At 35.2% G+C, this 129,250-nt stretch overlaps 14 protein-coding genes, 1 long non-coding RNA gene and 1 other non-coding gene across 20 annotated transcripts; 4 read left to right on the top strand and 12 right to left on the bottom strand.

The window, feature by feature from the left end:
- Nucleotides 1-19,564: 19,564 nt before the first annotated feature.
- LOC121250906 (axial regulator YABBY 5-like) lies at nucleotides 19,565-23,722 on the top strand. Its single transcript, XM_041150154.1, has 7 exons — nucleotides 19,565-20,240; nucleotides 21,139-21,258; nucleotides 22,119-22,248; nucleotides 22,444-22,492; nucleotides 22,632-22,707; nucleotides 22,897-22,968; nucleotides 23,427-23,722. The coding sequence occupies exons 1-7, from the start codon at nucleotides 20,166-20,168 to the stop codon at nucleotides 23,478-23,480; spliced, it is 576 nt and encodes a 191-aa protein (XP_041006088.1). The 5' UTR covers nucleotides 19,565-20,165; the 3' UTR covers nucleotides 23,481-23,722.
- Nucleotides 23,723-26,889: 3,167 nt separating this feature from the next.
- LOC121249916 (nuclear pore complex protein NUP1) lies at nucleotides 26,890-37,022 on the bottom strand. Its single transcript, XM_041148775.1, is given in 8 exon segments — nucleotides 26,890-28,074; nucleotides 29,329-29,415; nucleotides 29,537-29,848; nucleotides 32,795-32,948; nucleotides 33,183-33,228; nucleotides 33,231-33,348; nucleotides 33,514-33,575; nucleotides 36,626-37,022. Coding segments are annotated over 8 exon segments (2,046 nt in total). The 5' UTR covers nucleotides 36,936-37,022; the 3' UTR covers nucleotides 26,890-27,117.
- LOC121251278 lies at nucleotides 28,653-28,752 on the bottom strand. The gene has a single exon (XR_005937947.1). It is a non-coding gene; the product is annotated as a small nucleolar RNA snoR99 (small nucleolar RNA).
- Nucleotides 37,023-37,819: 797 nt separating the features above from the next.
- LOC121248855 (protein WVD2-like 6) lies at nucleotides 37,820-39,275 on the bottom strand. Its single transcript, XM_041147457.1, has 3 exons — nucleotides 39,108-39,275; nucleotides 38,890-39,000; nucleotides 37,820-38,224 (listed from the first exon to the last, which is right to left on the bottom strand). Exons 1-3 carry the CDS (start codon nucleotides 39,264-39,266, stop codon nucleotides 37,919-37,921), a joined length of 576 nt encoding a protein of 191 aa, XP_041003391.1. The 5' UTR covers nucleotides 39,267-39,275; the 3' UTR covers nucleotides 37,820-37,918.
- Nucleotides 39,276-39,406: 131 nt separating this feature from the next.
- On the bottom strand, nucleotides 39,407-41,334 carry LOC121248854. Its single transcript, XM_041147455.1, has 4 exons — nucleotides 40,183-41,334; nucleotides 39,833-40,099; nucleotides 39,659-39,720; nucleotides 39,407-39,545 (listed from the first exon to the last, which is right to left on the bottom strand). The coding sequence occupies exons 1-4, from the start codon at nucleotides 40,633-40,635 to the stop codon at nucleotides 39,455-39,457; spliced, it is 873 nt and encodes a 290-aa protein (XP_041003389.1). The 5' UTR covers nucleotides 40,636-41,334; the 3' UTR covers nucleotides 39,407-39,454.
- Nucleotides 41,335-45,808: 4,474 nt separating this feature from the next.
- LOC121250888 (equilibrative nucleotide transporter 8) lies at nucleotides 45,809-47,704 on the top strand. The gene is made up of 2 exons (XM_041150125.1): nucleotides 45,809-46,574; nucleotides 46,953-47,704. Exons 1-2 carry the CDS (start codon nucleotides 46,061-46,063, stop codon nucleotides 47,645-47,647), a joined length of 1,209 nt encoding a protein of 402 aa, XP_041006059.1. The 5' UTR covers nucleotides 45,809-46,060; the 3' UTR covers nucleotides 47,648-47,704.
- A 2,240-nt stretch (nucleotides 47,705-49,944) lies between these two features.
- LOC121250887 (CBL-interacting serine/threonine-protein kinase 24) lies at nucleotides 49,945-57,928 on the top strand. Of its 3 annotated transcripts, none has more exons than XM_041150123.1 (15): nucleotides 49,945-50,166; nucleotides 50,303-50,501; nucleotides 51,713-51,775; nucleotides 51,903-51,974; nucleotides 52,169-52,276; nucleotides 52,380-52,454; nucleotides 52,749-52,802; nucleotides 53,283-53,408; nucleotides 53,834-53,923; nucleotides 55,201-55,323; nucleotides 55,508-55,624; nucleotides 56,490-56,606; nucleotides 57,043-57,099; nucleotides 57,187-57,261; nucleotides 57,805-57,928. In XM_041150123.1, exons 2-15 carry the CDS (start codon nucleotides 50,337-50,339, stop codon nucleotides 57,880-57,882), a joined length of 1,320 nt encoding a protein of 439 aa, XP_041006057.1. In that variant the 5' UTR covers nucleotides 49,945-50,166; nucleotides 50,303-50,336; the 3' UTR covers nucleotides 57,883-57,928. The 3 variants fall into 3 exon arrangements, with proteins under 3 accessions (XP_041006057.1, XP_041006056.1, XP_041006058.1); XM_041150122.1 differs by having other exon boundaries at nucleotides 50,259-50,501; XM_041150124.1 differs by lacking the exons at nucleotides 57,043-57,099; nucleotides 57,187-57,261; nucleotides 57,805-57,928 and adding an exon at nucleotides 56,713-57,008 and having other exon boundaries at nucleotides 50,259-50,501; nucleotides 56,490-56,640.
- Nucleotides 57,929-58,027: 99 nt separating this feature from the next.
- On the bottom strand, nucleotides 58,028-72,240 carry LOC121250890. The gene is made up of 3 exons (XR_005937869.1): nucleotides 72,230-72,240; nucleotides 69,110-69,111; nucleotides 58,028-58,119 (listed from the first exon to the last, which is right to left on the bottom strand). It is a non-coding gene; the product is annotated as an uncharacterized LOC121250890 (long non-coding RNA).
- LOC121250889 (EPIDERMAL PATTERNING FACTOR-like protein 6) lies at nucleotides 61,354-62,301 on the bottom strand. The gene is made up of 2 exons (XM_041150126.1): nucleotides 61,959-62,301; nucleotides 61,354-61,726 (listed from the first exon to the last, which is right to left on the bottom strand). Exons 1-2 carry the CDS (start codon nucleotides 62,050-62,052, stop codon nucleotides 61,491-61,493), a joined length of 330 nt encoding a protein of 109 aa, XP_041006060.1. The 5' UTR covers nucleotides 62,053-62,301; the 3' UTR covers nucleotides 61,354-61,490.
- On the bottom strand, nucleotides 64,591-68,219 carry LOC121250886 (EIN3-binding F-box protein 1-like). Its single transcript, XM_041150121.1, has 2 exons — nucleotides 67,936-68,219; nucleotides 64,591-67,245 (listed from the first exon to the last, which is right to left on the bottom strand). Exons 1-2 carry the CDS (start codon nucleotides 67,958-67,960, stop codon nucleotides 65,336-65,338), a joined length of 1,935 nt encoding a protein of 644 aa, XP_041006055.1. The 5' UTR covers nucleotides 67,961-68,219; the 3' UTR covers nucleotides 64,591-65,335.
- Nucleotides 72,241-81,606: 9,366 nt separating the features above from the next.
- LOC121250823 lies at nucleotides 81,607-85,100 on the bottom strand. Its single transcript, XM_041150054.1, has 5 exons — nucleotides 84,703-85,100; nucleotides 82,772-83,028; nucleotides 82,496-82,586; nucleotides 82,023-82,089; nucleotides 81,607-81,930 (listed from the first exon to the last, which is right to left on the bottom strand). Exons 1-5 carry the CDS (start codon nucleotides 84,759-84,761, stop codon nucleotides 81,877-81,879), a joined length of 528 nt encoding a protein of 175 aa, XP_041005988.1. The 5' UTR covers nucleotides 84,762-85,100; the 3' UTR covers nucleotides 81,607-81,876.
- A 2,939-nt stretch (nucleotides 85,101-88,039) lies between these two features.
- Nucleotides 88,040-89,894, bottom strand: LOC121250973. The gene is made up of 3 exons (XM_041150241.1): nucleotides 89,795-89,894; nucleotides 88,661-88,814; nucleotides 88,040-88,363 (listed from the first exon to the last, which is right to left on the bottom strand). The coding sequence occupies exons 2-3, from the start codon at nucleotides 88,810-88,812 to the stop codon at nucleotides 88,213-88,215; spliced, it is 303 nt and encodes a 100-aa protein (XP_041006175.1). The 5' UTR covers nucleotides 88,813-88,814; nucleotides 89,795-89,894; the 3' UTR covers nucleotides 88,040-88,212.
- An 8,954-nt stretch (nucleotides 89,895-98,848) lies between these two features.
- LOC121248106 lies at nucleotides 98,849-99,765 on the bottom strand. Its single transcript, XM_041146462.1, has 2 exons — nucleotides 99,479-99,765; nucleotides 98,849-99,335 (listed from the first exon to the last, which is right to left on the bottom strand). Exons 1-2 carry the CDS (start codon nucleotides 99,711-99,713, stop codon nucleotides 99,070-99,072), a joined length of 501 nt encoding a protein of 166 aa, XP_041002396.1. The 5' UTR covers nucleotides 99,714-99,765; the 3' UTR covers nucleotides 98,849-99,069.
- A 3,543-nt stretch (nucleotides 99,766-103,308) lies between these two features.
- Nucleotides 103,309-107,446, bottom strand: LOC121250373 (phospholipase D alpha 1-like). Of its 2 annotated transcripts, XM_041149490.1 has the most exons (5): nucleotides 107,134-107,446; nucleotides 106,878-107,021; nucleotides 104,246-106,142; nucleotides 103,472-103,978; nucleotides 103,309-103,379 (listed from the first exon to the last, which is right to left on the bottom strand). In XM_041149490.1, the coding sequence occupies exons 2-4, from the start codon at nucleotides 106,968-106,970 to the stop codon at nucleotides 103,545-103,547; spliced, it is 2,424 nt and encodes an 807-aa protein (XP_041005424.1). In that variant the 5' UTR covers nucleotides 106,971-107,021; nucleotides 107,134-107,446; the 3' UTR covers nucleotides 103,309-103,379; nucleotides 103,472-103,544. The 2 variants fall into 2 exon arrangements, with proteins under 2 accessions (XP_041005424.1, XP_041005425.1); XM_041149491.1 differs by having other exon boundaries at nucleotides 104,246-106,181; nucleotides 106,878-107,446.
- Nucleotides 107,447-108,174: 728 nt separating this feature from the next.
- Nucleotides 108,175-112,321, bottom strand: LOC121250374 (TBC1 domain family member 13-like). Of its 2 annotated transcripts, XM_041149493.1 has the most exons (9): nucleotides 111,866-112,321; nucleotides 111,357-111,449; nucleotides 110,297-110,401; nucleotides 110,028-110,180; nucleotides 109,796-109,894; nucleotides 109,576-109,704; nucleotides 108,984-109,163; nucleotides 108,661-108,777; nucleotides 108,175-108,464 (listed from the first exon to the last, which is right to left on the bottom strand). In XM_041149493.1, exons 1-9 carry the CDS (start codon nucleotides 112,184-112,186, stop codon nucleotides 108,285-108,287), a joined length of 1,377 nt encoding a protein of 458 aa, XP_041005427.1. In that variant the 5' UTR covers nucleotides 112,187-112,321; the 3' UTR covers nucleotides 108,175-108,284. The 2 variants fall into 2 exon arrangements, with proteins under 2 accessions (XP_041005427.1, XP_041005428.1); XM_041149494.1 differs by lacking the exon at nucleotides 109,796-109,894 and having other exon boundaries at nucleotides 111,866-112,314.
- Nucleotides 112,322-122,077: 9,756 nt separating this feature from the next.
- LOC121248100 (ethylene-responsive transcription factor WIN1-like) lies at nucleotides 122,078-123,196 on the top strand. Its single transcript, XM_041146456.1, has 2 exons — nucleotides 122,078-122,332; nucleotides 122,505-123,196. The coding sequence occupies exons 1-2, from the start codon at nucleotides 122,253-122,255 to the stop codon at nucleotides 123,061-123,063; spliced, it is 639 nt and encodes a 212-aa protein (XP_041002390.1). The 5' UTR covers nucleotides 122,078-122,252; the 3' UTR covers nucleotides 123,064-123,196.
- Nucleotides 123,197-129,250: the final 6,054 nt, after the last annotated feature.

The following is a 129,250-nucleotide window of genomic DNA, read 5'->3' as shown; positions in this document are numbered from 1 at the left end:
ATTTTCATCATGGTATTAGGAGAGCCACACTCCAACAAGAACTCGATCCCAATCCAGAAAACACACATACACCTATTACAAGCCCATCACCTCCAACTGATACTCCCCTTATTGCCCTAAACATTGTTGCCCAAATCAATGAAAAACTCACACTCTCAACTTTTTCTCAATGTCGTGCCCAGCTTGAAGCCATACTCATTGGCTATAATCTTCTTGATTATGTTACTGGCGACAACCCATGTCCAACCAACGATGGATTCTCCATCTCTACCCTTCAAAAAACCCACTGGGGAAGGCAGAACAAATTGATTCTAAGTGTCATTTTGGCTTTCACTACAACCACCATAACCTCCTTCATCTCTGTTGCTAAAACATCCTAAGAGGCTTGGCAAAAATTAAATACCATGCATGCAAGCAAATTCCAGACTCATGCAATGCAACTCAAGAGGAGCTCACCTTGATCAAGGGGGAAACCAGATTATTCAAGATTATATGCACACTATCAAGGCCCTTGCAGATGAAATTGCACTCATTGATCATCCCATTTCTGATGATGATCTTACTCTTTATATTCTCTATGGTCTGTGACCTGATTTTCGAGAAATCGCAGCACCAATTTGAGCAAGGGAACGACCATTAACCTTTAAGGAGCTCCACGATCTTCTTGTAGGCCATGAAGGATATTTGCACCACCTTGAAGCCACCATGCAACAGCTAGTTGCTACTGCTAATTCTTCAAATCGTCGACCATCCCTAAACTCTTCGACAGGAAGCAATGATTCTAAGGGTTTCTGCAAGCCAAATAACCCCTATCGACATTGTGGCCAATCTAAATCTGATGGGTCTTTGACCCAATCTCGTAACTCTGGTGGCTCACGGGATAACAGAAAATCAACTAAGCCCATAGGTCAGCGCCGATATCAGCAAGTGTCAAATTTGTGATCAATTGAGCCATATTGCAAAATACTGTCCTTGGTTGAATTTTTCTGAGGCAACTGTTACCTGTGCTTCCACCTCGCAAGCCAAGGACACTAAATGGTTTATTGACTCTGGAGCATCTCACAATATTATTGGTGATCTTGCTAATTTATCTGTCCATTCTGAATATGATGGTACATATAAGGTTGCCATTGGTGACGGATCACGTATTGGTTCATTGGTATTTCATTCACCCACACATACATTTCATTTCATTTAAATCATACCCTTTGTGTTCCAAGCATACGTAAAAATCTTATTTTTGTTCATCATTTTACTACACAAAATAACGTTTTTGTTAAATTTCATCCTCATTTTTTCTTGTTAAAGATCAGATCACGGGGGTGGTTCTACTCAAAGGTGCATGTGAAAATAGTCTTTACACGCTTCCGGACTCACTGGTGTCCTCTTCTTCAAAAATGGTTGCAAATGTGGATGAACGAACCTCGATCAATAGGTGGCACAAGCGTCTTGGACATCCATCTCAAAAAATTGTTCTTCATCTTGTTAATTACTTTTCTCTTCCAATAATAAAAGAGCAAGTGTCTCATCTTTGTACATCGTGTTCAGTCAATAAAGCGCATAAACAACCATTTCGTCAAAATAGTCTTCAAAGTCATGCACCACTTAATTTTATTTACATTGATGTTTGCGGCCCCTCTAACATTGTTGGTCTTGAAGGCTCACGGTATTATTTGATTTTGGTTGATCACTTTACCAAATATATTTGGTTCTATCCCATGGCAACAAAATCTGGTATAAGCAGCATATTTTCTCAATTTAAACATCTTGTTGAAACCAAATTTCAAACTAAAATCAAAAGTCTTTACTCGGATAATGGTGGTGAAATTATTGCTCTTAAACAATATCTTTCTATTCATGGAATTAGCCACTACACCACATCACCTCATACACCACAACAAAATGGTGTCTCCGAGCGTCGTCATCGTCACTTAGTGGAAACGGGCCTCACTCTTTTACATGATGCTTCCTTACTATTATCTTATTAGCCTCATGCTTTCTCAACAGCTGCTTACCTTATTAAACAACCACAAAATTATCTCAAATTAAAAAAATTTGGATGTCTCTATTTCCCTCTCACTAGGTCTTACAACACCCATAAACTTCAACCCAAAGCCACCCCGTATCTATTTGTAGGCTACTCGCAAACACAAAATGCCTACAAGTGTATTGACCTCACCACTAACAAGACTTACATATCTCGACACGTCATTTTTTATGAAACACAAAACCCATTTCAGCCACAAATGCTTGCAACAATGTCCTCATTGACCCCGATGGCTGCTCCACCCATCCTTGTGTCGTCTCCACCGCGACCAACACTAATGATTTCGAATCGTGCCACTACTTCTACATCACCCCCGGTAACTCCTCTGATCTCTCCTCCTGTACTTTTCTGAAATCTATAGTCTAATCCCTCATGCACTGACCCAACTTCATCGCACCACGGCGAGGCCTCCTCACCATCCACACACACGGCTCCTCTTACACAAGTCACCAACTTGCCTCACGAATCACTCTCTGTGTCCATTGATTTGAATGTGTCTTAACCACAAAGAACCTATTCCAAGACTACCAGGTCAATGAACCAAATTTACAAACCCAAACAATTTCATTTAATCACAAAACACCCAATCCCACCTACTATTGAACATAGTTGTATGAGCCAAGTACTCTGTGAACCTCACTAGAGACAGGCAATGTCTGATGAGCTCACTACTCTAATGCAACATGGCACATGGGAATTGGTTTCTCCACCTAAACACTGCACTCCAGTGGGTTGCAAATGGGTGTTTCGGGTTAAGAGGAAGGCTGATGGGTTGATTAATTGCTTCAAAGCGAGACATGTTGCCAAAGGCTACAACCAATGTCCAGGCTTGGACTACAAGGAAACATTCAGTCCTGTTGTGAAATAGGCTACTATTCAGACTATTTTGGCAATTATTGTGATGCAGGGGTGGTCCTTAATTTCAACAACGTACTTTTGCATGGTGAATTGACTGAGGATGTGTATATGGTTCAACCTTCGGGGTTCAAAGATGTAATAAAACCTAACCATGTTTGCAGGTTACGCAAGGTAATCTATGGTCTCAAGCAAGCCCCTAAAGCATGGTATTCGGCTCTAAAAACCACCATCATGGATCTTGGTTATAAGAATTCCAAAGCATATTCTTCCTTGTTTATATATAAAACCAGATCTGTTATTTGCTATTTCTTGGTTTATGTGGATGATATGGTTATCACAGGAAGTGATTCTAATTTTGTTTGTTCAATCATTGAACAACTTGGAGCTCGATTTCTCTAAAGGACATGGGCCAACTACATTTTTTCTCGGGCATGGAGGTTATTTCCACTACATTAGGTCTTTTCTTGTCCCAACACAAATATATTTGAGATTTATTGTCCAAAACCAGCATGACTGGTGCGAAAGATGTTTCAACTCTGTTGTCCACAAGCACTACTCTCAAGCTAATTGATGGTACATCCTCTGTTGATAGCACAGAGTTTTGACGTATCATTGGTGCTCTTCAATACTTGTTACTCACATGTCCGAATATTTCCTTTGCAGTAAATAAACTATCATAGTTTATGCATAAACCAACAGTTACTCATTGGACAGCTACAAAGCGACTACTTCGCTACTTGAAGCAGACCATTTTCCATGGCATTCACATCCGTCAAAGCTCCACTTCAAATCTCACCAAGTACTCTAATGCCGATTGGGTTGGCAACTTCGATAATTTTACATCCACTTCTGCCTACATAAGTTTTCTTGATTCCAATCCCATATCTTGGAGTTCAAAAAAATAAATGGATGTTGCTCGATCATCAGTTGAAGCAGAATATAGAGCCCTTGCAAATGCTGCTTAAGAAACATTATGGCTCCTAACACTCTTTACTGAACTCAGTTTTCAAATCTCATCTTCACCAAAATTGTTATGTGATAATCTAGGAGCAACACATTTAAGTTTCAATCTAGTTCAACATTCTCGGATGAAGCACATTTAGATTGATCTACATTTTGTCTGTGACATAGTGTAAAAGTGTACACTTAATGTTCATCATGTTAACACACAAGATCATCTTGTGGATCTCTTAACAAAACTACTGTCACCCCAACGTACGGAGATCATTCGAAACAAGATTGGACTGGCCGATGACAGCTCCATCTTGCGGGGAGTATAAAGGATGATTCCTTAAATCAAGCTGAGTATCAGGCATGAATCATGGCTGTAATAGTTAGAAAATCACAAAGGATTTATGACTCTGTTTGCTTTTGTAACCTACAGAAACTTCAGCTACAATTTTACTCTTCTTACTTAGAATAGAACCTGTAAAATATGTATTTATTCTATACTTACCCATATATCAATTTGTGTGTGAATATACAATTATTTTGTGAGCAACAAAGATTCTATCCATATTCAATCTTCATCAAGCTTTTCACAAACATTGAACTTTACATGATACTGTTGAGAAAATGAAAAAAAAAACTAATAGCAGTATTTAATTTTTTTTCCTAATTTCTAAGCAGCTAAATAAGAAATCATGTAATACACTATTTCTCTCAGTTTTTCTTAGCAACCAAATAAGGCTGAGAGAAACAAACATTGTGTAGAAACTGTTCTTCGAGTACATTTCGAAGGTTATGGTGATGCATTGGCCAAGTCTCAGCGTCTCAATCCTAGTATTTTTTTTTTTTTTTTTTATGAAAAGAAACTTCATTGAAATAGCAACATTACATCAATTGGTATCAAACCAAAGTGCATGACTAATAAAAGAAGGGATCTGCTCCCACCAAACATTAATATCAACAATGTTCCAAGCATATCTAGCTATAGAATGAGCAACTCCATTCCCAATGCGACTAACATGTTGGACATGAACTTCCTGGAAACGCCCTATTAGCAGCTTAGCATCATTAATCAAATTACCAGCACCAGCCCACGATTCCTTTGTTGATTGCAATTCCTGTACCACAGTTAGACAATCACATTCAAGGATTACTTTAGGAATACCAAGTGGAAGGCATAATTGTAGGCCTCTCAACACAGCAATGGACTCTATAGTTGCTGCCCCATCAACATCCTCTTCATTTTTACTAGCTGCCATCACAATTTCTCCACGCATATCTCTTAAAACAATCCCAACTCCGACTCTCCTCAGATCAGCAAACATTGCACCATCTACATTCAGCTTGAGAAAACCATCTGTTGGGGCTTGCCATTTAGAAATCGTGCGCATCTCCCGGGCTATTGAAATTCGCACCTCATTAAAGATTTTGCACAGGGATAAAGCATTGTTAGCTGCGTGGACTGGTTGTATCAATTTTGCCTCCATCTGCCAAAGAGTTCTCCTGTACCATAAACTCCAGCACAAAATAAAAAACTCAATTAAGGCAACTTCATTACCCTGCCTGTCAACCCTTCTCACCATATCAATAAAGCTTAAAAATTGTGGAAACTGTTGTAACAATGGAAAAAAATGTTGCCATAGGTTAGAAATGGTAGAGCAAGTGAGTAAAGCATGATTAATATCTTCCTCATGAGCATGGCAAAAACCACAAACAGACTCCACATCAACCTTTTTTCCGCCTGAGATTAGAAGGGGTTGGTAATATATCCTGGCAGGCCTTCCATGCGAAACTTTTAATCTTCCTTGGAACTTTCATATGCCATTTCTTCCTCCATAAACTTATGTCTTGAATCTGTAGAGATGATTCACCCCTACAACCAGCTAACAGATTTTGGATAAGCTTATACACACTCTTGACAGAAAACTTCCCACTCGCTTCCTTATCCCATATCCATCTATCCAAAATCGGAGTTGAACCCAAACGGACTTTGAAAATCTCCTCAGCTGTGTTTGGATTAAAGAGAGCTCTAACCGCCAGTGCATTCCAAGATCTACTAGTATAATCAATGAGGTTGTTAACTGTTTGCTCTTCATCAACATAAGACCCATGTCTGCTATCTAACTCAGGATGTAAAATTTTAGGACCAGGTAACTAAGGAACCTTCCAAATCTTCACTGCTTCCCCACTACCAACCCACCATCTGCAACCTTCCAACAGCCATCACCTAGCCTCAAAAATACCCCTCCACGCATAGGAAGGGTTGGGCCTAAAGAGGCTTGGAAAAAAGAACAATTTGGGTAGTATTTAGCCTTAAAAATTCTATGTAACAGGGAATTCTCATTTTGTAGCAACCGCCAACCTTGCTTTGTCTCAATCCTAGTATTGAAAGCAAAGCTTTCGGAGATAATCAACGATGAGGCCAAGAACAATGTTTTCTTGGAGGTGGCTGGGGATGAAGCAAGAGATGTAGAAATCGCAAAGAGCAAAGATAGTGTAGGGACTGGGGTTAGGCCTATGCAAAGGGCCCTAAGTTTGATCTAACCGAAAGACTCGGTTGGGTCCCGCCTTAACAAAATTGGGTTGATCGGGTTAAGCAACAACTCGGGTTTAACAACTCTCAAACCAGTCGAAATCGATCACCTAACCATAACGTTTTTCTTTCTCCTCAAACCCTAATTGTCGTTCTTCCTTTTCGCTTGGAGGAAAGAGAGGGTGCGTCAATCGTCAATGGCAAGCTCATTGAAGCCGAGATGGGATAGGATCGGAGGGATGAGAGACGTGTGGGAGAAAAGTGATTAGTCTTGCGATTCTGTTAGTATTCTGGATTAGTTGAACCATAACATGACAAAATTAAACCAATCATGTGTGGTGTAAAAATTAAAACCAGTTGCTTAAAATTTTTCTTTAATTAAATATTTTTGTCATTCTTTCAATTTCACATCTTACATTATTAAATAAGGAGTATTAAATAACATTATTTTATAAAATTATTATAAAATTAAAACATATTATATAAATGATTGTAAAAAAATTATAATTATTTTTTGTAATATTCATTCCCTTTCTTTATCTTATTCTTGTCACACTTCTATGTGGGTTGGGTATTTAATGTTTTGATGAATCGATTCTAACATATTGATACGTTGATCATGGATATTATATAGATGGGGTTCATGATCAAAATAAATATTAACAAATAATTAATGTCTCAAATGTAGAAAGATGTTGTAATTTCATTGAACTGATGATCGATCGACAAGGTTTCTATCAATCTGAGGTTATCGAACTGGTCTAGGAAAATCTTATACTAGAGGAGATTTTACATGTTTAGAATTCAAGATGCATAATGAAATTTGTGAAGAAAATTAACGGTTTAATTTTTTAATATTCATGGTAGATAAAAGTTAAACCTGAAGATAAATACAGAAGAAAGTAAATGTCTCATAGTTTAATTAAGGTGTGTTCACGGATAAAGTTTTGTAATTAAGAAAATGCTTATCTATTTATTTATTTATTTATATTATTATGCCTCGATCGTGAATATACATTTAACTTGATAGTGAGGAATATTTAGTTCTCGTGGTATAGAGCCAAACCTCCAACCAAATTTAAAAGGAAAAAAGTTATGAGCCTGAAGTCCAAGACCCAATGTACTTTAGCTTAGATAGATTTGAACTAGAGAACTAAGAAAAATTATATTCATGATCATCCTCACACCACTCACCACATAATTTATTTATTTATTTTTTTCTCTTAATAAATGTGTGGTGTATAGATGATGAGTATAAAAAGTCAATTAGTTTAGGAAAAATAAAACTAAGAAAATAATAAAAATAAAAATAAGTGTGGTGTATGAGATGATGAGTAGCAAAACTCGAGAATTAATGGCCATTCTCTTTTCTACATTGGGTCCCTCTTTTTAGGACTTTCAATATTGATGCAGGAGGATCTCAGTAAGATGATGCTGAATTGTCAAATTGCACGTTGATGGCGTTGGACTATCTTGAGATGCGAGATCAGCGCAAGTACAATAAGAAGCAATTATTATTTTTTTCTTGATTTGGGACAATTTTGAGCATGTGTTGGTATTTTGGATGTACATGCACCAGAATAATGGGCCTGGTTGCATCATGATCATATGCATGCATGGATCAGTCATAACCAGTACTCTAGAAAGTTAAACCTGGCTAGGGACATCTCCATTCCATGCATGTGTTCAAGTTTGGATTAACGTCTTCATCGATCGATCCCTGCAAGCTCCATGCATGTATCATATTATAAGTATTTTCGTTTAGACAGCTTATAATAATACGTACTACGAGTAATTAAATAGCTCTAAAGTTGGTGCCAATATATTGTTAATTAAGTAATAATTATATGCTCATGATTTTTTTTTTCAATTCCTAAGACAGTATCATATATTTTAGGAAGAAGACAATACCCCAATTTTGTTGATAGCCCTAACTTGTGGCAAAGGAAAACCGTAGTTACAATCGGATCCTAGGTGATACAATTAAGAAAAATAAAACAAACCCAGGTATCAAAAAAACATAACAACTCCGACCAAAATACAATATTCCCATAATGTTCAGAACACAAAGACCAAAACCAGAAATAACACAAGAACAAGAACCTACAAGAAAAAGAGAACCAAAAAGCCCAATGCAAGTAAAAATATCAAACCAGAAAAAGCCAAAAAACATACCTGGGACAACTTAAGAGATGCACAGATAAGGAAGACCAATTCTGTCCATTCTAAGAAGACCTCGTAACTGGTTAGGTAGAGTATTACTATCAGCACACCAATCCATATTTAAAACTTCAGCGCCCCTCTTGGCAAGAAAATCAGCTACAACATTGCCTTCATTATAAACATTGCTTACACAATACTCCATGCAAGCGAAATAATTAAATAAATCGTCCCAATAATCTTCCAGGTACCAAATATTACAATCACCTTTAATAATCCAGTTAACAAGAATTTGAGAGCCCGTCTCAATCTCAACCCTAGAAAAATCCATCTAATAGCACCTCCAAACCTCCTCCAACAGACTTCTCATTTCAGCAAAATTATTAGAGCATTGACCTAAATGAACAGAATAAACCATATGAAGCCTACCACAATTATCACGAATAATGCCTCCAACACCAACCGGCCCAAGATTACCCAAACTACTATCATCCATGTTAAGCTTCACTCAATCTTGTCCAAGTCTCAACCATCTCACCATTTGAACTTGTTTTGGCTTAAGTAATAAAATCAGAATATCCAATCTATTTAAAATAGCAAAATCCTGATTAGAAATCCGAGTAACTTTCATGATCAGTTGCAAAATCTGACAAATCCAAAATTTAATAATCCATACCGAATTAGCCGTATCAACCTTATCTTCATACCGAACTTTGCATCTCCAGTCCCAAAGCTTCCAAGAAACAATAGAAGGGAGAAGACAAAAAATAATACAAAGCTGAGAAGATTTACCCGCATGGTGAAACCAAAAATTAATTTGCTCATTCCAAGTATGAAAAAGGCCCATGTGCACACCTAAATTAATAGCAGCCATATGCCAAATTTTCCTAGCAAACTCACCATTATATAGCACATGATTCAAATTCTCAGAATGACCCACAGAACAACAATTATATTTAGAAACCATCGGGATACCTACAGTTCTAATCTTCTCATCAACACTCAAGTAATTATGAATAGCCTTCACATCATAATAGAAATTTTTCTTAAGAAGGTTGGTGTGCCAAATCCACTGAGCCCAAGGTAAAGGGGAAGCCCTAACCCGGATATAATCCCAAGCACTTTTCGTAGAAAAATTACCATCATTATCCTTCAACCAAATTAGCACATCCCCTAATCTTTTCTCCTAGCCAATAAATGACACAAGTTAGAAGCTTTCTGATGTCCCACAAGCCTTTCCAATAAGGAGAAATCTCAACCATTACCAATACGACAATCTTTAATTTTTAATAAAGAATGCTCAATCACAGGGTAGTTAGCACTTAGAGGGCCACTGTTGTCCCAATTATCATACCAGAAAGAAATATTACCATCTCTAACAATCCACTTGGAATTAGATAAAACATCAGGAATACACTGGACAATTGATTTTCAAAACCAAGTACCCTTATTAGACTCTAAAAGGGATAAATGATTGACCTGATTATACTTGCCTCTAAAGAAATCTGCCCATAAAGACTGACCTTTAATAAGATGCTAGGTAAGTTTTGAATGTAAAGCTCGTTGGGTTTCTTCAAAATGACCAATACTCAACCCACCCTCCTTTATAGGCCTACAAATATTTTTCCAAGCAATTAATTTCCTTTTTCATTTCCTATCAGAATCACCCCAAAAGAAGGAACTCAAAAGTTTATTCAAAGACAAGATTACAGTGTGAGGAACCCGTGAAACAGCTAGGAGATGAGTGGCCATACTCGACATCACATGTTGAAGAAGAATCGTCCGACCACCAGTAGAAAACATCTTCATCTTCCAACCCGCAATCTTCTTATTAATTTTACCAAGCAACTAATCAAAATCACTAACTCTGAACCTCTCATGCACAATAGGAACACCCAAATACTTAAAAGGAAATGACCATTCAATGAACCCAGTAGTGCGAAGAAGAGAAGACTTCTTATGAAGAGGAACCTTTTTGGAAAAGTAAATAACACTCTTATCTTTACTAAGAATTTGACCCATCCAAGTTTCATAAAGAGTTAAAACTTACATCAACTTTCTCATAGATCTTTTCTCACCATTAGCAAAAATAAAAATATCATCCACATATATAAGATGGAGATAAGCGGGGTGCCTCTTTCTTGAGTAAACTGACCAATAGTAGGGCTGTACAAGAAATTGGAAAACCGACAAGGACCGACTCAGACTGTCCGCCAGAGCTTGGAACCGGTCGAAATCGGCAGGGAACCAGTAGGCCGGCGGTACAATTTTTTCAAAATCGACGTGGGTCGGTTCTGTAGCAGTTTGACCCTGTGTTAAACCAATGAACCAGCCAACCCCATACTTTTATATTTTTTAAAAATTATAACTATCTAAAACGACGTTGTTTCATTTAAATGGTTGAAACAACGTCGTTTAGGGTTTGTAGTTTAAAAAAAAAAACTAAATGAAACGGCACCCTTTGGCTTAGGCCAAGCGGTGCCGTTTCATCCTAAGGTTTAAACACATTGTGCTTCCCTCTTCTTCTTCTCGACTCCATTCACTTCACAGTTCACACTTCGCAGCCTCCACTCTCCAGCCCTTCACCTCCAGCTTTCCCTCTCCGGCCTCCACCTCTAGTTCCAGCCTTCGACAAACGGCGCAACTTCGGTGTTTATAATCCCACTCCAATTTCGTCCCCTCACGGAGTCCACCGCTTCTCAAAATAAACCTTCATGGCCCATGGAGTCTGCTGCATGACGGTGTTTTTTTTTTAGGTATGATTTTCAGTTTTTGTAATTTTGTTCTCACTTGAAAGTGAAGTCACTTCACAATTAGATGTTTATCTTCTCATGCTAGCAGAGTCTGCGGCAAACCGATAAACCGACCGTGAACCGGCATGCAACTGGTCTGGCATGTTTTACCCCTTTACACGGTTAGTTTCAACTAGTTTTCTTCCCCAAAAAGAGGTGCTTGGTCGGTTTCGATTTTTGCACAAAACTGAACTAAGGTAGTTGGTTTTCAACCCTAACCAATAGTGCCATTCTCAAAATAATTCTTAAAAAGACGAGAGAGCACATCTTGCATGATAATGAATAAATAGGCGAAAACAGGTCACCCTACCGCAGACCACATTCCCCTTTAAAAAATCTCAATGAAGTACCATTTATCAAAATAGAATACGAAGGTGTAGAAATACACGTCTTAATTAGGTTATGGACACAAAGGGGAGAAACCAAAAGCAACCAAGACATGTAATAAAAAATTCCAATCAACTCTGTCATAAGCCTTAGGCATATCAAGTTTGACAACCACATTGCCTCCATTAGAAGTTTTATGGATCGAATAGACCATCTCCTGGGTAATACTAATATTCTCAAAAATACTACTGCCGGGAATAAAAACTCTTTATTCCTGGGAAATCATCTTAGCCAGAAAATTCGTCATGTGATCCACAATAATTTTAGCACAAATCTTATAGATCATTGTGCAGAGGTTGATGGGTCTAAATTTATCAAAACCATTAGGATTCTCCACCTTTGGAATCAAGACAATAAAAGAAGCAGTGTAAAACCTAGGACGAGAGTTGTGAGATCCTTAAATTTTCATGCGTTGTAATTCCTTTTATTTTATTTAAATGTGTTATTTTATTAATGTTATTTTTATTATTTTACTTTGTAATTTATTTCTGGGCTTGTGTGTAGTAAGTTACTTTGTAATTTATTTTTGGGCTCGTTGTGGGTCGTGGGTGTGTGAATTAGAAACCCAGCCCATGTGTTGTTGAAGGCCCAATCCGTGTGTACTGTTGGCCCAACCCATGTGATTTTGTAACCCAGCCCCTCTCTTGTTGGAACGGTGCCATTTTGAAGAAACCCTTAGCTCCATGCGCCGTCCCTCTCTTTTCCTCCACTTCTTCTTCTTTTCTTCTCCTTTCTTCTACCTTCTTCGTCTTCCTTCAAATTCCTTCTTCTACACAGCTGCTGCCAACGCCATGCGGAGTTGAGAGCCCTTTTTGGCATTGCGCCGCCATGAGCTCCGCCGTGTGCCACCATTGTGTTGCCACTTTTGGCAACACCTCCATTCGCGCAATCTTCCAGAAAATTCTCATATTCTTGTATGTAATTTTCCAACGCAAATCCATGAGTTTTAAAATAGTATTTTTGGTATTTATTTATAAACTGATGATTTGTTGGAATTGAGCCTTGAGCCGTTGAAGTGTTGGGTTTTAATTGCAGTTGAGGTTGGTGTTGGGCCTTGGGACAGATTGGAGGATGGGATTACGCGTGTAGTTGATTGTGAAACTGTACATTTGCGATTGTTAGGATTTTATGTAAATGAGTTATTTACGATGTCATCCAATATTTGCTGTTGTAATGCATATCTATCCTCTTTAATAAATTATGCTATGAAGTCACGTTGTCTGTTTGGAATTGAGACTGATTATGTGGGTGCGTGTGTATCACGACCCCAAGTCGAGATGGGGCATTATCTTGGTGGAGCTCCTCTAGTCACTCGGGAGCGTAACAGAAGGACGTAACGTCCCCTAAGTTGTCGCAAGGCGACGACGGGAATGGACGAGATGGTAACGCTCTCGAACCGATTCCGTGACCTTTTGGCTGGCGAGGTTAGAGGATGCTTGGCCATATACGCGCTGGGCGCGGAACTGGGTATCGCTCGTTACGAAGTCTCATGCACGGACGTTACTCGTGGTGTGACGATGAGAGCCAGGGTGTGCGGACAGTTCATAGGGGAGACCTTGGTGCATGCATGATAAAATAATAGATATGATTGGGCCAAATGAGATTTTTGGCGTGAGTGATTAAAAGTGTAATTTTGGGAAAAAAGGAAAAGTGGATTTGTTTCCTTCATATTTGACCGAATGTGGACGTGTGATTGTATTAATATGTTTTAAATCTTTTGGATGTTGTTTTGGTTAATACTTGCTGAGATGTCATAATCTCATTGTGGTGTATTACCCTACGGTTCCGTCTTATGGTACTGTAGATTCTGACGCAGAGCCCGAGGGACCGGCTCCACCAGAGGCATGACTTGTTGATATGTTGATTAGCGTTATGGGATTTGTTTCCCTTATGTTATTCATTTTCTTTAAATTATCTGTCAGATGACTGTATAAATCTTGTAAAGATATTTTATTGTTTTTGAACAATTTTGTTACTTAATAAAGAAATACTTTTTTATTTCTCCGCTGCAAATATTATATTGTACACTTATTGCATGTTGTACATACTCTGAACACTAGTCGTTAGGGTGCATGATCCGTGTGATCATCATCCCGGTGTCAAGAACTCTACAAAAATAACACGTGGAGGTTGAGGGCACCACACGAGTAGTGTTGGAAAAAATCACAAATGGCTTCCAATAAATCATCTTTAACCAGATCCTAACTAACTCTAAAGAAACTAGAATCAAAACCATCCGGACCAGGACTACTATCAATGGGAATACTAAAAGTAGCTTCCTTAATGTTCTCAAGAGAAGGGGCTCTACAAACTGCCAAATTCTCATTTTCAATGATCACAGGAGAAATCAAGTCACTTAACATGGGCAAAACACTTCTCCCAACACCCAGAAACTGAGTAAAACAATCCACGGCAGCCCAATGAATTTTAAAAGGGGACTATATGTGTGTGTATCGAAACAAGAATATTTGATCTAGAATCTAAAGCAATAAGATCATGAAAGGGGTACTGCATGCATTATTAATCTTAAAAACAAGAACCACTATAAATAATTGAAAATTGATCTCTAACTTCTCTATTGGGCAAACTATTCTATCATCAAAGATAATAAAGAACAGATCATAACAGTACTTAAAAATGTCGTGATCTATAAAATCAAATATCTTGCATTTAATTTAAGTCATACGTACATATATATAATTAATCTTTCATGAGTACGTTTGGCGTGAAGTTATAGTACTGCATGGTGTGCCAGAAAAGAAGCGTGCATGCAGCTTAAATATTGCAGATGATGTAGCTTTGATCTAGATCGATCGACCTCTCTTACTCTCTTAGAAAGTAAAAACTATCGAAATCAAGATAGCTACGTACCATGAGAGTCGACCTCAGAATCGAACACTCCACGTGAGAAGTTAAATGGAATAGTACTCTCCCTCAGTGATCTCTCAGTTTCGCTTTTTTATTTTTGGGGAGTCGAATCTGTAACTAGATCTACTGATCAAGAAATCCAAGGGCAGGTCTAGTACTGTTTTCCACGTTCATTTTGCCCATTTAGGACAAATAAACTGCTCCTCTCTTCTTGGCCTCAAAAAAAGAAAGAAAATTTTAATTTAGTACAAGCTTCATGCGAGAATGTTGAATCTAAGCTGCTCAGAAAACGCCTTCATGTGAGGCGTGTGTGCATTTTGCGAGCCGCAGCAAGTCCCACCACGGCTAAACCAGTCAAGAGTGTCAGATCACCAGTCTCAGTTAAATGCCTCTCATGTTCTGCTTTTTACTTCTCCTCAACCACACCCAACCCCCTCCCCCCTCTCTGCTTTTTACTTTTACATGCTACAGATATAAGACGTATTTATAACACACAAGATTATAGCTTTTTCCTCTAGATTATTTACTCATGTGAGAAATTGTCAAACAAAAATGTAAATAAATTGCAATTTGATTTGCAAGAAAATTTATGATCAGTGGTAGTTCTGCAATGAATTTTCCAAAATAGTTTTCGTTTGTTTTGATTCCTTGTGTTCATGAGTACAGTTCCACCTTCCTAGTGGTCGAGACACAAGAGGCTCCACTAGAGCTTTAGGTTGGTTGGCTCTTATTAGTTTGCTGATGTGCAGAGAGAACAATTAAGGGGCTATTCATCATGTACGACACTGATAAATGATAATATGGGTGCCCGTATTTGTTGATAAAGGCGCACTTGCCCTAGAATATTATATATTGTCCATTATAAGTCCCTGAAACTTGTGTGGTGTACGTGTATGACCAAAGGGCTCAAGTGGGGATCGAAAAAAGTACCAAGTGGCATGTTGGCTTTTGCCAATGAACCCTACATGCATGAAACTATATATCATTATTCTCAAGGACTATATATAACAACCCCAAGAGCCAAGATGTGTATATATATATATATATATATATATATATATATAATTAACGTTAAAATTCAACCTATGTAATGATGAAATAAACAACAATACCTCCTTGATACACAAAATTAGAGATATATATAATAATAAAAAAATCCAAATACAAGCATTATATAAGGATCTAAAGCCAAAGGTACAAAACAACCAACGTAATGATCTCTATATGCTCCTTAATTAGAACGATCTTCTTAAACAGCTAGCACTTAACTTCTTAACTTCTAAAAGTACTTAACTTTCAGCTTAAATATGCAATATTAATCCTACCAGTACTATATATTATCCAATTAATTAAACCAGTGCGTACTCTCCTTAGATATGCACATGCATGATCCATCTTGAGAATGGAAAAGAAGGCAAGATATAAAACAACCATATAATATACCTCCTAATTAAACACCCATGCAACTTCGGTACCGTACGTGATGCATATTGCATATATGATCTCAAGCAGTATCAGAAGGTGCGACCACGTTGGAGTTGGATCAAGTTGAAGAATCAATCACTTCATCTTCCTGTTTCTGGGGGGAAGAACTTACAGCTAGGTAGCAGTATGCATGTTAATTTCAATTCAAACATGTTCATCCAAGCAAGTACTGATCGATGATCAATTGAGCCATTCACGTCATTCCACAGCATTATTTCTGGAGTACTTCAATCTATCGATCTCTTGAATCAACTCAAAGTAGTACGGCTCGGCCAAATGCAATGCATATACCTGATATGCATGACTAATATAGGACGAAAAACCCCTAATATAGGACGAAAAACCCCTGTGCATGCATGCTACTCCATTTTTTCTTTTTAAAGTTTTGATTTTTAAATTATATTTTATTTTTAGGTTGACGTACGGGGTATATATGGTAAGTACTACATATATATAGTAGTACTTATATATAGTAGTATAAAATATTATTAATAGTAGTACTACCACATCATCTAGTCTCATATAGATAGATATATATCTATCATGATCAAATAGATCCACTACAAGAAAATTGAACATCTGTTACAGATTATTTATAACGATATATAGTGACTATTTGAGACGAAAACAAATTCATTTTGACAGGAAATAGTTATTTTCACAAGAAATAATTGACCACAAATAAACAGATTTTTTGTATTGAGAATCTATGGTAAGTTTAATATTTTTCTACAGTACTTCACATCGATCATCACATATAACGGACCTTCGAACTTTCAAAACTTCTCAATCCCCACATTCTGTCTACCAACAACGTCAAATCTAACGAAAATTCACTACAAAGATATAATTTTTATCTTATTTATTATCATTGACCATATAAAATATAAAATAAAATATGCTACCAATTAATAATAAATCATTAATCATTAACCATGTATAAAATTATTTTATACCTAAATTGCAAACAAGTATGAATAATTTATGTACACAATAAAATTATTTGATATTCATTAACTATATATAAATTAATTAAAAAAATATTTAATGATTAATGATTTATTATTAATTGATAGCATATATTATTTTATATTTTCTATAGTCAATGATAATAAATTAGATGAAAATTACATCTTTACAGTGAATGTAATGTACATGAGCAGCACGTGCAGTGAATTTCTACTAGATTTAACGCTGATGATAGACAGAATGAGGGATTGAGAAGTTTTGAAAGTTCGAATATTTACTTTGATATAATTATTAATTTTGAATATCGATTATACATTGAGTGAAAATTTGAAAGTGGTAAAGTATAATTAATTCAATTAATAAATTAGATGTAGATATATAAGCTGCTGCCTTGTGACTATTTATTACACATGGACATGGACATGGAAAAAGGAGCCAGGCCGAAAAGACAATATTACACACTCCACCATTAGGTGGCTAAATTGACATAGAATCGACCTTATTAATTGTACGATGCTAGCTGCTCGATCCGCTTTCTCAATTTCATGAGTGTACCTCCAAACCATACTCTGGGGCGAGGCTTCTAAATTTGTGTCCCTCTTCCAAAATTCCCGTTTCTTATCTCGTCATCTCATTTTTTTTTATCTTATCTAATTATTATAAATTTTATAAATTTTTAAATAAATTGAATAAACAATTCAACTTTTTTTAATCTCAAAACAAAAATTATATTTTAACAATATTTTATTTAACTTTCAACTGTCATCTCATCTCATTTTAACTCAACTCACTATTCAAACCTCTCCATAAAACCTGGTTTGTTTTCACAAACTTTCTCATCAGTGGTGGAACCAGAAATATTTTTGTGGGGGATCAACTTTATATCGTGTGACACATTTATATAAAATAAAAAAGAGATTAAAAAAACATGATAACTATATATAAAATTAGATCTTGATAATTTGCTACATATGCATAAAAATAACATTCTAAAAACACAACTTAATATACATTTCAGATTTATGATGATCATAGTACTTCATAGAATAATATTCATTCGTTATTATTTTGTAATGAAATATTTAGAATTTATTTTTTTCATAGAATCTGTCAAGTGATATTTTAGAAGGCAATCTTTCATTCTAGTGTATAATCTAGTTTATTAAGTTTCATGTAAAATTTAGATATTTTCGTGTCACATTAAATATATAATGATATAATTAATACCTTAAATATATGTTTTCTAGCTCAATGAAATCTAAAGGATAAAATCTCTCAACTATTTTTCATATAGATCATTAACCTGGAATGATTTTTCTTGTATTTTGACTTTGGATTCCATATTAAGAAGTCTAATATTGTATACCAAAAAACTTTGGAATCCATATTAATAATTTTATTATTTCTCCTAAACTTAGTTTAAATTAATCTTAGTGAGGCCACATCCTTGAAAATATATAATATATAAAAATTATACAAAATTTTTGGACTATAGGAAAAATATTGAAGAGAAATATTTTTAGGTATATTGAAATTTTAGAAAATTCTAGAGAGCTTATGGGAATTATAAATTTTTTTGGGGAGGGGGGCATTCTCTATATTTATAGAATTATAAATAAACTTTAGGCGGGATTTTGAAATTTTAAAATTTTTGGGGGCCATGGACCCCCCACTAGCCCAATGTAGGTCCGTCACTGCTTCTCATCTCATCTCATTTAAAATATAACTTTTCCAAATTTTAAAATAAAATACTAAAAAAAAAAATCCAGGTAGTTTTTTCAAATCTAAAAATAATAGATTAAAAAATTATATTCTAATAATATTTTATTCAATTTTTATCTCATCTCATATATATATATATATATATATATATATATATATATATATATGTAACCTTTCAAGGCCTAAAATGTAAACTGTTATTAGATCTTGTTGAAGTTATAGACTATCTAGCCTTCTGTGTATATATCTCTTTATCCATGAAATCACAAGCTGTAAACATGACTTGGAACAATTATGATCATCAGGTGCATGCATGCCGATCATGCAGGCCGCCAGGATCATACAAGTAATTATAGATCATCAGTACTTAAAGTGTACATCTTTGATCTGAAGAGTAATCATGCATAGATAGTACTAGAATCCACTAATCCATGACCACCTTCGTACCTTTCCCTTTTTCGATCCGTAAAGAGATCGAACCAAAGCCCATTGGTATCACTAATTATAAACATCTAATTACCTCTATAATGATCTTAAGGAGTATCTTAATTATTATGGCTTGGAGAACTTTAGTTTATATATATAAATCATGTACATGATAATGTTCTTTATCTGAATATATAGGCCGCCAGGATTTTATGATCATCATGATCAGTTCTAGTTTTTTACTTTTCAGCATAAAAGTACAAAGAAAATTATTAAAATGGAAACAAACTTTTTTACACAAATATATGTGTGTGTATATATATATATATAGCTAGGAAATTACTTGTGTTTTGTACTTCAGTGGGTTAAGAACTGATCAGATTTCTACCCACTCACCTCACCCTGCAGCTTTGTGTTGTAGAAGGGGAAAGGAGGGTCATGTGGTCACACTCATTTCATCAAAGTGGTTACCATATTATCATCTGCGCTTATTCGGAATGCAGACAAAAGCTCTTCCCCCTTCCCTTCTCAAACCCTAATCTTCCTCAACAGCTTTTATTGGTTTCCAATTAAACTAGCTAGTTTTCTATAAAACTACTTGTTTCTTTCCGGGTCCCCTCATAATTTCCTGCTTGCCGTAGGCACTACTAAATCCACTTTTTTTCTCGTTATATTAGCTTACCTTTCTCTCACCATCTCTTCACAACCTGATCTCTTTAATTGGATCCCAGACCCTCTCTCTCTCTCTCTCTCTCTCTCTCTCTCTCTCCCCAAAACTTTCTATATGACCTTTATGTGTTTACTGTTGTGATACATAGCCCAGTTCTAAAGCAGGAGGGCATTGAAAGAGAATAAAAGCATTTTGCTTTCTCCTTGGTGTTCTGCAATTTGCAAGAGCTGGTTATCTTTTTTTGTTTGCTTTCTTTCTTCCTTCTTGAGTAGACAAGTTTTCTTTGACTGCTTACGGAACATGTCGACCAGCATCGATGTTGCGCCTGAGCAACTCTGCTACATCCCCTGCAACTTTTGCAACATCGTTCTTGCGGTATCTCTTATCTGAGAACTCTTTTCTTCTCCGGGAGATCTGCTTTTTCTCTCTTATATATGGATTCCCAATGATCAATATTATATCTATATATATCATGTGTGTGTGTGTATAGTAACATATGTTTGTTTGTATGTGTGGTTTCTTTCTCATAGCATATCTGAGGAGAAAGAACAATTTAAGATCCTAAGAAGATTAAGCTAGTTTTCCTTTTCTGATCGGGTTGTGATGTTATTAAACAGAACTCAGTTAATTTTATTTATGGGTTTCCTATTGTCCTACAGTCAGGTCTCCATCGTCGGGCTTTTCTTTTTCTTTTGCAGTCAAAGAAAAGTCATGCCTGATCAATTGCTCAAGACCAAAGGAGAGAGAGAGAGAGAGAGAGAGAGAGAGAGTAGTTTACGGTGTTTTATTTTAGTATTTTAAAGCGTCAAAACAAGCATTTGATGATAAACTGACGAGGACAAGTAATCGATCTCCCTTTGATTTCTTCTTCTGTTTGTAACTTACCTTTCCCTTACAAAAGACACTGCACCACCATGGGTACTGTGCAAACCAAACTTCTTTAGTTGAAGGGGAAAGTACTAAAAAATGAAGCTCTCTGTTGAATTATCTGATCTTGAACGTAACCCTCCCGGCCTAACACAGACCTTGTAAACAACTATGCCTCCTGGCTGCTCCCTCAGCAAATAAATTTTGGAATCTCGATCTTCAAGGCCAAAACAATTTTAGAACACTCCTTTATTTACCAAAGAAATTAAGGACCCCAGGCCTTTCAAGACTTAGGAGCTGCGCTCACAATCTGTTTCATTTTATACGTTCTTTGAATTTCTTGAATTTCATTTTTGCGTTGATATTAAACAATGTCTAAGGTGGTTTTTTGGGGGGAGTTGTGCAGGTAAGCGTTCCATGCAGCAGTCTCTTTGACATCGTAACAGTCCGCTGCGGGCACTGCACCAATCTATGGTCCGTGAACATGGCCGCTGCGTTTCAGTCACTGTCATGGCAAGATGTTCAGGTGCTAGCTATTGCTTTTAATATCGGCACAAACACACAAGTTTCAGCTTATTTTTAGGGCGCCGTTGATAGCCCTCTGAAACCTAAGGCCTCTGGCCGGGTCTCAGTACTTCTTTTTTAGATGATCGAAGCCTTCAGGATTCCCTGTGCTATATATATAGAGAGATCGAGCATTTGAAGGCATCTTTTCTCTGTGAGGTGGTTGGTTGCAGTACTGAAACCCTAGCAATCAGCCGCCATAACCAAAACCTACTGGTTTTGCTTTTTTATAGAGGCGTCAGAACCTGTGCGCGCTGACCCCCAATCAAGGCCGAGCATTTTCTATGCTAGCTGAAGGAATTTAAAAAACAAAAAAAATTATTGAGCCGCTTTTTAAAAAAAATGCTACCTCGATTTGATTGACAAGTAGGGTTATTAGGTTTAGTGATTTCTTTTCATGATGAGCTTTGTCTTCTGCGATTGAAACATGGTGTTTTCAGATCCCTGAAAGCCCACATCTTACGACTGCCAATCTGGGTTTTATATGCTTTCCTTCAAATTCTAACTGATTCAGTATTTCAATGATCGTTTCCTCCCTCACTCTCTCTCTCTCTCTCTCTCTCTCTCTCTAAGATCTGTATATACATCATTTTCCAGGCTACAAAGATGAGCTACTACCATACTCGTATTCTGGTTCTGCTAGCTCTTTCCTTTGTAGTTCGTGCCTCCTTTTGTAAGATCACAAACAAAAAAATATATATAGAGAGAAGAAAAGCTAATTCCTTCCTTTAATTGATTAGATCTTGTACTGGCTTTGGCTTACTTTCATTCCTCTTTGTTATTGATTTCCTTAATTTCCCTTTTTGGTACTCCTATATATAGGCACAGAATAACAACGCCACACCAGATTACAAGATTGAGTCGGGCTCCTCTTCCAAATGCAACATGAGCAAGGTTGCAATGCGAGCACAGGTCACGAATGTCGCCACTCAGGAAAGGATAGTGAATCGACGTACGTGAGCCACCCATTATATATGCAGTATTTCTAGTAGCAAATATATATATAATTTATGTGATTAAAATGATGATCAATATATAATATTTCCCGGCCTTTAGTTTTTATTTATAATTTATATCTTTTGATATATAAAACTTTTAATTAATTAATTTCGTCTTTGATGAATGAGCTGTTATTTTCCCATTTCAGCTCCCGAGAAGAGGCAGCGAGTACCATCTGCATACAATCAGTTTATAAAGTAACAAATCTCTATTATATATATATATATATATATCAATATTAATGTTGTATTTGGACATATCTCAATTTTATCCGTTGGGTATATAAATTAGTACTCTCCCATGTGATCTCATGCAATACAAAAACATTGTATGTAGAGAGGAGATCCAGAGGATCAAAGCCAATAATCCTGACATTAGCCACAGGGAAGCATTTAGCACTGCTGCAAAAAATGTAAGCGTTGGGGGCCGTAATCTAGCTAGCTAGCTAGCTTCTATAGATCATCAAACTTATAAATATTATCTCTTCTCTTCTTTCTTTCTTTCCTTTTTTTTTTTTTTCTAATTTTCTTTTCTTGATCTGATCATGTACTAATTAATTATCTGCATGTACAATGAAACTTCAATTCGATCTTTTCGGTAGTGGGCACACTTCCCTCATATTCATTTCGGGCTGATGTTGGAGACCAACAATCAAGCTAAGGCGCTGGACAATGTAAGTTTTGTAAAAGGAAAAGGAAAAAAAATTAAAAAACTGGGTATATAAACTTGCCTGCTCTACAATATTACTCTTTCCGGAGAACATATTAATTAAGTCTCGTTGGGTTGTTGAACTCATCTGAATTCAACTCAATTCAATCTAATTATCATCTTTATTTCGGTTCATTTGTTGCAATAAATTGAACATTACTGATCAATCCATTAAAATCTTAAAAGTCACTCTAAACATGCTTTTTGAACCCTCTTTAGTAGGCACGTACGGGTGCTAATTAGTACAAAACCACCCTCTTTACTATAATATAGTACATTATACGTACTACGTACGTACCATTAATAATGATCATGATATTTGATGTATGTTGCAGTATCTTGTTCGTGTCATGTTAATATGTTATACACGACGACTTGCTTAATTTGCTGATTCATAATTTATTTCTTGATATTGATGAACAGGGTTCTCATGCGAAGCATTTAATGTCAAGGGCTGGATCACTACTGAATAAATGAAGGCTGTCTGCATGATTCAGCTTCCAGAGAAGATCGATCACTTGCTTGTGTATGGATGTGATCATCCATGTAATTCTCGTTCTTGATCTTCAAGTAAACAAAAACCCTGATACTTGATTTCTTGTGCTTTTAAGGACAGCTCAATATTATATATATTATATATATTTGTGACTATTTGTGTAGTGATTTTATTTACAAGACTACTTGAGCAACTGACTAAGCTAAATTTGAAGATTCATCATAAATTTCTTGATCATTTTATAATTTATAGCAAGCTAGCCGGCTTAAAATTATATATTATATATATATATATATATATATATATATTAATCTTCATATTAATGGTAAAAGTACGTACGTTACGTACTACCACCAATGTGATCATTATTTACATGCATGTCGTTGATGATCATTTGGGAATTAGAGTACAATTCAGAAGAGTAGTATAAACAGCAACCTGCTGCTACTAATTATTATTTTACAAGGGTTGTGATCAATATTATAGGCGAACGTATAGGTAAAAGCTGCAAGGAGAAATATAAATAGATATACAAGTACTCATGTTGTGGTGCAACTTCAATATTCGACCGAATCACCGATCATGATATAATGCCTAGCTAGCTAGCTACCAGTTGCTATATAATTAGGCAATTAAGCACCAATTAATTTGTATTGCTCTTTCTGTTTTGATGTGAAGAATATTATTGTCTAAGTAGAGGCATATAAAATCCAGCTTACTGTAAGATCATTTATAACGATTTATTCACGACGAAAATGACTATTTATAATGAAAATAAACTATTTTAATAGAAAATAGTCATTTTAGCAGGAAATATATAATTGACTACAAATAAGCAGTTTTTTTACAATATATCTTCTTCGTAGTATTTGTTCAAAGATTTTAGTGAAGTGCAAAATAAATAATAAACATTATATATATATATATATATATATATATATATATAGGAATAACATGAACAGAACATGAATCTAGGAGTTATTTTACTTATGGGGGTTACTCCCAAGTTCTAATTTGAGTGTGTTTAAATGATACCTTGGTATGAGGGAAAAAAAGGCAAGTAAAACATCATGATTTTCCACAAGATACTTGCATTTGCATATATCTTCACTTGGACCATTTGAATGATGTGGAGTTAAAGGGAAAGAAAGAGGGAAAAACAAAGAAAAAGAAATATGTTTACTTTTTTTCTTTCAAAAAAGTAAATATCTAAGAAAAGACTTTTTCTGTCCAAGCAGATATAGAGATAACTCATAAATTTACCACGACCTCTGTGAAAAGGAGTTATTGGACCACCATTTTGGCTTTAGGGTATTAATCATATGTGATCTCAACATTCAGGGAATCCTCTACGATAGCACTAAAGGTAGAGCAATCACTTTTGTAGATAGCTCCAATTGCTACAAACTTCGATTTTATCGACTGTACGTACTGGACTTGAAATATAAATGCATGGTCCAAGTTGCTTAATTAATTAATTATTAATTTCTGTATATTTCTCGTGGCATGCACTAATTGAGATGCAAGAAAAATGTCTTAATCATAAAGAATGGTCAAAAGAGGTGAAGTAGTTTTTATATTCTGATGCAGTCTTTGGGAAATAAACAAGGCATCATTCACGAATAAGAAGAAGATGATGATGATACACACATTAAGAAAAAGAACCTAAACCAAGGGATATATGCTGGGTATAGAATGCAAAGAAAGCAAGCTGCTCTAATATGGTAATCATTAACATCCTCGGGATCTGCAAGTGGATATATACTGGTATAGAATGCAAGCTGGCATTTTATATATATATTTTTGTAAAGAAAGAAAAAGAAAAATAGAGTAATATGGCTTCTGCTCGTGAGGCTGATCACTGATGCTTCTGCAGCATGCCATGCTGACAATTAGAATCTGAAACGTCAAATTCATGTCTGTTAACTATTCAATACATTTCAATGTCATTTCATGACCTCTGACTTCCCAGAGGCAGAGGCAGAGGCAGAGTCCCCTTCCCTTCCGCACTCGCTCACCTTGGAGTTTGGAATTCAGAGGTAGGACTCTCTCTCTCTCTCTCTCTCTCTCTCACTCAAAGACACAGCACAAACAGACAGCATTAAAAAGCAAAAAAGAAAGATAAGGAAAAACCTATCTTCCCCCTCTTAAGGATATTGTTGGTAGAGGTGCGATACAATAATCTAAGTGGGTCCATGTATATCATAATGCCATGCAACTTTGAGAGATGGGGAGGGGGCCGGGGTCCTTCTTAGCTAGCTAGCTAGCTTGAAAGGGATCGGATCAGTTCTTTGTTTACCAGATTGAAGCAACATGTGATTCCTACAGCACATGTTCTGTCACTTCTGTGGGAAAATGCTTTGCTCATCTTGATACTCCAAATTTCGTGATCATAAACAGCACCACGTGGTGTCTCATTCATGCAATCGAAGAAATCCCTTGTCATTGCAGTACTAGCACTAAGACACCAAACAATCAAAATTTATCTAAGCTAGTAAGATCAGTAATTGCATTTTAGTATTCTGCTGTAAGAAAGCATTATCAATAAAATTAGAAGTATCTTTCTCTTTTTTTAAAAAATATATCTGAATTTTAAATAATTTGTAATTAAATACTTTTGTCAAATTTTCATTAGAAATTAACAGAGGATAGTATGACATATATAGTCTTCGATCAGCTGATACATGTCATTAGTTGATACATGGCATATCACATCAGCCAATCAAAGACCAGCCCATGACATGGGAATCAAAGACTGACACGTAGCAATCTAACATGTAGGAGATTGATAGAGATATCTAATTGCAAATTCTTTTAATTAATTCAATTATTAATTTTATGAAAAATTAAAAATCCAAGCATCATTATGTTAAAACATGAAAAATCCAAATATTGATTTTGCAATCGACCCATTTTTATATAAGAGTGATATTATTTACAATTATAGTATGTACCATACCACTCAAAACCTGCAAGCAAAAGAGAGGCCATATTAATTGCACACTCTCATTTCACTATATAAGATGTGACACATTTATAACTATTGAACGATAAAAAATTATCTAATAAACAATCATCTAATAGTGATAAATGTACCACATTTTACATAATGGGATGAAAGTGTGTTTTAAAAATTTTTCCTTCTACTAATACCTAATTAGGGTGCTAAACATTAAGAAAAGACTAATTAAAACCTAATGATATCAGCTTGTATTTAACGTTACTCGGAATTAAAAGCCCCATATACGTATCTTGCCGTCTATAGAAGTCACTCCTATGTGATTTACTGCTGACCATGATCAGAGCGATTGCGCCTGAATTTGGGACTAATACTTAAAATGTGATTTATCCATTAAAAACTCGTAATAAATTAATAATGCAAAGCGCTGCTCAAACCTAAATCCCACCAGTAACGTCGTGTACGTGTCTCATGGAAACCAAGAAACAGAGTATTATTGGAGGATGAAATGTGCCATTTTCTGCTTTTAGCAGCTTTTCCACCTCATTCCCCACTAAAGGTACAACCGATTTCAGTACAATCTATCCGAAAACGAAAACACACAAAAAATAAACAGATCCCAGAAAGGAAATGAATAGAAGGGAAAAAAAAAAACAGTTTCAGTTCGTAGCAGACAGCATCTTTCCAAACGAACCGAAAGATAACCTTGTATTCTCATCTGAACCAAAGCTGAACTTAATACCCAAAGCATCTTCCTGAATATTGGCACTGCTTGTAGAAGGAACGGAAAAAACAAGGGCAGGAGTGGACCTTTTGGAGCCAAAACTATATGGAGGAACTGCAAGTCCCTCTTTTGGCTGCTGCTGACCATCGGCTGAGAACATGATGGTTGGTGTTGGTGGCTCTACTACGGAAGAAGAAACCGGGAATGTAAACGCAGAACTGGCCGCATCAGAAGAAAATGGCCATCTTGAGACAGGCTTGCTAATAGTTATAGAAGGCAAGACCGGTTTAGTCCCCGAAGAAGCTGAACTTCCTCTATTAAGAGCACCAGTAGCTCCAGAGGTACTCTCCTGAGGTGGAACCTTAAAATGAGAGTTCCATCTATCTTCACTCCTTTGAGCGTAATTCATGTGGTCAATTTGTTCTCTGTTCTTAAAAGAATTAAACTCTCCAAACTTTGGTAAGCTACTATGTTTATCTGACACGATATTGGTGACATCAGAAGACTCAGGTTTCTTCCATTTAGCTGCAAGCTCTAACTCAAGAGACTTATCTCTCGGAGTGGGTGGATTTCTATCAAGATGCTCCAAAATCTTCCTAGCCATCTGAGTAGCATGTGGATGTACGGTCGGAACACCCACCTCAGGGCTGTGTGGCTTACCGTATGATGACTGAGACTTTGAAATTTCACTTGTTCCTCCAAGTTCCATATTTTTCTTAACAGAAGGCAAAAAGCCTACAGAGGCATTGGAATTTCCCGCCTGTGATGGACCATCAAAGGGAGTATGAAAATATACAGATCCTCTTGAAGAAGATTTTGCAAGAGGTTTTTGACTTATCCTACGTATGGGCCCCACTGATCCATAACCATTATCTGCACCACTCGTTTTCACCTATGCATTCAAGTAATAAGAAGTAAATTGATCAATTCAACACACAATTTTGACAATAATTCAATTTTGCCAATTTAGAATATTCGAATTTCCAGATGCATATCAAGTGAAGGGCATGCAGGATTCATCTTTAAAAAAAAAAAGAAATTAGTGTAACGTTTAACCTTTTAACGTAGGCTTCGTCCAAGTCACATCAAAATATGATGTTTCACAAGTTGATAAATATTTACTTGCACTACACATTCAATCTGTCACACCGGCATATTAATTGAAGGGAAAGACACCCTAGATCACTCTCAGGATAGACAATTTAAAGGAATCATAAGATTATGTAGATAAAATAAGGTCAAAAACATAGGAAAGTGTTGATTAAATAGCTAAGTGACCAAGTTGTAGGAGTAAGTATGGACCTGATCCAGACCATTTCTGAGATATTTCCATCACTAAATTGGGCCTTAGGTCCCACATTTTTTTAAAAAAAATTAGATCTATATATAGATTTGCGTTTCAATAATAAAAATTACATTTCCAACAAAAATAAATAAATTCTATAAGACGATTAGATGAAATATTTTAGAGGATGTACCATCCTAAAATGATCAGCAAGACAAAAGAAGAGACAGCTGACAAAGTGAAACAGATGGATGAATGTTCGGGACCTGTTCATCCCTGAAGCAATCGGAAAACTGCTAGAGGGGCAGACGCGAAGTCCCAGGTCCCACATATTTCAGTAATAAATCTCAAACATACAGGACACTTCCAGCTGATATCATTGAGTTGATCTTGTTCCCAACATACCCAAGCCATAAGCAAGAACAAAATAGAATGCTACGAGATAACTAGAAAGTCATGATGCCAACTCAATAAAGAAACACCAGGAGAAAATGTATGCATGATCTATTTTAGAACACATCTGTGAATTATATCAAATCATCTTGATAGAGATTCCTCTATCACATGAACTGTGAACAAGTGTACGGATTGTTTGGAAGACAGACCACAAGAAGTTTAAGTGCTTAATTACTTGCAGGACATCGTGTGCTCACCATTTCGTAAACAAAGATGACTCAACAGAGTATTTTCCTCGTTGCCACTAAAAGAGAAAATCATCAAGAATATAATCCAGATCACATTTCATAACATTAAAAAGAACCATCAATGCAGGAAAAAAAAATATTACAACATCAAGGCATGCAATTACTAGGATTCTGCATAGAAAAGCAAATTACCAGGATTATAAGATGAAAAAAGTACCTGCCCATATATAGGAGTATGTGGTTGTTGCAGGGGCGTAGATGAAACGTTCACAGCCCTATTGCCATCACCCCGTAATTGAGTGATCTGATGACATAGAAGGGGTATAAAATGATAATACCAAATGGAAAAAAGCACATAATCCCATATGCACATAAGAATGTCTTAATAAATCACTCATAAAAGTAAGAAATTCAATTTTACTTACCCTAGTCTTGGACTTTGAAAAAATAGTTCTAGAATATGGGGTTCGGGGAAAGTTATGAAGCCCAAATCTGCTTCTTTGACTTTGTGGGGTTGAATAATCATGTCGATCAAGTGCCATGGAACCAGGCCAGCATGTAGATGGCTTAGGTGAAGGTGATGGGATAAATGGTTTTGCAGTAGATTCATCACCATGTAGTAATGTTATTTCATCTTCTGATGTTGTATTCTTAAAACCAAGGCTGATTTCTGACGCTCTGTTCCCCATGTATGCTCTAGCAATTTCAACTGGTGAAGCACCGACTTCGTCTCGAACCTGCAAAATTTCATATAAAATAACTATATCATCAAGGCATATCAGAACATGGCGATGAGCAACGTATATTAAATTCAAAAGCACTCTATGAAACATAATAGACAAATGAGATATGTACTTAGGCCTCGTTTGGATAGCATATGAGATGAGATGAGATGCTAAATCTGTAAATAGTAGTGAGCTGGTTTGTGAATAATAGTGAAATAGTTTGAATTAAGATTTCTATTGGGTTTTGGGAATGGAGAGAGAAAAAGTTGAATAAAATATTATAAAGTTAAAATATTGTTAGAATATAATTTTTTTAATATAATTTTTTTTTTTTGAAATTTGCAAAAGCTGAATTGTTGTGTTTTATATGGAAATTTGGAAAATTTGTAATGATTAGTAATGATCAGATGAAAAAGTATGAAAGAGAAATTAAAAAGTGTTTGTGTTTGAGTAGTGTTTGGATGTTGAAATGAGACCAACTGCTTATCCAAACGAGGCCTTAATATTTTTTTTTTATTATTTTTATCTTTTTTTATTTTTTATTTATGTCGAAAAACCTCTCCAAGGCAGGGCCATTCAGACCCACCCCTGTAAAGTAAACCCCAATCCCGTGCACCGCACCCTCGGAAGTTTCCCTACATGGAACTGGTTAAATCGATGGCTTTTCAGCAAGGGATGTGACCCCAAAAGATTGTTTGCACCCATGAGGTGTTGAACCTTGGACCTTGAAGGGAGTGATACCCCAAGACCAAGGCCTTCACCACTTGGGCCAACCCCTTGGGGGTCACGGGGCCTTAATGTTATGAAGAAAATTCTAAATTTTCCTTTAGGAAAATTATAGGACAAGTAAGAAATGCTATCAAAGGCCCTTATAGGATAATTAAAAGCATTTGGAGACTTTTGTTACATTCAAGTTTTCATATTGCTATTTCTAACACAGAAATGTTTATGAAGCCTATTGTTTCCATCTTTGTAAAAAAAAAGACTAAGAATAGATAGATACAAGTCTAGGGTTCCTTTAAGAGCAAAGAAAACAAGGAATAAGGAGATTAAAGAATATAGGAAAGAGGAAATTGACCTAAAGCATAAAAGCCTGCACAAGGAAGAAAGATCTACCCTTTAATTGCTATAGATATATAACTACTCTCTCAGCTACTTCACATCTTCATTTGTCAACTCAACAACTATGTATAGTCCACTCTCGTCTACATGCCCAAAGCATAAAAATCCACTCATTAGGGATAACACTGCAAATTTATAACCCCTCTCTAAACCATAGCCCATCCTAATTGCCAAACTGAACAATCACTGATATTATACCCTCGTTAAATTCAGAAGAAGGGCATGATATAACTAGATATTCATCTAAAATAGATATCAAGACCACTTTTTTTAATATAAGTAGATATAAAAACATACCCCATCTTATAAGCGTTAAGGACTCACTCTCAATCATTAGATGAGACATCTCCAAAATAGGAATTTCACGAAGCCCTCAAAGAAGGGTAAACATCTTAGCCCTACAAGGATCTTACATTGCAACAGGTATAAAGAAGCCATGACAACATCTTGCTACGTGACACAAATGTTCCCATCCCAATTTGCAAGGATTACAAAGAGCGCTAACATTAATGCCCAGCAAGAAACCTATCATTACAATAGAAAATGGAGGAAAAAGGATTAAGTTTTTCTTCCCCATTAATTTAGAACAAGACCAAAAGTTAACAGAAGAACAAGACGGGTTCCCCCTTAATTTAGAAAAAGAAACAGGAATCCATGGGCATTTGAAAGAACAAGACTATTATAAACAACATTTTGCAAAAGAAAAAGATGACATTTGAACAACAAACTTGTTTTTTGTAAACAACCACTCCATTAGCAGAATTAGATCTTTTAAATAGTTGACTACAAACAAGGCCCCGATTTTGCCAACAACTTTTTAATTTAGAACCATTAAAACTGACCGAGCCATTTATGATTGAGAATCAGGCTTCAAGTTTCTCATTTCCCCAACTTAACAATACACTACATATCTTGAAATACAATACAAATCAGGGACCTGCGCCTATGTGCTTTCATTCGGTTATCCATTGTATCTACAGCATCTTTTTAAGAAGCTACCTGTTACATGGACCCTATAAAAACCTATCATACGATGTTTCATTGGTGGGCTAGAATATTGAAGCTAATATGACAGCGAGTAAGTAGGCAATCAACCCCTAATTCTTCAGAAATCTATACTCAACAGTTGCAACATAAAAACTATTTCTGATATGTGTTGTGAGTGTTAGTGTGTGTGTGTGTGTGTGTGAGAGAGAGAGAGAGAGTGTCATTGTTGTACACATTCTTCTTTTACTCTAATCTTCAGAAAACTCCCACAAGACAATCAGTTTCTTTTTCCCCTCACAAGACTTATTTCCTAATTTCTTTTCCTACTTTACAACTCGAAGACATTTTGTCCCTTATATCTCGTCACAATCCCTAATTCTCAAATACTGCTTGGGGCAGTTTGGGTAAATTGACTTACAAAGCTTTTTATTCACACTTAATGCATAGTATATCCATAAACAACCACCCTTTTTGTGAGCACCATTAGTTCTATTCTGCCTCTATTCACGTAATTCTATCTCTGTGCAGCTATTCCTTCCAAATAAGGATGTAGGTTATGGCTTATTTTACTTCAAAAGAATATGTGCAAAGTAAAAAATACATAAAATAAATCATGCCCGAATAGAATAAATATACATATATATTTTCCATTCACAAAATGCCATCAAACTGCACGCAAAAATACGAACCAGCAATAAAGAAATCTAAGCAGAATTAGTACCAAAAGGCCACCTTTCTACAAGTTTGTAGGCCAATTAAGTTTTATTCTACAGCCCATCACTGACTCAAAAGCCAGGTTGACAGCTGTGAACTACTCTACACAGCAGGCAGGAGGAGGATTAAACTTACCCAAAGGGCTCGCTTTGAATCTTTTTCTTCATGTGAAGTTTTGGGAGTTTCACATGTTGCTACAAGACCTGCAGGGTCTCTTCCAGAAGTCATGTGTGGATTACGATCAACAGCCCTAGAGTGTAAGATCTCCATCAAATGATTAACTTCATCCCTGCATGGTAATGGGAGTAGAATTAAGAAAGGGCTATAATAATGCTAATAATTACCCGCCCATTTGCCCTAGAAACGAAGAACTTGCAACCTTCAGCACACAACACAGAAAATTTCCTTAGTTAATAGCAAGGAGACTTGATAAAACAAAACATTGTTCTGGGATCAGATTCATTGGAAGCAACCATTTTCTATACAATACGATTATATAAGACGAACAGTAATTTTGATTTACCTAGAAAAATTTTTCCCATTCAACAGCCTTTCGATTTCAGAAAGCCCATATCATCAGAAAGGTCGGCTTTTAAGTCTTTTTTGTGCCCATCAAAGTCAGAACAACTCTTCGATCTATCTTCTGCTCCACTAGGACCTGCTACTATGGTTGATCTGGATAATGCAAGCTGCAAAAGATACGGCTAAATCAAGAATAATTCTGATGTGTAAATGGAAACTTTAACCTAATTAAAGCCCTCTAAACATGCTATCTAGTATTGAATAAAAATGAGATCAAAAAAATGAGATCAAGGCTACTAACAGTTTTAACCAAAAAAAGACAGAATCCTTACATTTAATGTGCATTTGCGACCATCACGATCATCATCTTGTTCAAATTCTGAGTTCAATTTTTCTGATTCAAAAAGATCTCATTAATAACCAAGATGAAATTATTTGAACAAAGTTCAGCATTTCCATCCAAGTAAGCATTCAAACATTATACTTGTGTGTGTGTGTAAAGTAAGCATTTGAACATTATGGGCTAAGAGTCCTGCTTCACACACAAACGGCATGCACAGAATGTACACGGAAGAAGGCAAAATAAATTTACTGTTCATTACTGCTCACATGAACAGAAATTCCTTTTTTTTTTTTTTTTTTTTGGCCTTAGTCTGTGTACATTTCGTGCATTCAATCTGTGTACAAAGCATTTCTCCACGGGCTAAATACACACCCCAAGTCTGTTTAATCCAGCCTCTTTTTAGCCACTTGCCAACCCACGCCTGTTAAATAGTCTATGACTACACAGGAGACAGGACATAGCCATCTCAACAAAATGTACTTCATGACAGGTATAAAAATTCTAATACATAAAAAGACATCAGATTTGTGTGCTTGGGTAAATGATCAACATATAAAAGTTGTGCATAATATAGAACTATAAAGCACATAATCTACTTAATCCCAATTCAAAGTGAAAAGGCATGTCATTGTAACGCCCTAAGAGAAGACCCAAACCACATTTGGGCCCTACTCTAAAAGGATTAGTCAATGGTACAATTGGAGCCCCATTGAAACTATTATAAAGAGCAAAAATTTATCCCTCCCAAGCAATGTGAGCTTTCATACATCATCTACACTCATCAGTCAATATCAGGTATCACAGTCTTCCCCCTTTAAATTCCCGAATTTCTCGTCAGGCCATTCCATCATAGGTGGCACAGCTCAAGTCCCACATTTTTGTTGGATTTGGCTTTAATGCCATTTGTAATGCCCCAAGAGAAGGGTTAAGCCACATTTGGACTCTACTCCAAAAGGACTAGTCAATGGTACAATTGAAGCCCCATTGGAACCATTATAAAGAGGAAGAGTTTCTCCTTTCCAAGCAATGTGTGAACTCATACACCACATACACTAATCAATCAGTACGAGACATCACACTCATCCAACCCAAGTAGTTGAATTAGTCAATATCAAGTCAAAAGAAAAGAAACACTAAAGCCTCGTTTGTTTTTTGAGATGAGTTGAGATGAAAGTTGAATAAAATATTGTTAGAATATATATTTTTAATATTATTTTTGTTTTGGGATTTGAAAATGTTGAATTGTTTATTTTATTTTGTGTGAAAATTTGAAAAAGTTGTAATGATGAGTTGAGATGAACTGTGAAAACAAACGAGGCCTAAGAAAGAGTAAAGCTATAATGGAAATTTGGAAAAGATGTCAATTCATCAAAAGCTCTTTCCAACAAAATAGTGAGAACCATAATGACATGAATAAGTTGGAGCCTTATTAAGGATCTTCACTTTTCACAAGCTGTTTTATTCTTTTCCCACTGTTCCACATTCACCCGTCCAACAATCCAATACATATCCTAGAATGCCTTCTCAATTAAAATTGAAGCATCCCCACTGATTATTTTTTGATCGGTAATCAAGAAATTTTATTTATAATAATAGGCAAAGCCCAAGTACACAGGAAGTATACATGAGAAGTACCTAACTAGATTTTACAACTGAAAGTAGAAAGTCATGGACATTTAGTCCGTTACAAACAATGGCACCCAACCATGAAAACTATGTTTTAAAGAAAAAAACTTTCAGCTCCTCCATTGTTCTCTCGTGGTTTTCGAAACTTCTATCATTTTGCTCCACCAAATACACCAACACATACATATGGGGAACATTTTCTAAAAGCATCCCCACTGATTATTCCCAAGGGGTGAACATAATAATTCCAATGTAATCTCTCATAACCAATAGAATCATCCAAAATCCCAAAATTGTATTCATTGACCAGGGCCCATTAAGATGGAGGACCACAGATGCCAGAATTTTAAGTTACAATACAAAGGGAAGAAGATTGCATATCAATTTCTCCTTTTTTTTTATAAAAAAAAAAAAAAGTTCTTTTTATCAGTAAATAAGAGCTTTATTAAAGATGGGCATTGCCAAGTACATGGCAATATACAAGAACAACACCAATGCATGAGTGTCTATAGATACAGGGAAATCATGTATGGTCATGCCATTAAAGTCTATTACAATCGACCAATGGAATAATGTATTAAGAAAAAAGTTCTAAGCTCCGAAGTAGATTTAAAAAAGCACCATCCTTTTGTAAACATAATAGTACAAAAAAGGACTGCAAAAAGACACCACCAGCTGGGGCTAGAAAAATCAAATTACAAACTCTTTCATAATTGGCAGATGCCTCCTCAGAGCTACTAGTTGTTATTCTATAATACCAATTTCAAGTTCCTATAATTAGCCACCAATATATATATATATATATATATATATATATATATATGCTAGGCCTACTAATGTAAAATTAACACCTTCTCCAAGATGAAAAGGGTCAGCAAGTTAAATTATACGAAAAAAGAACTATATACCCAACCCCTAAAATATCCAGAACATAGCACAATCTCTGAGTGAATTAATTAGACTATGATCAGCAGCACCACCCCAATATTATTTATAATTACTTGCATATATATATATATATGCGCGTGTGTGTGTATATACGGAGAGAGAGAGAGATAGAGAGAGAGAGAGAGAGAGAGAGAGAGAGGGAGGGAGAGGGAGAGGGAGATTCAAGTTACACGACATAACTTCTAGGTAATGTTATACCACTTTACTAACTTCAAATGGAAATAATAATTTTACGATCCCACCCTTGGCCTATATGCTCACATCCAAGTTCGATTTGCTTAAATAAAATTAAACCTCAAAAGTTTAAGATAATAGCTTATTAGCTTGTCAATTTGATCGAACGACCATTTTTTTTTTCTTATTAATAACATTTTAGTATACCCAAAACAAGCTCGGAAAACCCAAAAACAAACAAGCAAACAAAACAAGAATTCCGAAGTCACAAAACCCTAATCTCTGATAATTAGATACAGAAAGAGAACTACGTAGTGAGAGAGAGAGAGAGAGAGAGAGAGAGAACAACTTACGAAGATCATGGACGGTGGAAGGAAGGGCATGAACCGCAGGTGGTTTGGAAAATAACAGAGGAAGAATTCGAGTTGCGCCGCTCGAAATAAGCCGGTAAGCCGGATCGACCAGCTTGGAGAGCCAGCGGCGGCCACCGTCTTGGTCTTGAGATTGGGGTCGGTCTCTACCTTGGCTCGGCAGCGGCCGAGAGTACGGTGTAGAAGGCGGCTTCCGAGACGGCGGCTTCTTGACCTTACCTCCAGCGCCCCTCTCTTCGTCCCTTACCCCGTCAAGGACAGAAGATGACGTCGTTTTTCCATGGCTCTCCATCTCTTTCCCTGGCGCCCCTCTCCGCGACGCCGCTTTTCTCCTTCCCACCCCTCCCCTCTCTGTCTTCCTCGACGACGATTGGGTGTAGAGGTGCTATAAGAGCACAGTCGAATTGTGGGGTCCACGAGCTGAGAGAGATCTTGAGGATCGTCCGTAGGGCAACGCCGCGTGGAATTACGTACTTATTTCACTCATTTTAGTTAGTTTTTAATCACACTAGTGCACCATATCGGAAACGTAAGGGGAATAGCTCGATATATTTATGCTATTTAAAAGAAATTGGATAATTTTCTTCTCAAAGGACAATTATTTAAATGATATTTATAGTTTTAAAATGTGTAATTATAGTATATTTTTTATAAATAAGTGAGTAAATTTGATACTTATATAAAAAAATTAATTTTGTAAAGATAGGTTTCATTCTTTTTTAAAAAGGAGTGTGCGACGTTTACACAATTCATAATTGTATCTACCATTACTCAAATAAATAAAGTGAGTATGTTAGACATATTTTTTTGAGTTGAGATGAGTTTAATGATTTGAGAATTAAATATTTAAATGTTAAATTTAATTTAAAATTACATTGAATTGAGTTCATCTCAATTCAGTTCAAATTCCAAACGGTGCTAACAAGTCTAAATTTTAATAACCCTAATCCGATTTGATAGTCTAGATATCTAAATTTCAAATTTCAATGCCAAAAGAATAGCAACACTTCGTGCACTGATGTGAAAGTTTAAAAGCCATTAACGACATTTGCAAGGAAAAAAGTCGTCTACGTGTTACAACAAGCCACACAAGCAACAAGAAAATAACAACACTTAATAGGATACAAAACCACGATTTATACTTCGTATACCATCAAATAAATAATTATGCTTCCATAGTTTTAATTCAACCAAAGCAAAACCAATGTTTCCTATTGCCATCTTTCTCCAGCTCTTACAGGACTGCATCAAGTCCAGTTCGAATTTGGCATGGCTCTAATCTTTGCCCTGCTTCCTGTTTAATCTTATGTCGTCTGTACGTTGGCTGCGAAATGTACCATTTTCTGTTGTATTGGCCAATGTTGTAGTCTTCTCAGAAAGAGGTCTTGGAAGGGATTTTTGAAGTGGCTTCTTAAAAGAACCGAGGGATGATTCTTTTGTAGCAGGATTTTGGGTAACCTTCTCGTCTAGATTTAGATGGACTGATTGAGAACTGCGGTTGCCGCTTAATTCGGAGGCCGTCATCAATGATGACCTCTTGTGGCGGCCTAACTTGGGAGACCTGGCTCTCGTTGGTGCAATCTGCATTGCATAATGATTCCAAAAGAAGGAAAAAAAGGCTTTGATATATGTATAGCAAAAGCTCCATGATATGAAACTAGAAAAAGAAACTAAAAGCTTGTTAAGAAAAGAAATTAAAAGGGAACAATACTTGAATCGAATTGAGAAATCATCACTTGTCTCAAAGTTTAAATCGGTACATATTGTCTGAAAAGGGTCCAATGGAGCAGTTTCTATCAATTCCAAATTCAGTTTTTCTGCTTTTTTTTAGGGGTTAGGGTCGTAAGTTAGTCGCAAATTCATGATACTGGGAACTGGGAAAACCAAGATTTTCTTGCCGCTGTTACCAGAATAAACTACCTAACAACCTGATTATCAAGCCCATGAAAGAGTCACGATTAAGACTTTGTAATGAATCTGTTAACAAATGAACACAACAAAAAACAGGTAGTAATACTTTAATATGGTGTGGTAGTATAAATTTATAATCTTTAACATCACAAAGGAAGATGCTTTTCATTTGATCTTGTATTGGATTTCAGAGCTTTACGCTCATGACATGCACCTCAATTCATGAAAACAGTATTTGGGTTAAGTCCAGGCAGCATAGGGCTAGAAGATGTATCAAATATACAAAGTTTACGAGGCTCTGACTGGAGTTAACCAAGACACTTCAAATAACTTACCTTCTTGAACTCCACCTTGGGTGGGGGAGGTTCATGATAGAAGCTTGGCATAGGGGTTGCCTTAAATGTTAAGCTCCTCCTTAGCATCTTTACTTCTACTTCCAGACTTTCCTGAAAACAATTGAGCATACTGTTACTATAAATTTAGATTTCGGTAACATGGCGAAGCCTGAAAAAATGCAAATTAACACGTATAATTGAATAGCAGTGAGTACTACCTTGGATTTATCCTGCAAAGTACTTTGCTCCACTTCTTTTGCATGCATCTTTTCCTCAAGCTTCAAATGGAACTGCCCAACCAAAAGGACATGAACATAAAGTACATTATTCATCCAATAAAGAAGCAGCAAATGTATAATCCAAAACATTGTGCACATAAGAATCTGGCCAACCTCTTTTCGTTTCTGTGCTCTCTCATCACAACTTAAGCTGAAGCCATAGGAAGGAAGATGACCAACTCTTCGTGGTTTAGAACTCTCTACAGTAGGACTTACATGAGGAAGATAAGGGAAAAAAAAATCCTTCACTAAACATGGAAAAATGGGAAGACTTTAATGTTAGGGAATCACAACAAAAGCACAGTTAAGACAACATACAAAGAAGCAGAATGAGTATATTCTTCAACTTTAGCTGGTGGCTTATGTTTCGCCAGTTCCCTGAGGCGAAAACTAAAATTTTAATAATAAAATAACCAGATAAACACTTGCTACATCTATGGTCTTACAAAATGTATATAAATGAAACAGTTCAAAATTACAAGAAAATGTACCTAAGACTTTGTGGCTCTCTTGTGCTTAAAGCTGGTAATGCTGTGTAAGATTGTCCTGGTTGCTGCCCAGAGCAATATAGTGAGTAATAATTGGGAAAAACATTTGAACATAAGGAGGAAATGTTTATTAACCTTCAATCCCACATATTTTTAGGCTATGGTCAAGGTATTTACCAGGGCATGGCAAGCAGCACTCGCTGCAGATGCCACTTTCTTTGCCACAGTTGAATGAATGCTTGCAGCAATCTGCCTGTCACTAGATGACCTCCAGTTTGTTGCAAGTGCAAAAGGTTTGTTTAAGGTGATTGAGCCAGATTTGTCATCTTTGCTCTTCACTGAAGTCATTATACTCTTGGGATTTGAATGCTTTATGGCTGTTCCCCTGTCTTGAACTTTCTTCGAATTGTCCGTGCTCTTTGTGTCGTCTCCTTCCTTAGAGTCCTATTGAGTTCAATCAAAAGATTAAAATGGTTTCTAATCAGCTAAAGGAAAGGCACACTAGTTACCATTCAGTAGTACTACACCTTTGCTATGGTAAAACCACCGAATGCTTTGAGTAAAGCTGATCTTTCTACATCTTTCTCAGACAATGGCTCGAAATTTCTAGTCTCTCCCAATAGGGAAACAGCTCTGGCACTCTCATCTAGCCGTTCACATTCCACAGTGCTATATAAAACACTGCTTACCTTCTCCATAACACCATCAAAGCCAGAATTGGGTACCTCACTTTGGTGGCTCTCAGCAATGCTAACAATGGGATCAGCACCATCCATTACACTAAAAAGAGTGCAAAATTCCATGTTGTGAACAGCTTCAAAGTTAATTGAAAAGTGAAGAAATGAAACAGATATAAAAAAGAAGAACACGATCAAAGAGGAATCTAACTTGAAACGGCAACCAAAAGCCAATAAACTTCTTAGCACACTCGTGTTGGTTGCTGATAGAATAAGACAAACAAACAAAAGGCACAAAACCATAGATACTATGTTTCAAGTTGATTTGGCTCCCAGGAAATGGAAAACTCGCCTCAAAATAACCAGATGGTTTGGATTTGCTTCCTCCAATCTCAATGTTTTATACAACTTAGAAATTAAAAAAAAAAAATGATTTCTTTTATTTCTTCACAGTTTCTTAACAACCAAATGGAAAATATATCGCCCTCCCAAAGGAGTAGCTTCAAAGCAAATGGCTGACAGTGTGACACCGGCAAAATTTACAAGCATGAATGTTCTCATTCAATAACCGATCAAGCAGTTCATCTTGCACTTCTAGAGAGAGAGAGAGAGAGAGATGCACACCCAATTTAATGAAGAAGCTTAGGCACAAAGGGACTATTACGTTTATTGATAAAGAACTAAAAAGAGCCCACAAATTTAAGTGTCCAGGTTACAGGGTACAACTTGCAGGGCTTAAAACCTATGAAGTATGAATGTTTCAAACATAAACCTCAAACTCTACCAAATATTACATTCACAAAGAAAAAACACAGACAGATGCAACTATTTTGGGAAAAATAATGATTTGAGAACTTGTCGGAACCAATGCAGGAGGAGGGGGATGACTTACACAGAGCTTTTAAGGAAGAAATGGCGGATTCAGATTTACGGAGCCATGGCGGTCGTACAGACTCAAAGAAATGCTACTAGTTGGAACTACAGTTTGACGGTTAAGTATCATCGTGGGAATTGCGATTCTGTTACGCTTCAATAAGAAGTGGGCAGTTACTGTACGGAAAGTTTTATCCGGACATAGGTAGTTAAGGCAGACTTATAATGTTTTGTCGTCAAAATGATTACTTAAAAATAAACTCTTAAATTAATATAATTTAATATAACATATTAAATTATAAAATTATTTTTATTAAAAATAGAATTAACAGATTTTATGAAGTTACTTCAATTTATAAATTTATTTTATATAATCTCTTTATGTCTGTAACAATTCTCTTTTACAAGAATGATGCGTAAAATTTTTCTTGTTATAATAACATTTTTTATCCTAGCTATGTCTACTTTTAAAAGAAAAAAAAAATTATTGTCTATCTTGAACATTTTAAATTTTAATTAGAGAAAAAATTAAATGTATTTATTTATCAAAATAATAATAATAATAATAATTAAATGTATTTAAGTACTTAATATAAGAGGTCAATTTTCAAAAATAATAATAATAATATAAGAAGTCACCTAAAATGTGAAATTATATGTGATTGAAAATAACAAGATTTAGAACAAAAAGTATGATTATTCATTCATTATCTTATTTGATTTGAAATTATTGATCAATTATTTATTGAGAAGTATTACAGTCACAAAAAAAAAATATAAAAAAACTCATAAATTAACATTTTTTCAATTAAATATAATATCCGTACATTTTTAAATTTATATAAAACATTTAAAATATTTGGTATTCAACTCTTCCTAATCAACTTGTATTAAAAAATAAATAATTACAAGTACTATTAATTCAATAACATTCCTGTCCCGATCCTGCTGTTTACATGCAACACGATGACATCATCAGGATAAAATGTGACTTTTTATGTGCAATCCAGAATACCTATGTATTGCTAAAAACAAAATTAAGGAATAAAAGAACGATCTACATATTATTGAAAATTCATATTTCTACGTGTCGTTTACCAATACCAAGCTTTTTAATCTTTAGTAGAATTGTAAAGCTAAGTGAGACAAGATGGAAAAGCCAACACCCCCATAAAAAAATTCCCCAATATATGAACACTTCCTTAAGGGTCCCCAATATTATTGTAAAAAAATCCCCATCTCGGATAAGGACTATCACAATTTTTCCCCATTGATTTTATCATAATATTTTATTTTATTTTATTTTCCTACATCATATGCAAGAAAAAGAGAAATAATATTTCACTTTTCAATTTATTATTTTCAATTATACCAACTGATAGTCACATTTAGATCATTCAAAAGGGATTGATCATTAAATATGACAACTTTTAAAACTAATTTTATTGATAAGTAATGTTAGGTATAAATCATAAATAAATAAATTCTACACAAATCCTTTGTAAAAAGTTGAGTGTTATTAAAAAAAAATGCATTTTTTATACTTTTTCATAACGAGATCCTCTTTTTTTTTTTATAAAACATTACGTGAGACTTATTTATTTGAGATTTATACAAATTTATTACTTTTTTATTAGTATTGAGGAATAATCTTATATTATCTATGGATAAGGTATTGGACATATTTTATAAGGAATGAACAATTTTTTCTTGTATAACCAGTTTTATGATATGAGTTAGGTCCATAGATTTTTTTATAATATCATAGTCTGTCACAGAATAAATAGGATCTACACTACTTATTCCATGACAAAGATCAGAAAAAATACTGACATGCACGTGATGAAGTGTGTTGAGGAATAATTTCACATTACATGTAGATAAGGTCTTGTTTATATTTATAAAGAATAAATAATTATTTTTTATAGAATCGATTTTATGAGATAAGTTAATTTTATAAATTTTTAATACGTGTCGTAAAACAACAAAAGAAAAAAAATTAATTGAAAAAAAAAAAAAACAGATAACGACATCCATGAGCCCATTTGGCAGCTTGGCAAGTGGGGGAGATCTGATGCATTAGAATATTTAGCTAGCAAGCATTACTCAATCATAAGCCCGTCTTTATTTATTTTCCCGACAAACATAGCTTTAACCATATAAAGACAAACTGTAAAAGGAACAGTGTACAAGTAGAAAGGAATCAGAGTAATATAAAAATAATTGTTTAAGATGTTCGTCGCAATCTACATCCACGATTCACTCATGATTTTCGTTATCACCTTCTTCATAAATACAGAGATATACATAAGATATGAAAAATAACATGTGTATATATATGTATAATATAATACGTAAAGAGAATAACAGGATGAAATATCAAAATTTAAACTAGACTCCTACCTAAAGTGTTAGGAACGATAATAGAGAAAAAATGTAGAGTAGAATTAGAATCAATCACACGATAGAAAATTTACGTGATTCAACAACATAATTACGTCTACGGAGTTATAGAGTATTTTGTTTATATGATAATCAAAGCGTGTGGTGGCCATACACAAGTACTTCAATACAAAATATAGTAAATCTTAATTAGCGGTTTGGGTCAGATTAAGAGCAAAAAAGGGGTCAAAAAAGTTTTTTGGGTCCAAATTTATTGAAAATCTACCAAAAAAATGTTATCGACCCAAGCGTCCACTCCATGGTCCAACCCTCATTAAGAAGCTACCAAAAAACCGCAATTAGGGCAGGTTTAGGACATAAAATAAGACATAAAATTCTCATTTTATCTCATCTTATCTTATTTTTAAATATAATTCAAATACAAAATTTTTAAACTAATCATTATAAACTAATCATTACAATTTTTTCAAAATTTCAAATAAAAAATAAAAAATAATTCTAACTTTTTCAAGTCTTAAACAAAAATAATATTATAAAATTATATTCTTACAATATTTTAACTTTATAATATTTTTTATTTAATTTTTTTCTCTCATTTCTCAAATCTAAAATATATTCAATTCAAACTTTCTCATTACTATTCACAAACCATCTTACTATTTTTCATAAAATTTTTATCTCATCTCACTTTCTAAATCTGTCGTAAAATCGAACCACCACAAATACAACCAATCACCGCACATAGAAGCCCAACATAGAAATCATGACATGCATCCGTCAATGCATCAAGTGTGATGTCGCTTTTATAAAACTAAAACTAAGATACCTAATTATGAATGCTATTTGGTGTAAGCCTGAAATTTCAGTTTATATTCGATGCATAGGTATGGCTTTAGTAGCCTTGACGTGTCCCCCATATTGCAAGAACATATTGGACATACGTGACTCATAGTGCAGCCATTTTTCTGTAGCCCAGAATGGTGTGCGGATATGTATAATCGATCGGGATATGTCGTACTACTTGAATTAGGTTAGCTATCGCAATCCCCATGTCCCTGTCATAAAAAAAAAAGAGGTTGGAAATCCTGAAGAGATGACACATTATTCGTAATATTACTCCTACCTAGCTAGCAATAATAATCATAGCCATGGATTGTTGATAATCTATATTCTTGTCCATCCATCTCAAAGATATTATAAAAAATTTATTTATTTGTGATGAGTTATTTTTTATAAAAATAATTATTATGGTCTATAAATACTCATCTTTCTTAAAGATAGAGAAGAGAAAGTTGAGAACCTTTTGCCAGCTTTTCCAATTTTATCTGCAAGCCACAGAAGCAAATTAATGGTGGGTGCGGGTGAAATGCCGATTGCTGAATTCGTACTTTACCATAAAGCAAGAAAGATAAGCTATCTTCCTTTCTCCTCCAACCCCTCCTCTCCTAAAAAGAAACAAAGCCAGAAACAACGGTGACAGATAGCTCGAAGTGACATGTGTCAAAAGGGGTATGATTATCATGCTCTGCAATCAAAGTGCCATGATATTAGAGGACAGAACCGAATTCCCGCATGCTGATCTGGCTAATCATCAACTTTAATCATCTCTTGAACAACACAATTAAAAGGGCCTCTCTCTCTCTCTTTTTTCTTTTTTCTTCCAAGAAGTGATCACTCTTGGCAGGCAAAACCGGGCCTCTTTGGCTAGCTAGCTGGCTTGTCTTACTTCTCATAATTATTTCCTGACTGAATATATAATTCTTGCAATCTCAGATGAGGGTCTTGAATTCTGAGACTTTAATAGTAAGTTTTTGTTCTCTATTAGCAGGACTTGGTGCCTTTTTAGCAACTTGCACGTGTAAATATCTAGGACCGGAGGAGTGGATAATATGGAGTGTGTCATGCATGATTCTTCTTACTTCTAATCACCCAAATGTGAGATTAAAATGGAAAATGGTAGCTAGCTTAGTGCTTACCCACGTGTAGCAGTAAAAGAAAAGAGTACTCTAATGCCGCCCATCCATTGCTGTCCCTACAATGCCCAAATTTTCTACTTTGCACGAGCTCCATTATTCCAAGTCCCAACCCATCAATCAAATCACATCATACATATATCAGAAAGTAACTCGAGTCTCGCCACTAGTACTCCCAACTGGCTCAGGCAGCTTGCTTTATGCCCAATTTGAGCCAGTCTTTTTAATGTTGGTAAATCTGTTTCATGGCCACTCAAAATTTAAAAGTTTTGCCTACAGAGAATATTATATATAAGCCATAATTCTTTCCTTGCAAGCCTCGCTTTCAGCTGCGAGGCAGAGAGAAGAATTTGGTCAGGTCAGCTTGAAGATGCCTGTCTAGTCAATAAATCATTTCAATTCTCAATTACCCCTCATAATATTGATACTTAAAATGCCAACCGAGAATGTCGGATGCCTGTGAGAATTAACGAGCAAAAATGGAAGGAGTAGTAGTGAAAGTTCCCGGCCGAGATCAAAATAAGCCTAGAGACACTTTCAAGATCGCTTACATAATCCATTTCTTGCTTGGTGCCGGCACTTTGCTTCCTTGGAATGCTTTAATCACTGCTGTCGATTACTTTTCCTATCTATATCCATCTAAGCACGTTGAAAAGGTTTTCTCCGTGGCTTACATGAGTTCTTCGGTGCTAGTTCTGGTTGTTATGTTGAGTTGGAGTGACTGGAATCGGAGGCTGAATTTCAGATTGAGAATGAACTTGGGTTTTTGCATGTTCATCATTTCTCTAATGGTAGCTCCAATTATAGACTGGGCTTGGTGCAGCTCCTGCTCCGGCTCCGGCGCACCACCAAATGGAGCCTACAGCGTGACAGTTACATCTGTCATTGTCTGCGGTTTAGCTGACGGTTTGGTTGGAGGAACCTTGATAGGATCAGCTGGAAAACTTCCAAAAGAGTTTATGCAGGCTGTGTTTGCTGGAACTGCTTCTTCAGGTATATATTTATACCATGTAACTATATATATATATATACACACACACACACACACACACACACACCATCCTTTTCATTTGGTTTTCTAATTCCACAAACAATTAATAGATTTAAGACCTAGTAAAAGATTATGCAGGTATGAACTTTCTTGAAAAACGAATCATGCTATAAATGAAGCATTTCCAGAATCATCTAGGGCTGGATAATTTCTAGTCCTTTGAAAAATTAAACAGATATAAACTTGCATGAAACATGAATCATGCTATATATAAGCGATTTTCTTTTTTATCTCACGTGAACTTCACACTTCCTACCTGCATATATAGGCGATTCTCATGCAAACTACCTGATCTACTTATGTGCTTTGTTTGTTGACAGGTGTTCTTGTATCTATGTTGAGGATTTTAACAAAGGCATCGCTTCCACAGACTCCAAAGGGTCTTCGAACGAGTGCCCACTTCTATTTTATTGTTGGCACCATCATCCTCCTATGCTGCATAGTTTCTTGCAATCTGTTGTATAAGTTACCAGTCATGCAGCAGCTTTATAGACTTGTTCAAGATGATCCCTTGTGTTCAAGGCCTAAATTTTGGTCCGTTGCAAGAAAAATCCTATGGCCAGTTTTTGGAGTTTTCATCATTTATCTTGTGACTCTGTCCATTTTTCCAGGATTTATAGCAGAAAACCTGGAATCCAAGTTTTTTGGAGATTGGTATCCTATCCTGCTGATCGCCATGTATAATATTGCAGATCTGGTGGGAAAGTCTCTGACTGCAACATATCTTCTGAACAGTATTGGAACGGCTACATGGGCCAGCATTGCCAGGCTTATGTTCTATCCTCTCTTCGTGGCTTGCCTGCATGGACCCAAGTTGCTAAAAACTGAGGTACCGGTGATAATTCTAACGTTTATGCTTGGATTGACCAATGGATATCTTACAAGTGTCTTCATGATCCTCGCTCCAAAGTCTGTGCCGGTTTCAGAAGCAGAAGTTTCTGCAATTGTAATGGTGGTGTTCCTGGGACTTGGTTTAGCAGCTGGTTCAGTTCTTGGCTGGTTCTGGATTATTTAAGCTGCATGCCCTTATAATTAGTTGATCTTTTCTTAATGAAACTGGGAAAGTTGACCATGATGATGAGGTTAGTTTCCTCATCGTGTAGTTGGAAAATGCCAAACTGTTTGCATCCCGCATGATTGAGCTAGCGCGTAACAGGTAGCTTTCAACAGGGAAGAAAAGGGTTCCTCTTTGCAAACTACTGGCAATTCGATGAAAAATTAGACTGACTTCTCTTTATTATTACCTCAAGTGCCTTTATAAGAAAATATGGAAATAGATTATTGAAATTCAAGCAAGAAAAAAAAATAAGGATATTAATAAAAGAGAAGCAGACGCATAATTAAGTTAATTAACCTTAAATATTAATTGTTTTTTTAGCAAGTATATTATAGATGTATTTAATAATTAAAGGTGGGAGGTCCAACATTCAATATCCCAAACCAACAAATACAACAACAAAAAAAAAAAAAGGAAAAAAAAAAAGAGGAATCTTGGGCTAATGACTTGACTCCCACCCATTTCCTACAAAGGGAAGTCGCTTGGAGCAGTTTTGATATAATCCGATAAACGGACTATAATACTACGATTGAGAGTCATAGTGAAGTGAGTTGTGCTGCATTTTGCTGATCTAGATTGGTTGTAAGAGATTTCCACTACCTCTTTCCTACGATCATTGGTTAGGAGAAGCGGAAACATACAAAAATAGCAAACATAAGATGCATTGAATTGCCAGAGGACGAACGCCAGGGACTGTGGACTATGAAAGTGGAGGTTGGTTGGATCTAAAGGATATCCGAGGTTGTTGGTCCTGAATATACTGTGCATGGCGGCAACAAGAACTCTCCAATATGGTGGCGTGTGGATCTCGCGCACAAATTGAGCCGCACATATCTTTCGACAATATTCTGCTTCTATCTTCTAAAGGATCAGTGGCAAGGAAGTCCTGCGGTGGGGCGCGTGGCGGTTATTGGAGGCTAGAAAGTAGTAGTTCGACACTTCTCCTTGCTATGAACGGAAAACACAATAAAATTCAAAAAAAATAGACTGAAAAATACAATAAAAATAAGAAAGTAGTAGAGAGGAGGGAGGGAGGGAGGGAGGGAGCTGGGTGGAAAAGATAAGATCTTTGATTTTTAGTTAGGAGAGAGAGAGAAGAATATAAAAAGTTCCCATTAAATATTAATTGTTATCTGTGTGAATAAACGTTGCAAATTAATAATCGGTGTGTAGAACCATTACTTAATTATTATATATAATTTTATATTGTTTACGTGATAATATATTCAAAAGTACCAAAAATTTATTTGAACATGACCAAGTTATTAGACTCCTATATGACCAAACTCCAAATACAAGCCGAAGCCTGTCTAAGATAAAAGACAATATATATATATATATATATATAGTAAATTAGCAATAAATAAGAAACATCCCTAACACGCACAAGATCACTTCCTTTATCAGGTACCTGATATTGTCTTGGTTCCACGTTGCATTTGATGAATGGCTGATTGAGCTGTTGTCACAAGACTCATCCAAGGCACGTGGTACAGTTGACCTAGTTTCTCAAAGCAAGCCCCTATAAAGATGAACAGATCAAATCCTATCAACAATAATGTATACATGACAGTAATGGAATACTTCAATTAAGAGACAAGCCTATATGATCTAGCAAGGAATCCTCTTTTATATCCATCGCAACTTAAGTATATTATACATTGAGAAATACTTTAATTATAAAAAGATTTTAGAAAAGTAAATTTATAAATTAACACGGCTTCATGTGATACGTTAAAATTTAAAGTTATTTTTACTTTTGTGAAATTTCTTTATAATTGTAACACTTCTCTTATATGTTAGAAGAACTTTTTATCCTTCATCGCTTGCACAGTGCTCTCTTCAATAAGGTTATGTGCGACTCTAGCCCTTATAATTTTATATAATTAAATGAGAAGTTCTATAATCACGAACATATCATATAAAAATAAATCTATAAATTGAAATTTATATGTATGTTTATTTTTGTAAGATCTTTTGTTGCTAAAATATTTATCTAATTATATATATATATGAATAATACTACATACAGTCGTAGAGTGCGTAAGCATCATACAATCGCTTTAAAAAAAGAGTTAGATTTATTATTATAAAATTATTATTTTTTTATATAAATACTGTAATTATTTAATTTTTTTCAAAATTTTCACTGTTTATTGCCAGATAGCAATTGCATGGAGAATTATTCGTATTGAGGTGTGCTGCGGTTAAAAAAAAAAAAAAATTGTGTGGTGTGCTGCGTAGCTTTGCTCTAATTGCATTTGTTGAAAACAATGAGATACAATCTGTGTATTCACGTTAGCGTCTCTGTTGGTCTGTCCTTCCATCGAGCGTACGAATCCAATCCCGCCCCTTCTCTCTCTCTCTCTCTCCAAGCTGAGTCAGCTGACCAAACCGAGCTCCATTCCAATTTCGGAGCTCTGGCGACCCGAGAGTCCGATTCTCCTGCTAACATCCTCCACTTTTCTTACCATCCGGTAAGACTCTCGCCGGAGTATTCTCCGTCATGTTTATTTATGTTAATTGTTCGAGAATTGATATTTTTTTTTTTTTTTTTGTGATTTGATAGATTTTTTGTGTAAGAGTTTTTTCTGTATTTGAACGGAGAATTTGAGCGCCGTTTGTGGGAGATGAACTTGTAGAGGACATGAAGAAGGTATCAAGAAAAGTCGGGAAGTATGAGGTGGGCCGAACCATCGGCGAGGGAACTTTTGCCAAGGTTAAGTTTGCGCGGAACACAGAGACCGGCGAGAGTGTGGCCATGAAGGTTTTGGCCAAGACCACCATTCTTAAGCACAAAATGGTTGAACAGGTACTTCAGTTGTTTCATAAATCCTTGAAAGGGCCTTCTTATTAGAACTGTATGCGGAAGCAGGTTTCTTTTCAACATCGATATGTACTATAATAATTGTTGCCTGCTGAATTGCTAATTTCTCATAATCCTTAGCTTGGTAATGCATATTTCTGGTGCTGCTAATTTTATGTGTGTCTGCCCCCCTTTCCTTCTATTTAAGTGGTCAAATTGAAATTCATCTCGGGTTGCTTAGAGCAGGGTACGTTCACCTTTTGCTGGTTCATATACAGCTTATTAAAAGTTAATGATTCATGGCAGCGGCTTCTGGTTTCTGAGTTATAGTTACTGGATTCAAGCCGCAATTTGGTTGCACCAAGTCGGTCTGATTTGGAACTTCAATTCTGTGGAATCAGATAATCTTCCCTATATTGTGGAATTTGTTAGGGGTTTGGGATTGTTGGCATGAAAATCAATCTTTTGTTTTTGGTGTGAAATTCCTAGCATGTAATGCAACCCAAGTGAATATGTGAAACCGGGCCTTTAGTTCCTTCCAGTTTCAGGTCACAATTCCAATCTGATGAAGTCAGTCTCACGTATATGTGCTCTTTGTGCTAGGCTAAAAAAATGATGCGTCACAACTTTAAGAGTGGAATGGTTCAATTTTGAATATGTGCCGTAAGCATCAGTATTAACAAGCAAAATCATCTTAACCTTTTCTGAAGAATTTTCCTATATACTATGCTTTCCTCTCCAGTACTAATCTATCTTCATATTTTTTTTTCGTTATGAATCTATTCCAGTACTCCTTGATGTCTAGGGCCATGTCCATGAAGATAACTCATGAGCCAACGTTTTTCACTATAAAAAATGCTGAAAACATAATCTTAGGAATGTGGATGTTCCCTTTACTCTTTTTTTTTTTTTTTGCATTCGTCTGAGTGCCCTTTGGTGCATTTACACATTGTCATTGGTGATGGGCACGAGAATGCTAAACAGTGGTTAAAATTGTTGCAAGAATTGATTCAGGACCTTTATTGAACTAAACAAAACCTTTCTGCCAACTATCTGGATCCCGTATGTCAATCTTCTTCAGCCATTCAACATACCATGTTAACCGTGCTTTAATTATGTCTTTGTATTGTATAATTATGATGATAATGGGGTTGATTCTCTCTTCTCCTTTCTCTGTTTTAATGATCCTGCTAACCTCTTCTTGAACTGGGTTTCAGATTAAAAGAGAGATATCAATAATGAAGATTGTCAGGCATCCTAATATCGTAAGGCTGCATGAGGTAGAGTTGTACTCTCTAAGATATAGTACCTATTACTATCACGAATTTCATATAATATTGTTCCATATTTTTGCGATACTGATGACAGTCTCTTTTATCTTCTCTCATATTCATTTTCAATTTCAAGGTTTTGGCTGGCCAAACAAAGATATATATAATTCTCGAGTTTGTAAGTGGAGGAGAGCTGTTTGATAAAATTGTAAGGTTTCTCCTGATCTTATGTACCTAGGGAATGCCAAAGTCTAAATGATGTTTAAGTTGCTTAGCAAATTGGAAGCGAGAAGATTTGGTCTCACCAAAATTTTGTTGAGACCTCCAATCTATCAAGACTTTTCATATGCACAACCTTTATTGCAAGGAAATTTCATGTATACACTTGTTTCTTATATGTAGGTCCATCAGGGAAAGCTTCATGAAAATGAATGCAGGCGGTACTTTCAACAACTTATAGATGCAGTTGCTCATTGTCACAATAAGGGTGTGTACCATAGAGACCTGAAGGTACCAGCAATATTTAGTGCGACTTATTTCTTTTGTCAATTGTAATTCTTGATATCATTGATACTCTTGACTAATTCTTTCTTACTTTCATTGTGATGCACAGCCTGAAAATCTTCTTCTTGACGGAAAAGGAAATTTGAAGGTTTCGGACTTTGGACTGAGTGCATTACCTCAGCAAGTGAGCACATTTACATTCCTCATTTGTTTTCACAACTCATCTCAACTCATTTCATCTCACCTAATCATTTCAAATTTTCCAAATTCCCATACAAAATAAAATAAACAATTAAACTTTTTCAAATCCCAAAACAAAAATAATATTAAAAAAATATATTCTAACAATATTTTATTCAACTTTTAACTTTAATCTCAACTCATCTCATCTCATTTGCGAAAACAAACGAGGCAAATAACTTAAAAGGTTTTGACCATGTCTTACTCTGTTCCCTGTCTCGTTTATATCCATGAGTAGGGGGCTGGCCTTCTTCGAACAACATGTGGAACCCCCAACTATGTTGCACCAGAGGTACATCCAATTTTAAGATTGGCAGTTAACATTAGAAGTGTCTGTTATGGTTTGTTTTTTCAGTTTACTCTTCAAAAAATTGTTTTATCTGGCTTGGGCCATTGCGTTTACTAATTGATATTTCCTTTCATTTTAAAACTTCTAGATTGGTAGAAAATTTCTATTTTCAAAGTGCATATACATATAATTTTGTATTATCTTTCTGAATCAGGTTGAGGGAGAATGGTGAAATTCACAGAATGTTATATTTATATCTCGTTTTTTTATTTTATTTCTGCATAGTTTATTAAGTTATAACAATTTGGTATCTGTTGAACTTCATATGACTTCTGATAAATTAATGCGGTTTTGTGTGTTTCCTAAACTTTCAGCGGTTCTATCACGAGCATTTTTTTTTTTGGTTTCTTTTCAGATGAAAGAAATCATGTGCTCAATTTTACTCAGTTTTCAAATGCTTACATTGAATAATTGCTTTAACAGGTGCTCTGTAACCAGGGTTATGATGGTGCAGCTGCTGATTTGTGGTCATGTGGAGTCATCCTCTATGTTCTAATGGCCGGTTATCTTCCATTTGATGAGACACACCTTCCAACTCTTTACAAAAAGGTCTCTATCGTTGTGCTTCAGATTAATTCAATGGATAGTGGATTTGCTTAGGAACCCAAGTTTATGAAGTCAACAGATTATGAAGTGCCCACTCTTTCTGTAGATTCTATTCTTCAGTACTAAGTTATGCATGTTGCAAGAGCTGTCTTGTCAGTTGCCTCCACTTCTATTGCCCTTTACATTCTTCAGTCTCATCTCACACACTTGGAGGTTGCCATCTCATGAATATATCCAGTGTTAGCGCTATAGCCATGTCTTCCTTCTCATGTACAGGCTTAGTTTAGAAAACCTCCTAATTCTTCCTTCATTATTCCCATGAACAGTGGGGAACCTTTCTCAGCTGACTGAATGTGATTCATGATAATTTTTAGTATGCAAGTATGAACGCAAGCTTCTAAAGGCCTACTATTGTGGTGGTTGCGCAGATAAGTGCAGCAGAATTCTCTTGTCCATTCTGGTTTTCTCCAGGAGTGAAGTCTTTGATACATAAGATACTTGATCCCAATCCTGAAACAGTAAGTACTTTGTTTCACCATCTGCAGAAAATAGAATTTGTATTGTTATTTACATGTATGCCTTCGTAAATGCATGCTTCTTTTAGGAAGTGCATCAAGTGTCAGTTGCTTCACAATGGTCTGAAAGACTTGATGAGTATGACTTGTAGTAACTTCTGGTATTTTGTAGATAATGGTAGTCATGTCAAACATGCTTTCTGCTACTTTTGGGATCAAGTTATTGTAATCCCCTGAATTGAATTTAGGAAGGTGGTGAATGGGATCCCACATTACTTGGGAGGGAGAAGGTCTTATCCTTTATAATGAGTCCAAAGGATTCTGCTTGTATTATTGACTAGTCTTTTCGGAGTATAGCCAGATGTGGCTTGGGCCTTCCTTGGGTTGTTACATCTATATGGTGACTATATCTTCCACTTGACTTAGGTGATTGGTGTTATGCTCTTTATGCAATAACAGTAAAGAAATGAACATATGAACTTCTCCCTCTAATGATTATGGCTGAAGTGCTAAGAAGGGCATCAATCTAAGAAACTGATACTTATTGAGCTACTTTTCATGTTGTCTGCTTGTAACTTAGAGTATGAATGCAGGGCATATGCCAAAGGATACCAAGGAAATATTTCCTTTTGGTCATTTGTTTGTTTTAAGTTAATGTAGTGGTGAAAAGGCCAATAGTGTTGCCACTTAAAAGTCATTATGAACTACATATTAAGGAAAGACCACATGGTGGTGTTTGAGATAAATATCTCCCTGGTTTTCATGGATCTAGTGTAATTTTGGCACTCTTTCCATTTTTTTTTTTCTTTTCAATTCTTTTTGGTGGTTGCATGTTGGGCTCATCACATACAGCTGGACTTCATGATTTGCAACAGTTACCAACAGAGCTACAAATTGACTGGTAGTATTTTCTTTTTATGGGCAAGGTAATAAATTATTATAATAAAATTATGAGTGGTAGAATGGTCTTAAGACATTGCCTCTGGTTGTTGCCTATTGATCAGAAACGCATAATTTATGCCGATGAATGAAAGACAATATTTTTGTCACAGTTTTTATCTTTTTCTTTTCTCATCGAGTTTAGCCAAATTCTGAAAATATATCCAACATACTCAAACTGGTCAAAGATATCATGGCAAGGCAATTAGCGTTCATTAGGATGTATTGGGATCTTTTGTTCAATTTTTATCTCCAATGAAGTAAAATTTCTGTATGCTGCTGCTGCTGCTGCAAGCCTAAGGACTCCCATATGTTCTGTAATTAGTTTCTGTTTGATGCAGCGCATTCAGATTGAAGGAATAAAAAAGGTTCCATGGTTTCAGAAAAACTATGTTCCTGTGAAGCATAGAGAAGATGCGGAAGTGAATTTGGATGATGTTTGTGCAGTTTTTGATGATATTGAGGTTGGCTATTCTTTCCTGTTAATGAAGAAATTTTCTAGTGCATGTTAAGGGAGTTCTCTGTTTTCATTGTTTCACTATTAAAACTGGTATAGTAGGTTACTAACTTAAGTGCATTAAACTTTAAATTTGGGCCTTTAGAGACCATTATGCACTTTCTCTTTCTACAATCATTTGTATATGACAGGAAAACTATGCTGCTGAGCAGTCAGAAAACTATGGGGGTCCTCTGATAATGAATGCATTCGAGATGATTACACTATCGCAGGGCTTGAATTTATCTGCATTGTTTGACAGGAGGCAGGTAGGGTTATCATTCCAGGTTCTACGCAACCATATATTTAAAATACAAGTCCTTGACTACTTTTCTAATTCTACTATTCCACAATCCATAGAGTCTTTGATGCCAGTGTGTTGAAATCTTAAAAGCAAGTGTTACTGATTTCTCATCTGCCCATATACTTTTGCCAGAAAGTGCAGACTGCTTCCTCTGTATTTTACTGAGCTAGTTGTAGCTAATCTACTCATAGCCCTTTTATACTCTTGTAAACTGGTCGAAACTTTGTCGTCTGATGTGCTTATTGTCCAGAATTTGCAATTATGATATGAGGGATGGTGTAATTTTAGAATACTATGAGTCTACGAAGCAGAATGATAATGGTTTTCTGTTTTTTGTTTGTTTGTTATATTATTGTTGTTCCCTATTTTTATTACTTAGTGACAAAACAGATTTTGGAAAACAAGATCTGCACCAGATTTATTTCTGGTTAGAACTGTGGAAAATATATAATAATTTGGTTTCAATGGGTTGTAAACTGATCAGGGTAATATATATTATTATCAGGGTAATATATATTATCTTAGGATTTCTTTTAAATAAAAAAAAGGACTATATATTTTCTGCTCAAATTTTGTTAAGGAATGAGGCAATGATAAGTTAATTTTGAAATGCATTCAATAAACACCAGCAAAAAAATCAGGGAATGGAAGAAACTCATGGACTGGAATTCTAGCACTGTTTTCATTGTGTATCACTCTACAGAAATCCCACTGTACACTGGTGCTTGATTGGTCCTTTTTAGATGGTTCGTGAAGTGTTTCTGTAGATCATTGGATGACTAGATATGAAATTTTACAACTCTCTCTCTCTCTCTCTCTCACACACACAGGATTATGTAAAGCGGCAAACACGGTTTGTTTCCTGCAAACCAGCAAAAGTAATTATCTCAACTGTTGAAGCTGTTGCCCAATCGATGAGTCTCAAGGCCCATACGCGTAATTTTAAGGTATGGCCCATAGCGCCTATCTTTTATATAGGCATTCTTTTCTGAAAAGCACCTTCATTGCATCTGCCTCTATGCCACCAATTCTATCAGGTCATCCTAAGCAGCCTTTTCTCAAGATACTTTCTTCTTGCTTGACATAAAACTTTTCACAAGTAATTGTCACGCTCCTTTGACTCTGGTTATTGTATGATCATATATGTCTCACGCTTTAAACTCTTCTAATAAACGCCACTTGAAAATGCACATGTACAAACTGCATTGCAATCAGTATATATGGCTTTCTGGAATATTTTGTTGATTATTATTATTATTATTTTGTCTTAAATTTGCAAGAGAAATCCAATGCATAAAAAGTGAAAATAATGCTAATCCACTTTCATTAACTTTTTTCTTTTAAAATGTTTGGTTTTTTTTCAATAAAACATTTTCCCCACAGACAAGGCTTGAAGGAATATCTACGAATAAGACTGGACAATTTGCAGTGGCCCTGGAGGTAACTTCCTAGATTTTTTTCTGCATCATTGTTTATGTTCTTTCCCTTTTCTCGTTTTTGGTAGCAATGCCTTGACTTTGTGTATAGGTTTTTGAAGTTGCACCATCCCTTTTCATGGTCGATGTTCGAAAGGCTGCTGGGGATACACTTGAATATCACAAGGTTCCTTCTGTATAAATTTACATGTGCTTCGATGTCCCTTTTATCATTATGCTGTGTCATATCATATAATTATATTACATTATGTCTTTTCTCTTGCTCTCAATCACTTTGGCGGTCTCTATAGTGCTTTAAATATCAATCATAGAACCAAGTTCTCATTGATGCTGATATTGATCTTTGTGGCATCTGAATAAAATAAACTACCTTAACCATCATGCCTCTTTTTTTTTTTTTTTTTCTCCCGGTTCTACCAGCAACAGTGACTTATTGCAATTACATGTTGTTCTATCTTCTTAGTCTTTGCCATCTATCGATTTCAACATCTTCATTTTGACTAGGCTTAAACTATCAACTCCTTTTTTATTGGTCTCAATCAGACCTAAAACCATTCAAGGGTGGCTATATATGGAACTTCTACAAGTTGGAGGCATTTGGTTCATTTCGATTTGTCATAAGTTTTTTTAAATGGCACCCGATGGTGCAAAGCTTGGGCAAATCTCACTTTAATTCCTTCTCCACTTTTCCTGAAAACACGTTTTGCAGTTTTACAAGGATTTATGTGCCAAACTAGACGATATCATTTGGAAACCAAAGGAGGGTATGGCTATTCCAGCCCGCTAAGAACAATGATTGCTGATCCAGTTCCAAGGGAGATGCAAAGCAGTAAGCAGATGAACATAGGGAGGCGATTCCTCTTCGAGGCAAATGATCTACTACAAACTGGAAGATTTTTATCGTACAGGGCTACATTTGTTTAATTTTTTTGTCACGTGTTATTTTCATAAAAAATTTTTGTCGCGTTATTTTAGAAATCAGCATGTAAATGTATTACAAAATGAGAGTGTACTTGTGTAGCTTCTTCCCCCACCATTTCACTTTGGGGATATAACCCTGGTAGTTAGAGGCTTTATGTATATCAGGAAGTTCATCTCATCATGTAGTTCATATGAATGCGATTCAGAATGTTCTTCACCTCGTTGGATTTCTTATTACTATGATGAACACGATGATGGCGATGAGGATGATCCAAAAGTTTTAGAACTGTTAGATATTAATTTGATTAAATTTTTAACCTTCAAGATCATAACATTCTACCATGCTTCCAAATCTGACGTTCACATTGGCCTACTCTATTGATGGTGATCCGGCGGTAACTCTTTTTTTTTTTATGGTTTCACTTATTTATAAGTATTCAATAGACTTAACACTCTGTTCATATTAATACCAAGACATTTTAATCCAGCTTATAGATTATCTCCTCTGTGACATGAATTCATGATGTGGTTCTAGTTTTGATACTAATTATTACAAATCTAACAATTGATCTAAATCTTAAGATTATTAAATACTAATTTGATTAAACCCTTCAATACTAATACTGAATCGTAACAAACTCTCTTAAACCATAATAGCAGCCCATAGCAAGGCATATGTGGAAGGGAGGTTCTCTTACATTCAATAAATGGGCTATGGTATGACATCATTGACATTCTCTCTAGGCTCTAGCCGCCACGCCGTGTCATCATGCATCCTACCCGGTAGTTCTCATCATCATTATGCAGTTGGTATCTTGCCCTTGGCCTACTTTTAGCTCTGAATGGAAAATGGAAAAAAGGGTCCAAATTTGGGGCATTGATGATATGATTCATGAATGATATTATGGGTTGGCTGTTATGGTAGAATCAGAAAATCTAGATTGGGGTTAAGTTAAAAAAATAATAATTTTGGGAGGTTAAATACTAATTTTTATATAGTCTATTTTATAAAAATATTTTTTAAAACTTAATTTTCATCAAATTTTAAAAACTTTAGAGGGCCAAAGTGCCCAAATCTTAAAGTAGTTCCGCCCTGGCTGATATATAGGCGACAGATAAGTACGCATAAGTACCTCCTATTTTTTTTTTTTTTTTATTTTAATTTCACGGTAAGGAACTATAACTTCATTAACAATTTTTTTTATTAAAAAACAAGCTGAATATCAGATTTATCATACAGATCAACAAAAAAAAGTGACAAGGGGTTTTTTCATTATGAAAATCTAGCAAATATTGTAGAATTCTTATTAGAGAATTTTTCCATACACGGTTTTGGAATGTGCCTATTGCGCAATAGAATACATGCATCGATTTTGAGATTGACATATTTTGACTGCTGTTCAAATTTCAAAATCTCTTAAGAGATATCTTGTATCCTTTACTATGCCTTCTGTTTCCCAATTGTTAACTTTTTGTTGCTGGTTGATGCAAGAGATGGCATTTGAGGAGTCACCTTTTATGAAGATTTTTTTTATCTGCTGTGTGTGCTTCCTGCACTCTTATGATGGCTACCATGGCCTCCCCTTGGTTTGGATTAGTGCTGCTTGTGAATTTGGTTACTACAAATCTCATCATTGTGTGATTTGCAAACTGCTGCTGCTGTGCTACCTTCTTTTCTAACTACTACATCAAATGTAATTGAAAATATATCTTCTGAAGAGGGTAGAATCCATTTGGGAGTAATTTCAGCATTTTTTTCATGTCCAAGCTTTACAATGCTCCTTATTGATTTCTGAGGTCGTTTTAACAAAATGATCTATTGTTGGGATTGTGACATCATGAGCAATTTGATTTCTAGTGAACCAGAGATTATCCATTGCTAAAACAGCAACAATTTGGAAATGATGGGATTCACTGACCAAGAGGTTTAACTGGTTTATGGGATTCAAAATCTGATTTATCCAGTTATTGATACCTAGATGCAGAAAAGATAAGATGTCCAAAGGCCAAGGAGATTGCTTCCACAAGATTCTTGTAAAAGGACAATTCAGGAAAAGATGATCAATAGTTTTTGCTTCTAATTGGCAGATTGGACAAAGTTTCTAGTCTTCTGTTAAAGAAATACAGTTACTAAGTACCACCTTCTTAATGACCATATTATATTTATTGGGTTTTTCTATCTTGAATTTTATCAACTTTAATTCCATTAACTAATAAGTCATATATTGAAATCATTTTTTTTAATTTCTTTTTCAGTTGACACATTTTCGGTCCATCGTTTTTCCCAACCGGACCAGACCGGACCGAACACCCATAAGGATCGGACCTGACCGGTAGCTATCGGTCCGGTCGGTCCTTTTGGTCCGGCCTAATTAGTTTTTTATTTTTTAATCAATTAATAAAAAAAATTATTTAAAATATTAAATTAAAATTAAGTGACTTATTTATGTGGATTATATAACTAACTCAATAAAAAAATATTTTATATGGTCAATGATAATAAATTAGATGAAAATTACATAATAAATTATACAATTATTATATAAATAATATATATAATATTTTTATTTTTATTTTTATTTTTATTTTTCATTAGGTCTAGTCCAGGGTAGAAAAACCCTAGACCGGGACCATCCTGAAACTTTTTGATCTTCTAAAATATAGACCGAGAACGACCGGTCTCAATCTCTGTCCGGTTTGGTCGATCCGAACCGACCGTCTATCACCCAACTACCATATCAAAATACATATATATATAAAAGTAAGCTTCTCCATTAAAATCATTACTAGGATGCACATCTCTTTCTTTCTTCGTAGCTGAACCAAATTCAATTGCTAGAGAAGGAGGCACAGTTTCGAACTTACTCTCCAAGAATTCATGGTAACCTGCTATTTCTATAAATGCCTCAATTTGCAGTCATTCGGTACACTAGGCAAGTCTTTTTGTAGTTATTTATTATTAGTTATTTAAATGAGGGAGGTTCATAGCCATTTTCATGGAATAGGAATTGCTGCCATGCATTTCAATAACCCTAGGCAAATTTCACACGATCAAAAAAGAAGAAACATGAAACTCACGTGGTTTGACGAGTCACATCAAAATCAAACTACATGAATTTGTAAAATTATTTTTGTATAATTCTTGTATAGTTAGAATATTTCCCTAAGGTCTGTCAGCTTGTTTCCAGTTAGTCAAATTCACGTGGAGAACTGGCTCCACAATATCACCCCCACGAGAACTTCCTTCTACTTGAATTGGCAGAAACCAACAAACAAACAATAGAACGAGCTGTTGTTCTTAATTATCAACAGCTACGAGAAATCTCACACAGATAGATTAGCACTAATATCCCTCTGAGAGAGAGAGACAGAGAGAGAGTAAATAATGAGCAAGTAATTAGCAGGAGGGAGTCTGTACCATAGCTACAGTACTGTACACATGAGGAGTATCTGAAGATGAGCCTGTAACATTAATCAAGGTTGGAAGAACTTATCTTTACATTTGCACTTCCAAGAGAGAAGATAATAGCTCTCATCTCGCTGAGATGATACGTTGAAGTACTCAGTTCTATGGTGTGGAGATGTAACTAAAGCAGCTATGCAGGGCCTGCAACTCAGGCACTTGTTCGCACACCGAGGAGGCCTTGAACCCAAAACCAATTTCATTTGCTCCAGACGCTCTCTGTCTCTTGCAAACATTGCCCGCCCAGCTGCGCCAAAGGATCAGACAAAAGCATGCAAGATAGTTATTAATTTAAAGCTTATGATTTGCACTATATTCTAAGCTCTGACATTTTTCTTTCACTTTGGACACTAAACTAATCTTTGACATTAGATCATGCAAGAGTACCACCCTCTTTAAGATCATGTACTACTTCAGAATCACCACTGCATGCATTGAAGTGTCTTCACCTTAAGAGGGCTTAATATTTATTTTCTCACCTGATTTGGAAGGAAAGAATGTGAGAAAAAAGAAGAGCATCACAGTAACTGCAATCTTTAGCCCATCTAGGTCTTTTCTTGATGCAGGAGCCATCAATCTTTTCTTCAAACAAAAGGGAAAGATAATGGAAACCTGCGGAGAGGAGTTTGGAATTGGGAGTTAATACAAAGCAAGCTAGCTACTGCAAAAGTGGAGGTGATAGGTAATGTTTTGTTCACGGTACATTGCATCTCAGTCTTGAGGTTCTTCCCTAGAGCATAATTTGGTTTTTTGAAGTTTTTTTTGGAGCAACAATGTTCTGACTTCAGGTTTTCAGTGTGAATGACAGAAGCTGTCACTGTTTTCCCATCTTTTTGCTGGCTGAATGGACAATCCCTTATCGCCTTTTCAAATTATTGGACTACCCTTTTTTGTCATCATTCAAGTTGAGAGACTACACTGATTTTATCATTCCCGTTTGGCTTCTGCATGTGTTTTTTCACTGTTAATGGCCATGAGTCTTTGACCTTTTGCTGTTGATGTTTGCTTTGTGACAGACCATTGGATAAAGGGTTTGTCTTTGATCCTAAATAACTATAACTAAGTCGATGCACTAAAGTACGTTATTGCTATAATCTAAATATAATTAGAGCATTGATAACTGTTTATTAATCCTCATCGTTTCATATATATATATATATATATATATTTTATGTAATATCAAATAATTAAAAAACTTTTAATTGTTTTTATTTATCTATCATCATCAAAATACAAGAGGCGTATGATACCTTGTGAAATGGACAAATGATGATGTCGATTCACTGTCTGGACTGTGTTCCATTCATGAAAATTTCAAGCCTTGAGAAAAAAAGGAAGGTGCTGTGTAGATATTCTCATTTGATCGTGTTGGTACTTTCTTAGTCTGCACAAAGATTATATAGATCGGTGCACGCAATTTTTCTTGGTCTGCACAAGATTCTTGTCGAGTACTGTAGAACCAAGGTGTACTAGATTCCGCATAACAAATCCCTTCCTAGCCTACGGGACAATGGACATGTCAAAGGATTCGAGTGCTTGAGCACTACTTCATTGACTGGATTAAGGAATACTGCCACCGATAAAGTGTACTGAATTATTTTTTTTTTTTTAAAGATTTGTGTTTGTTTATATTTTAGTCTTTTTTTAAAAAAAAAAAATACACAAAAAAATGTTTAAAAATAAATTTACACACCGACTACTAAGGATATGCCTGCTTAGGGTCCTCACACTTGCAGCACATGAGAGGAGATACTTTCACTGGATCTATATTATTTTTTTTTTATAAAAAATTATATCCACCTTCTTTTAGGATATGTTTGGGAACACAATTTAGATATTCTCATGTTATTTTATTATTATTTATAAATTATTTTATTATTATTATCATTATTATTTATAAATCATCTTATATATTCTTAATCTTCTTGTTCTCGTCTCTGCTCATGCGGTCATATCAAAGAGTTGAATAATAAATAATTTTTCAATCATTTGATAAATACCTTAGAGAATTTAATAAGACATTAGAGAATAACGAGAGGCTGACACAAAAAGATGGTAGCTGCTGTTAATGTACATGAAAAGTGAGAAATGTCTATCCCTTTTTTTTTATTTTTTTTCTTTCTTCCATGTGACTCTGTGAAAATCCCATGGTTAACATGACTATTTCTTTTGAGTCACAAGTTCTCAATCTGTGATGACATGATGCGGCAACATTCTGCTCTCAATTTGAAGATTCATGTCTTTGCTCTTGCTAATTCATGAATCAATCTTGACTTGATAATGAGGAAGAAAAACTAGATAAAAAGTTCCTTTGAGATAAACCCTCTTTGCTTGATAGGAAGGAAGGGGGAAAAGAAAAAGAAAAACTCTTGCTTATTAAATTAAAAAAACAGCAAAGAAAAAGTAGAATACCTGCAGAATTCAAAAGCAAAATCAAAAAGCACAGATAACCTCGATCTACTCCACGTTTCAGAAACCAGAACAAGCACATGGTTTGCTTACCGATATTAATTAATTTATTGATATAATAGCTATACCTAAAGGTCTAGTAGCCTAGTAGACCCTACCACTGAATTATTTCATCTGCTACTTTTTTTTTTTTTTTAATAATAAAATCTTAATAGGCATGCATATACGGGAACAGAGCAAACTTGCAGTAAACTAGAGCACACCTCTGACAAGAGAGATGAGATTTATCCAGAAAGTTGCTGATACGTGATATGTGAGATGTATACTCTGCTCACTGCTCAGGCTCCACCAAAGTCAAATTAATAGAGCAAACCGTGACACATTCATTTAATCATAAATATATTTTGATTTATCTTTGCATGCATTGTCTCTTAGCATGATATGAAATAATGTTTGATCATCTTTTCTTATCTAGTTACCATTTGTAGATCTTTTCCTTATTCTCAACACCAATGTTTAAGAATGCAAAGAGGAAGGAAGCTGAACCATCAGAAATCTGCAAGTAAACCTATTGAGGAAGTCTTTATAGGCCATAGTTGTAAAACAAAAGAAAGAGGAGGTACAGGTTGAAGAGAGTGAAAGAGTTTATGGTTTCATGAATCATGCACCACCATTCATTTCCCAAAAGAGAGATAAATAGCAGGGAAAAAAGGCTGATAACCCCATTTCATTGCTAAATAACAGTAGCAGTTGCAGTGTACAATCCATAGGCAGGATAAACCCGCAAAATAAAGACGAGTGAAGTTAAAAAAAAACAAAAAACAAAAAAAACAAAAAGGGTTGTCATGGCAGACCTGATGAACTAACAGTTCATAAATCCAAGTCATCCATGCTTAGAACCGGCCCAAAGCAACCACAAGCTAAGAAGGCTAATGGAAGGAGAAAACAAGGATCCCAAACATGCGCAGGAACCTTACAAGACACGAGAAACTATCTTGGACTGAATCTGACAACAGACTATGCGAGACTGGAAATAAGGAAAAGCTTAACACTATCAAATACAAGTGACCAAGCTAAAACACTGGGCATACAAAATCCAGCAAAACAATACCAAGAGCAAGTTGGAGCCAAAAACCAGGACTTGGTAACTGTATTCTCGGGGGATACCCTAAAGGAGTTGAAACAAACTTTCCATTGTCAAGAAAGCTTGCAAAAAATGACGAAGAAGTGATCCGCCACAGTCCCCTGAAAAAAAACCAAGCCACTGAGCTACCGGCACCCAACTGCTGATGGGCTAAAAAGGTATGCTGAATGCTGCTCCTTGTGTGAGTTGTGTGTGTCTTTATGCATCTACTATCTGTCTAAGTTATTGGATTTCCTAACTCCGGTCAACCACCTCCAATCCACCTGCCTCTTTGATCCAAAGAAGCATATGTTCCATCCCTAATTAAGAGAGAATATCACATCTCCACAGGCTCTCCACAAGCAGTTCAACTGTGCTACTGCTAATTGATTTGCAGTGTTGGAGATTCAGCCCCACAAGGGTCTTACCCAGTTTCTCCAGGAAAGGCATGCTTTTGTTTGACACTTCAGAACACCCCGACAGTGAAAGGACTTGCAAATTGAGCTGCGCGGCACAAGAAAGCACTTTGATGCCTGAATTGCTGATTGCACAGTTTGACACATCTAGATCATTGAGTAACAAGCAGTTCTCTGATATTGCCAGCAAGCTAGCATCAGTAATCTTCCTGCATCCCTCAAGATTCAGCAGCTCAAGGGTTCCCCCGTGTAGCCTGGTCAAGGCCAAAATTACTTCATCTGTCAAATTCAAGCAGTTGCTAAGTATCACCTTGGCAAGTCCTGCTTCACAGCTCTCCAGAAGCGGGAGAAGCCCAGAATCTGTTATTCCATGAAGCCCACTAAGGTCTAGATGTTGAATCTGAGGGCACAACTTACCCACCATAGCCAGGCTGGCAGTACCAAATCCAGGGCAGTTTCGAATGGACAAGGATCGAAGAGATGTGCAGGGAGAGAGCACAGGAAATCCCATAGCCATATCCGTGATTCCCATGCACTTCACTAGGGTAAGAGACTTCAACTTGGTTCCGCAATTTGAGAGGGCACCAATAATCCCTAGCTGGGTGATCCTGTTGCACTCTTCCAACTGCAGGCTCTCCAGAGATCCTGCAGCTTTGGCAAAAGCTATCAGTCCATTATTGGACACAAAGCAGCACTTGCGAAGGCACATCTGCTTCAGGTTAATGCATCCCTTGCCAATGGCTTCAAGACTCACATCCGTAATTCCCCGGCAAGAAGTCACCGTCAACGATGCCAGTTTTTGCAGACCCTGAGCAACACCCATGACCCAAAAGCCCTTCTCGCTCACATTTTGGAGACCAACAAGGACTAGATTTGTAATAGCTTGGCCATAGTGCCCAATCACGGCAAGGGAGAAATCTGTAATTTTCAAGGCCTCAAGCTTTACCTTTGTCAGCAAAGAAGATGACGATAACAGACTTGATACCCCATGATCCTTAACAAGGGGGCAGTCTTTGATAGAGATAGACTGTAACTTGGTGCAAAGCCTTCCGATAACTTGCAGGCCCTCATTCCCAATATTTGAACACGATTCAATATTCAATGTAGTCAGATTAGGGCAGTTCTCTGCAATTGCAATCAAACCCTTGTTGGAAATAGAGGGACACTGGCAGAGGTCAAGCTTCTCCAACAAATGGCATCCTTTAGCTATCTCAGATAGGCCATCATCCCCAATAGAAGAAACATTCCACAAAGAAAGATACTTGAGAGAAGGGCAACCGTGGGCAACAGCTGATAGGCCAAGGTCAGTGACTCCACAAGCAGAGTTGCTTCCTCGGATTGATAGCTTCCCTAAACCCCCACGGCTACTGGTTCCAACTGCAATTGCCGCAAGTCTTACATCTGTAGCTTTCTTCCCGACCAAACACCTCGTAAGGTATCCATCACTTTCAAGATCTTGACTTTCATCACCAGTGACCATATCAACATTATTAGAAATCGGCAACTCCTTACAAATTTCAGCCTTACGAATACTGCTCAGAAGCATAAGCCATTGCTTGGAGACACAAGCACAGGAGCTCCTCTCTTTACCTTCAGGGATGCGTCTGAATATCTCAAAAAGACATTCCTGAGGAAGAATCTCAATGGAAGGTTTCTTGTCCTGCTCGAACTCATTTCCTCCAAAGAGGAATGGGGCACTAATCCGAGCCCGCTTGCTAGGAGGGCAGTACACATCCACGTGGGAACCAATGGAGAACAAGCGACCCAAATCCGCAGGATTTGAGTAAAAAGAACCCCCAGGGTAGAATTCATCGTCACCTGAAAACCGAATGGCAAAAACTAATGTCAGTTAAAACTGTCTAAACGTCACGAAAACCATTTTTTCTTTCACCATATTTACCCAAGCACAGAAAATTGTTTAAAACTAATAGATCTATCATTTCCCACAACGTGGTTTCCATGGACTACCTGCTATTGCTAAAAGAATATCTAAGCTTCAATCAAACGGCAAATTATAACATCCAGGGAATTTCCTTCCAAAGAGAACGATGAATCAGTATCTATCAATTAATTCAAGTGTAATACATCATAAATGTTAAGGTTTGCTTTATGAAATTATCAATCTTGCTGATCCTAAACGTATCCTCCTACTTATTGTTTCCGTGGGGGAAAGAAAACATTTATCAAGAAAAGACTCAACAAAGGATGAAGTGAGTCTAAGCAGAACACGTCAATAAACAAGTATCTTATGCTTTAATTCTCAATCATACATCCTAACCATATTAATCTCCAAATCAGTGATAATCTAAATGATTCATATATCGAAGATACGCTCAGGATCTCAAGCTCTATGAGCATACAGATCAACATAAATTGGCAATCCGGACCCGAAACCAACGCTAACCCACTACGATCAAACAAAATAAAAGAATACCCATGATGCCAAATCCACCAAGAAGAAATCAACCAAAGAGTCCAATAAAACAACAAAGACCCAGAAAAGCTTACCACTGCAATTGACGAGGGTAGACATGAGCAAAGACAACCAATCGACAAGAATCCGAATCCAAAACGTCCCTTGGAGCAAAACCCACCACTCGAACAAAAAAGAAACGCAATTACTATTGCAACAAGAAGGCTGAAGAGCATTTGAAACCCCAACTAGTAGGGCAAAAAAAGGAGAAGGAGAAGAAGGAATTGGAGGAGATTTGAGACTCAAAACTATGTCTTTGAATATGTATGTCTGGGTGCAATGCAAAGGCAAAAACTTTATATATATTGGGGAAAGGAGAAAAAGAGGTGTCACTGTCAAAAGGCTCATTCAGATACATTACATTACATGCGCCTTTTGCTTACATGCAAAATGCAATGTATCTTCTTCCAAAAACAGCTCATTAATTCATGCCACTGGTCCAACCGTTACCTCAGCATTCCCAGAGCTAGAAACCGGATTCCCGGAATTGCCCCTCTTTGTCCATTTTATTTTTTTTCCCCCTTCTTGGAAAGACAAGAAGAAAGAAAAGAATTTTCGTAGAAGGCAATTCAGGATAGCTTATTACATAATTAAGTGGGCATTTGATTACGTACGTGGAGTAAAGGGAAAAGTTTCTAGATCCCTTTTAAGGAAATTTTAAACACATTATGATTTTTATCATTAAATTATTGATGTAAATATAATTATTTTGACACATCTTCTAAAATTATTTTAGTAATGATCCGTAGTACTTACTTGTTTAATAACTGGGTAAATATCATAATTAACACAAATAATAATTTTCTTATTTAAATAAGTCAATTAATCGATCGTATTTGGTCTAGAAAATTAAAAAAAAAGTTATAAATTAAATAAAAAATGGTCATTATTTTATTGGCAGAATGATCTATATAATATATAAGACTGTCCAATTGATTTATTGGTGTAATACATGATGATAAAACCGTGTTCCAATTTCTTTGCGCTGAAAAGGATGCAGAACGATTTGAATCAAAGAACCAATATGCTAGTCATCGAACGGTTAGATAACGTACTTTATAAATTGAGACTATACATATAGCATGTACTTAATTAGATCATGTAAAGTGATTTTATTATAAAATAAATCAAACATTTTATAATCAGATCAAGTCATATCAATCTGTAAGTTTATTTTAATTTATAAGATTTTTTATGGGTTACATGTACCACTTCTCTTATATATAGTTGTTTTTAGAATGTATTTTAATTTGAAACCACAAAAATACAAAAGTAGACTAGCTAGCGGAGAACAAGTTGTGCAAATGGCGCGGTACGTACTTTAATTAATTAGCATAATGAGATCCAAAAAAATAAAGTTAATGTGAAGGCGTACGTAGATGTCCTAATTAATTTGTAAAGTCTTGGTTAGCTGTATTTAGACACAGCTCATGCATGGTCGTTCAGATCAATTAAGAAGCCGTGTGTGCTTTTCTTGGGTTGGATATTTGAGGACAGTAAGACTTGGGGATTAGGGATTGACATCCCAATTCCCATCTGTCAATTTAGCTTTTAATTATATACATGAATAACAAGTTGGCACGAAATTTTCGTTGCAAATATGCATGTTTGTCTTATTGCCTAATCCCTTTTTGGCTCATCATGGATGAGGTTTGGCCTCAAGGACCAAACAAAGGATGTGACTTTTTGAAAGGATGAGATGAGGCCTGGTTGGCTGCAGGCAATATCAAATGTGAACATGATGGGATTTTCATAAGATAGAAAGAGTGAATTGGGTTGATTAATTGGGAGGTTCAAATTATTTGAAAAGGACTGACTAACAAGCTAATTTAAAGTATTGTCACAAGTTTATGGAACCATTAACAAGCTTTACATTAGTATAATTGTGAGTTTATGTAACTCATTAATTTGAATGATCCATTATAATTTTAGACAGATATAGATGCATCATGTGAATTTTATAACATTTAGAAAAATGATTTGTACATTCTAAAGTATGTAAGCTTTGTGCGGTGCCTTTGAAATGAAGTGGAGCTAGCACATGATTTGGACCTACATGAAAAAACTCATTTTTTCGTGATAGACTCCACTTTTTAAAAAAAAAGATTGCAGGAGTCTTTCACATCTTAGAATTGTATTTAACACTACCATTCTCTACATCCATCTAAAAAATTGGTTAAATGAGAAGTTCTCATGAATTATAAAAATATCCAAATATATATCTCTCTCTCGCCTCTACAAAAAAATTACTTATTTATTGTTAGTTGTTTTCTATCAAAATAAGTATTTTCATTGCAAATAACTCATCACACTTGTAGTGCGCACTAGTGGTACTAATGGATTAATGATAGTTAAGACTTCGTTTGGTTATACAATTCAGATGAGATATTTTGAATAATAGTGAGATTTTTGAGTTAAGATGAGATGAAATAATTTGTAAAAAAATATGTATTTTGATAGTGAGATGAGATGAAATAGTTTTAACTTTTTGAGAATTTGATAAAGTGGTGGGTCCCACCAATTATTGAAAAGTATTTTTAATTGTTAGGTGGAAAATATTATGAATATATTAAAAATAAGTAATATCTATTATTAATTTAAAAACTCATAAATATTGTGACTTTTCCAAAATATATTTTTATATTATTATACTATATTTTATAAAATCCGAAATATATTTTCTAATTATATATTACAATAAAATAAAAAATTATAATAGATAATTATATATATATATATATATTAAAAATGTGGTAGGTAACGTTACTATAGCGCTATTACTGTAGCATTGGTTGAAAAATCAGAGATGAGATAAGATTTTGTTTTCTACCGTTTAGATAAGCAAATAAAAGATGAAGTACAGCTCAGATGAATTGTATCTCATTTGGACATTCAAACCGGGCCTTAATGTTTTATCTATCGTGACGGGAGTAATTATATATATTTTCAAGCTAATTTTTAAATTCAAATGCCTGGTTAAATGAGAACACGTACATGCTTTCATTTTAATTGCCTGAAAATGATACATTTGTAAAGTCAATTACTTGTCCTATATCGAGCTCCGACCTAGCTCATGCACATGGTGGTCAAAAAAGGCTTCCTCTCACGAGTTGATCATAGATGGAATTAATTACTAAGACAGTTTTGTTGGAGCCTGGAGGGATAAAAAAGGTTGACTTGGGATAGCCCTAGACTTGGTATGTACGTAGTGAGATCAGGGACCCATGCATGCATGTCAATTGTCATCTATTGGTGGCTGGCCGGGCGGGGCATGCATGGTTCTTTCCTTTTAGACAAATTGGCTGGGATGTACAATGAATTTGCTTTATTATAATTATTATTATTTTAAAAAGATATATGGAGGCAGCAGCAGCTAGCTAGCTAGTACTACTCATGATGTACGAAACAAAAAGAGAAGTTGTGTTGTGATAAGATCAGTGGGTGATCAGAATCAATGGATCATATGTTTCAGCTGCTCGCTTCTAGATCGATCGATCGATGATCGGCTACACCAACTTAATTAATTTGGCTTTGTCGTTCACACTTACTTTCCTTCAATATTTCTTCCCAATATGACTGCATGCACGAAGTTGCCGACCAATATCTCTCGGCCGGCAGGCCTCGATCAACCTTAATTTCCAACATCCGTTTCTCGTTTGTTGGATAAGATTTCTGGCTTTTGTAGACATGAATTAAACATGATGAACTCGATCGACCGTCCATGATCTTCCTTTTTCTGTTTTCATAAAATATTAATAATAAGAATTATAAGACAAGTTATGCTATATATATATATATATGTAAAAGAGAAATGATAGTTATAGTTTTGAGTGTGTAAGCGTCGTGCAATCACTTTGAAAAAAATAAATAAATACGAAACTCACATGAAAAAAAAAATTATTTTTTTAATAGTAAATCTCACTCTTTTCAGAGCGACTGTACAGTGCTTACACACATCACGACTATATATAATATTATTCTATATAAAATATTCAATTTATTTGAAGAAAAAAAAAATATATATATATATATATATATATAGATATATATATTTGTCTTTGGAATTTTATACCCACTTGTTACTGGCAAGAAGGGTCCAGGCCGGTTGTATGTACGTACGCGGCACATACAATGCATGCGACGTTTCTGCGCAAGCATTGATCATTCATTAGTTAAAAAGATCGATCAAGATATGTGAGGAGCCATTGCAACTAATACAATGTATACAATTATTAAAATAAAAAAAAATAAAAATAAAAAGAGGAGATTTTGGGGCCATAGACTAATTGGTCCCCACTCATCCCGCAATTGTTGAAAAAATAAATAAACGAGGTAGCTAGGAACCACTACATAGGATTTGATTTTTAGAGATAAAATCTTTTAAGGACAAATTAAATTTTATTTTTAAAAGTACTTATTTGAGATAAAATTTAAATTTCATCTCAAAACATGAATGCGTTTTTTATATGTTCGAACATATTATAAATATCTCTTTGAACTAGACCTTCTGTGACAAAATATATCGTCTCAAAAAAAAAAACCTTTCAAGCGTAAAAAAAAAAAAAAAAAAAAAAACCATTTGAACATAATTTTAATTACTATTCGAATGATTACATAACTGTTCGAATAATAGTTGTAGCAGGAAAGTATATACAATTGTGTCGGGAAAATTTCAAACTCGTTCGAACGTGATATTTAATCATTCGAACTGAATTTTTAGTGGGAAGTTATAAATAAATCTGGCAGAGATGTTGCGATACTGTTCGAACGCTCCGGTACAAGTTTGAATTGTCTTTTAAATCACGTTCGAATGTTGATATAACTATTCGAATAATAGTCATGACATGAACATATACATTAGAACCCAATCGAACGTCACATTTATTCATTCGAACCAATTTTTTGGTGGGAAGTTATAAATAAATCTGGTGGGTATGGTTACAACATAGTTCGAACGGTACTTTTATGTTCGAACGGATTTATTAAATGTTCGAATGCTCATAATAGTCATTCGAACGGTACCGTTTAATTATAGAAATTTATTTAAAGGCATTCAACTATTTTAAAAATAAATATTATTTGAGTTTATTAGTTATCATTTTCAAAAGATAAAAAAATCTAGCTATAGAGAATTATTATTATTTATGGTAAATTAAAATATTTCATTTCCTAAGAATTTTATATAATCAATTTAAAAATTAATTGATGAGTTTTATTATGGTAAATAAGAATTTTCAATTAAAAAAAATTAACTTCTAGGGAGTGTCATTTTTTATATTATCATGAATGGTAAGTAAAATAAGGAAAATGATTTTTGACAACAAACAAGCTAGCTATATATACCAAATAAAAACGATACAGTAATAAAATCAATAACATCTTATACAATAAAAAATAAAACTACTGGGTAAGATTATCCAGGTCCTCCTGCATGACAGAAATGCGTCCCTCAATCTCTTGCAGATGAACCATAATGGGCACAGTGATTCTTTCCACCATCTTCTCCATCTCTTGGATCAAAAGTATGTGATGGTCCTCGAGTAGGGATCGTATCTCCGTGATAGTAGCCCGTGCAGACTCTATCAACAACAACATTAATAGAAGCTGGATCACGCTTCGTGCCTCTATCTTGTGCTGTTGGAACATTAATTCGAGCCTTCGGCAAGTGGCCCTCACTCTTGCTGAAGGTGATTTTGTTACGGGACCCAATCTGTGGTTGTCTCCGCTCAGTCATCAGCACATTAACCCCCAATTGGACTGGGAGATTAGAGATCATCAATACAAACAATAGACTACCTCCACTTGAATACCGTGACTCAGATTGGATGTGGAGGAGGAAATATAAAGGCAGATCAATCGGCTCTCCTCGTGCTATCTGTAACATTAATCGAGCTCGTTCGATGATGAAGTCAGTTTTGTGTTTTCTCGGATCAATGTTATGGGAAACAATTAAATTCAACATTTGGAAAAATGCGATATAATCTACCTATTTGATCACCTTGCTACCATCATATGGAGAAGTTGAATCTTCATGCATCAATTGACTAATCTCATCATATGTGGGACCATCATCTGCTAGAGCCTCATCCTCGATAGCATCTCCACCATCTGTCCTTGCAGCCGGTTGTTGTGCAGAGTATGCACCAATCTCGCAGAGGATCCCAAGAAAAGCAGCAATAATGTCTGTTGAGATAGTAATATTCACTCCCTGAATGGTAAATATGAAGGACTCCTCATTAGCCTCCATTTGACTCATGGCCTGGTAAAACTCACTGATCATGTCTGGATAGGCCACACCCTTCTGCTAACAAATCAGGGCCCATCCTCTATCGCTGATAATAGAAAAAAAGGCTCCATCCATCCCACACAAAATTTCTGAAATCATCTACAATGATCTCCTGCTCTACCAGTATCGACCTCCTTGTCTCACTAGCTTCACAACTAGCTTGACCATTTCTCTCACGTTTTCTCCCCATGTTTGCCATTAGTTCACTATTCATAAAACTACAACGAATATAAATAAAATATAAAGTTGTAATTATATTATATATATTGTTATGTTCGAATAGAAATAACCTCGTTCAAACAGAAAATAATCAGTTCGAATGAATAGGCATTTAATCCGAACGCTAAATAATATTGTTCGAACTGTAGCTCTATGTGTTCGAACAGAAACTTAACCTGTTCGAACACCAACTAACCGTTCAAATGAAAAAAATATTTTGTTCGAACAATATAAATAAAATGGCATTCGAACATAATAAATGTTCAGTTCGAACGGAGAGCCAACATGTTCAAACATATTGACATCTCAATTTTTAACGTTCAAACTTGCAAAATAAACCATGGCTGAGTCAACTTAGCACCGAACGTGGAAACCAAGGATTCTTGGTTTTAATCGGTTCAAATTAAGATGGATTTCTACGGCCAAACACCGTGTGGCTGCTGGAAAACACCAAAAAAGGTTGGATTGGATTTGGAATCCAACCTCATTTACAAACTTAACTAACTAGCACTTGAGTATTTGATCATTGGAAGGCACAAATCAAGTATGAGTTGAGCTAGAGGGAAAAAAATAAGAAAAAAGTTTATAATATTGAGATGGAAAAGAGGGAAGAATCGATTAGAAAAAGACTAACAACCGACTATGGGAATGAACTCCAAAAGAAGGTGGAAATAGGAAGAGGAATTAAGATCGAAAGAATTAGAAGGAAGGAAACCCTATCAAGCGGCTCTTGGAAAGGGAGTTGGCATTGGTGTTGGGGTGGAGATTGGTTTTGGAGTTGAAAAATCGAGAAACAGTGAGTTCGTTTGATTGTCACTTGACCTAGCGCTCGAGTGAAGCTCAACCTGTCATGATTTCGCTCAAGTCTCGTGCAATAGTGGGCTCGAGCGAGACATAAATCCTAGTGTTCGCTCGCTCAAGCCACGCTCAACACCCTGCCGAGCCAATGTTGATTGGTTGTTCGCTCAAGGTGCACTCGACACGTCGCTCAAGCGAAAGGCGTATTTTTGCCAGAATTAGAGTTTCTAGCGCTATTTACTATATTATGTAATATTTGACTTGTGACATACGATTTTCAGCATATTTTTCAGAAAGAATAATAGTTAAGTGAGTGCATAATGTGTGAGAGAGTAAAAGCCTTAAAGAGAGTAAGTTAAGATTGGGTGATTGTAATTTACTTTGGTTAATAAGATTTCTACAGCTCTATGGACATGGACAAGTTGTCGAAGCACGTAAATTATGTGTTGTGTTTGCTTGATCGTGTGCTTGCTTTATTTGCTTGCCATCATTAGTGTGTGTTTTGCACAACAACTAGTTCACAAATTAGTATATGAAATTAAGACCCGACCCCTTATTCTTGTTGGATGTACTTGAAGGTCCCCCATAATATGCTCACTAATTGTGCGGAATTCTTACTCTAACTATTCAAAGAATATTTTCTAGTTGAATCCCGACTAACGTTGAAGAATCAATGGATGAATTATGGTTTGGGGTGAAATGCCACTCGAATCCAAATCTAGCTGGTTCTCCTAGCTATATGTAAAAAATGCAAAAACGATGGTTAAAATTAATTCAAGTAACCTCATGTTTATAGTTTGTTAAAACAAATATCCATGCAAAAACTACATATTAGATAGAGATAACTCATAAGGAAAATAGATTGTAAAAGGGACCTCTAATTCATAAACCATAATTTTTAGGGTAAAAGGCAAAACTAGGTTTTTGAGTATTTACCAAAAAAGATAAAAATACTTCGTTTTCATCTTTCACAATTTACTTAAATCCATCTTCTGCTAGTTTTTCTAGTGGCAAACTTGCTAGGTAACATTGATTACATATGTAATTATGTTAGCCAATCACAAAATGACAAGTGAACTTTTAATTAGTCCACATCAGCCACCATCACACTTGCGAGGTGGGTTGGCTCTCAATAGCCACCTCTACGGCAGTACATGAGTGCGTACTCTAAGCCACCCTAGCGGTGCGGCGGTAGTAACTCAGATCTCGCCATTGTCTCCTCCACAAGCCATCACAAAGGTGGCTCTTGGGGTGGCTAGATAAGATGGTATAAAACAAAACCCAAAAAATCAAAGGCATGCTGCAAACTGTTAACCATTTTCAGTTTGTATTTCAAGCGATACCATGATCGACCAGCTAATTAATAGATAACAATGAAAAAGTGGAAGACCATAGAGTGACAGTAAAAAATATAGTTTGAGATGGCTACAAATTGTAGCTGCAACAAACCACGAAATGTCGCATTTAAGACAACATGATTGTCCACTTGGGATGGATATATATATATATATATATATATATATATATATATATATATAGCAATTGAAAACTCCATCCACGTTCATCATTTGACAGCATATAATACATATATAAAAAGACTCTTTCCATTGTCAATAACCCTAGCCTTGTAGCTAGGGACATGCATTTCTTAATCAAATTACTAGTATTACCCAATTGAGGATCTTCATATCATGATTCATGGCTCATAACATAATAGCTCGACGAAGACATAAGGGAGGTATATACATGCATGCATGATTAGCGAGTTGGCATGGCCGTCGGGCATAGAGTAGTACACACATACACACATATATATCGAGTTGGTATGGACATGCAGAAAATTGAAAGAAAATATGGAGACTGAAAAAAGTGGTTGGGAGTAATGGGAATACATGATAAATAACATATACGGGGCTAGAAGCATTGGATCTATCATTGAATCCTCTGCATGCATGTCACCTTCACTACCTAGCTAATTTTTTCTTTAATTTGGGTTATCTATTGTCTGTATCTTTGGCGTGGTATATGAATATACAAGAACATATATAAAAGGTAGCCAAACATCAAGACATCCATCCATCATGCCATCATGCATGTGCTTTTGCTAGCTTCAGGCTTACAAATCCAGAATATATGTGTGTACACATGATCATGAATATTCTGATACATGATTATAAGAATCTTTTTTTTCCCATATTAATATAGCGTCAAGTACTTGAACTGTATTGAACTTAAATTTATTAGATTCAGTGTTGAAAATCAGTCATTAATTGGCAAAAAGGCCAACGGCTGTACGTCGACGACCCCACGTATTGCTAATTTCCATGCAGAATTAACAACCATGCAAGCGGCTAATATTATTAATTCAAGTTTACAGCATCAAGATTATTCAAGATAACGATTTTCGATAAAATGATCATAAAATTCATGCAAATTAAATTAAATAATATATTAAAGTACATATATATCCGAGACATCTACTTCAAAGTACTGATCTACCTATACTGCACCGACAGCAGATCGGCTAGAAATACTACTTGCCAAACGAAATACAGATACATGATGAAGTGATCTCTACGCTATTGAGGGAAAAAAATGATCAGCAGATTGTTAATCAATAATGGATTCAACTGATTTTGAATATTTCAGGGAAGATTATTAGGAAAACAAAAAGAATTATATATTCCATATATTAAAACCCATAGAGTTCATTGATCTTTAGTTTATGCTGTAATAATATATAACAACAATAGTTCATGTAATTAAGAAGCGTTAATGTACGTATAATAACGTACGTAGTATTGTACTCCTATTTGTTTTGGCCTTTAATGGATTTTGAATGACAAACTTATTCTTGATTAACACTAGTCTTAGGTCCTGTTTGGATACAGAAACGATTTCATCTTATCTCATCATTACAAATTTTTTAAATTTTCACACAAAATATAATAAACAATTCAACTTTTTTAAATTCTAAAACAATAATAATATTAAAAAATAATATTCTAACAATATTTTTTTAACTTTTAAAATTCATTTAAAAGCATCTCATCTGGTCTTCTTATCCAAACGGAGCCTTAGTATGACAGATTAAAAAATTAATACCCCACTTAGATATGTAATTAATGATTCATTTGACACCATCCTAAAGCTTAGACTGATCTTATAATTGTTTCATATACAAATTAATTGTCATCGATCGTATACACACTAGTACTTGACATGCATGGTGTATTTTAAATGGTTTTCTATCAAGAGATTGTCGTTATAACAATTCACTTAAGAATATTTCTCGTATGAATGAGTCTAATTAGAAATGATAAAATTCAAGATAAAGATCAGTTAATTTATTATTCAAATCTCCCACTCGTAACGAAGGGGATCGAAGAAAAAGCCTAGCTCACGCGCGCGTTAGAGCTATTAATTTGCCAATTAGTGGATAAAAAAATCAATATAAATTAAATTTGTTGACCAAGCTTGCTTTGATTAATTAAGAGCACATTTCATGGCTTAGGAATAAATCCGCAAGCTCTAAAATATTCCTTTTTTAGGATAAATTGATCAGCTTCATTGAAGAAAGAGTATCCAAATACATTATCATGGGGATATATTCCCATATCTATACAAATCCTAGTGATCATGTATAATACTCATGCAACTATATATACAAATTAAAGACAAAACATTCGATAACCAACATATATATATATATATATGATCATATATATATATATATATATATATATATATACACTAGAAGACAAACCTGTGAATTGAAAATTGTTATGTTTTTTTAGAGCATTCATGGCATTATAAGAAAACTGCTTATTTGTGGCCAGTTAATTCTAGCGAAATGACTATTTACAATCAAAATGAGTCTGTTTTGGTCACAAATGGTATTTTCATCGCAATTAAATGACCACAAAAACTTATTTTTCTTGTAGTGTGGGGTCCATTATCCACCATAGCAGGGAACCATCACATGAACTAAATATATGTGTGTATATATATATATATATATATATAATATTATTATATACATAGCAAGCAGGAAAAAGAAAGAATGATAACAATATATATAGATAAAAGAGAGAAGAGGAAGCCAGCAATTAGCCCAGATTCACTGCTCGCATTTTCTAATTTTTTGTCTTTGATGACTTGGTTGGATGTATGAAAATGATATTATTTAAAAAAATCATACCGTCCATTTATGAATTATCATGTCCTGGAAAAAAGCAAAATCGTTGTCCATAGTTTATTAGGGTCAATTTTTTTTTTAATTTTTGTTTTTATAATATCTTTGATGCATGGTACTGATCATTTAGGACAGTCCATCTTATATGGATGGCCAGGAATGCAAACAAAAGTAGTAGTTCCTCCTGATCTGTTTTATTCAAGTTGAAGATTAATATTTTCCGTATGGTAGTGCAGTACTTGGAATATTCATTGTATGGGGATGTGAATGTCTCTATGGAGTGTATCTATTTTATTTTAACTATTTTTCATACCTTGTCAAGTAAACCAATGCACAATTTTGGAGACCTTTATCTTTTTAAAAGAATGAATGATGTTGGCCTGAATCCAGAAGATTTCAAGTTTGACATATCTATATAGTAGGATAAGAATTGAAAAAAGAAAAGAAAAGAAAATTAAACCTAACAAGTAAATCGGTGTGTAAAGTATACCATCCACATCACTTAAGGCCTCGTTTGAATTTAAAACTTACCTCAACTCATCTCATCATTATAACTTTCTCAAATTCTCACACAAAATATAATAAACAATTCAACCTTTTCAAATTCTAAAATAATTTTTTTAAATTTTCACACAAAATATAATAAACAATTCAACTTTTATTCTACTATTTACAAAACATTTCAACTTATCTCTGAATTCAAACTACTCATTAAATAATAATAAGATTTGATTTGCAAGATTTAAATTTTAAAATTTATCTTTTAAATTAAATTATATCACGTAAACAGTGTGTAGTGTAGAGACTTAATTTAGAATAATAGTACTCTTTAATTTTAATTAATCAAGTTAGCCGATCACCCAAATTAGCTTTTTAATATCTTTAATAGTGTTGGTGAAAGTTAGGAAACCAAGAAAAATGGTCTGAACGATGACAAAATTCTATTTGAAACCGTTGATCTTTCTACAGGTTAATCTCCCAAGGTTCTCCATTCCATTTAAACAGCCTCCATGCATATTGGATTGGACCGATATGAGTGAGTCATACGGCTTATCTGTTTTCTAGACCAGAAAATCAGCCCTCGGGAAGAGTGGAAAATGGACAAAATAAGGGGAAAAAACTGGAGAAAATCATGACTACAAATATCACTACCAATTTTTTTTTTTTTGAATGCAGAGGACTTTGAACGTCGAGTTCATTTGGTGAACAATATTGAATATTTTTTGCATTCAAATCTTCAACATTTTGCTTGGAAAGAGACATCATTGTTATTATTTTGGAAATTTGGCAACAACCAACCACCTAAACGTTTCATTGAATCAGGAATAGCCATTATTAGAGGGACCTCAATGTTCAAGCTTTTTAAGTTCAACATTCATCTCTCTCTCTCTCTCTCTGGCCCTGTCCCATAGCACCTTTTATTCCTTCTTTTTATCAAAAAAATAAGGCCCATAAGCCGTATCTCTTACTACCCAGCAGTGAATATTAAACAATTTCAATTGAGTCAGAAGCTTGGGACACCTAAAATGTCGTTTTGAATGCCAAAAATCCTCGCTAGATACCCATTGCCCATTGGAGTATTAAACGTACATCACGTGGTTCGATGGCAGGAATTTCATGCTCTGATTGCTCTCCATAAGCATTTGGAAAAGCATACAAAAGATGAGTACATCAAAGTTTCAACCACCAACTAAATAAACTAATATTTTGCAGAAAATTGAAACCAACCTAACATACATGGATCATATGTAACAAAGTCCTTGTACATGAATCATAAACCAACCCTATAGAATATTGACAAAGACTAAATAAGCTTTTGCTCCTAATTCCATGGTATTGCAAGGTCAAAATAATATTCATTGCAATGTTCTTTCTCAGGGTGCATGCACAGCACATTAATTCTGTGGAGTGTCTCTATGTAGTCTTGACTGGAAGAAAATAGGTAAAGAAATACACCCAAATAAAAAAACAAAAATGCATACACAATACAAGAGTGTGGACGTCCGTGGTTGTGCTGATGCAAGTATGTGCGTGCGCATGCACTTAACTACAGAATGGCCAATCAGGCAGATAGATAATAACAACACATACATGCACCCAGTTTAGTTTAACAAATTGACTAATAAAAATAAACACCAAGCTCGAAATAATATATATATATTTATATGCAGAAAGATCATAACAGCCAATGGAGAAGAAAAACGAAAAGAAAAGAAAGCATCAAGTTTCAGTATATCTACACATTTACATCTGTATTCAGTTTGAATATAGTAGAGGGGCATATCCAATAGGGCATATGCAGGAGAAAGGGGAAGAAAGATAAAGATTAAGAAAAAGAAGATAATATTGTCATTAGCACGTAGCATTACAATTGAGATGGAAAAATTTGTTTGATCTTTCTGTTCCTCGTTTGTCCCAACTATACACGAAAGACTCTTAAGAGTTTCAGAGTGGGGATCTTCATCTGAATACACTTCCTCAATCATAGAGCCTCTCCTGCTCCCATACATCTACCAGAAACTCTATCATTTCCTATCAATAAAAGTTTATAAACACAAACAGCAAAATGAATTAGAAAAGTATTCCAACAGATGAAAGATTACCAAATTACAGAGCACACTTACAGATAGAGGAATGGGCTGGGGGAAAGGCTGTTTGGTCCCTAGACAACTTTCATAGGTCTCGTTCCAACTGCAAAAACACAAGTCAAACAGACATTTTTTTCTTGGCAAGTCAAACGAGCATTAATAATAGTGATTCTAGCCCATAGAGTGGGGAGCAAACAAAGTCATCATTTAATAATCATTTTCTGCCAGATATATGTGTTTACAATTAACTCTCCACATACTTTCTCCCTTCTTAATTAATCACAATAACACTTACATTGATCATGTATAAATTCCATTTCAAAAAGTTTGAAAACCAAGTGGGAATCTGTCATTAAAAACCATAAAAAAGAGCACTGCTTAAATCATTTAAAAAGTGATGGCTTTGCTTTTAGTAGATGGGAAACAGCAATGCTTATCAATTAACTTTCTGGATGGTTACTGCAGGATTTTAACCAATGAATTCATCATAAAAGGCACACGTAAGACACCTTAATCGGGGTTCCCGACTTTTTTGAGTTTGATCCCTGGACCTGCTACTTCCAGTCCATTGAAGCCTGGTTTGATTCCAGAGCAGAAGGCCTACAATCAACAAATGAACATGTTACGTGACTCCGTCTCACAAACCAGAATTGCACAAAACCAATAATCATGAATGCAACTCACCACAAGGAGGTAACAAAATTCTCCAGATCGCAGCATATAAAAACAACCATATTTTTCTCAGCACGTAAGTGGGAGATAAAGAATAACATAAGAGAACTTGCCATGATTTACAAAGTGAGAATTGCAGCTTGTGCTACCAATCCCACTGCCAGAATTGAGGGTCTGGTTTGATGTGCTGATAGATGAGATGCTTCTTTGAGACTGAATGGTGCTGTTGTCTGGGTCATATGTGCTGGTACTCCAAAAATCATCTGATATACTAGGTTTTCTCACCATGCGCCCTTGAATTTTCAGTCCCTTCGATGGCTCATCAACAGCAATAATTGGTGTGGGTTTAGAGCAGCATCCAAAGCAACCACTGTTCTGTTACAAACCAAGTTAAACCACATGTACAATAAATAACAGCAACCAATATAGCAGAGCATTAAGGCCAGATCAGTACATGTCAGCACTTGAACCAGTATAAGCAGTAGTCATCAACATTTTATTTCACTTTCCTTCTCCCAATTAGGGGAAATAATTCATGTTCAACAGTTGTGAAGCTAGATGCAGTGCCAACAGTGTCACAAAAGGGCCATCAAACTCAATACAATTACACATTATCAAGGACACCAGACAAAAAGCACACGGTCCTTGTGCAGTTTCTCATCATCTTTCCCTGATACGAATGGATACCAATAGTTTGAGACTCAAAAGAATAGCTAGAAATTTTTCTTCTAGAGAGTCTGGGCACTAACGTTGACATAATTTATAGAAGCTGTTTGAATACCCTATAAAAATTGAATGCAATTTGGCTTCAACTAGGGTCACTATAAGTAGATTCTTGTCAATCAGTTTTGTTCAGGATGATAAATTCACACTATAGCCTTAATTTGTTTCCATATCAAGGCTGATGTCCTGGTGCAGCCTTGATTAGTTCATTTCATTTCCATTTCACATAACGAAGCCTTAGGCACAGAAAGAAAGCACAAAGGGAGTAACTGAAACATGAGAGCAGATGGACAACTAGGAAGATGGTGAAGTTGATAGGGTCAAGCCGGTTCAGCAACAGGTGGAAAGGTACAGATTTGGAAAGCTTAATGAAAGAAGACATATTAGAGTACTTTTAACCCACACACGCAACATATATCTGCAATATTAATGTCTCTTCTCATTTTCAATGACATGTGACAGAGGCTACCATGTAGATCTTGAATGCTAAGATTGTGACTTACGAATTGTTTCTTTGCATTGGAAATAGATGCATTTCTCTCCTTCTGTGTTCCCAGCCCACCAGAATCGTATGTCCCCATTTGTGTATTAGTTAATAGCGCCATTCTTTTCAACCCATTTTTACTAGTTCATGGATTTATGGTTGGTTAATACAGGAATAGCAATTTTCCAAAAATAACACATTACCATCTCTATTACCAAAGCTGCTATCAATTGAGTTGACATATTGACAATTCACATGCACCATGCACACCAACTTTCACATACTTGAATACCATATATAATCCAATCTATATGCTCATATGCTTTTTTGTATCTTTATAAATATAGACTTTGAAGTCCGAAAATTTTATAGATGAGATATTTCTTAATCTCCAATCGTCTACAAGCTTAAAAGGTATGCGGAGGCAATGAACTTCCTACACATATGCACTGATGTGAAACTTTATTCCCTTGCTGAGGTAAATTTTAAATACTCTCAAAGGAACAAAAGGAAAAAGAGATCGGATTGCTATTAATGGCGACAATGTTTGAAATTTATAACAACATGCTGACATAAACAAAATAAAATAAACGTAACAGTTGAACAAGCAAGTCAACGGACATTCCAAAAAGGGGCAAATAAAAAAAAAAGGTGAAAGCCATAACAAACATTAATAGCAGAAACATCCCTAACTGAAGTACTTTCCTTACTTTTTGGACACAAAAATTCAGAGCAATCAATTCACTCGACAAAAGCAAGAAAAGTACTCGACAAAACCAAAATCAAATTTGAATAAAACTGATTATCGAGAATTAGGGTCCGGAACCGAGGACTTACCCTGTGCAAGCAAGGAAGTGACGGATCCAAGCACCGATCGAGCTATTCTGCATTACCATAATCGCCAAAAACTCAAACAGAACTTAACAACGACACATAGATTCCGAGAAAACCACCACCGGACGGCAAATCCTGAGCGAATTCTAGGGTTCTGAAATGCCGTAGTGTAAAAAAAACACACACAGAGAGAGATTGCAAAATCAGAAAGCTGAATTCTCTTGGACTTGGGATTTATCAGAACCAATTGGGTGTTATTTGATTTCCAAATTTGATGGGCTTTTCAACGTTGCCGCCGTCTCTGACATGTTCCACTGACTTCGCAGTCGACTTTGAATAGAGTGAAGCTTTTCTCATAGAGTGAGTAACAGTAACAACTAACAACAACAGTGCACTGCAGTCTCCTTATTTTACATTTGTAATTTTATTTTATTTTATTGACAAAGGATAATGCATAAAGAATTTAATAATTAAATTTAAATTAGATAATTAAATCTTGTCCTATGAATCATACGTTATTTTTGCAGTCAATATTTATTTATTTATTTATTTAATAAGAGACAAAGTATTCTTAATAAATGGATAAAGCTTTTCCTTGAGTCACATCACCAGATAAGCTAAACACATGTTTCAAAGATATCATAAATCTTGCTGGGCCATATAGTCGATAGCTTAATATTTGTGTATAAATACACATATACACAGTTATATATGTACATTAATATTAAATATTGGAAGGCCAATATATTTGGGATCAATTGACAGTGCTTCAATTTTTTACTAAGAGAATCAATGATCGAATTTCTCATTTTCATGTAAAAAAAAAAATATATATATATATATAATATTGGAAGGTATATATTTTGGAAAACTTGCTATATTGACAAAAATACTAACTAATACCACAGGTTTTTATATCCGTTGATACGACAGAGTTTTGGTCGGTATAATTTATTGAATAATTCTACTTCGCATTCCACACACCACACATTACGTCTATGAATAGTAATGCTACTCATCATAATTTTTTTATTATTTTCTCATCATCTTATGATATGGTATTAGATGATTGGATACTATTTATTACATTTTATTAATAGATCTATCATTTAGTGTCATGTTAAAAGATATTGAGAGAATGATAATAAAAAGAAGATAAATAAATTTTATAATAAGAGTCTTTAGATTCGATCGATTACATTACCAACCCGGTTATCCATCGTTATAGCACAAACTTGGCATTGTAGCAAAGACAGAAACGTCATAAAAGTACAAAGAAAAATTCTAAATATAAACTCCACACTCCTGCACATAACTTAAAAACATATGATTTTACTCTTTTATCCTCATATTTGAAAGAAAAAGAGTAAAATCATATATTTTTAAGTTGTGTGTAGAGTGTGGAGTTTCTGTATAGCATGACCCAAGTACAAATATGCAAAAGAGAAACGTTTTACAACAAGCCTATTGCTATTGGGCGAAAAACAGCCCACCAACAGGCTGACTACACATAAGATGAAGGGTCTGTAGCATAATAGAACGGAAAGCAGCTGATTAATTCATCTAATAGCACAATTCACCACTGGATGACACACTGCATCAAATACGTTTGAAACCCAGCCTTCCCATTCGAATATGATTTTCCCTTCGAGATCTTGCCGTCACCACCACCAATGGTTTGATTTTTGTACTTTGTTTATCTCTTTTGCTTGGGGAATATGCCTTGGACATCATCTGGATGTAGAGTCTCGATTTTTTCTTTTTTGTCCTAGGAAGCTCTCTTTTTTCACCCCTTCCTGTTACTTATATAAAAAAAAAAAATGTGTTAGAAAATGTAAATGGTTATCTCTAATTGAATAGGTTATGAGAAATATGTAGGTGCACTCTTTGTTGAAGCAAATAGAAATTGTGAACACTAACTGTTTGTAAAAAGGTATTCGAGAAGCAGACATATGGCTCCTTTTTTGGTCTCCGAGAATCACACATGCAATATTTAATAACACTCTTTTTTTGTTCTTTTAATATATGGCTCCATTAATTTATGTTTTCTGAAAGTTAGTTGATTGTGATTCAAAATATCAGTAAGTTTAAATACAGTTCCAAATGTTCAATTTTCAATGTTCAGGTGCTTGAGAGTGAAAAATATAAACAAAGAAAAAGGAAATGAAACTGGGTCTTGGCATGTTAACACTGATTGGCGATTGCTTTACTTTCAGTTTGATTTTAGGCCTTGGCATGTAAATGTTTAAGTGCTTTACTTTGAGTTTGCTTTTGGGTCTTGGCATGTAAAAGGAAATGCTCAGGTGCTTTACTTTTAGAGTGTAAAAGGAAAAGTTTAGGTGCTTTACTTTCAGTTTACTTTTGGGTCTTGGCATGTAAACACTGATTTGAAAAAAAGTTATGATTCCCAATCCACTTGTGTTATGGAGTATACATATTTTGACTGATCTATTACTGTTATCTCTTATGCTTTAGAAAGAGAGTTTTCTTAACACTGTTTGCTGTCTCTTAACAGAAAATAATGTCTTGAAATGTCTATGCTGTCGTGTTATCTGTTTGGCTGGGAAGGGTCGCACTCCGTCGCTGTTGTGTTATCTTATCGTTGCCGTCAGAATGGGGGGGGGGGGGGAGGAGTTTGGATAAGGGATGAGATTTAGTATAGGCAAGTGCATAATTAGTCACATAACATGCTGACGTGGTAGAATGAGATTGGAGGGCTGGTTATAGCTTGTCTTCAGACCGGCTGGTCTCCAGGTTTTCTCTATGCAAAATTAGGCTCTGAAAAAAGATGTATTTCTTTGCTTGGAAGCCACCTTTTCTTGAGTCTTGTTTGGTTACACAAACTATCTCATCTCATTTTATCTAATTATTATAACTTTTTCAAACTTCCCTACAAAATATAATAAAGAATTCAACTTTTTTAAATTTCAAAATAAAAATAATATTAAAAAATTCTATTTTAACAATATTTTATTCAACTCTCAATTTTTATCTCATATATGTAATCAAACGAGGTCTTACTCTCTCCTAAGAAACTGCAACAAAAAAATCCCATCTCTACTAGTATTTCTTCTCTATGATCATGGTATTCCAACTCTAAGCCATGCCTTCAATATATTTTAAGTTACAAGGGCCAGAGTACTGAATTATGCTTCAAGGAGAAGCTTTTCTAGCTCCAGAAAAATAGACTTTTCCCAACTTTTCAGTTGCTTCATAAAGATCTGCCCAAGATTTGGAGAACATTTGACATCTGCAATCTCAGGCAACCTTGTTTACTCCAATTCCTACTCTTTTCTTTCTTTCTTTCCTCCATTTTTTAACCATCCCTTTCAACTATGGCTGTAGAATATAGCATCAGATTGAACAGAACATAAAAAATAAGGTCAAGAGTTGACAAAATAAGCATAGCAGCACAGAAACAAAATTACACAAGGCAAAAATCAGTAACATTTGTTCCTCATCAAACTTTGTCCCCGTCCCATTTCATTCTCGCCGTTCCAAATAGAACGGATGCTAATTGGACTTTGTGGACAGGATGGATGCCAGGCCTACCCTCCATCCATACATTATTGAAGAGTCCGGCCTTTTTGGTATGAGAGAAGCCAGGCCAGCCCTGAAGTTGTGACCTGAAAAGTTATCCAGTTTGGTACTCGTATCCAAAGACCTGAAAAAATTGAAACCAACAAGTATATTACTAGCTATTCCAAGAAAATATTCGGTACCCTGGGTGTGCATTATATGAGTTTAAGCACTAGATAAACAATTCAAACAGGTAGTGGCTTCATTTCCATCAAGCAAAGTAGGTGGTCCCTCAAGAAAGTTCTATCATTTATTTCCTCAAAATATGCTCAAGGCTTCAACAAATTTAAATTATGAACTTATCAGTTTGTCATTACTCATGCATTTGTGCACCAAAAAAAAGAAAAAGAAAAAGGGCCAGGAACAAAAGAAAAAGGCATACGTAGGAGGAGGCTGGCCTTCATATGAAAATGTTGACATGCCTTGTCGTTGCTTATGTTTAGGATTAGCTGTGCATAATACATAAACACGACCACGACGTTTAACCGTCTTACAAAACTCACACATCTTCTTAACTGCCGACCGTACCTTCATTGCTACAGAAGAACAAAATTAAGATGCCATCAAACATAATGACAAATTACAAAGTGTGAAACAAAAAATATGGTGATTTAATAAGAGTTACAGAATAGGGGTCATTTCCACAATATCTGTCAAAGCAATCAACCAACATTAAAAATCATCAATGAACAAAAGCTCTTCCTGAGGCACACGGAAGAAAGGGTGCACCATAACAATCCTGAATAATCGAATTCATACGCAAATATAAATCCAAAAGATCATGCATGATATGCATATGCACCGATAACCAGAGCACAAGTCCAGGGGGTGTGTATACTACGGATCTTGGAATATGTTGTGGGATGTTTGCAATTGTATTGAGTCATAAAGATGTCTATATCTAAACATATACATTTATATATTACGTATAGGAAAAATTTCAGGACAAAACTTCTCTGCTACTGAAATGGCCAAACATTTTAGGCCCTCCAAAGCCTATAACACTGCATAGAATGTAAATAAAAAATAATCACCTTGATGATAATCTATGAACAATTATAAACAATTACTCAAAAATTACAGGAATGTACTTGGTCGTTAAACATACAATTTCTAACCTTCTTTTAGTTTAGTTCTTAAAACGTACGGTACTAGATAGTTTCTACTTTCCATCAGTTCAAGGGTCCCAATAAGATAGATTCAGAGGTTAAAACCAGCAACAAACATAAGTCACAAAGTTGAAAAATCTTCCGTCGAGAGAACCGGAGCCCCAAAAGAGCATCTTTCCCCAATCCCACAATTCGATTCTAAATTCTGAAGTCAAACAGTCACCTTCAAATCTACACTTTGACAAAAGAACTAGCATATAAATTACTCGTACAGCCGATTAGACTAAGTTCCGAGTTATAAAACAGAGAAACCATTAAAGTGTTATTTCGTAAACAGAGAAACCCAAAAATTCATAAAAGGTGCTACAAAACCCTAAGCGTGACATTAGACAAATGGAGGGGAAAACCTGTTGTTTTGGCGAAAGCGAACGTTCGGCTCGGAAGAAAATATCTTTCCGGACTTTCTTCCTCTTCGCAGTGTGTTTATGGAAAGTAGTACATGTCTGTGGGCTCACTGGGCTGTGAAACAGTATTTTGGGCTGGTTCCAGCCCAGCACAACAATGACCCGAGGTTAAAATAATAAGACGGGTAACGTTCAAGCATTCAGGCCTAGAGCCCAGATCTCTTAAGTAGTTTGTTGCCGAGGGCCATAAGAGAATTTAGTTAATCGAGTCGAATCAACACACTATGGGCCATGGTCATCATATACAAAATAGAGATCTTCAATGATTTATTATCATAAGAGTAATACTACATACAGTCGTAGAATATACAAGTACTGCACAATTACTTTAAAAGATAGTAGGGTTCATTATTAAAAAAATTAATTTTTTTTTCACGTGGGTCTCTATTTACTCACTTTTTTCAAAGAGATTGTGCGGCACTTACACACTCAACGATTATAAATATCATATCTCTTGTCATAATTAGATTGTCCAATTCAAAAAGAGATAGACACTCATGCAATATCAAATGCTTATATGGGTCTACACTACCTAAAAAATCTCATACAAACAATCTTAATTACTTTTTCATGACTAATAAGAATAAACAATGGGTGGATTGTTGTTAATTTTATAGAGACCATTTGACTTTGGATTACGTGCTAGCGAGGCAAGGGCGGTTGTTTGAATACGACATATAAAACTAAAAAAAAAAAAAGATAATCTGTTGGCGAATTAGAAACAATTACGTATTGTTAAGTTGTTGTTTAAGGGATGTTCCAACCCAAAACACGACAGGCACATCAGCTGTCGTCATTCCCACTAATGAAGTGTATATAGAGGTTAATCAACCCAAGGTTAGCATCACCAAAGTTGAACCTTATCTTCTAGAAGTACATAAGCAAAGATGATTAGCGAGAATTGATAATGGGCTAATGAAATAAACATGGTCATGCATGCATGCCAAACAAACAAGGATGAGGTAAGATGTTGAAAAATCATTGGAGACCACCTTGTATTATATGTCAAATGGGGAGGCAATAATGAGCAAAAACATTGGATCTTTGTGGTAAAAAAAAAATCTTCTCTTTCTTTTACATTAAGAAATGTTACACTCTGGGTTGCTGAGATCACAGAGAAAATGGATTCAGGAAGAGATTCTGCACACGTAATGCTCCTTTTATAGAGAGGTTGATTGGTACTTCACTGTGAATCGGAGGAAATGTCATCATACTCCACCACCAGTACCGTAAAAATCAAGCATTTTTTGGGAACCATTTTGGGTCCTTTTTCTATACAAACTCACCAAGTTCCCCCCCTCCATTGGTGAAAGTCGTTTTTTTTGCTTGACTACTGTCTACCCAAACAGTTAGTCCAACATCTACTATTTTTTCATGGAAAAATGCACTCCCTTTCGGTCTATATGAAATCATGAATTTGAACTTTCATGGACAAAAAACTACACCCATGCATATATATATATATATTCATTAAAGGGACTGCTACGTGTTAGGTTTTGGGAGCTGGCCCTAGTTTCTTAGAAAGAGAGACTCCTTATTATCTCTAAAAATCCCCTCATCTCTCTTTCGGTGCGGGGGGAGGAGCCTCCCTCCCTCATCTCTCATTTCTCTCATCTCTAGTCTTCTCATTTTCTATTTCATTTTTGGGTTTTTTTTTTTTAATTTTTTGGGCTAAGTATGGAGGAAGACTAATATGTTGCTCTTTGGCATCCGGCGACCACCATGGAGTGACGTGTGAGCCACACGTGCGGCCCAAAGAGAGCGTGTGTATTCCACGTGTTGCCACTCAGGATGCCTTTCTGCCACCACGCGTGGCCTTTCTGGGTCCAGGACCTCCAGCTACTCCAGACCTAATCGTCCGCCATACCCTCAAGGTGGCTTGTGACTTTCACGCGCCATCACAACCACTGTTTTTTTTTTTTTCCTACATGGTTGAAAATGTGAATCTATATCTTTCTAAGATGTAATTCGTTATTTTTCTTTTTTTAATTTCTGTAATGTCTTTTGTTTTTTAGAAAAATAAAAATAAAAATATATATAGTCTCTTGGACGTTTGTCCGTAAAGTGTGTCCTCAACTCTGTCTTAAATGGAGTATGGAGTTTGTTGAACTCTATTTTGGACAGAGTTGTATTGTCTCTCAGATTTTAGATCTGTAGAGGTTTGCAGCATTGGACTAGACCATGTCAGTCACGGGTGTGTAGCGAGGAGCTATTAATGTTGTAGTTGGCTTGTAATGTATGTTTTAGGTTCAATTTGTAATGTCCGTTATTAATGAATGCAATATGCTTTCTTCTCAAAAAGAGGGGAGAGGAGGGACTGCTACGTTTATCGAGAATTCTCACTGAATGTGTATTTTTTTTTTTTTGCTATTTTTTCAAATATTGTTTTAAACCCTTTAAAAATTTGTAAAAAAAATTCACAGTCATTAAAAAATATTTTTAAAAAAAATACAATCGATACCCACTCTCGATGAGTATTCTCGGTAGGGCAGGACTAGCATTTCCATTCATTAATTGCCTATGCTCTCTAGCTTCTTTTTAATCAAAGTATTAATTGCAGGGAATAAATCTTAAGAACACATGAAGAAGAGGGTTTAGGTGCATATTTCTTGACTAAGCCAAGGAGAAGATTGCCAAATTTAGTTTTATAGTCTAATTGCTAAAGAATTTGTATGCGGTTTTGGCCTATATATGCTCACTAGTTTAATTGCTACCATTATTTTCTTTTTCTTATAGATTTGGGACAAATATACCTTCATTAGTCTCAAAAGAGTAGTTGTGGGTCCAGATATCATAGCCAACAAGATGTTACTATAATCATATCCAGATAGAAATTAGTATTAACCTGTCGACCAATCCTATTCTTTTTTAGCTAAAAAGGCATAAATGTTGTTAATTAATTATTTTTTATGACTATATTTTTCTAAATTTTTCTAAGTGTTTATGTCTCACTTTTTAAGAAAAGAGCTCTAAATGATAAAAGAAATAGGACCGTTCATAGATGTATGTTGACAAAACTTCCTTTCAAGGTATTTGCCAAAGAAAGAAGAAGCCATTGGACCAAGTTCTAATTTGGCAAGTGGGATGAAATATAAAATTTTCATCTCATCTCATTTCATTATTATAATTTTTTTAAATTTTTATACAAAATATAATAAACAATTTAACTTTTTCAAATCTCAATTCAACTTTTTCAAATTTCAAAATAGTAATAATATTAAAAAATAATATTTTAAACTTTTATCTAAAATAAAAAATTCTCATCTCACTGTACAAATCTATTAGCAAGATTTTCAAGCAGTTTTCTGAATCATGGAAAATTCTTAGCTACTCTCGATGTGATATTCTTATCTTATTATATTAAAATTAATAACATAGTTATATTTAATTGTTAATTATATGGGTAACCTTTTATCTTTTACTCTTTTTTCACACGTTGAAGCGGCCAAGATTGGGGAAACAACTATTTTAAGAAACAGCCAGGAAGTTTCCTTCTTAGCGTGTAAAGTAGATTGAAATAAGTGGGACGTTTGGATAGTGAGACGAGATGAGATGAGATGGTTAGAGTTGAATAAAATACTGTTAGAATATTTTTTTAATATTATTATTATTTTAAGATTTGAAAAAATTGAATTGTTTATTATATTTTATATAAAAATTTAAAAAAAATTATAATGATAAGATGGTTTCTGTTATCAAACAAGCCTTTTAACTCTTCTCCCAAAAATCATGTACAAGAATGCAAGCCCATGTACCTTGCCAATCACGTTAACATGCATTATTTTTTGTTTTTGTTGTTGTCAATCATGTTAGGTATTGGTCACCGAAGCTCCTCTCTATAGTGCTCATGAATCAACTTTGACTATAGATCAGCAACTTTGGCTATTTGAATGAACAGTTCAAATAGCAACTAAAAAATGTAAGAAAAATTCAGGGCACCCAAAATCTTAGGGAACTTTTTGGCCTTTCAGCAAAGTTAAGATTAAAGGAAAAGAAGAAAAAGATAAATCTTCTCAAATTTGTGGAGTGTTGGCACTAAGAAGCTCTAGATAGATTTAAACCTAACAATTATGTTTCCAAACTTATAAGAAAGCTCTCTTATGTGCAATCCATCCCTTCCTCGACTCATTTCTTTTTCTTGTGCAACGATATATATATATATATATATATATATATATATGTCATATAATTTAAATTACTTGTGTAAATATCAATTGAAATTGATATGGCATACTATGACACAGGAGTATCACGTATCCCTTTTCCTATCTTGAATATATTTATATAAGAGTAATGTTATATGCAATCGTATAATGCCCAAGCGTCATACAATAGTTTTGAAAAAGAGTGAGATCTACTATTAAAAAATTATTATTTTTTAATGTAAGTTTCGTATTTATTCACTTTTTTCAAAGTGATTGCATGAAATTTGTGCATTCACGACTATAACTATAATTTCTTTTTATATAATAAAAACCATTTGCTTGAAAAAAAAATTGCCACAAAAAATGAGTCTTTTTCAACATGACAATTTCTTACATTCTATTCGAACCCGTATCATTGCAAAAGTGTTCCAATGCTTCACGGTGACCAATATCTTCATGACATTAATATTAAACTCATTTTACACGACACATGCTTGTTTTGGCTTCACTTTAGAAGTTCATTGTCTTTGACTTTTCTGCAATTTCTTTTCCTAGCTATATCATATAGGTATGGGACCATTTTGCATTTTCACATCTAGGAATACGAATATTGAGTGTACCCTTTGATTGAAATAAACCTATCCAATGGGATGCATACATGCAAGTCACTTCCGTGAGGGCAAGATCGACATTAAATCTTGTAAATATGCCATCAAAATGATTAAAAATTTATTTGTTATTATTTATTTATCTCTTAATCATTTGATGCCACCTAAAAAATAAACAACTATGGTTAATAAGATGATCAATAGTACAGTAAACTTAGTAAATTTTGATCGATTCCTCTCTCTCTCTCTCTTACCATTATCTCACTTCATCTCTGCTCTGGCCGCCTGCCCCTCTGCTTCATAGAAAAATGTATCCAATCTAGCAATGTTTGCAAATGGCCTGCCCAATTCAATCTCTTCCCAAATATATATGAGAAATGTTAGTTGTAATCGTGAGTGTATAAATGTCATATAATCACTTTAAAAAATGTGATTAAATATGAGATCTATATGAAAAAAATTTATTTTTTAATAATAAATTTTACTTTTATACAAAACAATTATACGTCATTTATATATTTTATAACTGTATGTAACATTACTCTATATTTGAGATGAGAGGGTGGCAAGATCAAAGATAAGCAGTTTTATCTCCACGACATCTTTTTTCTTTTTCAGCATTTTTCTATTGATCCAATCATTCCCACACTTCTGAAAATTTAGAACATGCAATTACTAAAGACACGAGGGACAGAAAAGTATTTTTCATAAAAAAACATAATAAGAAACAAAGGAAATATGGGGCGCGCAAGGAGGCAGCCCCCACAAACAACAGATCAGTGATGCCTCTAAACTCAGAAAATGCACAAGAAAATGACAAAACAAGTTGAGATAATGATTCTGTTCCAAACATCAATGCAGCCCACCAGAACTTTCAGTTGCCCATTCTGTTTTCTAGAGGTTTTGCTTTGCTTAAACTTGTCTCCAACACATGCTTGCCATGTGTTCCCTCCTACAAAAGTGTTCGATTTAGATGCCTAGCTACTTTTATATATATGTGGTGATTGGTGAACGAAAAAGAAAACATGACAACAAAAAACATTACTTTTTGTTTGGTTGGATAAAACAAACGATAATTTTGGCTTAAACACGTACTACTCCTGACTTTGATGAAAAGCCTATAGAGTCATCTCTTTCAATAATAAGAATAGGTACAACACTACTCAGGAATTCAGGACTTAAAATCTCAATCTGGTTGGCACCTGGCCTTCAGTGTTAGGTTTGCATTTATGCCAAAACAAAAAATGGGGTCAATTTGTCAGACTGTCCTGCACGACTGAAATGGGGGATTTGAATAACGAATATAAAAGTTAAAAATAAAAGTTAAAAATTAAATAAAATATTATTAAAATATTATTTTTTAATATTAATTTTATTTTAATATTTAAAAAAAATTAAATTATTTATTATATTTTATGTAAAAATTTAAAAAAATTATAATGATCAGATAAGATGAGATATGATGAGTTGAGATATTTTTATATCCAAACAATACTTAGTATAAAATAATGAATATTTTGATAATTTCATATCGCGTTAATATGTGAAATGATTAAAATATCGTATATTTTAAATGAAATAAATATTATCAGTTTCATTTGAAATGGAGAAGGCTTTGTCAGTAATTACAATATAGAACGAGAAATAAATAGGGAAGAAAAGAAGATCAATAATGTCAAATTTTCATAGTCTTGGGAGTTATTATAAGGTGGTGTTAGCTGGTCAATGGAGAAGACGTCTTTATTTATTTTTGTTGGGTGGTTGGAAGAAGAGCTTTGGGTTTGGGATGAGAAGGAGAAGCATCTAAAGCCAAGAGCTTTGTTCGCACATGATGCTTGGTATGCATTTACAAAGGCATGGGCATGTGATGAGGTCTATATCAAAAGGAGTAGAGACTGTTCATAGGGTCCACCTGACAACTTAAAATTCTCTTCCTCTTTGTGTGGAAGTTGCCGAGAAGAGAGAAAGTAAAACAAATGCCTCTACAGCACATGGGTGCTTTTATTTTTATTAATATATTATACATAAATTTGAATTTATTATTGTTATTATTATTATTTTTTAAGTGGGAGAAGAGTTTCGATATCTAGACCTTTCTTTTAAAAGTTGAAGGTTATGTCAATCGGGCCTATCGATAATATATTATGCATGCAAACATACATATATATATATATCATAGAACTTATAGACATTTTTAATATATAGGTTTTTAGATGCATTCATTTGACATGTTAAAAAATGTTTAAAACTTCTTACTCCATAAGATAATTCAAACGATGATGTTTGAGAGTATTCCAAAACATGGTAATATAACTTTTTCAAAGTTGAACTCAATTTATATTTTCATGAAATTAAAAGAAATTCCTCAAACTTATAACGGGTAATTTTAAACTATACACGGGCAATTTCTCTCGGCATCATTATTTTATATTTTTAGACATGGTATCAAAATATCACAAAAATCACATCAAATTAGGACTAAAGATTTTACCCAAGAACATGACCAGAATGATCTAAACTGGTCGAGGTTCCACTCCAACCAAGATCATATATAATTTCTTGATCGAGTCATAAACAATTTGGATGGGACACAAGAGAGGGGAATTGGAGGGCCCTTTCCTGAGTAGGTGCTTGGGGTGCTGGGGCAAGGAGCCCCGCACCCCCAATAGCTTGCCCCCTACTCAGATTACTTACAATTGGTGGCTTTATCCTAAAATATAAAAAGCTTTCTTGCTGAAAAGATGCATCACAAGATAATTGTCTATGCATATATGTGTATCTGTTTGTATATTTGGTGGAACCATTTCAAGGAATATCATGAGCATCATGCATATAGACAAAAAAAAAAAAAAAAAAGGTTTATAGGGTGGACCTAAAATTGTTGTTTTCACATCCCCTCTTATGAATACCCACTGGTCAGGAAAGTGGTCTAAAGGAACCCTTTTTGGGTGGAAATAAAAGGGTGCAACATTCAGTAATTTCCTGTTGTTTTCAGGCTACAAAACACTATGCTCTCTCTTTATGGTAACTGTACAAACCCTGTGGTTTTTTTCTTTTTCTCTCTTCTTTTCTTTGTGTTTGTACTTTGTACCCCCAAACCATCAATCAATAGGCTCCTTACCTTATCATGTTTTATGGGCTTAAATAGATGTAATCAAGTATCATAACTTGTGAACACAGGTACCTTCACCAAGCAATAAATAGAAAAGAAACAAATACTGTGAAATAGAAAGGGAAAAACTCGTGAGAAATCCCAATTTACACTGGCCAATAGAATCTGGACATATATGAGGTTTATATGTCTTATGGTGGGTGCTAATCTACTGAAGCAGCTCTCTTCCTTTCTCTCTACTCTCCCCGCACCATTTCCTCTCCGTTTATTCATTTTCTCTTCTCTACACAGTGCCTCTCCTGATTCTCCTCTCCTGGGCCCTCTTCTTTTTCTCCTCTCCGTCGAGTGCTTTAGACTAACAGGTGGTGGACTATTAGCAGGTAAGGGATACATCAATTGTATTTGCGACCAACAGAGGATTTTCCTCAATCATAACCTTAAAAAAGATCGAGAGTGGTGGGTGAAAGATTGTTTCCACTCAAATCCAACAACCTTAACGATTTCAATTCAGTAAAATAATTTTAGATTATTAGTGAGTGCGGGTTCATTACCGATGAGTGCAACCTTGGTGTTCTTGGTCTGCTGCACAGCAGCCTCAGAGGCCCTTATGATTCCCACACCATGTTTCCTTGTATAATTACGAAGAAAACCTGGTGTCTTAAGGCAGGGCGAAGAGAACCAAGAAAAGGCCTCCATTGAGAGAGAGAGAGAGAGAGAGAGAGAGAGAGAGGCAAGGGAATGGAATTTGGCCTACCGTCGAGAGAAGAAAGAAAGAAAGAATGAACTGTGTGAATCATGATTCTCTACATGCAATTCTATTCTTCAATTTGCTACAATTCTTACGTGTAACCTCATTATTTGTAGGTGTAAAACAGAGAATTTCGCCGGATGGTAGCCTCTCCCAAATAGAAACTACTGCATGTCAGACCAAGAAAAAATTACAATCAATATTTGCTGTTTTAGCAGTCTCTGCATTTTACATGTCAGACAAAGAAAAAAGGAAAGAAAAGAAAAGAAAAGAAATAACAGAGAAGAAACTAGAAAAAAGGCAGTGAGTTCATTCTCCTGTGACCCTGTCTCCCCAAAAAAAAGAAAAGAAAAGAAAAAACAAAACTTCTTTAGATGCCAACTATGAACAAAACCCAAGAAATTACTCTTTGGATTATTAACAAAATCCACTACCAGTTTCCAAGAGGATCCAACCCCTGTATCCAATCAGTTTATGAGAACGGGAACCGCAGGCTTCCTTCCTAATACTTATGACATATCCTCCGAGAGAGAGAGAGAGAGAGAGAGAGAGAGAGAGAGAGTACATTTACAGACAAAAAACAGGAGTTTTATACAGAAGGTCAATCAATAAGAGTAGGCCAATCGCTGAACCCCACGATCCCTGAGAATTCCATTGTAGAGAGCCACCCTATTGGCTGGCATTCCTCTGGTTTCACCTCTGCTGCTCTTTCCTAACTTCGTTGGTGTTGCTGATGATGAAGAAGAAGAATAAGAAGAACAACTGTTAATTGCATCATGCTGCCTCCTATACTCCTTCCCATCCCCACTTGGATCCACCACATCTTCTGCAAATTGCACTCTCTTCTTCTTCTTCTCTCTCTTCTTTCCCTCTATACAGCCACCAAACACAAAACAAAAACAAAAAAAAAAAAAGAAAAAAAAAAGAACCCCCATTAGCATAGACAACAAGAATTGAATGTATGCGAGAGAGGTCAATGCAGAGAGGACTTTTTTTTTTTTTTTTTTTGTGTACCAGTGCTACTGAAGATACAAGGACGTAGAATTGGTGGCGAGGACCGGGAACTTGATCGACGGGGAATTGGGTTGTTGGGAGAGACTTTTGGAGACGAAGCACGAGGAGGACAGCGGTGCCGGAGACAGCCATGGCCGTGGCCAGGACTACACCTTGTGGGCTTATCATTGAGGACATGGATGCAAGAAACAAGAAGCAAGCAAGCCAGACTAAGGAAAAAAAAAATTAAGTACATATGAATGTGAAGATGTAAAAAGCAGAGGGGGGGACTAGGGAGGGGGTGTTATATCTGTTTTTTACGTGGTGGTGAAGAGGGCCAGATGTGAAAATATATTATATTTTGAAACAAATGGGTATTAATTTTGAAAAATTTTAAACATAAGTCTCCACATTATTTAAAAATATATAATTTTATTTTTTTACATAAAATATTAAATATAAAAATAAAAAAAATAAAATTACATATTTTTAAGTAAGTGATGCACGTAATCTGAAATTTCAGTACAGCATAACTCATTAATTTTATTCGTATACAGATTCAAAACCAAGGGTTGGTTTTTTATTCTATTCTGCTTTATTTAATATTATATAATAAAAATGGAGGAGTAAATTAAATAATAAGTCAAGGTGAATGTGCATTTAAGTAGGCATGTGTGTGATTGGGCTTTGAAGGAAAGGTGCGTCTGTCAGGTAACATTTGCTCGTGCATCGCACGGCAGTGTCAAAAGACAAAGTGACATCAGTTGCTTCTTCTGTGTGGACAGAGGCTTAAGAAATTCATTAATCACCACCATTGTTATGCCTTCTAATAATTGCGTTTGTTGTCTCCATTCCATGCTTTCTTGGGGTGTAGCTCTCTGATATGCTGTGTCTCAGCAGCTGTGCTTGGATGAAGAATGCTTTGTTTATCATGTAGGGGAGGTCCTTGACTTGTTCAGGCATAATTTTGAACACAACTCCCTAGTTAGTAGTCTGTAGATGATCTTCATTGGAAGTGACGAAAAGAACTAGTAGGGACGGGACTCATGCATTCTACTGATGGATTTCTATGTAATAGACTTGTTTTTCCTGAGTGTTGGTTTGTGGTTATGGGAAATACTTTAACCATCAAAATTATATAAAAACAATCATATAAATTGACGTGGCTTGATATAATTAGTCAGATTATAAAATTATTTTTATTGTAAAGTAAATCTAACATATCAAATGAAATCACGTCAGTTTGTGAGATTATTTTGTGTAATTATTTTATCGATGTAAGAGTACTCTTATATTATATTCTTGTTATTTTTGGAGTTAAAAACACTTATAAGGATCACTTCTGAACAAGTAAATTAGAGTGTATTTATAAACATCAATCTTTATAAACACTTGTAAAAAAAATATCATGGAAGATTGAGTATATCTTCCCCAACACAAATTAGTTGTTATAGGTGGATTGGCAACTCAAGTTGTAGGAGATAGAAGTCATGAGTTCAAGTTGTAGATCAGCCTCATCGTAAAGAAGGGATTGTTGCCGTGTGTACACAATGCCCCCCTGTAAGCCCTCATGATATCCTCCTATATCACAAGATTTTATGCCTTTCTGTGAATGTAAGAGAGTTGAAATAAAATGATTTTCCACATTCCTTCTTTGTTATTTTTTTGGGTTTATTTTTGTTTATTTTTGGTGTCTTTTATTTTCTTTTTATTTTCCCTTCTTAGTTTTATGTGTTTGGATTTTCTTGGAAACGCAAAAGAAAAAAATGATTGATACGACTGATGCAATTGGATAAGTAAAAAAAGGGCTTTTGCTGAAAAGTTGGACAGAAGGAAGTATTTAGCATCTTACGATGCTTGAAGCCTCGACCGACAAAATATTGAATCAAAATGAATACAAAGAAAGTGTAGTTTTGATAGTGAGTTGAGATAAGATAAGATTAGTTAAAATAAAAATTAAATAAAATATTATTTTTAATATTATTATTATTTTTATATTTTAAAAAATTAAATTATTTATTATATTTTGTGTTAAAATTTAAAAAAATTATAATAATAAAATACTTTTTGAGATGAAATATTTTTTATATCCAAATTAGGTGGTGTAAATCGAGAGCCCCAAAGTTGGGGCGGTGTATTTTATATGGTTTTTTTATTTAAATATATAACATAATAAATCACTCAAACAACGTGACATTAATTTATATGAGTAAAAATGATAAATTCAAGATGAATAAGGTGTGCTTAACTTAATTAGATTGAAAAAAATATCAAGCAATAATATAATATCTCCATTCCATCTTTATAAACAAAATTACATATGGGTTTTCGTCATATTTTAGAAGATGTGACTCTACTATTTTTTAGATTCTTTTTGGGTTACAATATCATTTTCCTTAAAATAAAGTTAGAACTTAGGAGATATAATAATAATAATAATAATAATAATAATAATAATAATAAAAGAAAAGATATATGATTGGACAAGTTAGTAGGAGAAAAAGTACTTTAGGACCAATTATTTAGGGTAATATTCCAAACAAGATTCCATTTTCATCAATGTTTCAATGACCGATCATGCAAGCAAGCAAAGGGTTGGATAATTAGATTTTAAAAAAGTATTTGTGCAGTATCCTTCCTTCGCTGTGCTGATAAAACTTTGGTACAGTCCCAACTTTTTCAAGATAATCCTCGTTGGCTGATTTAGATTTAGAGATGAGATAAAATAAAATGAGATAATTTTAAATAAAAGATAAAAGTTAAACAAAATATTATTTTTAATATTATTATTATTTTAAAATTTAAAAAAGTTGAATTGAAATTTAAAAAAATTGAATTATTTATTATATTTTGTGTGAAAATTTAATAAATTTATAATAATGAGATGAGATGAGACAAGATACTTTCTGAATCCAAACGAGACCTTAAATACCCACCAAAAGATATATAAGAATCCTATTATTTTCTCGTAATATTTGTGCTATTTTCTTACAACTTTAAGATTTGTTTGTATTCAGAAATCATCTCGTCTTATTATTACAACTTAAATTTTTATATAAAATATAATAAATTATTTAATTTTTTCAAATCTCAAAATAATAATAATATTAAAAAAAATATTTTAATAATATTTTATTCAATTTATCTAAAATTATCCTAACTTATTTTACCTCATCTAACTATTCAAACCAAAAATCTTATTCGTTCTGTCATAGGATGCTTAAAAAACTGATAAACTCCTCTCATCGTCTGGATTTTAGCGTGTAGACTTGAAAAGTTTAGAGAATCTGTAGACATTTGGATAAGTGAAACTAGTACATGTTTCATGATTGTTTGATAGAAAATAAAATATAATATAAAAGAAAGAGAAGTGAGAAAGAGAAAAAGAGATAAGATGAGTTAAAATAAAAATTGAAGGTTAAATAAAATATTATTAGAATATATTTTTTAATATTATTTTTATTTTGAGATTTGAAAAAGTTGAATTGTTTATTTTATTTTGTATGAGAATTTAAAAAAATTATAATAATTAAATAAGATGAAATAAAATGAAGATAATTGTGAAAAGAAACGAGGCTTTGAGTTCTTACTCAAATTTGTAGATTTCAACTAGGAGTGAGAGAACACAAGATGTGGGTTCTGCAGCATTTATTGAGGGCTTTCACACCGAAAATAATTAGTGCTGTAAGATGCATTTTGTATGTCCATCTCTCTCCTGAAAAACCCTGAAATTAAGACAAGAACATGAGTAATCCGTGCATTTAGTTACACAGCCAGCACAGCAGAGAAAGAAAAGACCACAATGTGTGGTTTTATAGCCAGACTTAAATATGCCTTCCTGGCGATCGCCCATTAAAGTTCATATCTTGGTTTTTATCTATAAGTTTCAAGCAACTAGCCTGCCAGCTTATACTTCGTGTATAGTTAACATTAACGGCTAGTAGCATTGTTCATTATTTAACTAGACTAGCTAAAAATGCTATTAGCGATTTCAAAAAATATCTAGCAATCATCCATCCATGGTACCGTGAACTCTAACATGAATAAAGAATGAGCTCATTTCTTAAATCAGATCAGAACAAGGTAATTAGGTAGTGAGAATTGGAGGAAGGAACATAGACATGGATCCAAGAACTTTAGCCCTGGTGTCTGGGAAGAATTCTGTCCCCGGAAGCTCTGTCACCTCCCCGTTTTCAGCAATATTGATGGGATAACTAAGCAAATGGCCAGGCAGGTCATGGTCCAGTGTCTCACTGGAGTAGTAGTCCCAGTACTTCCTGGCAATTTGGTTCACTTTTTGGATACATTCCACACTCTCTGGTTGGAGGAAGAAGTCGTCTAGCATGCCCAAGTGCTCGTACCACAATGCCATTCGGAAGCCGTGGATCTGGCCCCTGGCTGGCTGACTAGTGGCTAGGTGAAATGGTTGATAGGCTCCCATGGCAATCTCTGAATCCCTGGCACCATCCATTGACCTTTGATTGATGTTGGCAGATCCAATGATTATGTATTCATCGTCAACTGCAAAAGCAGACATTGTCCAAACCTAGTTAAGTCCTCAAGATGTGTTTGAGTTGACATAATTATAATTGAAGCACATTTGATTTTCATAAGACTATTTTCAGTTTACCATATATGTAGTGAGTATCTGGACTTCTACATAAAGGTTTGGGTTGACATTTATATGCACGTAGGTTATGGGAACTAAGGAATTCCAAGATTTTCAAGCAAACAACATAAAAGTAGGCACCTCAACCTATCAAGAAAAACAATGACGAACCAATTTACCTATCATCATCTTGGCATGAACGTATATCATGAACCGCCTGGCTTTCTGAGCTCTGCTGTAGTCTGTATCATTTTCTGGTTTCTCCGAAGGTTCATATTCTCCGCTTTTCACCCTCTCTCGATTGCCAAGGCAAAAGAATGACAAATAGTCCTTCGGGTTTGCCTCAATTCCCTTGGTTTGAAGGGCCAGAGCAATGTCTTTGTACATCATCTCCATTGTCCTCTTTTGCCAATTCAATATTTCCTCCACAGCTGCACTCTTTGGGATACCCTCTGGCCACATTGGAATGACGACATAGACACTAAATCTTTCTCCTGCCTCAATTTTACTAACAATCTTTAGTGACAGCTCTTTTGGAATTAGTTGTACAGCACCAATCTGCTCAACCTTAAGGTCTTGTGAATTCCACCAAAATGAGCTTCCGAGAAAATACTGGTTTTCAATGTAAATGAAACTCTTTGCTCGTCTAATGGCATTGATGTAAGCATCCTGAATGCTTCTTTCAATTACATTATCCTTCCAAGTGACAAGACCTACCCTGGCTGCGTCCTCAGGATTATCAGGGAAGCCAAAGGCAGCTCCTCCATCAATTGATCGGAACAATTGAACATCCCATGTGTCATAGTCTTCGGGATACATAACTGGAGATGGACCTATGAATATTTTATCTAAATCTTTTAATCGAATAAGCAAGCCCTTTATGCCTTGCTTCATCCATCTCTGCTCAAAATTGAATAAAACATCCCAGGCAATTTGTCCTTCTAACCTGCAGTGAATGTCATGCCAAGGCTCCCTAGGTCCACCTTTCTTGATTGAGGCATCAGCAAAGTTGGGCTGATGAAAGTCATCATGGTGGGCTGTATATAGAGTCCTGAAAATGGAATGAAAGGGAGTGTCATATCTCCCATCACAAAGATCAATGCCACCAATGAAGCTCACTATCCTCCTCTTTCCAGAATTTCCAATGGGCATCCCACTGTCGACCACCACAATCTTCTGGTGATGAGTGAACATGGTGGAAACCTCCAAGTCTTGAACAATGCTTTCGCTGTTGTCAGGATTACGAGGGCATAAAATACAGTGTACTCCAGTGTCACGGAAATAGCTTTCCGTATCTTCGTCATGGGTAGCCATTACTCCATCCTTCTTTAGCAATTTTACAGAAGTTCTGTCATCCCAAACAAGCATCAAGACCCTTAACCCTTCACTTGCCTTGTTTTTAAGAAGCTCCCCCAAGGTCAGCTCTCCTTCAGGCTTTTGTCTCCTCAAGTCCCTCACCAACTTGATCTTAGTATATACAGACCATCCAGCAATGTATATCAAATGCTTTGCTTTGGAAATGGCATCAAAGATATCTTCCCAGCATCGTTGTGGCTCATAGTACTTACCCCCAGCAAGAGGGATTTTCGGGATAAATTTGTCCGGGATATGAGCATCTTGGTAAAGAGTAACTCTACAACCATGTCTCTGTGGAAAGAATGTGAAAGGGACTCCTGGAAATTTATTCCTTCTAATTCCCCGAGACCAGTTACATTCTCGAGTGACATCAAAAAACTGTAACTTCACGTGGATTTTGGGACCTCCATGGGGAGGTTTATGGTTATTATTCAAGATCCTAAGCCATCTATTCACTTCTTCACCACTTACTATGTCCCCAACAGGCATATAAGCTTTACCGATTACTCTTGCCCCAATAGGATCATCTTCTTTGATAGAGAACGCAATATGAGAAGCCTTATGAGCACAGTAAATGTGGAAAGATTCGGACCATTGGAGATTAGAGTGTTCATTTTTCAGTAGTCTAGTACGGGCAACTGTAGTATTCTCTATATCAATTGTTGCATAGATTTTGGATTTACCTCTTCCAAACCCCAGCGTTTCTACGTTTTCCATCAGCTGCATTAAAAGTCATTGACAATTTGAGTCAGCCAAAATCTGTTCTTGATGAAAAGAATCAGAGTGAGAAAAACTGAAACATAAACAAACAATACACAGAAAAAGTAGATAATTATTCTACTGCACCATCAACTTAGTTTATATGAAAGACATCTCATCAGCGAAGAGAAGTTTTATTATTTTGATTAAAAGGTATAGTTTCCGAATAGTATGCTTAACATGTTAGAGATAGAGAATTCAAATATGAAATGGTTTTAGATGAATTGAATAAAATATTATTAGAATATTTTTTTTAAATTATTATTGTTTTGAAATTTGAAAAAGTTGAATTATTTATTATATTTTATATGAAAATTTAAAAAAATTATAATGATGAAATGAGGTGAGATAGGATGAGATAGCCCGTATATGGTTTCCTGGACATTGGAGGAATGTTATAGTTATTTAACATTTCTCATCGTTTTAAACTCCTCTGTCCTCAAGCTCTTTTCTACAGTATATTGTCTTTCATCGGCTGACTTGCTGTCTTTACCGCGGCATTGCATGTGAAGCAGAGAGGAAGCAGAGCTTAGTTTTTTTTTTTTTTTTTTTCAGATGAATAACCCTTTTCATTTCCTTCTTCTTTAGAACGTAACTCAGGTAGGACAAATACCCAAAAAGAGAAAGGTCGATACAAATTTACACGACTCGGAAAGAAGATCGTGGGATATAATTTTCAGAATAAAATGACTGTACCTTGCAGAGGACCATGCAGCAACCTTTGCCAGAAACCCTATCAATCTCATAGACTGTAGCGTGAAGGATCCCATGCAGCAGCAGTTGCGCCATTGGTCGATCTGCTTATTTTCTCACCAGAGAAGACCGACCTCAGATTTCAATCTTGAGAATAAAGTTATCAAAAGAAAAACACCACAATGGACCACCGGTAAGGATCCGAAACACCCACAAAATCGAATAACAAAGAAAGAGGAGATGAAGCAGAAGAGCTGACCAAAAACTTTTGACTTGATGAGGAGAAAGTCAGCTCACGTTAGAGAGTTCTTGCGTAAGAAGCAATGTAAATCCGAGAGTTAAGAGTTGAAAGGAAGTTGATTCAAAACACTGTTGTCTACAAGAATTAGTGGTTTAGGTGAACCATATTTAATTCTGTTAAAAAAAAAAAACTGACTGTCGGAAAGAATATAAAACGAGTCCTTCAAGCCATTAATACCAACCATAACGACCAGTTGGTGGCGTGAAAGACGGCCAGTTTCTGAATAAAACTGCAAGTGGCAATACAGGGAGAAGAAAAATAACGATAATAATAAGGTTTTTCAATAGGTTTGCTCATGATTGTTAAAGACAAACTCATCAGCCTTATTCCTTTAAGGATCCATACAGAGCCAATATGTTTTCGAAAAAGGTACTTCGATTAGGCATCATCTTGCAGAAGTATGCGGTCCGATTTATATTGGTTCTCCAATGAGCAGTTAAACTTGATTACTTACGTTTGCTGAACTTTTGAGTTGCAAGTTGGTTGGTTTGTTGCTGGAGCTGCTGGCATTCTGGGGTCGATTGAATGCTGATTCTGAGTTTAAAGATTTTAGTTTTGTGGAGGTTATCTCTTCAATGGATACTTCATCAAAAAGAAAAATGATGAAATAGTACTATTTATATTTTGTTTGTTTGGCACGACGGGTCAAAATCAAGGGTCCAAAGCCAGAATTTAGTGCCTAATTTTGAGCATTTTTTATTTTTTTTTGCTCTTTCACCTCAAAAAGACTTGCGCAATTGGCTAATCAAGATAAAGAGTAGAGCATAAGAATTCGAGCATGAGTCCATGACTGTGGTGCCAAATGAACACCCCCCCGAACCTATCTACTCATTTTGTAAAAGCCACCACTGCTCGACGGCACCCTGACAATATGCTCTAGCTTGAATAAAGTTGTATACAAGAATATTTCATGTATGTAATCTTGCACAAAGATCTTAGTAATCATGCTTATATGACTTGGAGTTGAATGCCGTTGGCTATCAACGAGATCAACCCTTCGAAAAAGTGATTATGCATTAGAAATAACTCAACTGATAATGTAGATCCGGTATGTTGTTACAAAATTATGTCAAAAGATACATTCTATACAGAAGCACAATTGTGATGATCTATGGAGATAAGCGAAAAGAAGATGTGTCTGGACTGAGATCCTGAGCTACCTGGAGAAGATATTCAATGTTTATATCAGGGTAGTGCTGTAAAAGCTTCAAGTTAGCCACAAAATCACCGCTCAGTAGCCTGCTCTTAACACATAGCAGCATTGCACAACAAACTCGTAGGAGCATGTCCTGCAGTCAATGAAGTTTGCTTCCAACAAATTAGCATTCAGATAGATTGGAGTATTCAGATATATTGGTAAAACATTCTGTTCAAGGAAATGGCCAAAGAGACTAGATTAACTAGTAAAATATTGGAGTAAAGACATTAAGGCCAGTAACAACTAGGGTGAGTAAGGGAGAGACAGGAAGGGGAAAAGAGAAGGACCTGAACACCAAAAGGATTACCCAAAAGAGAATCCCAAATTCTTAAGATGACTTGAAAATTGAATTCTTGAGTGAGTAGCAATGTAATCCACCTGAATGCATAGAATTGTGGCCTCACCTGCTCAAAAAAACAAATAATATAAGCCTGCACATTTTAGTGTAAAATAAGCAAGCTGCCCTGAGATAAGTGATTCCTAATTGACTAAGCTGGCCTCCAGAAGAGCTTAAAACCAAAATTATATGTGTTTGGTTAAAATATTGATGAGACATATTAGGATAAAATCCTAAAAAGCATCAATTATAATGCATTTTGATTTATTTTACCTTGGATGTGAACTCAAGATGCCACCACAATTCCTCATCGTTGGCTTTTAATAACTCTGATAAGCGGGAAAGAGTGGAAAGTATACCAACTGCACTATTATCCAATTGTTGACAAAAGTGATCCACTGAGTCGCTTAATAGCCTGACAAAGCAAGAAAAACTATCTGCTTCTACATTTCCCTGTGGGGAATAACAAACATGATGTAGACTGACATCATTAGTCTATCAGTTCAGCAACATGAAAGCATAAATAGAAACCAACTTATCTCAGAATTTTTTATTTAGGTTTGTCTAAGAAAAATCTGTCTCCGATGCATCATGAATTTCATACAAGGTTTGAAGAATAATAAGATTTAAAGAAGTTTGCATGAAAAATCTAATACATATTAGGTGGTGAAAACATCCTCTGTACGGGTATAGAGTCAGCTGTGAGCATAAAAAATTATTCTGCAAGTCCATTAGTTTTTTCCAGATATACGCAAGACTGGCAATCCACAACAGTCTGAAGCCATAGTGAACTAGATTTTGAATATATACTAAATCAAATTAATGAGTAGATAAATAAGGATAAGAAACTGCAGAAAGTCCTTACAGCATTTTGCTCATCAGTGTCAGTAGTAAACACAAAGTATATCGGTGCCAAGACCTCATTCATGCCTTGCACATAACGAATTGCTGGATTTAGTTTTGCAAACAGGATAAGAATATTTCTCATTGCTTCCTGTGAATGGAAATTCGCCTCTGCATGTCAGTAGGAAATCTCACAAATAAGTAAAAACTAAAGAAAGGCTAGGGATGAGGCAATGAGATACTTTATTTTTCCTACTAAATGATGAGTCCCCTGAGAAGAATTTCATATCTGGGTGTGTGCGTTGCAAATCACGATCAATCTGTTCTACAATCTCTGTATGCTAGAAACAAAAGGATCTTTACTGACAAACATCAACTCAATATATGCATCCAGAAGGGAAAACAAAAAGATACATCAACTCAATTATGGCAGAAGGCATTCAAAAGAAACCTTAGAATGGAGAAGACATGTACCTGAAAGTATTCATGCCAGACACTTGCTTTACCAAGGCTTAAAGGATGGTCTTCTTGAGAAATTCCTTGTCGCTGTAGAGGCCCATCCATATCACTGTCAACATGCTGTTCGTCGGAACTAAAGGTTCCATCTTTTCTTTTTGTGAATTCTGACTGTCTAGATTCAAGATTTCCATTAGCCAGAAAGCATGCATTTTGATGTAGGTCATTTTTAAGATATTTATCTGAAGCTAAACTAGATGTGAAGTGGTCGGTGAGCAGCATCTTACAGGACTTTGGAGAAGCTCCTCTTTTAGATTAGCATACTTCTTTCGATTTTCAGTCAACTCCTTTTCCCATAGGTCACGAGAAGGAGGTAAGTAGCCTAGGAGCAGCTGGTAGAAACCATATTCAGACTATCAGTATCAATGCTCCTACTCAAACAATCACAAGGATCAAAGAATGGTATTCAAGAATTATTTGTTGTCTTATAGATTTTGTAATATATAGAGACACGTATACATACATATTATACACACAAGGCTAGACCCCTATAACACTTTTTTTCCTGGTGAAAAAAATTAAAGATCTTCTGTTGTTGAAATACTTTGAAAAGCCTATGAGCCAAGGAATAACTCTGTTGGTTGTAAGACGGCACATTTATTCATCTTACCACCTGCTACCATTAAATCTTTTATCATTTATAAAGGGGCATTCTTTACAATTGATGTGAGGCTGATGTTGATTTTTAAAGAAGTCCGGTGAGCAAAGGTGAATTACGATGAAGGAAAAAGAAAGAAAGAAAGATGACAGACATCCTAGTTGGGATACAAAGCTTCAATCGCGATTCCTAACGATCCAATGATTGCAGCTCTAGTATCATGTTCAATCAGAAGTCAGAACTTATATTTTCACAAATGATATTTTCAATGCCTATTAGACCATTACAACCTCATATGACAATGATATGATTGTGTTGTAGTGAAACTAGAAAATAGCAGCACCAATATCCGTGCTTTCATCAGCTATCAGTAAATTTGTATATTAGCATAAATACGCCATCAGCTAAAACTATTCCTCATCAACTTTGAAAATCCATAGCTAAACATCAGTTGGGTTCACTTTATCATCTAAGACACTCAGCAGAGTCTACTTCTTTCTGCACAAAATTTTATACCCAAATATTTTTGGAAACCAAAACTACAAGTCCATTTGATGTCTATGCTTAGCCAATTTAGTCTGTTAAAAGCACAGACAATTATTGCATATAACGAGAACTTTTCTTTTTGGAAATTTCAATTCTTATTGAATAATTTCAACATGTCTAACCAATGCATAGAACTCTCTTACCTTCCAAGCCATTGCGCGCAAACGTCCTCCATCAGGAAGCCCTGTACTAGCAATTCGTTGTAACTTTTCCAAATTTATCTCCGGCCGAGAAAGCTAATTGATTAAAAAGGAAAAAAATCAAAGGTTTTTTTTACCAAAAAGAAAAAGCACAAATAAATGTTCCATTTGGGTGCTTTAAAAGATGTAGGGAAAATGGAAAAAAACTTAAAACCTTATCCACATGCACGGGTGTTATCCTCTGTTGAATGGTATTTTCCATCTTATTAGCTAAATCGACATCTTCACAAACACATTTTTTGGTAATTATTTTATTTTCTTTCGTCTTCCATCATTTTCCCGGCAACCAAAGGGAGAGAGACCAAACATTTAAACTAGACCTCAACTAAGCCGATAAACTACCCAAATTTAGAATGTGAAAGAAACCTACAAATCCCAACCCGTACAAAAGCTCTCTCACTACAATCAAAGTGGTTGTCTCGTATAAAAGATTAAACGCTTAAATCCCACACCTCATATTCAAGATCTGATCTTTTCTCGTCGGCCGCAATGACTCGTGACACCGATGCCGGGCCTGCCCCATCTTTATCGGGCCTTGGCCGGACTTTTATTTCTAATTCTTCTTGAAATTTCTTGTCATCATCACTCGCTCTATCAGATCCAAAGCCGTTGGGTTGAAAGGTCTCGAGCTCTTCTCCAGGCTCAAATGCTATATCGGAGCCCCCATTATCTTCTTCTTTGTCATCGAAGCCAGCGACCAAGCTGCCAAGCCGGTCAGGGAAGACCCGGCGGGCTTTCTCTGGGAGCGGAAGCTTGAGCTTGCCTTTGAGCATGGCAGGCGAGTCGGGACCGATTCAAGGGTAGTGAGCCGGGCGACTTGAGTTGGTGGGTACGTTTGGTTCCATAGAGAGGTGAAGAGAGAAGGAGGATGTTTGGGTTCATGACTCGGGAAATGAACTCGGTCGCTCTGTATCTCTCTCTCGCGCGGGAAGAATGGTAGTTAAATCGGTTGAATGGTAGGTTGGCCCACTATTTCGTATCAACGGCCCATATTGGTTGGGCTGAAGATATTTGAATTCTACTATGGCCCAATTAGGCGTAATGCTAATGTGCAGCCGGATCCTGTGGATCCCCCTTCTTTCAATTGCTTCAAGTTGCCGGGCTTTAGGCCCGGTTTGTATTCATAACTCATGTCAATTCATCTCAACTCATCTCATTACTATTTATTACTATTTAACAACTTTAACTCACAAATCTCACTATTATTCACAACTCATCTCAACTCATATCAACTCATTTTCAAATCCAAACGATACCTAAATCGACGATACGTGGGTGTGTACGTAGAAGATATGCAAATCTAACGATGGCATAATCTCCACGTAAAGGATTGGTTTGGATAATTAAAATATTTTAATAAAATATTTTGTAAATAACAGTGAAATGATTTGAATTAAAATATTTTATTGAGTTTTGAAAAATGATAGAGAAAAAATTGAATGAAAATATTATAAAGTTAAAAAATTGTTTAAATATAACTTTTTATTATTATTTTTTTAAGTTTGAAAAAGTTGTATTGATTTTTGTGTTTTATTTTAAAATTTGTAAAAATTGTAATGATTAGATGAAGATTTTGAAATTTGAAATTAAAAATTAAAAATTGTTCTGTGCTTGAAAGACTTTTGAGAAGAAAATTGTGAGAACTTTTAATAATTTCTCATTTCATCTTATTATCCAAACATGCCCTAATTAATTGATATCAGAATAAAGATATATATAATCTCAATGATCTTGCAGTACTCGATAAAAATAATTTAAACATGAGGATTCTCCCAAAAAGAAAAGAAAATAAAAGAAAAGAAAATGAGACCATCAATAGTAGACCTTCAAAAGAAAACATGAGGATTTTCTGAAAAATTAAAAACGTTCGGATAGTGCAAGTTTTTGAGAATATTTGTGAATAATAATGAAAAATTAATAAAAAAAAAATAATAAAATATTAAATAATAATAAAATAGTAATAAAAAATATGTGAAAAATATTAATAAAATAAAAAATAATAGTGAGATTGTTTGATAATATTAACCGATGCTAACAAGGAAATGTTTCTAGGAAAGTAATGCTAACTAGGAAAGCTAGTTAGGAAATGATAACTATTAAATTAATTTAATAGCTCGGAAATGTTTCTAGGGATCGTAGACGACAAGCCTATATAGCTGCTTTTTGGCATTTTGAAAGGGAGTAAATTATAGGTGTGCATGTGCATTTTAATTAAATGGGATTAAGTAATTAGTGATGTGGACTCGTGACCATCCAATTAATTTAGCAAACAAGACATGAATGAGTACTCATCATCATGCCCATCCATTAATATTATTGCTATTATATATATGCAATATGCACGTGGCCACACTGATCACCTCGATCGTTTGCTTTAAGATGTGCCCTAATTTAATGAAATTCATGCATGTAATTAATGTGGCAGTTTGATATATAGGTTTGCATGGAAGTACTACTAGTACTGCATGTTGATTGAGTACAATTAAAGTATATATGGTAATTCTTGTTTTAACTGTATATTAATTAAAGAAAACTTTTTAATTAACATAATTACTCGTGCATGCAGGTTTAAGATCAATCATAAAATCAAGAATATTGAAAAAAAAGTTAGCTAGCACTGCTAGATTGATCAAGGAGTTTGAATCATGTTCAGAAAAAAGTACCAATCAAACCAAATTTAAAGCTGTTAATTAAAACTTCTAATGATGATCTGTCTAAATGGTCAGTCGACATGATAAGCTGGTATTGTATGTTCCCCATGCATGCAAGTTCTCTTTTCTTTCTGCAGATCAAACAGTACTTGATATCATGTGCATGCATACGAACTATACTGTAATAAAAATAGATATTTGTGATTATTTATTTACGATAAAAAAATTTATTTATGATTAAAAAGATTTATTTTAAATATAAATAATTATTTTTATTTTAAATAATAAATCATAAATAAATAATTTTCTTATAGTGCACTAGCTGCCATATTTAATATTGACTCTCGAAATAGTACCTACCACAATATTATAAATGTATGTGAGAGTGTAATTTCCACGTTTATTAATCCAGTAAAATTGGATCAAATAATTGCATATAATTTTAAATGTGGAAAGAACTAATTTCTATCCCTACCTTGTCCGGACCTGTCTACTTTCTATTTTTCAGTTACTGTAGCTAACACAACGCTCATGAAGGGGGGAAAAAAAATGATGTGAACTCAATTATAAAATTAGTCTAAACCATCTTCGCATGCATGAGATCTTAAGCAGATCAAAGGCAAACTGTGGCGATTTGTATTAATTAATTGCGTTATTCATGTTTTGTTATTTTAGACTATCGAATTAATGGTGGAGATCAGACCCATCACCTACGTACTGATCTTATTGTTAGGGTATATGTGGAGATTGGTTTGGAGTTGAAAAAGTGTTTGCTGAAAGTTGGCTCGACAGTTGGCTCGAGCCAAGTTCGCTCGACATCGCTCGACAGACCGCTCGAGCGAAGGCAAGTCAGAGAGGTTCGTTCGAGTCTCGCTCGACACTCCGCTCGAGCGAGACACAAACCCTAGTGTTCGCTTGACACTCCGCTCGAGCCAATGTTCATTTGGCTGTTCGCTCGAGTCGCGCTCGACACTCCGCTCGAGCGAAGTACGCAGATTTTGCCAGATTAGGGTTTCCAGCGCCACTCACTATATATATGTCATATTAGACTTGTGTTGTACGGCCTCAAGCATATTTTGAGAGAGAACAATTGTCTTGTGAATGCATATTGTGTGAGAAAGCAAAAAACCCTATAGAGTGTGAGTTGAGGTTGAGTGATTGTAATCTCCTCTGGTTAATAAGATTTCTGTAGCTCCTGTGGACGTAGGCAATTTGCCGAACCACGTATATTGTATGTTGTGTTCTTGATTGTGTTGCTTTTACTTTATTTGTCATCGTTGGTGTGTGTACTTTGCATAATATTTCACAACAACTGGTATCAAGAGCCAAGGTTGGATCTGAAGGAGAATGATGGCTGGAGATAAAGTGAACACACCCGGGATTGAGAAGTTTGACGGCATTGATTTTGGATACTGGAAGATGCAGATTGATGATTATCTCTATGGGAAGAGGCTCCACCTTCCACTGTTGGGAAAGAAGCCGGAGAGCATGACTGATGCTGAGTGGACCCTGTTAGATCGACAGGTTCTAGGTCTTGTTCGACTGACCTTGTCCAGAACAATGGTACACAATGTCAGTAAGGAGAGAACCACGATGGATCTCATGGCGACTTTGTCAGGAATGTATGAAAAGCCGTCTGCGAACAACAAGGTGCACTTGATGAAGAAATTGTTCAATCTGAAGATGTCTGAAGGTATGTCTGTAGCCCAACACTTGAATGAATTCAATACGATCACAAATCAACTGTCATCTGTAGAGATTGAGTTTGATGATGAGATCAGAGCATTGATTCTGTTGGCATCGTTGCCAAATAGTTGGGAGGCCATGAGGATGGCTGTGAGTAGTTCAGCCAGTAAGGCAAAACTGAACTACGATGACATACGTGACATGGTGCTTGCTGAAGAGGTACGTAGGAGAGACATGGGTGAGTCTTCGGGTTCAGGATCTGCCTTAATTGTTGACAATAGAGGTAGAGGACATGGCAGATCAAGTTCCAAGAGCAGGGGAAATAGCAAGATGAGATCTAGGCAGCAGATCACGTGTTGGAGTTGTGGCAAACCAGGCCACATCAAGAGAAACTGCAGGAATCAAGAAAGTTCTGATGATGATGCTGTGAATGTAGTGGCAGAAGAAATTCATGATGCCTTACTTCTTGCAGTACACAGTCCGATTGATGATTGGGTGTTGGATTCAGGGTCTTCGTTCCATAGCACTTCACATCGAGAAATCATGCAGAATTATGTTGCTGGTGATTTTGGGAAGATGTATGTGGCTAATGGAGAGGCATTGGATGTAGTGGGAGTGGGTGATGTGCATATCAAACTTCCAAATAGGAGCGTGTGGACTTTACAGCAAGTCAGACATGTTCCAAATCTGAAGAAAAATCTGATCTCTGTGGGACAGCTTGATGACAGCGATTTTGCAGTAGCTTTCTCTGGAGGAGCTTGGAAGATCACTAAGGGTGCGCTGGTCCTAGCTCATGGTAAGAGATCTAATTCTTTATATTTGACATCAGGATCTAGTGATGTGCAGGGAAATACAAGAGTGCAAAAAGGCAGGTTTGATCGCGCGAAACATGTGAGGAAGCCAAAGGGAGTCAGCTTTATCGTTCCTCATGAAAGTCTGGGAAAGTTGGCTAAGATTGCCAAGATCGGTTCGAGACGTGATACTCTTGGTGCAGTGGGAGTTGTGAGTCGCCCTAAGGGTGATGTATGTGGAAGACTGAAGTCGGGCTTGACTTCAGGGCATTTTCTAGCTTGAAGACGGGAGCTGTGAGCTGCAGAGATGATAGGGCTTGGCTGGAAACAATGGCTGGCATGTGGAGACCCAGTCTCCAAGTGGGAGATTGTTGGGGTATATGTGGAGATTAGTTTGGAGCTGAAAAAGTGTTTGCTGAAAGTTGGCTCGACAGTTGGCTCAAGCCAAGTTCGCTCGACATCGCTCGAGCGAAGGCAAGTCAGAGAGGTTCTCTCGAGTCTCGCTCGACACTCCGCTCGAGCGAGACACAAACCCTAGTGTTCGCTTGACACTCCGCTCGAGCCAATGTTCATTTGGCTGTTCGCTCAAGTCGCGCTCGACACTCCGCTCGAGCGAAGTACGCAGATTTTGCCAGATTAGGGTTTCCAGCGCCACTCACTATATATATGTCATATTAGACTTGTGTTGTACGACCTCAAGCATATTTTTAGAGAGAACAATTGTCTTGTGAATGCATATTGTGTGAGAAAACAAAAAGTCCTATAGAGTGTGAGTTGAGATTGAGTGATTGTAATCTCCTCTGGTTAATAAGATTTCTGCAGCTCCTGTGGACGTAGGCAATTTGCCGAACCACGTATATTGTGTGTTGTGTTCTTGATTGTGTTGCTTTTATTTTATTTGTCATCGTTGGTGTGTGTACTTTGCATAGTATTTCACAACACCTATCCCTTGAGAGAAATAGAGAACTGCCCCAAGCGTCGGATGGTTGGGTCGCCGACGCAAGGCCGGTCACCGCCTGATCAGATCATCGTGAGAAATCATATGAAGAAGTGCATGGTTGGACAAAAATGGTCTGTGACATGCAGCAACGTCACTGCATATATATGCATGCATGGCATATGCATGCCGTACGTATATGTTGTCGATCAGTTCCATGAACTTGGGGAATTCATAGCTCCACGCACTGATCTGCACAAATACTACTTCTCCATTGCCTCTTTATTGATCATGATGGTCAGCCTCTTCAGGACCCCATCATTTATTATATATCGTTAGAACAGAGGCTTAAATATTGTCTTAAATATTGTATGGCCAGGTGGGTCACCTTAAATTTGGACCTAATATCTAAGGCAAGTGAAATTTCACTTTAACATTTAGCCAAGTTATGTGTTGACAACTAAACGCTAGCAAGCTCATCTCTGCTAGCTTTCTTAAATCGAATATGTATGCATGCTGGTGATCTTTCTAACTCTTAATTTGTAACGAAAAGTACTTTATATATATTGAATTATATATATAAAATTCATCATCACAAATCATCTAAAATTCTTTGTTTTTTTTCCCCTTCAAGGAAGAAATGGCCGACATTAATGGCCGCGAAGTCATATTTCAGAACTCCTAGTACTACTATATTATATAGAGCAATGATCAATTTTTCTATATAAAATATCTAATATATATATATGTGTGTGCGTGTGTGGTTGCAAAAACAAATCTGAAACACATTATAGTTATATATATATTAATGCGCCTATATATACATGAGAAAACAAATAAAAGTTTATATAACTTTATTATATATAATAGCCACACTAGTTGATGTAACTTTATAAGTTAATTATTTAAATTAAAAAATCTCTTAAATTTTATATATCATGGGCTAGTTAGTATGAGGAGGGATGACAAAACTCAAGAAAAACAACTCATGCATTGCTTTGCTCTTAATTTGTTAGATATTATCAGACGATTCAGACCCCACATGCGCATGATAATTACATATATATGCGTAGAGCATGTATACGTGAACAGCCAAATACGACAATCAAGCAACCAATACGAAATAATGTTCCAACCACAATATGCATGTGTACGTAGGCCGGCCTTGTGATGATGCATCGATGATGATGATTAGCGGCTTGTACTGATCTACGTGACCCCGATCGATCGAACTGTTTTTGTTTTTTGTTATTTTTTTGGTCATATTTTCCCCATCGATTTCCGCTTTCATGATCTGTCATCTTCCCTTGCAAATCTTAAATATAAAACCAAAGTATATAGTTGAAGACTCTTAATTGGCCATTTAATGACATAAAAACGACATCTAGAATGGGAATCACCACATATCATAAGCGGGACCTGTTACATACAAATATATATATATATATATATATATATAGAGAGAGAGAGAGAGAGAGATGGCCTGCATAGTGCATACAGTGGTAGTACCAACTCTAACTACGTATGGCCCCTAGCTTGGACCATGTATTAATAGACCTTTACTTTATCAGAACAGGCCTATTGCTCGTAATAGAAATATAAATAGGTCATCACTAGATATCTATATATATATATATATATTCGATCAATATTAATAATAAGGATTGAAACTTCAAATTGTCGTATATTGGAAATTAGTAGATCATGAGATGAGATGAGAAAAGATCAGTCAATAATAATATATATGCCGAAAAATTGAGAATAATCGCTGATAGTTGGAGCCAAACATATAGATCGACACTGGTCATGATGTTAATTAAAGAATTGGGGCTATGCCTTCTGTTCCTGCAAGGTGCATGCATGCATGGTCTTGCAGCCTTGTAGATCAGAAAATTTATATATATATATATATATATATTTATATGCTCCATGTAATTGGATTGATTGATTAGTTTTTGTTTGTGATTAGGGTACAATATCTTATGAAAAGAGGAACTTGAATTGATCATGGCACAAAAAATGGGAATCAGAGCTTGAATTCTTGAGGCTTACTCAAAATTACAAACCCCGGATATATGAGTACTTTGCACCAAAAAATTATATTCAGACTATTAATGCTAGATACAATTTTAAAGTGTGTAAGTAATCTTGTGCAATCTTTTTATTTAAAAAAAAAAAATGAGATCCACTATTAAAAAAATAATTTTTTCATAAGTGTCCTAAATTCTTTCAATTTTTTAAAAAAGAGTACGAAGAGTTAGTTTGCAGACTTTAAAACTGTAAATATCATTTCTCTTATATTAATATTCTATTCGATTGAAAATTAAACTGTCCTAAATTCTTTCAATTTTTTTAAAAAGAGTACGAAGAGTTAGTTTGCAGGCTTTAAAACTATAAATATCATTTCTCTTATATTAATATTCTATTCGATTGAAAATTAAACTATAGAAAATCCCATACAATAATCTACTACATTGCATTTGTGGAGTAAATTAACGTGCATGCATTTAAATATAATTCGGATAGAATAATGATAGTGTTACCACTCTTTCACTACTATTTTACTATTCTTTTTATTTTTTTAAAATTTTTCTTTTACTTCATGGTTAAAAAATTGATTATTAGTGAAATTGTATATTTTTAAAATTTTTTCTTAATGATTAAAGATATTAAAAAATATTTAAAAAAATACGCTAAAAATAATAAAATGGTGGTAAAAATATTGTAAGTCTATCATTATCTATTAGGCTAAGGAACTTACAGTTTTATTATGAATAATCATAGCCTTACCACTTTTCTACTACTCTTCTACTATTTTTTTTTTATTTTTTTAAAATTTTATCTTACTTAATAATTAAATAAGTAATTATTAATGAAATTTTATATTTTTTTAAATTTTTTCTTAATCATTTAAGATTTAAAAAAATACTTACAAAAAATTAAAAAAAAACAAATATATTAAAAAAAATAAAAAATAATAAAAGATCGTAACCCTATCATCAGCCACTACCCACGCAAAGGTCGTCTTGTATCTCTAAAAACTACAGATTTATTTTGTCTAGAAGTGGGTACGCGTCAAATCGGAAGACTAGACTTGACAAAACTCAGCAGAGTGCAGAGAAAGAGACGCCAGTACTGCACAGAGCACTTCAATTAAATTTTTTATTTTATTTTTTAAAATACATCATCAAAATTTATTTTTTTTATTTTACATAATAATTTATATAATATATCATCTATTAATTTATCTATTTTTTTTCTATATTATTTAAATATTCTTTTTAAATATTTCATTTCTACTAATAAATTTATAAAATTTAGATTTTTTTTATATTTACAATTTATTTTTATATATAATGTAAAATAATTCAATCCTATACACGTAAAACAAAAATATATAAACTAAATAAAAATTAAAAATAAAATTAAATATGAAAAAATTAATTTAAAAATAATTTCAAGATATTTTTTAGAAGAAAATAAAATATGTGTTTTAATTGATGAATAATAAAAAAAATTTGTTTATATAATAAAAATTAAAATAAATAAAAATAAGAGAGTAAATGAAATATTAACAATAAAAAAATTTTTATAGAATAAACAGTATCCATTACATATAACGAAATATTATAACTAAATATATTTTAAAATTCATTTTACATAGTCAGATAGAACTTCTTTTTTAATCAATTCTTCAAATTATTTACACTTTTTATATAATGCAAAAGTCATTGGGAGTCCTCTTACATCGTTTCCTTAAGAAAATGGTTTTGTCCGTACCATCCTACTTCGTCCAAATTCTGATCACGTCTCTCCATCATTTCTAATATTTAATTTGGCCAAAATTAACGTAAATGATAGCCGACAATCAAAGAATCAGAAATAGATCATATAGCTAGCATATTCAATTATTTTCACCAATACTCCTGAAAATAAGGCGATCTCTCTTCTAAAACCAAGTGAAATATCACTTTTTTACAAACTTAAACCCGATGATATAAAGGTATAGATTGTTTTGTTTGTTTTCAATACGATGAGTTAAGATTAAAATTAAAAATAAAATAAAATTTATTAAAATAAATTATTTTAATATTATTTTTATTTTGTGATTAAAAAAATTGAATTATTTATTTTATTTTGTGTAAAAATTTTAAAAAATTATAATAATTAAATGATATGAGTTTAGATAAATTGTAAAAACAAACGAGATTTAGTTTGTGCTTGGATATTGAACTGAATTGAATTGTATTAATTTAAGATGATAAAATATTATTGGAATATTATTTTTTAATATTATTATTATTTTGAGATTTAAAAAAATTAAATTATTTATTATATTTTTTTATTAAAATTTTAAAAAATTATAATAATGAGTTGAGATAAATTTATCATCCAATCGTACCTTATTTACATTTGATGCATTTTTATGAAAAATTAGAAATAGAGAAGAAAAGTGAGAAGACCCTAGGTAGGTGGATAACCTAGTAATTTCCATGCAATGGGACACACTCGCAACGACCATGAACGTGCGGGGTCATGCACATTCATTTATTGGGAAATCTCTATATAATGGAAGGTTTAGGTGAAAATGTTTAATATTACAGACGATAGAGCAATAAGAGTACGATACTCTGAAAGTTCGCCGACAATATTGTACGTGACGATTTCGCTGAAAGTTTTATAACTCCCATCTTCCAGCCTTCCCCTTTATCCTTCTCTGTTCCTTCTGTACTTTGCTGTTACTGCATCTCTCAATCTCTCTCTGAACAACAACATGGTGCAATCAAAGAAGTTCAGAGGCGTCAGGCAGCGTCACTGGGGCTCCTGGGTATCGGAAATACGCCACCCATTACTGTAAGCTTTCTCCAGTACTTTTACATGATCAATCTACCTTAAAAATATCTGCACAGACGAAACTTTCTGTTTCTCTCTCGACTTTAGTCGCTTTTTTGTACCAGTCCTCTTTTTTTTTTTTTTTTTTTTTTTTTTTTTTTTTTTTTTTTATTGTAATTATGTCATGTAACAGGAAGAGAAGGGTGTGGCTAGGCACATTTGAGACAGCCGAAGAGGCAGCCCGAGCGTACGACCAAGCTGCCATTTTGATGAGTGGCCGCAATGCCAAAACCAACTTCCCAACAACTCAAACTTCGACAGGAGACCCAAAGACTAGCGAGGATTCCCCATCTTCATCGCCAAAGGATTTATCAGAAATTCTTCATGCAAAGCTTAGAAAATGCAGCAAGGCACCGTCCCCATATATGACTTGTTTGAGGCTTGACACTGAGAGTTCCCGTATAGGTGTTTGGCAAAAACGTGCTGGGCAACACTCTGATTCGAATTGGATCGTAACCGTTCCGCTTGGAAAGAAAAATATTGGCGATGATGTTCAAACTAGTTCATCGTTGCCCAATTTGTCTTCTGAATCTCCGACATTAATGGAAGGGCCGAAACTGCGAGTAGAGATGGATGAAGAGGAGAGAGTTGCACTGCAAATGATAGAGGAGCTTCTTAACAGGAATATTCCCAGCCCTTCATCCTTCGGTAATCAAGAATTAGAAGAAGAAGAGGGAAGTTTTTACCCCTAGTCTTGTTGCTTGTGTTCATGTTATATTAATATATACATAAATATATATATATATATATATGGCAGTAAAAGAAGATCAATATTCATGTCAAGGTGTTGTAAATAGCTAATTAATTTCTTTATTATATATCAAACATATATAAGCCATATAATTATAAAGACCGAAATTAGTAATTAATTGGGGTCTATGCAAATAGAAATCTGATACCAAGTCAATGGTACTCATGATGTTTTGTTACAATTAATTTCCTTGTGATACTGTTTGGTGAATGCAGGTGCTGCTAATTTTGCATTGTAATATGGGATGATCATCTACTAGACTATTGATCAGCATTGGAATTATATTTTCATCTTGTTTATTTTTATTTTTATTTTTTTTTCTTAGTCTCGAGCACGATTGCCCCCTTGGACATGACATATATATGAAGAGTCACTGAATATAAACCACAGATCATAACAACAATGTCGACGAGTAGTAGATCAGCGGCTAGCCAGCTCAATGCACATTATTGAGGGCGCCTAAGGCGAAAAGTCAAAATTGAGATTTTTTAATTGCAACATAATAATTTAATAAATATTAAAGTAAATATATTATATTTAAAATCGACAATGCATATAATTCTAGGGAGTGAAAACATTTTTAGAAAACTTTCAAAATTAATCAAGAAATTAATTACTCATCGGTTCACTAAATACATATGATATATACATGCATGTACACGTAAATGCATTTGATTTTTTGTATATTAAATGTTTAGATTTTATATAATATGTATCACTTTAGCATAAATTAGCATGTTATACCAAGTAAACTTTTTTTTTTTTTTTATAAAACATATATTAATGCATTCATTAATAACGGACATTACAATTTTGACCTGAAACATACATAACAAGCCAACTACAACATTAATAGCTCTCAAATACACAACTGTGATTGATATGGTCTAGTTCATAATGCAAACCTTTACAGACCACCGTCTGCAAGACAGCACAATTTTGTCCAAGTAAACTTCTCTCCAATAAGAAGTCAAACCATATTCATGAGATCAAGGTGCCATCTAATTAAAAGAAGTTATGATCTCAAGTCTTACTTCACCCAATATTGCTCGTCCATCCCATGGCATGTGTAACTCATATTGTCATGCATCGTCACAGCGCGAGTAATCCTCACGCACCAACTATTTCACAATACATCTATGAATTAAACCTTTATTCTCTCCATTTTCTCTCTTGCCTCTCTAAAATAGGTGCATATCTTTTGCCTATAAAGAAAACAAGATTGAATGTTTGCCACCTCCCATTCGAAGTTGCAAACCACCTCCCTAGATAAAGGACAGCTATACCAATTGCTAAAAAACACCATTTAGGCCGCGTTTGGTTACATAGATGAAATGAGATGAAAGTTGAAAGTTGAATAAAATATTCTTAACATATAATTTTTGTTTTGGGATTTGAAAATTTTGACTTGTTTATTGTATTTTGTGTGGGAATTTGAAAAACTTATAATGATGAGATGAGGTGAAATGATTTGTGTAACCAAATGAGGCCTAAAACTTTGGGCTCAAATATGATTGGGACATCATACCTGCAATAACCTTATTCTTATATCATTTCTAATAATCTAAGGAAAGTTCATGCTATAATGATTTAAGGTTAGATATATTTCAAAATGACTAATCAATAATATTATATATAAAGGACGAAAACCTCTCTCTCTCAGGCAATATAAAATCTTATCATCAGTTTTGTCTTTCTAGCTTTTGGCCACTAGAAGTGTTAAGATTCATGCAGATTGGCATGGCAAAATGTATATTAAAATATAAACATGCACATCGTGTCTTTATAATATAATAAGGTAGATCAAATCTCGTAGATGAGCCAGTCAAATCAATATCTAAATGGAAAGAAATAAGCAAATCATGAATGCTAGCTAAATGGAAAGAAATCATGTACCAAATAATATACAATAAATTCAAGATCTGTAACACTCCCCCTCAAGTTAGAGCATGGAGGTCCATAATGCCCAACTTACTTGATAAGGTGTAGAAACGGTCACGACCCAATGCTTTGGTGAAGATGTCAGTAAGTTGGTCGGTAGTGGAGACGTGAGTAGTGGAGATAAGGCCAGAACACAGTTTTTCTCGAACGATGTGGTAATTGATCTCAATGTGTTTAGTGCATTTATGAAAATTTAGATTTTGGGCAATATGGAGAGCAGCTTGATTGTGGCAATAAAGGAGCATAGGTTGTGGATATGGGACAACTACGTCATGAAGGAGTGTACGGAGCCAAGTAAGTTCACATGTAATGGAAGATAAGGCACGATACTTAGCTTCAACAGAGGAACGAGAAACAGTAGATTGTTTATTGGTGCGCCAGAAGATAGGACTATTTCCAAGTTGAATGAAGAAGCTAGTGGTGGAGCTCTATGTGAGAGGACAACTCACTCCATCAGAGTCAAAATAGGCTGAAGTCTGGAGAGAGTTATCAACAAGAAACAAAAGGCCTTGGCCAAGAGAAGATTTGATGTAGCGTAACACCCGAAAAGCAGCATTATAATGAGGCTAGCATGGTGCATGCATGAATTGACTTACGATGTTAATAGGGAAGATGATTTCTGGTCGAGTAATGGTGAGATAAATTAGATGGCCAACCAAGCGATGATAGGAGCTGAGATCTGATAGAAGGTCATCATCAGTGTATGTGAGTTTGAGGTTCTATTCCATGGGAAAATGAACAGGTCGAGCCCCAAGATGACCACTATCTGTGAGGATGTTGAGGGCATATTTGCGTTGATAGAGGAAAATGCCAGCTGGAGAATGGGTCACTTCTAGGCTAAGAAAGTATTTTAAGGTGTCAAGATCTTTGATTTTGAATTTCTAAGCAATAACACTTTTAATCTTGATGATGGCAGAGAGATCATTACCTGCTACAAGAAAATCATCAACATAAACCAAAATAAGAGTAAAAGAGGAATCTTGTGAAAGTGTGAAGAAAGAACGATCAGCTTATGAATGACGAAACCTAGCAATGAGCAAGATAAATAAGAGCATATAGTGATTTCTAAAGATGAAAAACCCAATTCTCCCCATGTGGACAATATCCTTGTGGAAGAGTCATATATATGTCTTTATCAAGGTCCCCGTGAAGGAAAGCATTGTGAACATCCAACTGATGGGAGTCAAATTTCGGGCAGCTGCGACGACAAGAACACATCGGACAATAACTAATTTTGCAACAGGAGAAAATGTTTCGTGATAGTCAAGTCCTTCAACTTGAGTGTATCCCTTGGCTATAAGATGAGTTTTATGATGCTTAATGGACCCATCGGCTTTGAGTTTAGTTTTAAGTACCCATTTGCAACCAATAGGTCTTTTACCTAGAGGAATGGAAACAAGAGTCCAAGTGCGATTGGGTTCAAAAGCATGGATTTCGATGGCCATAGCATCACGCCAGTGAAAATGACGTATGGCTTGAGAGTAGGTAGTAGGATCAGTGTGATGTGCATGAGGAGAAAGAAAAGCACAATGATGGTTAGGAAAATGATGATAAGAAATAAAAGAAAATAAAGAATGAACTGTACTTGAGGAGAGCCTTTGAGTAGGTGAAGTTGTGGCAATTGAGGAAGGTAATGATGGACAAAGATAGTCGTCAAGATAGGCGAGACGGGTTATGGTACGTTGGGGATAGGTGCAAATGGGAGTAAAAGGAGATAAGGGTGAAGATAGGAGGGGGGATAAGGGAGTGGTCAATGAAGGAGGTGAGGAATGAGGTGTGGATGGTGTGGGATATTTGGGAATAGGAGAAGGAAGGACTGGGGTGGAAGGAGAGGAAGGTATTGGAATGGAAAAATATGTTCAAAGAAGGTGACATCACGGGAGGTAAGGAAGCGGTGATTCTCTAAACCATGGATTCTATATGCCTTATGATGAAGAGGGTAACCAAGAAAAACACAATGAAGAGCACGAGGGAAAATTTGTCACACTGAGACCGAAGAGTGTGAGCGTACCAAAGGCAACAAAAAACTCGAAAGTGGGTATAGGAAGGTCATTTGTTGAGAAAAAGTTTGTAAGGTAATTTATGGTCAAGGGGAGGGGAGGGAGTGCGACTAATGAGATAGGTGGTAGTTAGAATACATTCACCCCAAAAAGAAATGAGATTGTGTCCATGAAAACGTAAACAACGTGCTACATTGAGTAAGTGACGATGTTTATGTTCAGCAACACCGTTTTGTTGAGGGTTTCTACACATGTATGCTCGTGGAAGATGACATTATCATAAAACAATTATTGCATTTTATTAGAGATAAATTCTTGACCATTGTCGGTGCAAATGTTGCAAATGGAGCAGTGAAAATGAAATTTGATTTGGGCATAAAACCCGGTGAGGCATGTGTATCTTTCAAATTTGGTGCGCATTAAATAGACCCATGTGGTGCGAGAATAATCATTGACTATGGTTAAAAAATAGTGAGAACCAGAACTAAAAGTAATAGAGTAACCACCCCAGATATCATAATAAATTCAAATGACTTTTATTAGAATTCATGAAAGCATGAAAGCGAATATGTTTCGCTCACGTACAAACATTACATGCAGAATTAAGAGGAGAAGGAGATAATGTTATGGGAAGACAAAAAGAGAATGGGTGACCAAGACGTTGGTGCCAAATGGTTAAGGCAGGAAAGCAGTGAGAGTGCAAAGTTGTGGAAGATAATGTTTGTAGTAGTAGAGAACATAATGAACTTCGCCCAGTCCAATGAGTTCCCTCGTGGACAAGTCCTGAAAAACACAAAAGGTGGAAAAAAAAATAAGGCAACACAATTGAGGGCAGCGATGGTTTTACTTGTGGATAATAAATTGAATTGGAATGATGGAACATTTAAAACGTTATTTAAGCATAGACTAGGAAATAAGTGTATGTTGCTGAGTTGGGTGATAGAAATTGTATCAGCAGTGGGCAACCAAATGGGACATGGATTATCAAGAGGGGAAGCATTGACCATGGCAGAAAAGTTGGAGGACATGTGATCAGATGCACTTGTGTCAATGACCAAATCTGTATTAGTAGAGACAAGGAGATCCATATAAGATATACTAGCAAAGTTGGCGAAAGTTGATAAGGAATGGGAAAGGAGATCCATATGCTGTCTATATTGCTCGACAGAGAGACTAGGGATTACACTCTCGAATGAAGAACTGTTGACTTGATTGGTTGTAGGAGGGGGCATGGGTTGCTCATCTAAGGAAGATTGCTGGTGCGATGGAGGTCGAGAGCTAGGGTAACCGTGCAATTTGTAGCAAATGGACTTCCAGTGTCCAAAAGCTCTATAGTAGTCACACTTGGGATGGCCAAGTCCTTTACCTTTGGAGTCATGGCTGCAATGTTGGTGTGAAGGGCGAGAAACGAACCTGGCAACGATGTCAGACGTTGGTGTGGGAAGAGGAAGAAGGCGCTGCTTCTCTTCTTGGTGGAGAATATAGTAGATCTTGTTGACGGAAGGAAGCGGGTCCATGGCCAAAATTTGATTCCGAATGGATGCATAGGAATCATGAAGTAACATTGAAAATTGAAAGACTTGCTCGATTTCATGGACGTGTTGAATGGCAAAGATGGCACCGCAAGTGCATGGTGGAAGAGACTGGAATATGGTTAGCTCATCCTAATATGATTTGATCGTGGTGTAATAGTTGGTAATTTACATAGATTCTTGTTGCAACGTGGAGATATCACGCTTTAACTTGAAGATTACTAGATTGTTGTTGTGGGAGAAACTAGATTCGAGATCAAGCCAAACAGCCCGAGCATTTTCATCATAGATAAGACTACCGACAAGTGATTTGTCGATGGAATTGAGCAACCAAGAAAGGAACATGTCATTGCATCGATCCTAGAGTTAAGCATCGGTGATGGGGTGATCTGTCGATTTAGAGATGAAATCATCAATGAAGCCAAGTTTGTTCTTGGTGTTGAGAGCCATTTTTATGGCACGTTTCAAGGTGAGATAATTGTCACAAGTGAAGGGTGTCAAGACAAAAAGTACACCTGGATGATCGTTGGAATGCAGAAAAAATGAAGAGGAAACCCTCTGTAATGGAGGAGGACGTTAAGTGCAAAATAAAGGATGAGACCATGGCGGAGGAGTTTGAAGGAGATGCGTAAGAGGGTTAGGTAGGCATGAAAAT

Source organism: Juglans microcarpa x Juglans regia, chromosome 2D (assembly GCF_004785595.1).
Source record: "Juglans microcarpa x Juglans regia isolate MS1-56 chromosome 2D, Jm3101_v1.0, whole genome shotgun sequence".
NCBI classification, from domain to species: Eukaryota; Viridiplantae; Streptophyta; class Magnoliopsida; order Fagales; family Juglandaceae; genus Juglans; species Juglans microcarpa x Juglans regia.
Note: the sequence above shows the minus strand (reverse complement) of the source record. Positions and strands in the feature narration are given on the sequence as shown.

What these genes read in the sequence shown, in the direction of transcription:
- LOC121248100 (XM_041146456.1), top strand. Translation starts at nt 122,253, where the DNA reads ATGGTGCAATCAAAGAAGTTCAGAGGCGTCAGGCAGCGTCACTGGGGC. An exon ending in GAAATACGCCACCCATTACT is followed by an intron (nt 122,333 to 122,504) that starts GTAAGCTTTCTC and finishes GTCATGTAACAG; the next exon opens with GAAGAGAAGGGTGTGGCTAG.
- LOC121250973 (XM_041150241.1), bottom strand. Translation starts at nt 88,812, where the DNA reads ATGAAGGTACGGTCGGCAGTTAAGAAGATGTGTGAGTTTTGTAAGACG. An exon ending in GAAGGCCAGCCTCCTCCTAC is followed by an intron (nt 88,364 to 88,660) that starts GTATGCCTTTTT and finishes CAATTTTTTCAG; the next exon opens with GTCTTTGGATACGAGTACCA.
- LOC121250823 (XM_041150054.1), bottom strand. Translation starts at nt 84,761, where the DNA reads ATGGTAATGCAGAATAGCTCGATCGGTGCTTGGATCCGTCACTTCCTT. An exon ending in TTCTCACTTTGTAAATCATG is followed by an intron (nt 82,587 to 82,771) that starts GCAAGTTCTCTT and finishes TGTTGATTGTAG; the next exon opens with GCCTTCTGCTCTGGAATCAA. An exon ending in CCCAGCCCATTCCTCTATCT is followed by an intron (nt 81,931 to 82,022) that starts GTAAGTGTGCTC and finishes TTTTATTGATAG; the next exon opens with GAAATGATAGAGTTTCTGGT.
- LOC121250906 (XM_041150154.1), top strand. Translation starts at nt 20,166, where the DNA reads ATGTCGACCAGCATCGATGTTGCGCCTGAGCAACTCTGCTACATCCCC. An exon ending in TGTCATGGCAAGATGTTCAG is followed by an intron (nt 21,259 to 22,118) that starts GTGCTAGCTATT and finishes TCCTATATATAG; the next exon opens with GCACAGAATAACAACGCCAC. An exon ending in GGAAAGGATAGTGAATCGAC is followed by an intron (nt 22,249 to 22,443) that starts GTACGTGAGCCA and finishes TTCCCATTTCAG; the next exon opens with CTCCCGAGAAGAGGCAGCGA.
- LOC121248106 (XM_041146462.1), bottom strand. Translation starts at nt 99,713, where the DNA reads ATGTACTTAATTTTTTTTTTCCTTAGTCTGGCTTGCTTGCTTCTTGTT. An exon ending in TTGTATCTTCAGTAGCACTG is followed by an intron (nt 99,336 to 99,478) that starts GTACACAAAAAA and finishes GTGGCTGTATAG; the next exon opens with AGGGAAAGAAGAGAGAGAAG.
- LOC121250887 (XM_041150123.1), top strand. Translation starts at nt 50,337, where the DNA reads ATGAAGAAGGTATCAAGAAAAGTCGGGAAGTATGAGGTGGGCCGAACC. An exon ending in GAGAGCTGTTTGATAAAATT is followed by an intron (nt 51,975 to 52,168) that starts GTAAGGTTTCTC and finishes TCTTATATGTAG; the next exon opens with GTCCATCAGGGAAAGCTTCA. An exon ending in TGTACCATAGAGACCTGAAG is followed by an intron (nt 52,277 to 52,379) that starts GTACCAGCAATA and finishes TGTGATGCACAG; the next exon opens with CCTGAAAATCTTCTTCTTGA.
- LOC121250888 (XM_041150125.1), top strand. Translation starts at nt 46,061, where the DNA reads ATGGAAGGAGTAGTAGTGAAAGTTCCCGGCCGAGATCAAAATAAGCCT. An exon ending in TGCTGGAACTGCTTCTTCAG is followed by an intron (nt 46,575 to 46,952) that starts GTATATATTTAT and finishes GTTTGTTGACAG; the next exon opens with GTGTTCTTGTATCTATGTTG.
- LOC121250886 (XM_041150121.1), bottom strand. Translation starts at nt 67,960, where the DNA reads ATGTCTACCCTCGTCAATTGCAGTG. An exon ending in TACCCTCGTCAATTGCAGTG is followed by an intron (nt 67,246 to 67,935) that starts GTAAGCTTTTCT and finishes TTCGGTTTTCAG; the next exon opens with GTGACGATGAATTCTACCCT.
- LOC121250889 (XM_041150126.1), bottom strand. Translation starts at nt 62,052, where the DNA reads ATGGCTCCTGCATCAAGAAAAGACCTAGATGGGCTAAAGATTGCAGTT. An exon ending in ATTCTTTCCTTCCAAATCAG is followed by an intron (nt 61,727 to 61,958) that starts GTGAGAAAATAA and finishes CCTTTGGCGCAG; the next exon opens with CTGGGCGGGCAATGTTTGCA.
- LOC121250374 (XM_041149493.1), bottom strand. Translation starts at nt 112,186, where the DNA reads ATGCTCAAAGGCAAGCTCAAGCTTCCGCTCCCAGAGAAAGCCCGCCGG. An exon ending in TGCGCGCAATGGCTTGGAAG is followed by an intron (nt 110,402 to 111,356) that starts GTAAGAGAGTTC and finishes GGTTTCTACCAG; the next exon opens with CTGCTCCTAGGCTACTTACC. An exon ending in ATCTTGAGTTCACATCCAAG is followed by an intron (nt 108,778 to 108,983) that starts GTAAAATAAATC and finishes TTTTTTGAGCAG; the next exon opens with GTGAGGCCACAATTCTATGC.
- LOC121248855 (XM_041147457.1), bottom strand. Translation starts at nt 39,266, where the DNA reads ATGTGCACAATGTTTTGGATTATACATTTGCTGCTTCTTTATTGGATG. An exon ending in CTTTGCAGGATAAATCCAAG is followed by an intron (nt 39,001 to 39,107) that starts GTAGTACTCACT and finishes AATTGTTTTCAG; the next exon opens with GAAAGTCTGGAAGTAGAAGT. An exon ending in CCAAGGTGGAGTTCAAGAAG is followed by an intron (nt 38,225 to 38,889) that starts GTAAGTTATTTG and finishes TATGCAATGCAG; the next exon opens with ATTGCACCAACGAGAGCCAG.
- LOC121248854 (XM_041147455.1), bottom strand. Translation starts at nt 40,635, where the DNA reads ATGGTTTTGTGCCTTTTGTTTGTTTGTCTTATTCTATCAGCAACCAAC. An exon ending in GTGCTGCTTGCCATGCCCTG is followed by an intron (nt 39,721 to 39,832) that starts GTAAATACCTTG and finishes TGCTCTGGGCAG; the next exon opens with CAACCAGGACAATCTTACAC. An exon ending in AGAGAGCCACAAAGTCTTAG is followed by an intron (nt 39,546 to 39,658) that starts GTACATTTTCTT and finishes TTTTCGCCTCAG; the next exon opens with GGAACTGGCGAAACATAAGC.
- LOC121250373 (XM_041149490.1), bottom strand. Translation starts at nt 106,970, where the DNA reads ATGGCGCAACTGCTGCTGCATGGGATCCTTCACGCTACAGTCTATGAG. An exon ending in GCTGCATGGTCCTCTGCAAG is followed by an intron (nt 106,143 to 106,877) that starts GTACAGTCATTT and finishes CTTTTAATGCAG; the next exon opens with CTGATGGAAAACGTAGAAAC. An exon ending in TCATGCCAAGATGATGATAG is followed by an intron (nt 103,979 to 104,245) that starts GTAAATTGGTTC and finishes CTGCTTTTGCAG; the next exon opens with TTGACGATGAATACATAATC.